Source organism: Lontra canadensis, unplaced genomic scaffold (assembly GCF_010015895.1).
Source record: "Lontra canadensis isolate GAN:19392208 unplaced genomic scaffold, GSC_riverotter_1.0 scaffold233, whole genome shotgun sequence".
Classification (NCBI taxonomy): Eukaryota; Metazoa; Chordata; class Mammalia; order Carnivora; family Mustelidae; genus Lontra; species Lontra canadensis.
This window is the reverse complement of record NW_022631227.1, coordinates 375,703-519,881: the sequence shown is the minus strand read 5'-3', so window position 1 is coordinate 519,881 and position 144,179 is coordinate 375,703. Positions and strand designations below refer to the sequence as shown.

Here is a 144,179-nt window from a genome sequence, read left to right as displayed (position 1 = left end):
AAGAAAGATGCTAAATTTAATTATAACAACTATTATGTGAACAATGTAGGTAAGCCATCCAGTATGCTTCCAAATGCACTTAGAGCCTGTCAAGCAGTTTAAATATTTTCATGTGGAATCTAGGGGTTTGCAGCCAGTGTATGATGTGAATTTTAAATGATTATACAGACGTCATTGGGAGAATGAGTAACGTGAGTAATGAGGTGACTGGCCCAGTGATTCATGGGAACCTGTCAAACGTGGGACATGTCAGGGAAGAGATGATGTCAAATACCAGTAACTTAGCAACTCAGCATTTAGCTGTCCAGGGAGTGAGCAAGAGTAGCCCCTTTAAAGTCACCAAGTCAATATATGAGTCCCTGAATTTTGTAGGTGTGCTATATAAAAAGAAGTCTGTTTTCTGACAACCTGTTTCCTTCTGTGAATATGGTGATTTATTATTTCCTTTTGAACTGAATGAAAGCAGGTGAGAATTTAAGCCATGTGTAGAATTTACACCTGCTTTCTGTATCTTGGGTGTACAGAGAGGGTAATGAAATAGTGTATTGGTTTGCCAAAAAGCAGGCTAGGCTTATCTGAAAGAACTAATAGCTTCCAACTGTTGTTTGAGAACCAACCTCATTGTCCCAGCCGTGTTAGTGGGATTGGATTGGGAAAAAAAAATGTAATGCCAGGAGGCTGGCCGTTGAACTTGCATCTGTATAGAGGTAAGACAAGTGTCTCTGGAAAATACATTGAGAGTGAAGCCTCCCAGAGTCCTTTTGGTAGGCATCTTCCAGTTTTGAAATGAAAGAATAGAACAAAGCTCACACCTTCTCCTGTTAATTGACAAAAGCATCATGGGGAATGAGATAAAGAAATGTGAACTGCACAACTGGTCTAACCAGAAGACATACATAAGCCTAAATCACAATTTATTCTGTGAAGGTCATACAGGGAAGAATCCAAAAGATGGTTCCCATGGTCATGGCTCTAGAGCACAGCTGATGATTCACTGCTTTTAGGATAAGTAACACAGGGGCACCTGGGAGGCTCGGTAGGTTAAGCATCCAACACTTGACTTTGGCTCAGGTCATGATCTCGGGGTCCTGGGATGGAGACCCACATTGGGCTCCCTGCTCAGTAGGGAGCCTGCTTGTCTCCCTCTCCCTCTGCCCCTCCCCCTGCTGTGCTCTCTTGCCCTGGGATAAATAAATAAATCTTTTTTAAAAAGAGTAAGTGACACACCATGAAAAGCAAAACCAATATGGGAATAAGGCGGGCTGAGCGTGAAGTTTTGTAACTGGAGATTCTTTGGACTTAGTCTGGAACATACAGATCTTAAGAAGTGGGAAAGGCAGTATTGAATGAGAAGTGACATAATTAATCCACATTTGTGGAAAACACTTTGCTACTGAGGCAACGTGGCAGATTGAGATGCTGCCTTATGAGCAGCCTGTAGGCCTGATGTCTCTTGATAAGACAGAAATAAAGGCCAAAGGCCTTGAACGTACACATGGGTGTTGAGAAGAGAACTCTTGCTTGTCTGGGATGGAGCCACAGCCTCCACTGCCACAGAAACATCCTACAAACAACTCTTGTCCAGGAGGAACTTTCGTCACTAGAAAAAGTAGTAATAATAAAAAAGGAACCACTGTAAGAGCTATGCAAAAATACCAAGAGAAAAACAAAGAAGAAAAGGAAAAAAAATGTATAAAAAATGTTGTTAAGGAACAAATCAAAACTATGACCATCACAGTAGAAGGAATTATTAAAAAATGAAGCAATTTTCATCAGGATCAAAAGCTTCTGCTCAGCAAAGGAAACAGTCAAGAAAACAAAGAGGCAACCCATGGAATGGGAGAAGATATTTGCAAATGACAGTACAGACAAAAGTTTGATATCCAGGATCTATAAAGAACTCCTCAAACTCAACACACACAAAACAGATAATCATATCAAAAAATGGGCAGAAGATATGAACAGACACTTCTCCAATGAAGACATACAAATGGCTATCAGACACATGAAAAAATGTTCATCATCACTAGCCATCAGGGAGATTCAAATTAAAACCACATTGAGATACTACCTTACACCAGTTAGAATGGCCAAAATTAGCAAGACAGGAAACAACATGTGTTGGAGAGGATGTGGAGAAAGGGGAATCCTCTTACACTGTTGGTGGGAATGCAAGTTGGTGCAGCCACTTTGGAAAACAGTGTGGAGATTCCTCAAGAAATTAAAGATAGAGCTTCCCTATGACCCTGCAATTGCACTACTGGGTATTTACCCCAAAGATACAGATGTAGTGAAAAGAAGGGCCATCTGTACCCCAATGTTTATAGCAGCAATGGCCACAGTCGCCAAACTGTGGAAGGAACCAAGATGCCCTGGGGCGCCTGGGTGGCTCAGTGGGTTAAAGCCTCTGCCTTCAGCTCAGGTCATGATCCCAGGATCCTGGGATCGAGCCCCACATCGGGCTCTCTGCTCCGTGGCGAGCCTGCTTCCCTTCCTCTCTCTCTGCCTGCCTCTCTGCCTACTTATGATCTCTGTCAAATAAATAATAATTTTTTTAAAAAAAGAACCAAGATGCCCTTCAACGGATGAATGGATAAGGAAGATGTGGTCCATATACACTGTGGAGTATTATGCCTCCATCAGAAAGGATGAATACCCAACTTCTGTAGCAACATGGATGGGACTGGAAGAGATTATGCTGAGTGAAATAAGTCAAGCAGAGAGAGTCAATTATCCTATGGTTTCACTTATTTGTGGAGCATAATAAATAGCATGGAGGACAAGGGGAGATGGAGAGGAGAAGGGAGTTGAGGGAAATTGGAAGGGGAGATGAACCATGAGAGACTATGGACTCTGAAAAACAACCCGAGGGTCTTGAAGGGGTTGGGGGGGGTGGGAGGTTGGGAGAACAAGGTGGTGGGTATTAGGGAGGGCACGTATTGCATGGAGCACTGGGTGTGGTGCAAAAACAATGAATACTGTTATGCTGAAAAGAAATAAAAAAATTAAATTAAATTAAAATATGAATAAAAAAAAACAAAAAAAAAATGAAGCAATTTTATCTAAAAAAAAAAAAAAAAACAAGAGCCATAGCAGTGATACAAGAGCCTAAAGATGCTATTGTATTAAAAGTAGATAAATCAAGAGCTGCAAAGAAATGAATTACAGACAGAAAATCATTAGAATTAGCACTTTTAAGATCTGTTTTTATTTTCCAAGATAAAAGAGTAACAGCAATCAATCATTTGTTACCTCACCAAGGGGGGAAAAAAGGAAAAAGCACAAATACATAAAGGAAGGAATAATAAAGAGTAATAACTTTTCAGATACAGAAGAAATACAAATACTGTTAGTGACAATTTACTCACCTAGGCAAAATAAATATAAGCATCTATATGAGACGGACAATTTTTCCAGTGAAATATAATTGACTCAGACTGTCTCCAGAAGATAGAAAATCTAAACAGACTTTTCACCATCAATGCAATGAAGAGGAGTCCCACTCATTCATGAAATCATCAGTCCTAGGCAGGGTTTCATAGGGAAGTTAAACCAAACCATGGAGGAGTAATATAGCTCAATGGTTTCAGAACATGGAACCAGAAGAAAATATTGCAAAGTATTTTTTTTAGAAGAGTCAAATTAGCACATAATATTAATGCCAACATCTGACAAAAACAGAAAATTACAGAGTAACATCACTTGTGAATATTGATGCAAATTTCCTCAATGAAATGCTAATGGAATCAGACAGAACTTTAAAGGATATGCACCATGACCAAGCAGGTTTTATTCCAGGAAAGTAAAGCTGGTTCAATATTAAGAAATCCATGAATATAATGCTTTTTATGGATAGGATAAGAAAGAAAAAACAACACGATCATCTTCATCGATGCTAAATTATACTTGGCAATACTCAACACTTACTCTAGATAAAGTAGAAATAGATGGAAACATCCTAAATGTGATAAAATGTATCCATTTCAACCCAAAAGCTAGTATAACATTTCACAGAGGAATTCTTTTTTTTTTTTTCAGCGTAACCGTATTCATTGTTTTTGCACCACACCCAGTGCTCCATGCAATCCGTGCCCTCTCCAATACCCACCACCTGGTTTCCCCAACCTCCCACCCCCCGCCCCTTCAAAACCCTCAGATTGTTTTTCAGAGTCCATAGTCTCTCATGGTTCATCTCCCCTTCCAATTTCCCTCAACTCTCTTCTCCTCTCCATCTCCCCTTGTCCTCCATGCTATTTGTTATGCTCCACAAATAAGTGAAACCATATGATAATTGACTCTCTCTGCTTGACTTATTTCACTCAGCATAATCTCTTCCAGTCCCGTCCATGTTGCTACAGAAGTTGGGTATTCATCCTTTCTGATGGAGGCATAATACTCCACAGTGTATATGGACCACATCTTCCTTATCTATTCGTCCATTGAAGGGCACCTTGGTTCTTTCCAGTTTGGCGACTGTGGCCATTGCTGCTATAAACATTGGGGTACAGATGGCCCTTCTTTTCACTACATCTGTATCTTTGGGGTAAATACCCAGTAGTGCAATTGCAGGGTCATAAGGAAGCTCTATTTTTAATTTCTTGAGGAATCTCCACACTGTTTTCCAAAGTGGCTGCACCAACTTGCATTCCCACCAACAGTGTAAGAGGATTCCCCTTTCTCCACATCCTCTCCAACACATGTTGTTTCCTGTCTTGCTAATTTTGGCCATTCTGACTGGTGTAAGGTGGTATCTCAATGTGGTTTTAATGCTAAAAGCGTTCCCATTGTAGTTGAGAAGTCAGACTAAATGTTCTTTATCACCATTATTATTTAATATTATCCTGGAGATGAGCCAAGGCAATTAAACATGCTAAATAAATAATAGGTATTAAAATGGGAGAGAATGTGTAATATGATTATTATTTGTAGATTATATATGTGTGTGTATAATGTTTTCCTGAAATCCCCAAAAAAATTAACCAAAAGCACTATTACAAACAATACAACACTTCAGCACTATTTCAGTGTGCAGAATAAATATATAGAAACAGTCTTTACATGTAAGCAACTAATTATAAGATAAAATGGGCCAACAGGCTCCATTTATATCTTATGAATTCATTTAACAAGAAATGTGCCAGAAGCTATATGAACACACTAAGTCACTATGAGATATATCAAAGAAAATTTTAAAAAAATGGAAAGGTGTATTATTATTTTTGGATAGGAAGGATGATATGGCTAACATTTCTGTTCTCCTCCAGTTGATCTTGGATTCTTACCCCACACCACATAATACTGTTATTTTTAGGTACATTAAAAATTAAAAATGTAAAATATTAGAAGTAAATGTGGGAACATTTCAGAATTCTTTATTTCCAGCCCAAGTCTCCTGATGAGCCAATGGAGTTGGTGGTAGTCAGGAGAAAGTTTAGAGTTTTGAGGAAATTGGAGAAAGTTTGAAATAGTCACTGACAGGGGGAGAGGGGGCTACCCAAGGAATACTATTAGTAAGATTATGAGGCAATGTCAAGGTTCTAACCTGTAGATTGTATGATTTTAAAGATTTTATTTATTCATTTGAGAGAGAGAGAGAATGAGCAGGGAGGACACAGAGGGAAAGGGAGAAGCAGGATCCCAACTGAGCAGGGAGCCCAATGAAGGGCTCTATCCCAGGACCCTGGGAGCATGATCTGAGCTAAAGGCAGACACTTAGCCAACTGAGCCACCCAGGTGACCCAAGATTGTGTGATTTTTTTTTCTAGGAGTGCTTAGCTCATTACCCAGAGACCACTGACTGATGGGTTGAGGGCTGTCTGGAGGCCTCAGAGAGATTAAATATATTGTCTCAAAGCACATAATTATATAACTACTAAGGGAATGAAACAGGATTGGAACTCAGGTCGGCCTGAATTTAATGTAGACCCTAATAATTATATCAAATAGTTGCATAGCCATTCTTTGTAGCAAGTGTTATTATCAGCCCCACCACTGCAGATAATGAAATTGAAGTAATTTGAGCCTAAGTGACTTTCCAAGTTCAAAAACTAGCCTGTGGCAGAAGGGGCGCTGGGGGTCAAGTGTATGTTTAACCTTATTTTTAAAAAGTGCTGAACATTTTCCAGAGTGGCTATACCATTTTGCATTCACATGAGCAAATTATGAAAAACTTAACTCACATCCTTGATGGCACTTGATCTTATTATTATTTTTTATTTAAACCTTTTTAGTAAGTAAGTAGTGGTATGTCGCTGTGGTTTTAAATTGCATTTCCCAAATGGCTAATGATGTTGAACATCTTTTCACTTGCTTGTTTTCATTTTTGTGTGTCTTTGATGAATTGTGCGTTCAAATCCATTGCCCACTTCAAAAACCAGATTGTTACCTTAGTGTTGAATTTTCAAAGTTCTATATATGTGTTGGATAGAAGTTTTTGGTCAGATATGTGCTTTGGAAATATTTTCTTTCTTTCATTTCCTTGACAGTGCCCTTCTAAGAGCAAAAGTTTTTTGCTGAAGTTGAATTTATCAGGGTTTTTTTTTTCATGGATTATGATTTTGGTGTCAAGTCTGAGAACTTGTCGTCTAACCCAAGGTCATAAAAATTTTCTCCTGTGTTTTGTTCTAAGAATTTTATAGTTTTATTTTTCTACATTTAGAACTTTAACCTGCTTTGAATTAATTTTGGTATATGTTGTGAGGTATAGGTTGAAGCTCATGGTTCATTGTGTTTCAGCACCATTTGTTGAAGAGACTGTCTTTCTCTATTGGACTGATTTTGCATTTTTGTAAAAAGTAGATTCACCTTATATATGTGGTTCGATTTCTGGATTCTTTAGTCTCATCCATTGGTTCATGCCCCTGGTCTTTCACCAACACCATAGTGTTTTCAATACTGTAGCTTTATAGCAAGTCTTAAAGTTAGGATAATGTGAATCTTCCAACTTTGTTCTTTTTTCTAAAGTGATTTGACTGTTCTAGTTGCCTTTCCTTTCCATATGAATTTTAGAATCGTGTTGTCTGTTGTCTGTATTTATAAAAAATCCTGCTAGTATTGCATTATATCAGTAGAAGAATTTACTTGGTGTGCCTTTTTATTTCATGAACATGGTGTGCCTCTGTATTTATTCAGGATGTCCACCCCATTTTTAGAGGGACATTGATAATCTATCATTCCATTTTGGGGGAATGATGCTGCAGGGAAAATTCAAAGCCCTAGAAAAACTGCATGAACAAAGTTATTCATTACAATATTATTTGTAATAACAAATATGCTACTATATGTCCAACAATAGGGGAATAGTTAATAAAATTCTGATTTATACATTCAAAAAATAATTGGCCATTAAAAAGATGGCTTTGAGGATGATGTAGCAACATGGGGAAAAAAACAACCTTACAATATACTGTGAAGGGAAATAACCAGACTATAACATTTTCTGTACTTACTTTTGATAGCCAGGTAAAGATATGACTAAAAAGAAACTAAAGGAAAATACCCTGAAATAATAGTTCTTATTTTGTTAGGGTGACAGAATTATGGGTGAGCTTTTTTTTCCTTTTCTAAATTTTCTCAATTTCTAAAATTTTCATTAGTTTTATAACAAATTTTAAGAGGTATCTGCTGAACTGAAAAATGCATTTAGCCAGAAGTAAAGCAGGATATAGTGAGTGGATCCACAATGGGAATGGCGGGAGAGGCTAGCCAAGAGAAGATTAAACCAGAAGAGGGAGCAGGCCACCGCTGCCCGAGGGACTTGCAGTGTTGGAGTGAGGCTTGAGTCCGGATTTAGGCTAGGAGGACTCAAATGGTGGAACCCAACCACTGACGGGCAGTTACAAGGAGATAAGGATCCTGGATCTCACTCGCAAAACTGGAATAATATCACCTAATTTTCAGGATTAATGGGAGAATCAAATGAGCTAATGTATGTTATGCCCCTAGAATGTGCTTGGAATGCTGGGTAAATATTAGGTGTGCCTGGAAGACTTCCATTCCCACCATGCAAGAGCCAACACTAGGACTGCTTCTTCTCTGAAGCCTTAACTGTCCAAATGAAATGAATCTCTCTTTTTTCTGGGTCCCCTCACCATCTTTTCCACTCCCCACTTGTCACTTTCATGTAGTGGGGTGGTTTGCCTCTCATGGCATAATGTCATGTTCCTTAGATCAGAGTCTGTGTCACACTCATATCTCTGTCCCCTTAGCTTAGCCCAGAAGCCCCTCTATCCACCCCCCATATGTACACAAAGGTGACAAGTGTAGGTGTATAAGAAGTACAGAGTAGCTGTTTATTGGGTGACTGAAATTTGTAGAGAAATGGTTAGAGAAAATGGCCTCACAGTGTCATGTCTGCCCTTGGTAAAGTAATGTGTTTTCCATGGAGCTATTGTAAGTTAATAAGAAGATGATAGTGTTTAGTAAGTAGAAGAGTTATACAAACACTAGGCATTATAATGACGCCATTCCTTATTTCTTCAGATAATATACTTAGTGCTACTTTTTGTGCTAGGTTTTTCCATTGCCAAGCATTATTTAATACCTTTGCTCTAACCTATTTTTAATATTGCTCCTCAAAGTACAATAATGTTGGCATTATCGCTTTAAACAAGACATTGATTAAAAGCAAAGGTAGAGGCCCCATATGCTACTATAACTGCAGAGAGCTGATTCGAATCTCTTAAATAATGTTAAAGGGGCTGGTTTGGTACCATTCACTGTGCTTATTATCACTGTGATTACAAGAAAGATGCTTCCATGACATGTGTGGGTTTTTTTTTTTTCTCTCCAAAGGGAGTTTTCAGACATTTTTTTATGGCTAAAAAACCTGTGTTTTGCTTCTATTAGACATGCTCAACCTCACAGCAAAGGTTGTGTCAAAACAGACCATCCCCCCACCACCCAGTACGCCCATTCCTGGGATGAGCACACTAATACAAACCAGCTCATCCCACTTTCCCCTGGCAACATGTTAATTAGAAATTGTCAGATCACAAAATACAGAATGCAGGCCCATCGAAAGTTAAGGCAGACAAAACCACCTCAGCAGGGGCGCCTGGGTGGCTCAGTGGGTTAAAGCCTCTGCCTTCAGCTCAGGTCATGATCCCAGGGTCCTGGGATGGAGCCTCACATTGGGCTCTCTGCTCCGCGGGGAGCCTGCTTAAAAAAACAAACAAACAAACAAAAAACCAAACCACCTAGGCAGTCTGGGCCTCTGGTGGTTTTCTCTTCAGTACCTTCCAACTTCTCAGGACCTGATGGGACTGGAGAAAACCCAAGGAGCTTGTCCACCTTCAAGTTTTGCAGCCTCTTTCCCTCTCTTCAACCCAACAGCCCTCTATAGGGCACAACCTCACATACCCAGCACTTTTGATACCAAAGTAAATGGTGGTCTGTGTTCCCCAGCCAAGACCACAAATCCCCTGCGTTTGGAAGAACTGGGATTCAGAAGAAGGCACTGGACTGGACATCAGGAAACCTCAGAGCAAGGCCTGACGCGTCCACAACCTACTTTCCAACCCTTGGCTTGTCTCTGAAGCATTATTGGCTTTGGGTTTTCTGTCTGTAAAATCGAAGTGTCGACTAGTCTGCTCTGTCCAGTAGAGTAACGGTAGCCACATGTGGCTGGTTAGTGAAGTTTAAATGTGTTAAATTATAATAAAAGTCAGTTCTTCAGTCCATGAGGCACATCATAAGCACTCAAGAGCCCCATGTGGCCAGTGACTATCATTGGACAGTACAAAATAGCAGCATTTCCATCATGGCTGGAAATTCTAGGGACGAGAACTGCCCCTAACTTATCTCTTAAGATCTGCTCTGGGTCTTCTTTCTGAGTGTGATCTATTAAATAAAACCAAATCTAGTTTTACTTTTTGACTATGTACCCTTGACCATGTTTAGAGTCTATCTGAATAATTTATTTCCATCTGAGGCTTATGTAGAATCCATTGGTCGAATTCTACTCTAGTTCTAAACAGTACTCCTACTATATAAAAAAGGACAAAAAATCAGACTAAGTAAGTAGAAAGAGATAAAGTTAATGGACCCACAAAAGAGAGAAGAGGAGAGAAATTGAAGGCAGCACAGGGAAAGTGCCCACCCACTCTCTAGGCCTCAGACAAGTTCTTTCCCCTGTGTTCCACAGGAGTGATAATGCCTTCATCCCCAGGCTCTGGGAAGCAAAGGGTATGCAAGACCTTGGCAGGGCCCCTTCCAGAAAAGGAAAAACCTGGCACCTGGTTCATATGTACCCCTCCCTCCTTCCCGTTCCTCTCTTTCACTCCTCCTTTCCTACCTTCTCCAGCTTCTTCATCTTATGAGATATTCACCTAAGGTATCTCATGAAAAGAAGGACCACAGGCAACACTTGGACAGTTCTGGAGACTTTAGATGACCCGTTACTTCATGGGGGAAGTTGTTTACCTACACCATGATCCATATATCACAGGGACCTAGATCTGGATTATTAACCTCAACATGGCCTAAGTCCTAGCAATAGCCACTAGGACTTTACATCCATGGCAAGGCTCATTTAAAAATCCAAGGCTCCTCCTTAGAGGTGGACTTAATTGGCTTTGATTTGCCATCTAGGTTGTGTGATGCACACACGTGACAATGAATTGAGAAAGTAGTGTGAGTAAGGGCAGCGGTTTCTAAACAATTATAAAGGAGCTCCTAAAACCCCTCAAATCTCATTGGCCTACAGGAAGGTAACAATGCCTGCTTCCTGCTATTTGACGATGTTCCCTTATAGAGAGCCCATCCTTATAGAGCTCAGTGGTGGCAAAAGCCCAGAGGGCAAAGCCACCACCTGGACGGAGGTCCTGCATCCGCCACATGTTGGCTGTGTGACTCTGTCCCGGAGGTGGGTCTTCACTGGGACTTGGGAATCTGATCTATGAGAAGACAACAAGGAGAACTGCTTGCCTGGATTCTTGAGTGGATGGAACACAGTAACAGAAATGAAACATCGAAACATCCAGGGACTTCTAACCGCTAAATACATGCAAACTTCTATTGGATTTAATTGTGACTCTTCTGAATGGTTCATCAATTCCTAAGATTCCCAAAGTGTGACTTTGAATTCCGCATTTCAACCCTTCACAGGCTCCCAAGCTGCCTTTGCTGAGGAGTATAAATTGCCCCACAATGGTTTTTCCTATTTATTAAATATATAAACTCCTTTCATGTCTTTTAATACAGGACATTTTTCTTTCTTTTTGGTTCATAAGGCACTTTGCAGCTTTTCAAATTGTCACATTTGTTTAATTAGCCCAGAGACCCCGGCACGTCGATTGCTGTCAGCTGTCTAACAGTCTCTGTGGGTAGCTTGCAAATCCCTATCCGGGATTGTTTTTAATGATTTTGCACATTTCTTTTCTTTTTGAAAGCAAATGAAGGACAGACTAGTTGAGCAGGAGGGAGTGGCGGGAGAAGGTGGGGTGCTGTCATACTGGGGTGAAGCACGTGACTAGAACCCAGTAGAAAACCACCAGTGGACAACTGGCGTTTGGATGAGAGATACAAACTGATCACACAATTTGTATTTGTCTGAAGCCCAGGGGAGAGTCCTCCACGTTCATTTATTTACCTCAAGCCCAAAGTGACCTTTGCTCGAAAGAACTTTTCCAGGGAAGGGTTTGACAGCGTTCTCTTTGGATCTTCTCTTTGGTGTTTTCCTAAATGTGTAGCAGGGAGGAAACCTATGGATCTGGTTACCCCCAAGAGATGATATAGGCTGAAAACAGATGTTTAAAGAGGATTTAGAGACATCTATGGGCAGTGGATTCTCACAAGCTCATTAAAAACAAAAACAAAAACAAAAAAACCTTGACAGGGTGGGCAGGACTGGGAGAGGAGTTGGAAGGTGTCCCTTTCCCTTGGTGTATAAATGCTTTAGGGGCCTTGAAGATATCAACAGGAAATTCTTAATAAAAAGACTCTGTAATTGTTACCTTTTCATTAAAAAACAAACATGACTAAGTGGTGATGCAAGAATTAGATTGGATTTTTGTTTAGTAAATACTTAGTAGATAGTATCTCAGTGTTCCGATTTACAAGGAAGTATCCTGTCAGTAGCTACTTCTAGCTTATGCTGTCTGACAGGTGGCTGTTTTCACCAAGATAGAGAGGGGCCAGCCTTCCTGATTATAACACAGGATTGAAGCTTTATAGCATGCTTATGTGGCAAGGTTTTATGTCCACACCGCCTAGTCCCTAGAGTGTTCATATTGAGTTTAGAATGTTCTCCTTCTCCATTAGTCAGGCATCCCTTTAGAAAAAGATATGGCTCTCACTTGCCCTGCTGCTTTGCCAGTCTTAATATGGAATAAAGAAGCTATTTATTTCCCATTATTTGAAGTAATTGCCAAAAGAAACTGATCTGGAAAGAGGAGTGACTGTCCAGGCATTGAAAAATACTCAACCTGTTAGGGGCTGGGAATATTCTGAGGGGGCTCTCTGGATCAATTTCACTAAGCCTTAGTCATGCTGGTAATGTTATTAAATTCAGGCGACTGCAAAGACTTTGATGCCTCTGTTGGCTTATTTTTGCTTATTTTTTTTTAATTTTTAAAAGTATTTTATTTATTTATTTGTTTGAGAGAAGGAGCACAAGCAGGGAGAGGAACGGAGGGAGAAGGAGAGGGAAAGGAGACTCATCGCTAAGTGGGGAACCTATAGTGGGCCTTGATCCCAGGACCCTGAGATCATGACCTGAGCCAAAGGCAGACGCTTAACTGACTGAGCCGCCCAGGCTCCCCTGGCTTATTTTTACTTTTTTTTTTTTCTTATTTTTACTTTTATCAGTGGTGTGTGTTGATGGGGGATGAGGGCCTGCTGTCCAATAGCTAGACCAACACCTTATGATCTATTTGTTAATTTCATGTGAATGGGGCAAATTGGTTCCTTTTCATCTCCCTGGCGCTGTGATTCTGTCATTCTAAGAGGAAGGACAATTCCATACAAATCATATTGGCTGGCGTTTCAGCTGTATCGGTGGCCTGATGCCTTATTATTACTAAGCTCAGAAATAATGAGAGAAAAAAGCTATGGCCAAGTTGTTCACTGGAGGGCTCTTTCCATGAAAATAGATATTACTTCTTTTTTCCTCAGCAATTGAGCCTTTGTTCCATCTAAAGGCAGTTATCGTGAACTCCTCATTACCATTTTTCTTAATGTGATAAGTGTAAACTACAAGAAAGCTATCATGTTTGAAAAGCTACAGCAGCCCTTAGAAAGGAATACTGATGCATTGTGTAAGTCTTTAAAAAGGCTCAGCCTGGGGATTGCACGAAATGTCTCCTCCTGCCTCCCTTTGCCTGGACTTGTTTTTCACTTACCATAGAATCCGAGTCTCTGCACTTGCAGTCCTGATCTGTCTGTCCTACAGTGTGAGATCAGCACATCTCTTTGGTGGTTTCTGGAACATGATAACAAATTGAATGTGAGTCTTCTTTTTTTAAATCCAATTCTGATGGGTTTATTTTAGTTCTACTTTTGAACACTAGCTAATAATTATTATCCTATACCTATTCCAATTACAAATACTCTAGTTATGTAGATAGAGCTCAGCTGCATCCTGTGCCTGGATCTGGTCCAGCTACCCAGCTCTTAGATAACTTGCAGATAGTAGACACCCAAGAAAATGTTTTTTTCTGGGGGGGGTGAATGGAACCAAATGTAGATCAATAAAGATGGTGCTGGGGGAGTGGCCAATGAAGGTGTGTGAATTTTATCAGATCGCTTTGGCTGAGCTGCAGCTAAAGGAACAAATTAGAGGTTAACCAGAAAGAATTCTTTCATGTTATGAGGGTATGGTGTGGCGTTCCTTCCAGGGAAGTTGCTCTGGGGAAAAAAATGGCTGTACTATTATATCATATTTTAAATGATGGTCATTTGGATATTGGCTATGGCAAAAAAATTTGAAACACAAAAGCTAGAAACTGAACAGTAAAGTTTAGAAGTGACTTTTGAAAATGAATAACAGTTGTCAAAATTAGCTTCCGTATGAAGAAAACAAATTCCCAAGTTAGGGAAGAAATGGCCTTCAGGAAACCTCAGACTCCTCTGATGCCTGGACTGGACCATGGAGCAGAAGCCTTTACTGAAGAAGGCAATTTAGATTGGAATCAATCTTGCAACATTTCCTAATGGGGTGGCCAGTCTTCTGTGCTGATTAGTTCAACTAATGGAGACAAATGTCCTGAGAAGGATCCAGATTTACAAGGCAATCATCTCTTGGGATGTCAAACCCCGTTAATTAGGTGGGCTGTGGCCTTAGGTTGCCACTGCCAAAAACGTGTGTAGAGCTCCACGGGTATGGTTGAATTCTGCCCAGTATGTCACCATGGTGGTCTGTCTATCTGTTGCTGCCTTTGGAGAGGTTTCTTGGTGGACTTTGAATATGGAGCATCTGAGTCCTGGCCCATGACCATACACATCCCCATTATATTTAATGAATGAAATGGAATTCATTGCATCTGGCAATGACAAGAGGGTGGACTGATTGTCTGAATGAAAACCGATGAAGCCACAGGGTTACCGATCACCATGGTCTCCAACTGCAAATTAGAATTAGGCCCTTTAAAAGTAGAATCTTGGTTGGGGGGTACCACAGTGAAGGCAGCTAGTGTGAGCTGGACCTTTTGCATGTACAGCCCTGGGGCTGATGGAGGAAATTTTGAGATTCCCTAATACACCCACTGGGACTGAAGAGTTTGGCATAAAGCAGTCAATTATTTATTTGAAAGAAAGAAAGAGCACCAGGATTTTTATACCATGTCAGTGAAATCATAACTTAGTGTTAGAAACTTTTAAAAGAATTAGCCTTTTTTTTTCCCCCCTGGTGGATTACATTTTGTGTTGGCTCATTGTTGGGAAGTTGTGTTTAATGGGACAGTTGATTTTATATGTATTCCCTACCAGCGCTTGCATAGAAATCAGAGATGCAGTCTCAGGAGACTGTCTTAAGACCATTCCAAAGAGAAGAATATTCATTCAATTTCATAGAACAGCATTGTGACCACTAGAGACGCTTGGTGGGAGTATTAGTGATCAAGCCCAGAAATGTCTATATTTCTACTGTTCTGGGATTTTCCAAGAGCTGAGCAAATAGTCAGACAAATGGGGCTGCTATCCATCTCACTGTAAGATAGAGGGCCCTCCCTAGGACTTCTCCCCCACTGTCCCTGGGAGAATGATGAATTTCCTTAGCCAATTTTGTCAGCCATGTTTGTATGTCATGTAAAAAAACAAACAAACAAACAAACAAACAAACAACAAATGCTGTTTCAGATTCAGTTTTGCATCATAAATATCCTCAATTTTACCGCGATGAAGAATACGATCATAGGCTCATGGAAGGCAGTACAGTTGGTCCATAACCTCCCTGCCCCACCTTTCTAAGAATTCCTTAAATTCTCCTGACTTTAGAGATGGGCCTGCATTAACTTCTGAAGAAATAGGCTCCATGATTGGAAAGCTCACAGGAATGGAAAATGTTTTATAGTTTGAGCTAAAATGGGTTCCCTGGTAACTTTTACACATAGGATGGATCTTAACCTCTTAGTCCACAAAGCAGATCCCAGATCTCTTCCACATGAGAGCCCTTAGGGTATTTGAAGTCACCTCTTAGACCTTCCCTCTATCTCCCTCTTCTGTAGATTAAATGTTCTCTTTCAAAGTGCATTTATACATGTGATGAGCTTTCTAAGCTCTTGTGGTCCTCACAGCTGTCCCCAGTAGAGAGTGTCTTATTCCAATGTCCTTGCTGAAATGGGCCATCAAGATTGGCATTCGCTTTCCAATGTGGTCTCTCCCATCCAGGATACTAGTGTGTACAGTCAACTACTAACTGACGACCACACTGTGGGCGTCACACTTACCTTCCTATCACCTGTGTTGGTATCGGTTCTTTTGGCTGCTAACCTCCCCGCCAAACTCAAATCCTTGGGGTTTTAGCCCATGAATTATAGCCATGTCAGCTGGGCTTCCTCATTCTGCATGTTTATGCTTGGTTTGTGGAACATATCTGTGGTTTTCGTTTACCTCTGCTAAAATTTCATCTTCCTGGTTTCAGGCCAGGTTTGCAAGATCTTTCTGAATTTCGATTATTCGCCATGTAGTCTCACCTACAATTTGGTTAAGAAGACATTCTGTATGTTCTGAAGTTATTGATTAAATGAGATAGTGTTTCTGACAATTATTTCTTTCAATCAAAAAGTGTAGTAAAAAGTAAGGCATTATTATCATTAAAACTGGTAAACAGGGAAGGACCCCAAATGACAGAGCCCCATGGAATGTCTCTAAAGGCAGCCTTCTAGCTTGACTTTATGTACTCAACAGTTTGTGTGAGCTTATTCTGCTGCTCTGTAAATCCCCCTTAGCACACAATAACACAACACACCCCCACCCTTAGCTGTAGGAGTTCTGTGTGAGGTTTGATGGATGCCTTCCTGAAGCCAAGATGTGCTGTGGCCACTTCCCAGTCTCCAAACTAGGATCTTGTTTCCCAAGTGCTGTCCATGTTCGAGACTGTGGCCTGGCCAGACTTAAAAAGGCTCTTGAATCTTAAGTAAGCAGCCCATTTTGTATGAGCATCTTTAGGACAAAACATTTTGGGAAACACAATGTCTATCCTGAGAGGGCCCAGAGGAGAAAGGTAAAGAGAGAGACTAACCATTAGCTCTTCCCATGTGCCCTGCTTCCTTGCAAGGGAACTTTTATGACCCTGGCCAAAGGGCTCCATCCTTCAGCCCTTGTCTTCCCAGGGCCTGCTAGGAAGGGGAGCCTGCCAAGGGAAGCAGGCAGGTGCGTGTTTCTGCAGGGGTCCCGTGCTCGCTGGCCGCACTGGGAGTGACAGGCTGTGCAGACTACGGTCACCCTGTGGGTCCTCTCCCAGCTCCCAGCTCGGCTCCCTGTGGGGGCCCCAGGCCAAGGCCTGCTCCAGCACCCATGGTCCATTTCCTGTGGAACAGCTGGCCTCACTGCTGCTGCAGAGAACAGTGCTAAAAGCCCTTCCTGGGAGAAGCAGAACCTCCTGCAGGCCTGTTAGCAATTGATAGTGGATTGTGGACTGAAGAATTGTCCTGATGCCCAATTCCCCGGGCCGACCCCGCTGGGAACACCAAGGGCCTTTGGCCCTTTCTGCCTAGCCATCCTCATGCCTCACTCCACCTCACTCCCTGTTGCTGGCTCTTCAGAGAACCATCAGGGCCCATGAGTACAAAGGTTCTAAATCATTTATTCAAGCAAATTAGATTTCCAGTAAGTTATGGACAGCCTCCTACCCACCTACCCCCGACATACATGGGGTTTTGCTCTGGAGGAGGAAGGGCCCTTTGAAGAAGCCGTCTGGACCATAGTGAACACACCCACATGCAGAGCTGGGATCCATGGACTGGAGTTCCTACTTTCAGGTTTTCGTCAGTTCTGGAGTAAGGAAGGTGCCGATGTTCTCTGTCCCCGGACTATGTGGCACCCCGGACTATGCCGTGTCTGTATTTACTTTCCTATTACGCTTCCTGGCACTAAAAACAGGAAGAAAGCTATCCCCTCCTCCAATGGCAGTTGGAGTCCAAGGTCACTTAAGTCTAAGTCTCTGAAAATAAACTCCAACCCAATTTTGTGGACTTCTTCTGTTCAGTCATATTTGTGTTTTGAAAACAGCTGCTCCCACTGTTATTCTTCATCACAAGAATTTGTACTTCCCAAATTGCAGCTGTTTTGGTCTTCGCATTTCAATAGAGGGGAGGGGCAAGGTGTATGGAGCCCCTCTCAGCTGGAGCCCTGGACAGAGCCTGAGCTGCCTGTCTGCTAAGCTCATGCAGGCAGTGCTCAAGGTCTGCTTGCAGGGCTCATCCTGACAGGTCTTATGCATGTCCAACACCATGCTGTCCAGACCCCTGAGCCATGCAGTAGCTCCCTTTCCCTTGCGGCAGGCCTGAAGACGTGGCGGCAGAGGTTAACAGTGGGGACAGCTGCGAGAACCCCTGGAGGCCATCTCAGCCAAAGCCCACGTGCTGCAGGTAGGAACACTGAGGCTCAGAGAGGGCAAGCAGCTTGACCAGGGTCACTCAGGTAGCTCTCTGCCAATCTGGGACATGAGTTAAGCTCTCCTTACTCTTAGTCCAGGGATCTTTGGGGGATCATTCTGACTCTAACAACAATAATGAAATATGTAAGCTCCCACCATTTCATTCATGAATATAGTTATATGAAAAATTAATCATCTCTTTAGTTAAATCTTCACGGTAAGGACCTTAATATTTATGTTATGCTGTTTAACCCAAACATACACCACTTGAACATCTACCACATAGAATGTTCCTCTGAAAGGAATACACATGCAGACACACACATGCACACATGTATGTGCACACGCTCGGCTCCTCTCACCTTCACTATGAAGCCTTTCCCAAAAGCCTCACACAATAGATTCCTTCCAGCACCTGGGCATATTCCCCTTGGGAGGTGGTTAGCATGTTAAGCAGAGTGAGCTCTTCTGGAGGAGGAGCTTGACTTTGTATCCTTTCTAGATCCCAGGGTCTTATACATAATGAATATTTGGTAGAAGTTAGTAGAACAAAACAGACCCAGCCATTTACTGATTGTGTGGCCTTGGATAGGTCACTTGATCTCTTGTGTCTCCAAAGGAGTATGATGGTAACTCCTGCCTCTTTATTTTGTAGCATACAAAGACTGAGTGTGGAAACTGAGTGCTTGGCACACTCTTAAGTGCTTGGTGAATCTTGCTATGATTCTTATTATTAATTCAAACACAGAAACTTCAAACACTAATAATAATAATATCTCATATTAACTAGTCACTATATACTAGGCACTGGAGATACAAAGTTGAGGAAGACAAGGCTGGGACAACATCCTAGTTACTACAAAGAACAGCTAGCCAGACAGCTCTGTGTTAGGGGAGTCTGGAGCCCAGACTTTCTTCTACTCCTCAGCCAGTGGTGCACCCAGCTTGTGTGTCTAAGTCCAACAAAGTGATTCTCCCCACAAGTTGTTTTAGATTCACCAGAGTTCTAGCCATGAACTATGATATGGATAATATGGTGTAGAAGTAATCACTCGTGGAAAACTGGGCCTTATCTGGGCCACTGGAATGGCTCAATTGGTTGAGCATCCAACTCTTGATTTTTGGTTCGGGTCATGATCTCAGGGTCAGGAGATTGATCCCCCTGTTGGGCCCTGTGCTCAGCAGGAGTCTGCTTGAGATTCTCTCCCTGGGCCCCTCCACACTACCCCTCTCAAGTAGATAAAAAAAAAATATTAAAAAAAAAAGAAAGAAAGAAAGAGAGGGATGCCTGGGTGTCTCAGTCAGTTGAATGTCTGAATCTTGGTTTCAAGGCCATGGGATCGAGCCCTGCATTGGGCTCTGTGGTCAGCATGGGGTCTGTTTGAGATTCAATGCCACCCTCTGCTCCTCCCCCAATTAGTGCTCTAAACAAATAAACAAACAAATAAAATCTTTTAAAAAAGAAAAAGAAAATTGGGCCTTTTCTGATTTTTCTGGGTTTGACCTTGAAGTCTTCAGTTCACACTAATTTAAGCATCCACCCCATGGTTAGAGATCACATAGAACTCTCGTCGCTTGTGAAACCTATTCTTTGTCAAATGCTGAAAGATAACACATCATTTCTTCCTTCGTTCCTTCTCCATTAACCATGGTAGTCAACTCTACAATAATAGTCAACCTATCTGGGGTAGAGGAAAGAATGTGTGCTTTGGAACTGGTCCTCAGCATTCACTTACCACTGTTCAGTGGCAAGATGAGCCCCTGCTTTAGTTCTTTCTTGGGGAGGATTGAGGGAGCCTGGAGATGAAGGAGCTTCAGACCCAATTCATGTGCATGCATGCCTACATCTGTGTTGTTAATGGGAGTGGTTCTTGGTGTTCAGTACGGGTGCTCAGCCCTGGAGCCTGTTGTTGAAGCTTTGGCAACACTCTGCAGCAGGTACTCATCCTTATCTGATGAACAGGCAGACTTAGTATAGTTAGATTGGGATGCATGGGTGTTCTTATCTTGAGAATAGCAAGAACATAAAAATAGATTAATATCCTTCAAGTGTGAATGAAAAGGATGACAATGGAAAATCTGCTGTGAGCTTTTCACACTTTACAGGTCTAGCTCATTTTGAGAAGTGAAAGAACTTGCACCAAAGTTTCTTGCTGAAGATAGCCTTTCAGGAAATTATATTCCTTTCAACTACACCTTCTGTGCTTTAATCAAATGCATCAGTGGTAACACGGAATCGGCTTGCCATTTCCTGAAATTTCACATTTCCAATAGAGAATCAGTTGCTGAAAATGCAGACGCGGTCGTGGTTCCTTGTGGCCTGGCCAGCAATGTGGCATGCTTGGACAGCGATTTGAGATAACCCCGTTCTGCCACAGAGTCAATTCAGATGACCTGGGGGAGAGGGGTACACCTCTGAGGAGGGAGTTCATCCTTTCAGGTGTCTGAAACACATTTTCTTTTTTTTTTTTTAAGATTTTTATTTATTTATTTGACACAGAGAGAGAGATCACAAGTAGGCAGAGACGCAGGCAGAGAGAGAGGGAGAAGCAGGCTCCCAGCTGAGAAGAGAGCCCGATGCGGGGCTCAATCCCAGGACCCTGAGATCATGACCTGAGCCGAAGGCATAGGCTTTAACCCACTGAACCACCCAGGTGCCCCTGAAACACCTTTTCAAAAACCCAGGGGCACTGCCTAGTTGCCAATAAGAGACAACTCTTCCAGATCCCAACGGGGGCCTTCCTGCCCCTTGGCTAAATAAGACCTGTATGTTTTACGTGGGACAGATTTTGGAGAAGACCAACCTTCATCAGTAAAAGAAAACACCTAAAATGTAAAATAAATCCTTCAGTAATTAGAAGTAGGCTTCCAACTCTTGTCGCGGAGAGTTACTTTGGGCCAGTGTTGATGAATGCAGAAGTAGCATAGGAACGTTATCAACTGCATACAAATGCACAACTCAAAAACACTTGAAAATAGTCTCTCTCTTAAGTAGGTTAAGCATCCCCTCTAAATCTCATATGAATTTTTAATGTCCTTAATGCCTCCTTTTAAATAGTGCTAGGTAGACTCCAATCTGTGTCAGCCCTTGTCTGAATCATACTTACGAATTCTGCTTCAGCACTGCTGCTGTGAATGAATCCATGAAGTAACTCTTCATACATCAAAGGCTCTTTTTGAACTGGGTAATTATAGAAGGGGGGGAAAACATGTTTTAGTGCTACCTGAGAGTTCTTATTAATATTACCTTTGAAATAACTAATTATGTTACTCATAAAGATGGGGAGAAAGTGTTATGTAACTGTCTCATTAAAAATAACTAACTAAATAAATAAATAAAAAGACCTTTCATAAACTTTGATCCTCTCCACTCCTCCCCAAAGCTTTTCTTTTTGTCCATTATTGCACTGGTTTTTATGTTGAGTGTTTCTACACCAGAATGTCTGATGAGTGCAACACAGGCTGGTCTGCTCCTGCTTCATAAACTGTGTCATCCCTGGTGCTGGGACCTTGGGCCTATGATTTAGTCACCCTTCTTCTCCGAGTAAATCATGTTGGCCATGAGCCCTAAGACTCAAGCAAGATTTGAACAGCAGCTCTTTTCAAACTGGGAGTTTGAAGGAATCAGGAAGGTGCCCCTGTTGATAATGGGGAGTGGGAGCTGCAGGGACCTCTCCTTCCTATGTTGAGACTCGAACTCACAGGAGCACCCTGTGTCTGGCTGGGCGGAATGGCACTACGAATCTCATAGCAACCTTCTCTGTGAATGAGAACAAATTCTCCTCAGCGGCCTTATCTTTGCATGGAGAAATCAACGACACGTGCCCAACCTTGTTACCGTGAGGCTCCGCCAAGGGAAAGGGGTATCAGAGTATCCAGAGGGAGGGAGCGAAGGTAGTGACCGAACTGCGCTCCCCCCGCCGAGCTGGGCAGATCACGTGGGAAACAGGATACCAGGAGCTGGAAGAGCCCCAGGCCATCAGAAGGCCCTCCTGGAAGCACTTAGGAGAGTTGACAGAATGCGGAGCCCAAGCACTAGAAGAAAAGTTAAAGGTTCCCAATGAATGAATAAAGAAGCTACAAATGTCTCAGACTAGAGCAAGGCAGTACCAGGGGATAGGACTGCTGTCTCCCACCAGCTGAAGGCTTGCCATGCGGAAGAAGAGGAGATGAGATGTATTCTGAGCGGTTCCAAAGTATGATCCTTAGAGAGTGACTCCTGGGAGACGGGCGTTTAGCTCACAACCAGGAGGAATAGTGTAATCGGACTGTCTCAATGTGGGACAGGCTGCTTCAAGACTTAGTGAGCTCCCTATTCCTGGCTCTGTGGGAGTGGATGTCAGATGGCCCCTTGTGTCGTAGATAGGCTTCCAGAACCGGAATGGGCCAGGGGAGCAGACGGAATTGATTTAAGTTCTCCTGAAAACAATTAAAGCCAGCTGAGTCCTTAAGTATTTATAAAGGACCCTGCTATATTTAGTGCCAAGAAAACATTTCATTAGCTAAGTGCCCCAAAATAAAGTTTCTTTGTTTTTCCTCACCAGGAGATGACCCATTCCTGGCCTGCTCCTCTCACTGCCATGCATACTTCCGGAAACTCCGAGAAGAACTCACTTTGCATCCCAGGACAGGTCAATTCTCTTGCTACCTCCATTTTCCTTTATCTTATTTCAGTTGTACCAGTCTTCCAACTGGAGTCTTAAAAATACCAATGGCCTCGATGTTCTAGTGCTATAAAATCTAGACTTCCTCAGGGTGCCGGTGTAGCTCAGTCAGTTGAGCATCCAACTCCTGGTTTCAGCTCAGGTCATGGTCTCAGGGTCATGAGATCAAGCCCCGCATTGGGCTCCATGCTCAGCACAAAGTCTGCTTGAGATTCTTTCTCCCTCCCTCTTCCTCCCCATCTGCTCCTTTTCCTGCTTACCCTCTCTCTCTAAAATAAATAAATAAAATCTTTACAAAAATCCAGACCTCCTCTTGCCCCTCGAGATAATATAAATCTCCTTTTTCCTGAAACAGAGTCTTTTTTTAAAGATTTTATTTATTTGAGAGAGAGGGAGAGAGAGTGAGCAAGTGAGAGGGAGAGAGAGAAAACACGAGCAGAGGGAGAAGGAGAAGCAGACTCCCCACTGAGCAGGGAGCCCAATAATGGGCTCGATTCCAGGATCCCAGGATCAGGACCTGAGCCTAAGGCAGAAGCTTAACCTACTGAGCCACCAAGGTGTCCCCCAAAGGAGAGTCTTTAAGAGCATATATATTCAGATGCTGGCCTGTATATTGTACTACCTAGAGCCCTGTCACTGTCCAAGTTACTGTGTCCAGAACTGATGAATTACAAGAATGAGCTCATCCATTTAAGAAGACCAACTTGTTGATGTAACAACAACATCCAAGATTTTCTTTTTTAATTAAAAAATCTATACTCTTCACCCTAATGGGTCGATTTTCAATTTTGTCACCTTTCAGTCCTTGTTCATAAGCACACAGATCTTTACATGCCAACACATCATATTGATAGAACTTCAATTTTTTTTAAAGATTTTGTTTATTTGACAGACAGAGATCACATGTAGACAGAGAGGCAGGCAGAGAGAGAGAGGGGAAGCAGGCTCCCCGCTGAGCAGAGAGCCCGATGCGGGGCTTGATCCCAGGATCCTGAGATCATGAACTGAGCCGAAGGCAGAAGCTTAAACCACTGAGCCACGCAGGTGTCCCAAACTTCAAATGTTTAATTGCTTTCCTCACCTGCTCCCAGTAAGATTTTTTTCTCACCATCAGTTTTTAAAATGCTGAAATCACCATGACTATTCTAATAACATGCTTTAAAAGAAAAAGTAATGTCTTTCTCCCTTCCTTCCTTCCATCCAATTAACCATCCATCCATCTATCCATCCATCCATCCATCCATCCATCCATCCGTTTATCCAGAAACCATTTTCTGAGGTCATATAATAAGACTTAAAGTTAGGGATGAAGAAAAAACCCTCCATGGGTTATCAGCTAAATGACAAAACAGTGCAGGAAGTGTCTTCACAGAGAATTGGAGGTTCAGAGAAGTATCTAACAGTCCCTGGGTGTTGAGGAAGTGCTCAGAGAGGTGGCAGAATTTGTAGGATGCCTACAACTTTGACAGGTGGAGAAGGACTGGAAACAAGAACACTCCACTGCAGAACAGGATGGACTAAGGCACGAGAAGATGTAGGATCATGGCATGATCCGTACTGATGTGGTCTCAGGTGGCTGGTTCAGAGTTCATGTGATGGGAAGCAGAGAGAGATCTGAACCCAGGGCAAATGAATGCATCTCTATAAAAGACCTTGAGTACCAGTCAAGGAATTTAGACTATTTGTAGAAGAAGGAACCCAATCATCCTTAACATCCCTGCCAAGGGATCCATCCAGACATTTCAGGCATTGAATCCATCCCTGGTTCAGCAATTGCAGTGTTTTCAGCTGTGTTCTCCAATTTTGGAGATAATTTGTGCAAGTTGCAATTTTGACATTTACAAGCGTATACAATAGAACTGGTTGTTTAAATGCGCTTTTGTAGTAAGTGCACAATTTGGAATCAAGCACTAGTTGCATTTTCTGCCAATTATCTGTGCTCCCATCGACCCCATGATAAAGGTAGAGGCAACTGGCATGAAATGGTGAAACCAGGATGGATACACACCCACTCTTTTGTTTCACTTGGTTCCAGCCAAAATGTTGGTTTGAAAGAAAAGTACATCAACACCTTAATGCCATGATGTGCATTGCCTCATTCTAAGCACATCATATCTAGTAAATAATTCAATCCTCATTGAAACCCAAAGAGATTGGTAATTCAACTCTCCCTAACTCACAGATGAGGAAACTGAGGCACGGAGTAAAATAATGTGCTCTGAATCACCCAGCTAATAAATCAGCAAACCAGCATTTTGATTCAGGTGTTAGGACGATGTGTTTATCACACAGGCTTACAGATGCCTTGGTTCAAAGTCCATTTTCCAAAACATGGCCATGTACAGTAAATACTCAGCACTCGTGCTGGACCGAGGTGACACCATCTTCTCAGAAAGCATCCATATTGTACATTCATGTTAGAGCCGGAGAATCGCCTTGGGGGCTACAGACCTGGCTGCTTTTAATCCTGGCTCTGCCAATCACTAGCCAGATGGTCCAGCTTCAGTTCTTACGAGCCTCAGTTTCCCCATCTGTGCTATCTGTGCATGTATCTGCGCACGCATGCCTGTGTGAACCATGTAATCCCCATGGGGTTTTCAGCTCAGAGAGTCAGTGAGTCTGCAGACTTACAAAAACAGACACAGTTGAAAATTCCCAACTTACTGAAATTTACGCTCACATTCCAAATTGAAAATGCCCTTTTCTCAGAAGGAATAAAAGGACTCACAAGGAAGGGAGTACACTGCTGAGCAGAAGTGAGGGAACTGATAGTATCCCCAGGGGAAGTTCAGTAAAGGCTTCACAGAGGTGATCCAACTCTGGTGTCTATAACACAAGCTTTCTTGGAAACCAGCCACACTGATTCATTTACATATCAGCTGCGAAGGCTCTTGCAGGGCAGTGACAGAGTTGAGTACTTGTGACAGAGACTATATGCCCAACCCACCCCAAAGCTTAAAATCTTGAGTATCCTGCCCTTTACAGGAAAAGTTTGCCAGTCACTGCTCTGGACCAAGATCCTGTGGGAATGTCTGATTGTGGGCTTATCATCACAGTTATTACTGAAAATATTCTCACTTAAGCTTGTGAAAACAATTGGATGTCATTATATTCTGTTGCTAAAATTACTTATGTGACATGCCTATGAAAGAAACACACAGATCAAAGTCAAGCCTCTTTTTAAAAAAAATTATATTATGGGCATCAATAATTATGGCATGAACAATGCAGATTTTTCACACAGCCAAGCTATTTCCAGTTGGGATTGGGTGTGTCTGTACGGTAACTTGGGTGTTATCCAAAGGTGTTTCCTTTGTTTGGAATTCTGGTTTTAAAAAGTCTTATGCAGCTTAACATTAAAAACAGTAATAAAGGGGCACCTGGATGGCTCACTCAATAGAGCATCTGGCTCGTGATCTCAGAGTTGTGAGTTCAAGTTCCACGTTGGGTGTGGAGACTACTTAAAAAAAAAAAGTATCAAGAATGTATAACTCCAGTAACCCTAATGCAATAAATAATGCAATCCTCAAATTCATTTCATAAATCACTGCCCCAATGCCTTGAGAAACTGACTGTTTGGGCCTAAAGTCCAGAATACTTGGATGAAGATTAAAACTTCGGGCCATCTTCCTGGGACCAGTACAGGGACTGGCTAGCTGCATGTGTTACTCTCTAACCAAGTGTTTGGTTTATTTGACTTTGGAACTTGTCATTTGATTCCCAGTGGTATACGAGCCCAAATTTACCCCATATGATTGTAATGAAATCCCTTGTAAAAAATAACGGGTAGAAATATTGTATATAGTGAAGGGCATACAAATGGTTAACCCCCCATTTATTTGGCATTGGGAAAGAAATGAGGTGTTCTGGGCAATCAAAATTCTTGGATAACCAAAGGCCCATCCTTCCGTAGGAATCATGTAATACAAATCATTTTGAGATGTAATTAATATTTTTCTGACTTCTTATAAATATTCTCCTAAACATGCTTTTGTCTTTCTTGATAACTTAGACATTATGATGAGCACCGGTTATTGGACTATGTTGTAATTATGCCCTCAGGAGCTATTAAGATGTGTAGGAATGCCTGCCTCTATATTAAATAACCATAGACTCCTGTGCTTTGTAAGTTCTAACTTGGCTATGTTATCTTCTTTGCCCCCCTTTGCTGTCGGTTTTCATGTCTCAGTGTTCCCAGTGGCTGTGCCTCTAGGACAGTTTCCCCTTCCTCGCCATCTATGATTTGCTAAGGATTGGGAATCAAATGGCCATCCATGTTAGAGTTTTCTGTCAAAAGTCAGTTCTCTATCAAGTGAGGGTAGAGAAGCCTTTGAGAAACCTTTCCCATATCATGTGGAGTTTATGGTAGTCTTCTGGAGTGGTGATCTTGCTGGAAGCGAAGTCTCCTTAGCAACAAAATCATGCTAAATAGATCAAAACATTCACTTGCCATGAAAGCACAGCTTTATTGTTCTTGATTACTTATCTCTCTCTCTCTTTTTTTTTTTCAGACGTCCCTTGATTACTTCTCTTAAAGACAAATGATGCTGTGATTTTTGTTTTTCCTTGTATAGGGTGGCAAGATTAGGCTTCAAAACTAGATTACTTACAGCAGCAGTGGACATAACCAATTCTTGTATTCCCTTGAATTCGTTGTCTCCCTTTTGAAGCTCTTGTCTTGTAGTCAGTTCTTTCCCTTCTGTCCCTATGGTGCCATGCGTGCTCTGTCCATTGTCATAGTGCTTCTGCCTGCGAGTTTGGGCAGGATCCACACAGGTGTGCCATGCTCCCAGAAAGCACCATGTGTAGAAATCTATATTTCTCAAAATCAATGAATGAGTTGCATGCAGGATGACTTTAAAATCAAATCTAAATCCCTTTAAATAATGTGCTTCACTCGCATATTTCAAATGGCTTCCTGTACGTCACCAAAATTGTAATGAAGTTTTAAGAACACTTGTCTTGTGAAAACGAGATCCATCTATCATGTATGTATCACAGTTAAGGTAGAAAATTAGGGTTGTTCCTATAAAAGGGAGAAACTGAGCACATCTATTAATTTTGGTCTTGTTTACACTTCAACAAAAACCAGGATCATTTGTTAGTTTGAACCAGAGCCTCTTTCCTTCCTTAGAGACATCATTGCTAGCTAAGTGAGAAATTAAACACTTGAATTTCACACATGTGGGTCATTCGTTCCCATGTTGCACACGTTTCATCAGTCTGATGGAATGGCAGTTATGGTCATGTTATGGCAGGTGTGACTAGCAATTGTTTATCCTTCAAATAGACCTAGGGATAGAATCCAACTTAATGAAATTGTTAAGAGTGGCTTCTTTTTGGTGAACACTAGGCAAGTTCTGCCTTCAATAATAACAAATACACCCTTTGTTCCCTCTGTAGTATTTCACTAATATTTGTCTCATGTGTTCCTCCTTATAGGAATCCCAACACCTGACTCCAGGATTCACCTTACAAAGTAAGTATTTTTTAAAAATTACACTTAGTCCAAACATTCATGTCATCTCCTCCCCTACTTTCTTCTCTTTCCTACCTGATATCATGAAAACATGAATTGACAGTGGCAAAAAGTCATATTGTGATATATCCAATTGGTTCCTTTACTTTTTCATCTGTGATTTATGACAGGATGCTAAAAATATATGTGTGTGTGTGTGTGTGTGTGTGTGCACGCATCTGTGTGTGTAACTGGAAGGGCTGCATGTTTGAAGACCGATTTCATCCAGAGTGATCATTTGACAGTAGGAAATGTGGGTAATAATTGCATGTGCCCTTTCTTTTCAGAGTGGAGTGACCCAACCAGCAGAGCTTCTACGAAGTTAGTATCACTGGAGGCGTGAGTACTGGGTTTCCAAAGCAGGCTTCTTCAGGGGCATTTGGCAAGGAAACATTGCCTCAGTGCTGAGTGAATCTTTTTCTCTCTCCTGCTCCTCGAAAATAGGAACCTTGGCTCATAGTAATATGGAGTTCGATTAGAGAGGAGAACGAGATCTCCCATAATAAACGAGTAACAGTAAAAATGAATGAGGTCACCATTAGACTCTCTAGTGAGGTAAATACAGGCTGGATTAATAATACCTGGAATATGAAAACACCTGTGATTCTTGACTAGTTGTCTGAACATTATGTAACTTCCACCACAGACCTCATCATACATGATATTCAGACATGACCGGCTAGGATGAAGAAAGGATACATCTCAGCAGCCATGTTGGGACATGAAGTGTTGAGTGGATTGTTATAGCCAGTGAGCTTGAGACCTTGCTATTTGCACGTCATCTGGTGACTGTATATTACAGACACGCAAGGAGAGCCAGGAAGAGATGGAATAAGAGATTACATGATGCTGGGTTAAAGTTCAGAAGCCAGGGACCTGTGATTCTCTCAGCACTGTCTTCATTTGTTATTAATGCTAACTAAAGGAGGGATAAGGAGAAACCAATTTTCTCAGATTAACTACTGTAGATTTTGTAATATCCATTTGTCCAAGAATGTATCAAGGGAATATTTCTCTCACAACTTCTTCCATTCCTAGTAATGGAAAATGAAAGTCAGCTTTTCTATGTGAGTAATAGTCACATAACTTGAAAATTTTTGAAATGAAATAATTTATGACATTCAAGTGGTCTAAGGGCACATTTGAAGTAAATCACTTACCTTTTGGAAGATCGCAAATAATTGCCTAAAACAATTGGGAATGACTCCCAAATAGACCGTGGCTCTAAGAAAGGCAATGGCATTTCTGTGTTCCTAGTTCCGTTGAACAGCAAAGCCCCCAGAGCCCTGGCCCCATCATCAGTTCTATTGTTTGGTTTTCTGGCCTGATCTGTGCCTTCTCATTCCAAGTTCAATTTCAGCAACCAAGAACTCTCATTTAAAGAGGTGAGAAAAAAGTAAGAAAGGGGGGAAATAAAGCCATAACCCTGAATTAAGGACCAAATTATGTGGAAACATGGAAATCCAAATCGTCTTTGATATTGTTCATTTCAGCTTTTCCATTCATCGCATCTTGAATTGCCCTTCGCCTTGTGATTCTGTGATTCTAGTAAACAATAGGTTTTATTCTCATACCTTGCCCTCCTCCCATTAAAATGTCAATAAAATTAATACACACACACACACATACACACACATGCACACACACTTGAGCATTTAGGAAATCAACACAGGTTTCCAGAGTTGAAAAAATATAACAGTATTTTTCCCACTGGAAAATGATCTTACTCCTAAAGCAAGAGTATTAGGCTCCTGCTGTGAAATATGTTGATTTCCATATAGACCATAAAATTCAATATTTCAATAGTTTGTAACTAACAGAAATAAACTCGTCAATTGTGATTTGTAGTTAGAAGCTGCATTTCCAGAAAACAGCATTTCATAGCACAGGGGTATATTGCGTAATTCAGTAGGACTAAGGTTCTCTATGGGAAGAGTCAATAAAACTGGAAGGTGCTGAGTCCACTTTATGAATGAGCTGCTCTCTTTTTTAGCTACTGGATCTAAGGGCCAAATGTTGTCCATCAGATTTGAGCTGGAATAAGTTCCCTTCTTTATTGTAGGGTGTGGGTTTATTATTTTTGCTTTAAGCTTCCAAATTATTATCTGCTTAGCCATTTCTATTACTCTCCCCTATTTTACTACTGTGTGCTTTTCAAGCCAGCTTCTAGGATTTTCCATGTGGCAGGGTAATCCTCCAGGCAACTAAAAACTTTCTGTGTGTGGATGGCCACTGGTGGCTTGAGTTGGGTGGGAAACAGCCTTGAAGTTGGCTCTTGCTGCAGGAGACACACCTTCCTGAGACTGGCAGATATCCTGGATATGCTCCTGCCACTTTAATGCAGTGAGAGAGTAGAGAGTCTTGCAAAGCAGAATCCCTTAATTACTGGGAGACATTATTAGTTTTCCTCATCTTTGCTTCTCTTCCCCAGCTGATGAAAGGCAGACCTTCCATTTGGGCCTGGATTGTTTGTAAGGACTGCATGCATGGGCAGCAGGTTCAAAAGCACTGATCTAAGTATGTCCAAATCCAAACTGGGAACCCGCCAGGCTCCCTCTGTGTTCCTGACAGCCACACTTTCTCTGGGCCTGACCCCAGCAGTCTGACTGGCTTTTGGAGAACTGGGTCTTTCCTTGCTCAGTAGATTTCACTGCCATACAATGTTTTTTATGGTATGTCCATCCATGGGGCGCCGTCCTACCTGCTCTGTTTAGAACTCTGCCTATTAGGCAAGAGCATTAAACAAGGGGAGTTCCAAGATCTGAGTTTGCTTCTCTCTTCCATGGTAGTTATAGTATTGAGGGGAAAGCATTGATTCAGATAACAGGATTCGGATAATATGAGTGTAAATTATGGGGAAACTTTTTATTTCAAAATATACAGATAGAGCCCCCTAGGGGAAATACAGCAAATTAATGAGCTATGTGTATACACATAAAGGTATACACACAAACACTTGTCAGAATTCAAAAATAGAGCTTCCCTGTGACCCTGCAATTGCACTACTGGGTATTTACCCCAAAGATACAGATGTAGTGAAAAGAAGGGCCATCTGTAAGAAATTGAAGAAGACACAAAAAGATGAAAGACCATTCCATGCTCTTGGATCGGAAGAATAAACATTGTTAAAATGTCTATACTGCCTAGAGCAATCTATACTTTTAATGCCATTACGATCAAAATTCCACCGGTATTTTTCAAAGAGCTGGAGCAAATAATCCTAAAATTTGTATGGAATCAGAAGAGATCCTGAATCGCTAAGGAAATGTTGAAAAACAAAAATAAAACTGGGGGCATCACGTTACCTGATTTCAAGCTTTACTACAAAGCTGTGATCACCAAGACAGCATGGTACTGACATAAAAACAGACACATAGACCAGTGGAACAGAGTAGAGAGCCCAGACATGGACCTCAACTCTATGGGCAAATAATCTTCAACAAAACAGGAAAAAATATACAGTGGGAAAAGGACAGTCTCTTCAATAAATGGTGCTGGGAAAACTGGACAGCTATATGTAGAAGAATGAAACTCGACCATTCTCTTACACCGTACACAAAGATAAACTCAAAATGGAAAAAGACCTCAACGTGAGACAGGAATCCATCAGAATCCTAGAGGAGAACATAGGCAGTAACCTCTTCAGTATCAGTCAAAGCAACTTCTTTCAAGATATGTCTCCAAAGGCAAAGGAAACAAAAGCTAGGGCACCTGGGAAACAAAAGTGAAAAAGAACTTTTGGGACTTCATCAAGATCAAAAGCTTCTGCACAGCAAAGGAAACAGTCAACAAAACAAAGAGGCAACCCACGGAATGGGAGAAGATATTTGCAAATGACAGTACAGACAAAAGGTTGATATCCAGGATCTATAAAGAACTCCTCGGGGCGCCTGGGTGGCTCAGTGGGTTAAGCCTCTGCCTTCAGCTCAGGTCATGGTCTCAGGGTCCTGGGATCAAGCCCCGCATCGGGCTCTCTGCTCAGCAGGGAGCCTGCTTCCCTTCCTCTCTCTCTCTCTGCCTGCCTCTCTGCCTACTTGTGATCTCTGTCTGTCAAATAAATAAATAAAATCTTTTAAAAAAAACTCCTCAAACTCAACACACAAAACAGACAATCATATTAAAAAAATGGGCAGAAGATATGAACAGACACTTCTCCAATGAAGACATACAAATGGCGATCAGACACATGAAAAAATGTTCATCATCACTAGCCATCAGGGAGATTCAAATTAAAACCACATTGAGATACCACCTTACACCAGTTAGAATGGCCAAAATTAGCAAGACAGGAAACAACGTGTGTTGGAGAGGATGTGGAGAAAGGGGAACCCTCTTACACTGTTGGTGGGAATGCAAGTTGGTGCAGCCACTTTGGAAAACAGTGTGGAGATTCCTCAAGAAATTAAAAATAGAGCTTCCCTATGACCCTGCAATTGCACTACTGGGTATTTACCCCAAAGATACAGATGTAGTGAAAAGAAGGGCCATCTGTACCCCAATGTTTATAGCAGCAATGGCCACAGTCGCCAAACTGTGGAAAGAACCAAGATGCCCTTCAATGGACGAATGGATAAGGAAGATGTGGTCCATATACACTATGGAGTATGATGCCTCCATCAGAAAGGATGAATACCCAACTTTTGTAGCAACATGGACGGGACTGGAAGAGATTATGCTGAGTGAAATAAGTCAAGCAGAGAGAGTCAATTATCCTGTGGTTTCACTTATTTGTGGAGCATAACAAATAACATGGAGGACATAGGGAGTTGGAGAGGAGAAAGGAGTTGAGGAAATTGGAAGGGGAGATGAACCATGAGAGACTATGGACTCTGAAAAACAACCTGAGGGTTTTGAAGGGGGAGGGGTGGGAGGTTGGGGGAGCCAGGTGGTGGATATTATGGAAGGCACATATGGCATGGAGCACTGGGTGTGGTGCATAAACAATGAATTCTGTTACGCCAAAAAGAAATTAATAAAAAAAATAGAAGAGGTTGGATTTGGAAATGTGTAAATAAACAGTAAATATATCCTAAAAAAAAAAGAATTCAAAAGTAAACAGTTACACTCTAAAAAAAAAAAAAAGTTATACTCTTTAGTAATTAGACTTAACAACATTAAAGTGCCTTTACCTTTAACCCTTAATAAGTTCTAGAGGGAAGAAGACCCAATGGTTTTGTTTCCCTCCACCTCTGTGAGTCTTAGAACAGGCCTCACCCAGGGCTTCTAAATCCAGTAGAATTTCTAGTCTCTTAAAATGGTCTTTCTCCCAAAAGAGGGTAGGTCATGGGTAACCGAAGGTCAAACTATATTTTTCAGGACTCTTGACTTATATATTTGTGTGGTAATATCATGTCCATTCTGCCTCTGAAAGATCCATTTATTTCCATTACGAGATTCAGGGATTGAATGTACACACCAGACATTGTGTTACTTTCTAGTTTCTTAACGAAGCCATTGAGGACTGACGGAGGAGAAAACTGAAACCAAACCCAAAAAACTTGGATTGTCTTTGTCGAGTTGGATTGCTTCATCTAGTTTATAATTTGTCAATTCTTTGTCAGTACAGTGGCTTTACAAAAATTCATGACCTTGTTGGTCTTTTACAAGCCATCCTAAATAGGAACAGCTAAGATACATTCAGTCTCCCTGAGAAGCATTTTCAGACAGCATCCATGTACTCAAGTGTATCTGTGTACTTGGTCCTTGACGTCAGCTAATTTTGTGAGCACTGTTGAGAAGATGTAAGCTCCAAATATCCAGCGCCTTTGTTATACTTGGTTGTTAGCATCTGGACCCTGTCCAGTTGGAAACCCTCCAGACCCCCTTTTAATCAAGCCACTCCTGTGTTTTAAGCCCTGCTCTCTCAAATGTCTGGATGGTTTCCATAAAAGCCCAATATGGAGGCAGATGTAGCCATAATGCTGTTCTTGCCATAAAACCAGTTCTTTCACTTACAGTCTTAGCTACCGGTTTTCAAACATTCCAGCCATGAACCCAGAGACTTGATGGAAGGCCTCACAGAGACAGACTAGTTGTGGCCAGTCTCCATTCCCCTGCAGGGGATGGGTATGTACACTATATGAATGGATACTTGAAGGTAGTGCTAGTTAGGAGGAAAACGAAACATTTTGGCTATGAAGGCCCAGAAGGGCAAAGTGAGTTATACTGCTCCTTGGCAGGGGAGCCTGAAGGAAGGCCTCTTTCCCCCCCACCACGGCGCCCTTTCTCATGGGCGTTCATGAGTTCAGGGATTCAGAGCGACCCATTCAGCATGTTGAACATGGAAAACTTAGACGGCTGAAGTTAGTTATAGCCAAACATGCTCAAAATTGCCTGAAATAAAGCATGATTTCTAAACTCTTCTCTATGTGGTAGGAAGAGTTCCTTACCACAGAGACTATAAAGACTATTAGAATGTTTTCCACTTTACTATAACCAATAACAAGCATTATATTATTTCTCAGGTGAATTCTGGATTTTTTAACCCCCTCAAAAAAAAAAAAAAAACTCTCATGTTCATTACAACCCTGACCATCCTATCTAAAATTTCCTCATTGAAAAAATCTGATTTGAGATTCAAGGACCACCAGGGCCTCTTGTGGAACATTAGCCCACATCTCCAGCAATTTCATATACTCTTCCATAAGTAGATATTTGGTCTGCTTTTTAGCTACAACTCTGGTAGCAAAGCGACTGTGTCGTGAGGCAGGGGGATGGGGGCTGTGATTTTCTTAATCAGATGAATTCTTAATCAGAATCCATGATTTGGGGGCACCTAGGTGGCTCAGGGGGTTGAGCCTCTGCCTTCGGCTCAGGTCATGATCTCAGGGTCCTGGGATCGAGTCCCGTATCGGGCTCTCTCTTTGGCAGGGAGCCTGCTTCCAACTCTCTCTATGTCTGCCTCTCTGCCTGCTTGTGATTTCTGTCTGTCAAATAAATAAATAATCTTTAAAAAAAAAAAAAAGAATCCGTGATTTGGCACTTGGAATTTGGATCTGCTATTGAGGAGTGTGAGGCTTACCAACACCCAACTCAACCGCCCTGACGACCTGGTCGGTTATCTTGATGGCTCTTACTAGTTGTAGCCATTCCAGTTTTCAGGCCAAGATGCCTGCCAACTCTTGCTTTGAGCCTGTCTTGTAGGCTCTGCATCTCAGAGATTGCCAGCTTTTCCTAACGACTTAATATTTTTCTGGATGTTCTCCACCACATCAGGGACAGCCACCTGGGAGCAGAGAAAACAAAATTTGGCAGCCTGTTCAAGCTGTGAATTAAAGGTAATTCACAGTTTGAAATGAATCAGCATGAGGTCCTTAAGAAGAGTAATCAGACATCGAGAGGATTTTATTTTGAGGATTGTATATTGGCTAATGGGACAACAAGCAATATTGGCATTTGGAATGTTCATGTCAGGAAGTGCTGAAGCTGCTGGTGCTTGACAGGCACCAAGACTGAAAAGTGAGGCTTCTTCAGCAGGAGGAGTGGGCTTCCACTTTCCTGACAAAAGCTCAAAACAGGGATGTCTTGCGCAGTGAGCATAAATCTTGAAAGATCAGATTTGATTTCTGTGTTGTTCACGTGCCCAAGATTCATCTGTTTCTGGTGGATTGTGAGAATATGTAATTAGAAGCCAACGTCTCCCTCTCTTTCTCTCAGGGAAAAGTCAAGTATCTCTTTTTTTCCACCTGATTTGCATCCATTTTTATTCATTCATTCAGCCTTTCTTTCCTTTCCACAAAAATGCATGAAGCCACTGGTGTGTAAAGCTTGGGATGTAGCCTTGTGGTAAATTCACACATCTTTCCTTCCAGGAGCTCCCAGTGAAGGTTACACTCACACTGATGACACCAGTACCTCAACTAAGCCATAGCAACTGAGTGTCCACTATATGCCAGGCAGTTTGTCTCTTGATAACAAGCCTGTGGGAGTCACCTTGTTTTATGCCACAGGGGCAGTACCAAACCTCGGAGACATTGAGTGATTGCCCAAAGAGCTACAGTACAAAGCCAGAACAAGACAGACTTCAGAGCACATGCCCTTAACCTACATTAAAGCCATTCCATAGACGCTTTGGAGATGGCCCTACTGATTTCCATTCAGTTGTGATCTTGCCCAGGCATTAGGCTAAAGTGGACTGACCATAGCTGCAGACCAGAATGGTAGCTGTCAGTTTGGTTTAGATCAGAGAAAGTATTAGATCTTAATATTGCATGTGTGGACATGGACACTGTATAGGTGAGCATGGGTCTGTCCTCAATTCAGGGCCAACAGCTCAGTTGTGTCATCATGCCTATAGAATGCTTTCTTCAGAGAGGCAGAAGGATCTGTGACTCTGAGGGGACTTACACCACCATGTCAAATCCCTGGGAGGCCGATTTCTGTGACCTGTGGTAGGAATAGCATCTCTCTCTCTCTCCAGAAAGCTCCATTTTGCCATATTAAAGCCAACATAAGTCAGCTGATACTTAGGTCTATTTTTATGAGAAGCTCAGCCATGGCTTTTCATGCTTACCAACTTGGTTGATAATCGAAATGTTTTTCTATGTCTTCATTGTGAAATAATGTTAAAAACTATTCCCAATGTGATCAACCAACCCCACGTTCTCTTTGATGTTTTGAACAATAACTGGGAGTGAAGGAAGTAACGCAGGTGGAAAACACCAGAATGAAAATAATTCCACTTGTATAATTGAATGTAGCTACAACCAAGGCTACTTTCCTGTGCATTTGATTTTTAAGATTTTTTTATTTATTTGAGAGAGAGAGAGAGAGTATGAGCACAAGTGGGCGGAAGGATAGAGGGAGACAGAGAGAAAGAAAGAGAATCCCCAAGGAGACCCCCCCTGAGTGGAGAGCCCAATGTGGGGCTCAATCTCATGACTCTGAAATAATGACCTGAGCTGAAATCAAGAGTCAGATGTTCAACCAACTGTGCCACCCAGGCACCCCTGTCTTTCATTGTCCTAAAGACCCTCACAAAATGTGTTGGCCCCACATGGTTATCACAGCAATCCCGTTAGCCCCAGGTGAAAAGAAACCAGGTTGGGTTTGGGGAAAATCCTCACCTGATGTCCCCTAGCTAGGGCTGAGGGAGCTGGAGCTAGCCCAAGTTCTGCATGCCCATTAGAACATACTGCCTTGTCCCCAGATCACCCTGACGGCCACAGGGCTGGAGCACATCAATCAGAGTACCGACTAGTCTTCCAGGCAAAGAAACAATAGCCACAGTATAGACAAGCCTCTAGATCATTCCCAGAAATTAAAAAGAAACAAGCAAACCAACCCAGCAGAGGCTGGAGTAGCTGCGAATGAGTATCTGCCCTGCTTCTAAACTATTCATTCTTCTTTTCCATCTTATCAAGCATTTCACAAACAGCCCGCTAATCTGCCACAATTACATTGTCGGGAGCACTGTGTTTGAATGGTCTGCTCTTGACACCTTCCCAGAGCTGCTAAAAGCCCTTCCATTCTACTGACAAGTGGGGAATAGTATTGGTAGAATACTGCAGATGCTTGCACAATTCCAGCTGAAGAATCGGTTGAAAAATCTGACAAATGCCTTTCTTTGTGGCTCATCCATCCATGTCCATAAAGAGGGCCTGAACAGGTGAAGGTCTCAAAGCTATTCGATAGACATCTCCAAATATGCTGCCAAGAAGGGGACCCAGAGGGACAGAGGGATGGTATGCCTTGTGAATCCAAATGAACACAGTATCTTTTCTTTGCAAGCCCCTGGGATCTTGGCACCCAGTATCCACCAGTGCAGCCCTTAATACACCATCTGGTCCTTAGCTCAGGGAAAGGGGAATCTAGGAAGGGGGTGGTGGTGGTAGAAGGTAATGATTTACCCAGAAGCCAGCCTGTAGTTCTGCCACCTCCATTGCCCAGCTTCTGGACCAACCCCATTTCTGCATAGGTTGGCCACTTCTTAAAATTCCAGACTGGGATCTCAATATTGTAATAATGTGAAGTTACTTCTAGATTTTCAAGAGAAAAATCTTCCCAAAGTCCCTCACACTCATAATATCTAGAAATTCTCTAGGATACATGGAAATTGAAAAGGTTATTCTAGGTGTCTCCAAAATCAGTTTTGTGTATCCTGTAGTACAGTAAGAAAGGAAGCACAGAGACTGTATGTGAACTTGGGTCATTCCAGCCACCACTTCCAGCCCCTTCTGTATGCCCTTTCTACCACTCCCAGGCTTGTCCCTGCCAGGTTCTCACCCCAAACAGCCACATCCGCACAGCCGCCGCTAGTCCCAATCCTGGACACCAGGCCGGCCCTGTTCCCCTTCATCCTACAGTGCTTCATAACAGTAAACCAACCTTGCAGAGGAGTTTTCCTCTTAGCAGTTGGATGACCTGCTGAGGACCACAAACCTAGTTAGTGAAAGACCTAGATTTTCACTCTAGGATTCTTGGATTTTGAAACTCAGACTTTTAGGGCGCCTGGGTGGCTCAGTGGGTTAAGCCTCTGCCTTCGGCTCAGGTCATGGTCTCAGAGTCCTGGGATCCCCGCATCGAGCTCTCTGTTCAGCAGGGAGCCTGCTTTCCCCACTCTCTATGCCTGCTTCTCTGCCTACTTGTGATCTCTCTCTGTGTGAAACAACAACAACAACAAAAACAACAACAACAAAAACTCAGGGGCACCTGGGTGGCTCAGTGGGTTAAAGCTTCTGCCTTCAGCTCAGGTCATGATCCCAGGGTCCTGGAGTCAAGCCCCGCATCAGGCTCTCTGCTCTGCAGGGAGCCTGCTTCCTCCTCTCTCTCTGCCTGCCTCTCTCCCTACTCGTGATCTCTGTCTGTCAAATAAATAAATAAAATCTTTTTAAAAAAAAGCCTCTTTTTTAGCTCTTCTACCATACCTGCCACACTGGCATCACATTTCAGTTGAATAATCATTAATCATTAAGTATGAAGGAAAAGAACACTGCTAACAATAATCATGCTTTCTAATCCCGTGAGGCTTTCTGTTTCTACACATACTGTTATATCCAGTCTCTCCCCAGTCCTGGGAGCCAGAAAGTGGGGCAGCTCAGATCCCAGCTTCCTTACTCCTTGCCATGTGACTTCATGACATCACTTGGTGCTTCCCCGGGACTTTGCTGCATCATATATAAAATGGAGCCTCGATATCACTTGGGTTCCTTAGTGAATTGTGTTGCTCTCAGATGAGCTCACGAATGGAACTGCCGGCAGTTATTCACATCCCTTCTCTCCCCGTGGTAGAAATCAGGCAAGTCACACTTGCAGGGGTTGAGTGAGGTGCTATTTTTGCTAATATTTTCCATTGCATTGATGTGCTTTGAATCAAAGATAGACCCCCTGGCGCTGACAGAGCCGTTGATGTAAAATGAATCACTGTGTGTGCCACTCCTTTCCTAGTTAGACCAGCCGTACCTAGCACGTTTCTGGGCATTTCACCACGTTCATGACACTCAGTGCATTTTCCCACCTCCACACACCCAAGGTTCCATTTATCTGGTTTAGTGATAGTTTGTACATTTGTGGACAAATTTGAAAACGTTCCACCCAAACACATATGTGTTACAGTTTCACTGTCTTACAGCATGCAGTTTGGGGTTAGGTCAGCCCTTCATCTTTGTGCTTTTTTTGGGGTGCTCTCTAACTTTGAGATTGAAGAGGACCTGAAGCCTGTGATCTGTCTTGACCTTTACTACCAGATTAAAATTCCAGTTTGCTGTTGTGGTAACTATACCTTGAAAATTAGATCTTGACAGTCACTACAAAATTTAAAAGTGCAGTGCTGCCATGAACTTTGAAAAAACATTCCTTACCATTGTCAGCAACATCCTCTTAATAGAAATAATCTGCCTTGCCCTCTGCTAGAAAGAGTTTGGGGGGGTGCAAAAAGATTATATCTTGACAGGGTTTTTTTAGCATAAAAAATGGTTGTGCTTTGAAGCAAAGCTGTTTTCCGCATGAAATTTAAATCGACTTCAGCTTGATTTATACTATTCAGATAGAACTGTGATATTCAGGATGGCAGGAAGCCAAGATGCACGATAAAGACGCAGAGGCACAGAAAATCTACTTCTGGGGGTCCATCCCGGACAAACCCTCATGGCCCTGGGGTTCCAAATGGCAGCCACTTGCCAAATAGAGATTGTGGGACCCAGGGCTCAGCACTATAAGGAGATGTCCAACAGCCCCAGGACAGGGAAATGAAATAAGCAATCCAGGGTATCTCGCTTGTGAAGAAGATGAGGCATTGAGGCATTTGAAATTTCAGGGATTCTCTGACTGCCCTTCCTTTTCAAATTTTCCCCAAGACAAACATGTCACGGTGGGTCTGACTTTATAATTAGCCGGGGGGGGGGGGCTCTGTCTGTGGTTCCATAACAGGATTTTTTTATTCAACTGGGCCTTTAAAATTTACTTTTTGACATGTTCATAATAGGATTTCAACATGTGTTTCCTACACAACATAGAGAAAATTTCTCCCTCGAACACTCTGAAAGGACCGATTTCAGACACAGGTGATGCTCTCGCTCTGAAAATTGGGCATACTCATTCCCACACAGCAGATATCAAACATTAAACCTGTTTGATGGTATCAGGTAGCTGGGCATGAGGGATGTGGAATAGCAGAAGACCAAAGGGTAGCTTGGTCTAAAGGCCCTTGGGGGCAGGGGCGGGGAAGTGGGGACACTTGAGAGCCTCTCCCTTCTGGTCTGGTCAGTCTGTGTGCTGAGGAGATTGGGTTAGCGCTGACTAGACTCTGATATTCTTCCAAACCTAAGGAACTGTCCGGGAAAGCCCAGCCGATAATCCCTTCCACTCATAAGGACTGTGGAGCCCCCAGATAGCATCTTGAACAAAATAGGCCCACAAGTCCACAAGCTGCTTAGAGAAAGGGGTGCTATAGATTTTCCTGTATGTTCTCACAGCTGATACAAGACTAACCACACAGGAGGTAGACAGCAAACGCTATCAAGCAACTGGCAAGTAAAATATCCAGAAAGCAAGAATGATCCAGAAGGTCTCAGTTCTTTTAAATGAATATTTACATTTTGATATATTTTATTCTTCTATTCCTCAATCCACATTGAAGAGGTAGTATCATAAGAAGAAATACAGAGACACATGTGGGTGTGTCTCAATACAGTGGAAAGCCATATAGTGTAGAGATCGAAGTGGAAATGCCCTGGAGGCAAATTGCCCAGGTCCAAATCCCAGCTCCATCATCTTTAGTCATGTGATCTTGGGCAAGTCGCTCAACCTCTCTATTACTCAGTTTTCCTCATCTGTAAAATGGGGATGGTAATAGCACCTACATCATAGGATTAAGTGACTGAAGTGCTTATTGCAGCGATTGGTACATAGAAAGTTCTCAGTAGACATTAATTATGGTTATTAATTACGCTCATAATTAGTACTGTCATTATTACTGAGTGCTCCAAGCCCCTGTCATTTGCACTGTGTTCCATCTTTGGCCACTACGGGAGCCTTTCACTCAATTCCCTGAGCTATTCCAGAGGTTCCCAGTTAGAGCAAGACCTCTCCAGGGCTAAGAAACCCAGACTACATTGAACATTTCCTCTGTTGACCCACCTCCTCCAGCCCCTGAGGATAAAAATGATGAAAGGCTAAAATATCTGGAATGCATACTCCTTGGGTACTAGGCACATTCTTCTTCTCGGAGTACATTACAGCATCTTATCACAGCCACAATTGTACTTTTAATTCTCTGCTAGTTTTTAAAAATAAAAGCTGGGACTTCTTCAGTGCCAGGCACTACTCAGAGTTATTTCTATCCCCAAGCTAACTGAATTGTCCTACCCCAATAAGATGTAGGCACTGGTCTTATCCACATTTTACTTGGGAAGAACTGAGGTTCATGAATTGAAGAGACGTTCTCATAGCCAATGATGGTGGGTTCGTGTCTTGGACCTATGTCTGGCTGAGTCCAGGAAGAGACCCCCGAACCCTGGCCTTCTTACCTACTCATGGAATGATCAGTCCCAGAGTCCACCTGAACTCGGTTGTTTGGGGATATGGCAGTACCTACCTCCTCAGACGTAACAGAGAGAACAACAGAGGACCAGAACTTGACCAAAGACATTCTTTGCCCCTGATGCCCAGGATCCCATTTCACCTTTTATAAAATTGCCACTGGAGTAATATCCTGAGTCATAATTATGGATTACTTGGTTCACATATATATGAATAACCGCCTCTGAAATATTATAATAAGCATGTTGGCAGTTGAATAATCAGGTAGAACAGAATCCTTTTTTGAATCCTCCTGTCTTCTTTTGCATGCATAAGGGGATTCATCTGAATCAGAAAACAGAGGAATAAAATTTCATGGGCCAGCCTCCGCCATTCTGTGAAATAAACACGCTATTCCCTTGCCTGGACAAATCATTCCTGAGTTGCATCTCTGCTTCTGTTTCCTTGGTCCGAAAAGACATTCAGACTCTGCCTTTAATTATGATCAGGCTTGACTATGAATCCCTTGAGAAATAAACTTGTTTTTGCTAGGAGGGAAGGTAAAATAACATTTAAATAGGTTTTAAAAATAAGAAAGAATTCTCAGAAGATGCACTATTGTAGAACACACTGTATATCAAAATATATAAGCCCATAGTTGTAACAGTGACTTAGTAAACACATTGCTGAGTGAACTATGAAAAATAATCCACTGAGGTGCTATTTCCCTTACCCCTAAGCACTGAGTTAAGAGAGCATTGCCATAAAGAAGATATGCACTGTTTAAAAATATTTGTGCGTGGGTTTTTTTTTTTTTAATATCTCTTTTGGACCCAATAGACTAATCTTTTTTTCTTCCCTTGCTAGGAAAAGTACACTGTAAGGAATATAGTTGAGTGGTGTATTAAGCGAAGGTCAAAAACACTTTTTTAGAAGATAGCATTTCTGAGCAAAGAAATGCCTTTCACACTATTAGTATTTAGTATTGTATTTGCTACTGGCACCTTTATTAGCATAAGATCTTGAATTCTGTGAGTAAAATAAACATATCAGTACAAGGAAATGAATTTCCATGTTCTGGAAAGTGATCTTTCTCTGGACAGCATAAATTCTGCTGGTCAGACGACTTCCTCTGTGGAAGGGGAACCCTCTCAAAGACCATTCTTGGCATAGAATCTTGTTTTAAACTCTTAGAAGCTCTGTCCCCAAATGATAGACTAGTAGGTTTTCCCAAGCATACATCCTGCTATTGCTCTTGCTAAACGTTTAGCTCTGAACTGTGAAGTAAGTTGACTTTTAAAATCATACCACAATTAAGGTTTGTTGTCTTTTAATTCCACGTAAAAGAAAAAAGTTTGATGAGATATAATGAGAGAGTTCATTATACACATTGGAGTGTGTCAAGCCATTTCCAGTTTAAAGCCATTACATAATCTCCCACATTTGAAGCTGTGGCGTAAAACTCTTCTCTTAGTTGAATTCCAGTAAAAGGTTTCAAAGAACTGTTTCTCATAAATAGCAGTTCAACAGTCCCTCCTTCTCAAAAGAAGGCAAAGCAGAAAGCAGGCAAATCATGACAGTCTCTCATAATGAAAACACTGAGAGAATGTTCACCCACGAATTTGCTCGAGTACCATGTCGTTTGGCTGCATGATGGTTATCACCAAGTGATTATAACTCACAATTTTACGTGGGAGAGAAGAAAGACAGACATATAGAGATGTTTTCCCACTTGAAGCAAACCTGTCACCAAAATTCTAGCATATATTTCCAAACAGATTAAAAGGTAATTTTTCACCCTTAAAAAGAATCCTTCACTTTGAAAATGATTCACTGCAGGTTTCCTCTAAATAGTATGCTCATCTCATGCATTTACAATATGGTTTGATTTTCAAAACATCAATTTACATGCACTATCCAGAAACAAATCTATTGTGCAAAGTGGTGCTTACTTGTATAGCATCAAAAAGTAAAAATATTTTTTTTTGAAAATTGGGGTCCATGGTTTATAGAGTATGCTCATCATTAATATTAATGATTTATAGTCTAGTATCTTTTGCTAACTCAAGTAGAGATGACGATGTCACAGGCTACTTGAGAGGCAGTTCCATAATGCTCATTCATAATTAGCAAAATGCCGTATTTCAGCAGCAGCCAATCAGACGCGACCTTGTTCTTGTTCTCATGGGAACCTAATCCTGGAGTCCCTTCTTCCCCCTTCACTTTGCCTGGCCCATGGACACATTCCATGAGCTGAACACCAAACAATACATTAGTGAGAAAATTCGGGCAGTTTTCATGACTAACATTTGGGGTGGAATGCAATCCTTGGTGGACAGATAGGACTTGGAGATGGGGCATAGCATCTCTTGGAATGTGAATTCTCTAAAGCACCCTGGCAGCCCATGTGGAAAGTTTCCCTCAGATCATCATTTTGAACAGAGCAGGGTGTCATATGATGTCTGTGAGCACATCCAGGTTACAGAGACACACCTCCCCACGTGCCCCAGGATATGTTCATCTAGGTGCTGGATGGTTTGGCTCCTTAATATGTTCAGTCTTTGTTGGCAAGAGGGTCAAACTATGCAGGAACACTTACAGCAATATGGAGATATGCACTATATGGATTTTCTCTTCTCCTAAGATGCTTTCTTTGGGAAACTCGTCTTTCTTTGCATGAAAATAAACAGCCCCAGGGGAGCCTGGGTGGCTCAGTTGGTGAAGTTTCTGCCTTTGGCTCAGGTCATAATCCCAGGGTCCTGGGATCTAGCTCCGCATCAGGCACCCTGCTCAGCAGGGAGTCTGCTTGTCCCTCCACCCACCACCCCACTCATGCTTGCTCTCCCTTTCAAATGAATAAAATCTTTTAAAAAATTTTGTTTAAAGCAAAGAGCCCCAGAAATAGATGCAAGTATTTTAAAACCCTCATCCAACAACTTGGCTGAACACAGTTTTGAACTTCCGTATGGAATTTAGCTTGAGCAGTTTTGCCAAAGGTTTTTTCAGAACTGGTTATACAGGGTTAATCCTGGGTCTTTTATTTGTGGGACACTGGTTTCAGACTTTGTTTTTCTTTATTTTTTTTAAGGAGTCATTTATTTATTAGAAAGAGAGAGAGAGAGAGGAGAGGCAGTGGGAGAAAGAGTATCTCAAGCAGACACAGGGCTCAATCTCAAGACCCTGAGATCAAGATTTGAGCCGAAATTTAAAAGTCAGATGCTTAGTCACCTGAGCTACCCAGGCACCCATTCATACTGCTTTTTTCAAATATAGTTTGTCTCAGATAACTTATGAGATCACATGAGCTTCTTAACTGTAAAACGAAAAGGTCCGTTTCTGCACTCAGTTGTGAGCACTGGGAAGGTTGGCCAGAGAATCATGGAAGCTTTGGCTATATGGTCTTAAACTTATGTCACACAAACGATGTGGACATTTGAGGCAAATCTATTCAGCAGGAAAGAAAATAACCTCACTTTTCTGTCCGTGATGTGAGCATGTTAAGGCAGAATTATTTTAGATATGAAATATCTAGCTTCACTCTCCCTCTATCATTTACCATCAACCATCACCACGGAATAGAATTGTTTTTCAGGAAAAAAAAAAAAGGCTTTTATGATCCAATATTTTTGGGAGCAAGTGGGTTAAAAAACAAAAACAAAAACTAACAAGTCTTTTCATTGTAGAAATCCTTTGAGCCTTTAATATGCTAATGTTCACTGTGTTTCTACAGGAGGGGTATAGAATATGAAGTGTTTCCCTAACTAGCTGGGCCATAGAATTTTTCCCCCAGAATACCAACCAAGGTCCATGCAGATGTAGCCTCTGCTTCCTTAGCCTCCTGGAGTGGAGATGCTCCGTGTTTGTTGACCTTGCCACTCCTACTTGCTTTTCCTCTAATTGTCCCCCCATCAGAAGTTATATGTTAAATCTAATGGCCCTTTTAAGCAGCTTGGTGAAATTACAGTGTGTATTTGGAAATCGTGGAGACTTTATTTTTGCATCCGTGACATGGAAGGTGTTCCGAAATCCCACCAACTGTCACTGTGAAGGTTTCCTTTGTGAGGCGCCTTTTGTCTGGTTTTGGTTTTTCCCCCCAGACCACCTGCAACTGTGAGTTTTCTCCTGAGTGCTTGACTCCAATCCTCCCATCATCTTCCTTCCCTGTGGGGAAAAAAAGCTGGCAGAATAGAGAAAGAATCGCTGCACACTCATTGAACATTCTTGGCAGATAATTTGCTGCCATGTTTTAGAAAACCAGGGACTGGATGTGCTTAAGAGATTTCTATTAGCTATTGCCGAGAGAGATAATAGTCCTATTATCCTGGTGACTTTTGAGACCATTCTGAATGCTGGTATTATTGAAAATGCAGTAATGAAGTCAACTCTCAAATCTAAGCATGTGGATTGTCCACTTCAAACTGTGTCTTCCCAAGCTGACGGCTCTGGGTGGTCTCCCTGCACACACGCACCCTTTTTGGGGGTGTGTTTTTGAAATGCAACCTTGCATAATGTTAGATTGAGAAAAGAATACAATTAAGATTTTTTTTTTTTAAATTTTGAGAAGGAGGTTGCCTCTCACACAATCCAGTAATCCGGAGCTGATATAGTCCTTCCTGAAGAGCCAAACTGTATTTTCAACAAGGCCAAGAATGGGTCCTTTACTTAAGCACTTTCTTTAGAACAGATCTCCTATGATGAGAGAGTTACCAGGTAATGAAGCTGGTATTCTGGTCTTCTGAATCTACACGCTTAAAATGAAGGTGTTTCTGTGTATACAGTCTGCCATTTAATTATCATTTTGAATGACTTTATTGACCAAAGCATCAGTTTTGTACACATTTTACAATGATAACTGTAACATGCAAGCCATGTATAATTTTCATTATGTCTTATCTCATTCACATTATCTGAGGCATGATAGTAGATAATTAGTTGGTTGGGTATGAAAGCACCCGAAATATTGATGGGAAGCAGAGATGAGCTCTGACTAGTTGCCTTCACCAATTACATGTTGTCATTTGTATTTATTCCTGATGCATACTCATTATTGGTAACATGCGTCTTGTAAAATTGGTAGAAACTGAGATGGTTTGGTGGTGGTATTTGGACTATATTATGGCACCTGCCTTATACCATGGAAGAACTCAAATATTGACATTTTTTATTCCTGGAACTAACTTTTTGCCTTTAGGTTTTCTTATGCTTTTTATCACTACTGATTTTATGCCTGTGTGTCAGGGACCCATTTTTGCAAATATCATGTTTCTCAGCAAATTGGTAGGGTTAAATTAGAAAATCTGGCAGTAGAAGAATGATACACACACACACACACACACAGACAAATAACAAATATAAAAATACAGATTGCCAAGAGGCTGGTCCAAAAGTGCAGTCAGAAGTTGCGAGGCAGGACAGCTGATGGTCACACACCATGATCTCTGCACAGCAAAGCTCTTCTTTGCACAGTCTTGGTTCCCTGGACCAGGAAGTTGCCATCCAACTGCATGTAGTGTTTACAAAATCTGGTTGAGTGAGTGTCTTATTCATTGAGGTTTGGGAATCTCGGATTGAAACATCATCCAGGTGGTAACAGGTTACCTTTCTGAGGGAATTTTTGAAAGGCGCCCCAGTAGACTTCCTATCTAGATTCATGATTATTCTTTGAGGAAATACCTCGAGTAGATACAGAAGCCCAGCTTATTTTGTCAAGTCACAACATCATCCTATGAAAGGTATGCTTCTTACTGTGAGTCAAGCCTTCTTTTGCTATCCTTGTATTTTCCTTTGTCCACGGGGAGAATGGGTTGGGGAATGGTTCTGGAAAACCAGGCGGCAGAGTGAGAAGGCATGTGTATTTTCATCTACAAAGAGAAGTAGAAATTAGATTCTTAGCAGTCAGAAGACTCTTATGTTTGCCATCAAATAAAGTTCTGCCAGCAAATCAGCTGCAGGTGGACCTAGCCTTGGGGTGGAAGGATCCTTATTTTTCGTTTCTCTCACTGCAGCTGAGTTCTGATGAAAGCCAAGAGACAAGTTGAAAAGAATAAAACAAGGCCTCCGAGATATGCTGATGCTACACTGTGTCCTTTGTTAAGGTCCACCACCCTCTGAGCACATCTTCATCATTTGGTGCATTGTTAAATTAGATCTTTAATTCTTTAAAGAGAGATCTTTAACTCGAAGAGAAGCAGGCAGAGAACTGAATGAATTGGACTCTGCCAGTTGGCCTACCTTGAAAGTCCAGAATGGATTGGCTTCAGATGGGTGACCGGTGCAGTTTTTCAAAAGGATGGCCAACTCCAACTAGTTGGGGATCCAACTCAGTGACTTCACATCAGCCAGAAAGGGTGGGAAGGATTCTCTGTGTCTCTAACTGCTGACTTAGCAGTCGAGAACTGGGAGTCTTGTTGATGTGGTTAATACGGACAATGGGCGTTGCCTCTGGGGAAAGGAGTCTTGCTATTTGAGGTGAAGCCGAGTGGTTTGACTTTCCCCCAGATTTGACAAAAACAATAGTCTGAATGTGTTTCTTTTTCATGAACATGCATTCCAGTGTCCTAGAAACAGGTATAGATTTGTGCAGATTAATTTGGCATAGTACAGCAAATTGCTGCTGTGAGATATATTTTAGAGTTACTTCCTAGCTCAGGCTAATGGCTAGGATCAAATAAAACATAAAAATTGGTTTACATAGATTGTTTTATAAATCAGATAAGGCTTTGTTACCTACCATTAAAACTGGACTCATTTTTGCAGGCAACGTTAAGGGTTGTTCATGTAATACTTTCATTATTTCCAACAAGAGTGAAACAAAATAGAAACAAGTCCATTGAATTTAGCCACCATTAACTACCATTAACTGCAATTTTTCCTGACAAGCTCACTCTCATGTGATGATGAGTGAAACATTGGGGTAAAGTCACCTGAAAAATTGCATAAATGCTAATGAAATATGTCCTTTATTTTAAGGGTGCCCAGTTCGGACATTTAAAATAGAGCAATTTATAATGTGTTAGCAGCCAGAACTCCATCTTATTTTAAATAAATTTATTTTTCTGCTTCTTGTGAGACTCTAACTCACTGTGGGAAGGCTCATGACATTTCACTGCACTATGCAAGTTGCAAATGGAGTATTGCGAAGTAACATTATTAGGGAACCGAAGACAATGATAGGGCAATAATGCATTTTACAGTAAAATTTGACAGTTCTCTGAAGATCAATGAGTGTGTTTGTTTACTTTGAAGTGAAAGGACAAAGGCTTCCTAATGGATTCTGGAGAAACGCCCGAATTAAAGAAATCTTTGCCAAATGAAATAAACAGCTTTCCCAGTCTGCAACGAATTTGGAAAATACAGCAAGTACTTTGCAGTAGGAAGAAATATCCTAGGTGCTGTCTGTGATAACACATCATTATAAAGCTACCCCGGGAATGCATGCAAATCCTCTCATGGCCACACAGAATAAAACAAGCTGCAAGTGCCATGGGTCTTGTCCTGTTCCAAACATTGAGCAAATCCTCTCATGGCCACACAGAATAAAACAAGCTGCAAGTGCCATGGGTCTTGTCCTGTTCCAAACATTGATGGAAAGGGCACTTTATAAAAGGAGAAAGAAACAGCGGGGCACCTTCATTTGCATCACCAAACTCTAATGATGGAGGAGCTTTTATGGACACACTGTGTACACAGAATAGGTTCAATTAAAAAGAAGCTATTTTACACTGACCTTTAACCTGCCAGGATTTAAAGAAGAAGAAGAAGAAGAAGACTACGACAAAACAAAGACCATTTATTTACATAACAATACATTACTTTAAATAAAAAATGAGCCCAAGTGCAGAATATAGGGTAAGCAAGAGGCATGGGTCTCCCGTGGTTTTTCTCTTTGCCACTTCTCTTCTCAACCAGTACACGTCTTAGCTGTATGTTTATCAACATACGAAGCTGTATGTTTATCAAGATATGGTAAGTGTGAATGATGACTAGGCTATGCAGGAACTCAGTAGCTAAGTCTACTAAGAACAGGACTCAGAACTTGTCACGAGTTTAAAACTAAGCTGCATTAACTGGGACCAAAAATGAATTGCTGTCTGATATTTCTGGCCTTGATAAAATGAGTTGGGGAGATTTGAGTTCAATGCCTATGGACAGATGCGCCACAGACAAAAAAACGAGGGTCTTAATTGGCACTAATTAGCACCCTCCTTGGCAGGGAGGGATTGACAAGGTTATTTCTATGGCACCCTTCCCCCTGCCGACTCCCAGAACTGTTTTTTCCAGGACAAGGGGAGGGCAATGTAGGTAAACTCCTGCTCTTAGCCTTCAAGGATTACTTGTGCCCCCAAACAAAGAGAGGCTTCATATTTCTAAGCTGTCAACTTAGGGAGAGTCGTTGCCTAAGATACACATTGGCTTTTATTTTTAATTAAATAAAGTGTAATTAGTAGGAAACGATCAATACAGTAGAGTGACAGGCACTTTTTTTGTTGGTCTGTGTGCCCCTGCTTAAAGAAGCAGAAGTGAAAAGGAAAAACAACAAAAACGCACACACACACAAAAAAAAACAAAAATAAAAAACAGAAGAAGGTGTATTAAGGATGAGAACAATAATCTTGGCACATTCTAGATGCTCACATTCATATAGAACATAGGCAATGTTTTGTACTAGCGCAGATCCCTGCAACGTGCTGTGTGTAGCTCTTGTCACCGCTCTGCTTCTTACCCTCCCCTCTGTAAAATGGGAAGAGCCAGCAGCCTTTTGAGAGGGTGCCAGTATTGCGAGGATGAGGGAGGGTGGACAGTAAGCATGTGAGGAAGAAGCCTGTGACTGCATTCTAATAAATCTTAAGCAAAGCTATGTGGAAATATGCTTTAAGTTTCTGCAATGCTCCTCACTCCATAATTGCAAGTTTGGGAATTATGCAAAAGTAGTTATTTTTGCATTTGTTCAATTTAGTGCTAATAAGGAACTCAAAGAATGGATTAAAGCCATTTTTAGTAACACGACAGATTCTCTCAGGCTGTAGCATGATGGTATACATTTCTGAAGAGTTAGAGAGGGTAGTAAGTCTAGATTAAGCCTTTGTTTTCTCCCAGGAAGACTAAGGGATTAGATTTCCCCAACAGAACAGACCTGAGACTTCCCATCAACAAGACCCACAGTTGTGCGAAATCCTCTGTGGGGTTGGGGCAACCGGATGTCAGGTTCCTTAGAAGCAGAGCCTGACTTAGGCATTTCCTGAGAATGCACTTGAAGGAAGAGAAACCTTCTGAGGAAGTGAAGAGAGCAGGATGGGACAGGGGAAGACAGCCAAGCAAGGTGGCAGTCTCAACTAGAGCCTGCCTTTTGGTTACAGAGCAGCTTTCGGAAGAGCAGTGGTCAGTGCCCAGAGGCATTAACCAACATTTTCTTCAGTGTGAATAGCCTCCTTTTAAGTACAAAGAGACAACACACGTGCTCGTTTGGGTTCCTATTTGTTTACACGCTATGGAAACACAGGAGATGTTAGTCCTACAAATGAGCTCTTCTCCTTTATAGCTGTCCATCCTTCTATGGGATTCCTGTGCTTTCTGTGGCACTGCCACTGAGTCCTGGTCTTAGAGTCCTCTCCCAGGATTGTCCACAAACAGTGGCGAGGCCTTCCAGAACACCGGAGCATCCCAGCAAGAAGTCAGTGCACTTGCTATGTAACTATCTTCTCCGAGTTCCCAACCGCACCCTGGAGTGTAGGGCCCACCCTCCTGCTGGCTTTCACGAACCTTGCGCCCCTCACAGCACATTTCTGCTCCCTGAGTGTGCAAGTGGGCACTACCAGGACACTTTTCTCACTGCTCCACAGATTCCAGACAGCCCAGCCATGACTTTCAGAGACTGTGGCCTCTGTTGTCCTTGAAGGGATCTCACTCAGGAGCACTGCTTGCCAAGAGTTGTGCTCCAGAAAAATCCCAGTGGCCTGGATGAGGTATGCTGAAGGCCAGAAATAAGGTGAGGCTAGGGACAAGAGGACAGACTGGAAAGGTGGTCTGTGTCCCATCAAGAGAAGAGGATGACTGACAAGATGATGGGAAGGGTGGGGTAGAGATCTTAAAGTAACTCAAAGGGGTTTTGCTTAGAAATTCAGGTAGATGGTGATGCTATCGAGAGACATAGGAAACAGAAGGATGAAGTGCTGGTTTATGCTACAGCATGGATGGACCTCGAAAATGTCCTGTGAAGTGAGAGAAACTAGACACCAAAGGCCACATATTGTACGATCCCTTTTATACACAATGTCCAGAGCAGGCCAATGCAGAGAGACAGAAAGAAGACTAGAGGTTGCCTAGGGCTGGGGGAGGGGCAGGAATCAAGGAGTGATAGCTCAGTAGTACAGAGTTTCTTTTTGGAGCCATGAAAATGCCCTGGAACTAGGTATGGGTGATTGCTGCACAATATTGCAAATGTATGCAAAAGCATGGACTAGGGACACCTGGGTGACTCTGTCAGTTAAGCATCTGCCTTAGGCTCAGGTAATGATTCGAAGGTCCTAGGATCAAGTCCCACATTGGGCTCCCCACACAGGAAGCCCACTTCTTCTCCCTCTGCCATTCCTACTATTTGTGTCAGTTTCTTTCTCTCTCTCTCTCTTTATCTCTCTCTGACAAATAAAATCTTACTAGAAAAGAAAAAGCATGGACGAGACTCATTTTAAAATGGTAAGTCTTATGCATATTTTACCACAATAATACATAGATAGCTGAATGGCTAGATCATAAAATGGGTGGATGGGTGGATGGATGGATGGACAGATGGATAGATGGTTAAATAAAACAAAGTAGGAGGGAGGACAAGCTAGAGATGATGAGTTCAGTTTTGTTTTCTTGGGCGTGAGGCATTTGTGGATTGTAGTGGTGGACTGTCCAGGAGGAGAGTTGGATCTGAGTCCACAGCTCATGACAGTGTTCTAGACCAAAGATAAAGATGAGGGGATCAGGGCAGTGGATAAGGCCAGCCAGAAAGAATGGAAAAGCAAATAGATCAAGGGGAAGAGTGCCATTTGCAAGCAGGTAGATGCAGGGAGAACCATGTCTGTACCCCCTTTCTCTCTCAACTCCTTATGTTAGGAGACATAAACCCCTTTACTGGCCATGCCTCCAGCATCAGTAATTATCTTCTATTCTGCCCTTTTCCTTTATGTCATACTCTCTGGCCTCTGACCTTTCATGCTATGTGACTCGCTTTTTGCTTTGAGGTCTTCTGTACAGCATGTGCCAAGAGGGTGAGGTTTTAATATCTGTATGGGGACAAAAATATGCTATAGCAATGTTTTCATTCTAGAATTTCACCTATTTAAAGAGTCATAATCTGCCTTCCAATGGCATTGTCAGAAATAACTGGAAGCAAAATTCAGCTTTGCCCCTCACAAGAATAGAAGTGAAATCAATGAGGTTTACTGAAACAAAATGACAATAATCTCTCTTAAAAATGATCAGTATCTTAAATAGGGTAAAGAGAGACATGGGGTTTGACTGAGTTTAGCTCGGGAGATATTTTCACTCAAGAGGCTTGGATGACCCAAGTTTCAGTTATTTCCTACTTCAGAAAATTGGTCCCTGGGACATTCCCTGCCATCAGCTTAGTTGATCTTTTCTCTTAGCAAACATATTTTTGCCTCACCCCTAAATGTTTCTTTCCCCAGGTCATTAGATGGTGAGGCAAGTATATAAAAAGGCAGTGATTTGGGAGTGTGAACGCATTCCCCCCAAGCCATGTATCTTAAGTGGGGTAGATAGAGCCCTGTGTTCATTCTTTGGGGCGGCCATAACAGCGTTCTACAAACTGGGGAGGCTTAGGATGACAGAAATGTATTGTCTCCCCTTCTGACGACCTAAAATCCAAGGTCATGGTGTTGGTAGGATTGTTTCCTTCTGAGGACTATGAGGGAAGGATCTGTTCCAGGCCTCTCTCCTTGGCTCATGGATGGCTATCTTCTCTCTGAGTCTTCACATTGTCTTCCCTCTATGTGTCTCTGTGTCTACACTCCCCCTTTTTATAAGGACACCAGTCACATTGGATTAATGCCTACCCTGATTACCTCTGTAAAGACCCTGTCTCCAAATCAGGTTGCATTCTGAGGTAGTGGAAGTTAGAACTCTATATGATTTGGACTTCAACCCATAAGGTACTGGTTCTTGATTTTGCCAAGTTCAGAAAAGCCTGATCAACCACTACTTGGGCAATTCCCAACAGATTTTCTTTTTCCTGTGGAGACAGACTGTGTTGGTAGAAAGCAGCCCCCATGTTCTTTGTGAGCTGGGCTGCTATGGTGTTTTCTCAAATCCTGAACCGAGCTGAGCCTCCAACTTCTTCCTGCTTCAACTGCTTCACTGCCATCCTTCATTCTCGGACTTGGCCATGCCACTTGATGTCAGCAGAACCCGCTGGAGACTGAGAGACAGACCAGGCTGTTGCCCCACATTGTGTCTCCACCAAATCACAGGGTTGTTTTGGTTTTGGTTTTTTTGTTTTCTTTCCGAGGGAAGGTAGCTATGGTGAAGCTTACACACAGGCAGGCTGGCTGTGGTTTGGGGGATGGCAGGTGGGAAAGTGAGTTGTGTGTCTGGTTCTTCCTGCTGACACTGGAGCCTGAGGGTGGGTCAGGGTGGGGACATTCTTCACAGGGTCCTGTCTGGGGTTGTGAAGGCTAGACATAGACAACCAGAGGACAGTTAAAGGGAAATTTGCCCTCTGCAACTTTCAAGGGAAATTTCAAGGGGTTCTAGGGATCCCTGACTTAAATTGGGTTTATGATCTTACATTACCTGGGAGCAGCTCCCTAGCATTGGTCCCAGTAGGAGCCCGCTCCCTGATCCCACTTGTCAGGGTCTGGAAAATCTGATTCCAGGCCTGGTTCTGGCTCAACAGAGGGCTCACTGCTGTGCCTCTAGGGGGCCAGCTGTCAGACCAGCAAGAAGGAACTCCTTTCCCTGACCTGTAAAAGGATTGGCTGAGGGCCACTCCTGCCTCCTTGTTGGGGTTTCTCCTTCCTTAACTGCTAAACTGCAAGGCTCCTGCCATCAGTCCTGATGTCCCATTACATCAGCTCATCCAAATTGTCAGCCCACATTAAACATGGGCCTGCCTCTGGGTTTCATGAGGTTTGGGCAAGGGGAGGAGAGAGGAGCCTCTGCGTGGATGGATGCCTCTCTTTACTAGCCTCAGGTTTGGAAATTCTGAAGTCAAGGAGGGGTAGAGCCATCTTTGCTGAAGAGTTCCTTGGCTTGGTCTCTGCCCCATCCAGATGGCTGTCTCTTTAATGTAATGCTTTGTCGCTCCTGGAAAAAAAAACAAAGCCCTTTTCCCTTGGTGCAGCTTCTGCTGGCTTTATCAATGGCAGTTTTAATGTAGGAAAAATGGAGGACAAGAGGGATTATGTGGGGGGGGAGATAGCTCTTTTTCTCTCAGCGTTTTTCTCTGTAGATGTGAGAAGGAATGCATGTGAGACACTCTGGCAATCTCTGTCATTCAGGGCAGCCTATGGAGTGGTTAGGGACCCGGGCTTTGGCATCAGGCAGGTGTGGGTTGTCATCCCAGCTCCCTCTCTCCCACTTGGCCAGCTGTGTGACTTTTTTAAATAACAGCTTTATTGAGATTCAGATACCATAAAATTCACCCTATGAAAGTGAGTGATTCAGTAGTTTTTCGTAGTCACAGCATTGTGTGCCCATCATTTCCCTCTCTAATTCCAGAATACTTTCATTACCCCTAAGAATCCCCATGCCATTGGCAGTCACTCTCCCTTTCTCCTCACCCCAGGTCCTGGTGACTAGTAATCTCCTCTCTGCCTCTCTAGATTTGCCTGTTTGAGACAGTTCACATAAATGTGATCATTTAATACATGGCCTTTCTTGTCTGACTGTAACGTGGACTAGCACTTCACTCATTTTTATGGCTGAATAATATTCCAGCACAGATTGAACTCGTCATGTTTAACCATTCATCATTTCATGAGCATTTAGGTGGCTTCCACTTTATGTCTATTTCCTGATGGCTGACAATACCAAGCTTCTTTTCATCTACTTCCTGTCCATTTGTAGATCTTCCTGGGAGAAATGTCCATTCAGATCCCTTGTCAGTTCTTTAACTGGGTTCCCTATTGTGTTCTTATTGGGGTTTCTAGGCTGCTTTACATACTGTGGCTACTAGACCCTCCTCAGATATCTGACTTGCAAGAATTTCTTCCCAGCCTCTGGACACTCATCTTAACTTCTCTGAGCCTGAGTTTCCCTGCCTAAAAACAGAAAAAAACATACAAATACAACCTCCCAGATTTCTTGGAAAGAGTCAATGGAGTGGCCCATTGGTGCACTTAGGCAAGTGAATGTCTGGCATGCCTTAAGCGTCCCTGAGTAAGCATTGGCTAACTTAGATTCATTGTGAGATGGGGCAAGGTGTGAGCCCTCAAGTCATAATGACCCCTCTGACAGGTATTATGTAAGAGGTTCGAAGTGCTTTGATTTGGCTAACGTGTTATTCCTACAATGACTGGAGCAGTTTTGGGGGGGACTGATAACATTTTTATTCTGAATACATTTTACAGTCGTAGAAATGAGATAATAACTATTGGCCAGTATGGGGATCTGCCACTCTCCATACATCTGGATTTATAGCTCTCTCTCTGTTTTTCTCTCTCTACCTAGACAGCTGGGTACCATCTATCACGAATGTGAGTTTGTAAACAAGAGGATAGAAATAGCCTAGTAGTGGAACAGGGTATTCAGACTTCGCACTTTCTTAGCTAAAGCCAAATCACCAATAATGTATTTTAAATTTTCTACAATGTTCACCTCCTGTAACTCGCTGGCTCTCTGTTGTTCTTAAACTACTTTCTTCCACCAAAGACAGATGATTTCCTCTGTGGTGATTCTTTTTTTTTTTTTAAGATTTATTTATTTATTTTAGAGTGGGGAAGGGGCAAAGGGAGAGGGAAAGACTCCTCAACAGACTCCCCGCTGAGCACAGAGCCCAACACTGGGCTTGATCTCAGGACCCTGAGGTCATGGCCTCAGCCGAAATCAAGAGTCGGACACTTGGGGCACCTGGATGGCTCAGTGGGTTAAGCCTCTGCCTTCGGCTCCGGTCATGATCCTAGGGTCCTGGGATCGAGCCCCACATCGGGCTCTCTGCTCAGCAGGGATCCTGCTTCCCCCTCTCTGTCTGCCTGCCTCTCTGCCTACTTGTGATCTCTGTCAAATAAATAAATAAAATCTTAAAAAAAAAAAGAGTTGGACACTTAACAGACTGAGCCACCCGGGCACTCTGCTGTGGTGATTCCTTTAACGCTGCTTCTGAATGTATTGTTCTCAGACTTGTCTCCCATTCATACTTACATCAGCAATAATAGAAGTAGTAGGATTTATTAAGCATTCACCATCATACTCTTTTCACATGTTATTTAAGTTACTGTTCACAACAACCAAATGAAGTATGTATCAGCAGTCTCCTTCTAGAGATAAACAACAGAGGCCCAGAGAGGTCAATCGGTTGGTCTAGATTTGCACAGTTAATAACTGCAAGAGCTCAGTCCATCCAGCTTCTAAGTCTTTGCTTTTTCCTTTATATCATGTTGCCTCTTAGGAGACTGGATTTATCAGTGCCCTGAATCATTAGGCATCTTGCTTGTTTCTGTGTTTCTAATTAGAAAGCCAATCCCTTTTGACCCATCAAGGAATGGTAATACATAACAACTGAGTTCGGGATGTCACTCAGTTGTCAACAGTGGGCCCTCCCCTATTTTGAGAATCCTCCTTTCTTAGAAATACAGCTCCGCTTTTTGGATCAAGGGCAGTGCTCAGATGAGGGCCTTAACCTGCATTCAGCAGGGTCCCAGGGTTACGAAACACTCGCAGCGTGTCGATGAGCCACAATGAATTCATTTGCACCAAGTCAAAGTTTGGAGAGAGATGGCCAAAATGACTCAACATGGCTGGCTTTCTGCATCAATGTGATTGTGCCGTGTGCTGTAATTTATAGTGTAAACAAGTTTTCTACAAAAGCTAAATATATCATGCAACTCATTTAACATGCACAGAAGGAGCCATTGAATTCTTTCAGTCCCATTACTCAAAATGTTCAGAAAATTCCTCTGTATTAGAGCCAGTGCTGGATCGGCTCTGCAGCCAAGTGCATCAACATAAATGTTGAATTCCTGGAGGATATGCATCTTTCTTAGGGAAAATATATGCCCAGACATTGTGGAGCCCCTTCTAAGACAATTCTCATTTTGTTCAAACAATAGGATCAGATTTTCAGTCCTGCTACCCAGCATCTCTACATTTGTAAGGCTCGCTGGCAGATGTGAATGTCAATAAACTGCTGATGTATTTTGAAAGGATTAATACTTTATGAAATGTGGAAGTGGAAACTGAGGTTTTTCGTGTCACTTTCTAATTTTGTTTTTACTTACGTGGAAAGAATCCCTTGTGGAAAACCATATGTGGTGCCTCAGAACTGCTAAAATTGGAGTAATTATCAGAACAAATGGTGTCATTGGATAATATTAGTCTGTTTGTATTCCTTCTGTCTACCCAGTGAATTGATATTAGTACAGACTTTTAGAAATACTTGAAACATAGTCATCTGTGATTCCATTTTTGCTTTAAAATACATGTTTAAAAATTGATCTAACATCCCTCCCTACTTAAAACTTACCTCTAGATCGATACTTTTCCTTTACATATTCCTTATCCAGAAAGGATGTACCCCTTCTCTACCTCGGTTTTTAAGGGCCCAGGTCAGGAATGGGGATGAAGTGTTATCAAGTATATTTTGGGACTCACAATGATCATATGTTTTTTATCATTTTATTTGTAGATGACATGATGTAGCATATTAATAGGTTTCTCGATATCAAGCTGTTAATGCACTCCTGGAATCTGATAGATTGATATTTTGGGTAGATATGTGATCCAGTTGCATTTTATGTAGATTTGAACATTCCAGATTTGAATATATCGATATGACAATATTAATAAAAGCTCTGTACTCACAAAATTGTTCTCCTTCCAGCCTGCAAAAGCTATCTGTGGTGAAGGTACAGTTCTGTTCCTTCCTGTAACTTTTGCTGTAATACAAGGACATGTTTCTCTGGTTTTTCTTGTTTTCAAGTAAAATGACACCTGATATGTTTCAGATAATCTAGGCTAACAGTCTTGAGTCTGTAACCACAACAGATGATAAAGATTGGCCGATTTCTGTGTGCTAGGGACTTGACGTGAGTTCTTACATTTAATTATTACAGAATCCATGAACATGGTGCTATTATTCATCCGGGCACTCGGAAGTTCAAGGGATTTGGTCAAAGATGACACAGCTACAGCTGGGGAGGGTTGGACCCAGGCCTGTGTGACTGTAGGGAAGATTCAATGCTGACGCTGGGCCCATCACTGTGCTCAAGCGTCATATGCAAGTAAGAGGGCTTTGCCGAGAGGGAAGCTGCTGGTCTCCCAGGACTCTGAATATTGGCTAGTTCCTTTAGATGTGTTTCCTTGGACTCGAGCTATGGCTAGCTTAGCTCACATTCGTCACTCTGAGCAGAGAAACAAGTCCATTAGCCATTGTTATATGCTTATCGTAATGATACCGTGAGCCTTTGCTAGAACTTAAATGTGCCAGCACATTTGACATGAAACATCAGTACATGAGAATGTTCAGCCTGGCACCAGAATCTGAAAAGCAGCTCCCGGGAGGAGTCGTTCTTGACTGACGGGGGTGTCTGGTGGCAGGGAGGGGGAATAGCCCTCCCACAGCACCACAGACACCGTGCGGGTGACCACACGGGCCACGCAGGCTAAGGCTTCAACCGCAGCTCAGTGGAGTCTTGGCAGAACACCCAGTGATCCTCCCAGAAGAGGGTAGGAGAGGAAGCTCTTGAGGTATACTTCAAGGCCATCTGCCACTTGCCCCCTTTCTCTTGGCGGAGGCTGTCATGAGACCATTTGCCATCATCTTCCTGATTCGGATGAGGTAGAGAACATTCCCCCCAACTCCCTCTGCTGTCACATGCTATCTTTTGCTTTGCTATGGTCTTTTCTGGTGTGGGGGACAAGGATCAGGTGAAGCTGGCACCATTGGCAAGACTTCCTCTCTTTCATTACGTGAGTACCAAATGGTCTGAATCGACGAGTAAATCGCTGTGTCTTCACCAGTTGAATCACTCTGGCCTTGGCCTTAGCTGTGGCCTGGCTTGTGTGTGCCTGTGTGACAGGTGGTACCGATGCTTGCCAGAAGGAATGCTCACTGGGCCCTGAGCTCCATGTGCTCAAGAAAATCTTTCCAACTGTAGCATGTTATAAGACGGAAACACCATCAGTGTGGGCCGTAAGATAATTCTTCCTCCTACCCTAAACCAAAGTGTGTGTGGGGTGGGGGGGGCTAACTTTTGATGTGACAGAAAGCACAGAGCATAGAAGTCAGGTGGGGTTTTCCTAAAAAATGGAGCAATGTTGCCAGTCGACGATCGAGTTGGGCCTAAATTGCCAGGTGTGACCATTTTGCAAATGAAGGAAGATGTGAATTCTTTACGCAGCAGCATAAAGGACATCATCCTATCTGCTGTGTCAGTTCAGGTAAAGAGACCTTCTGGAGAGGATTTACTCATGAAATGGGTTTGAAGAAGAGTTTCAAGCACTCTGAGCTCAAGTGCTGTGTGCTACCAGCAGCTGATAATGGCACGATGTCTCGGATCCAAGGATCAGTCCTTGTCCCCACTGACCTTCATGGGAGGCACAGTGTCTATCAGCAGGCACAGTTTGTAGTGCACTTAACAGCAACTTAGTATTTCAGTTGTTCTGAAGAGTTTCCATAGATAGAGATTAATGGACCAGCTCAATAAAGGAGTTTTATACTTAATCCATTAATAATTAGGAGCTGATGTACAGGGAGAAGTAATGAAGCAGCCTCTGTGATTGGGGGCAGGGAGGTATCTTGGAGGTAACCACAGGGGTTTCTTCTCTCTAATCAGCTCTGGTCATTCTAAAAAGCTAAAGGAAGTCTTCATGGCCAGAAGTCAGTGTTTCCTTATCAATTAGGAATGGAGCTCACCAGGTGTGTGTCCAGCAAGGCGGGTTGAGTGCCAGAGAGAGACACCCTTCAACCAGGGAGCCGAGGTCCCAGTGCAGTGTCAGAGCCTTGGGAGAATGAAGGGACCACAGTCAATGTCACAACCATCAGCACCCTGATTCAGTTGATTCTCTTTCTGACCTGTCTCTAGACTCTTGTCCCTTCTCTTCATCCTCTCTGCTCTCAGAGATCTCTACTTCTGACTTTCCGTGCTCTCCCCCCCACCCCCACCTAAAAACTTTGGTTGTACCACTCTCCATTCTTTGGAAAAAGTCTCATCCCAGCCTACCTCATTAGATTCCCCACACCCTTTTCAGTGGCACCTACATGTAGTGTACTCCAGCCAAACCAAGTGGCCCACTCTTCTTGAAACCAAGTCTTTTGGGACCTCTGTTCTCCTTAGACTACTCTTTGCTTTCTTACTACCCTGGCCGTTCATTCTGTCTTCAAGGCATGGCCTGAAGATCACTGCTTCCTTGTAGCTTCGCCAGCCTCTCTGTGTAGCATTAAATGACGACATCGTCATTGTTTGTTTATGAAGCCTTTGTCCTTGCTAAAGGGCAAACTTATTAAGGGAGGGACCTTGTTCTACTCCTGGTTCCTTCCCCACAACTATGTTTCAAGCACAGTCACGACAAGTAATAATGACAGTAACAGTCGTTACTGAATGCTTGCCAACCATTTCACATACATAAACACATGTAGTCCTCATACCAACCCTCTGAGCTAAGTACTATTATTGGCTCCATTTTACAGATTAGAACACTGAAGCTCTAAGTCCAGTAACTTGCCCAAGTCTACACTCGGTAAGTTTTAGGGCTGGATTTCAAATCATTACAGACCAACTCTACAACCTGTGTCCTTAAAGAGCTGTGTCTCACCCACAAATATTGGCCCAGTAGATGGTCTTGGGTGAATCTCTATTAATCCACTAGGATGACTCTGTTGCCCAGTATGACCCAAAGAAAGTTCATTCAAGATGACTTGTATGGTCCTACTGAAGAGGGCAATTTCAAATATTAAGATCCACGCTTGAGATATTTTTTTAAGGCAAAAGATTCTCTTTTCTCCTTTGGAATTATCTCAACATTTGATTTCAGGTCCAGGTAGATTCACTGGGCTATGGTCTTCTCTGGGGCAATCTACTCTTAGATGTCTTTATACAAACACACCCCTGAAAAATGATACAGTGGTGTTATACTGGGTGTGACATGATTGAAAACCATCTGAATTCTATTAGGCAGTTTGTCATCTGCATGATAACTTGAGTTCCCGCATTGGGAAAATTATATAACCCAGAGAAATATACCAAGAAAATGAAAATCAAATTCAAAATAATGACCATGCAGCAGAAAATTGGTATGGTGCTGAATTTATGTGATCAATTCTAAGAAGTCCAATGTTGAAGAGATACAGTTATTACAAGTCAATAGTCATATATATCAAAGCTCACACTATTAGCTTTGGCTTATGTGTACAGTATAGATATAAATCCACATGTACCCCAGATACATCTAGAAAAAGGATATTTATTCTTTTCTTTTTCCTACTATTGCCTTTTAGTACTCAGCATTCTGCCCAAAGTGACTGGTGGGCATTTCTGGATCTCCAAGAGACATATTGTTTCATTCCCATTGCACAGGGAAGTAAACCAAGGTTTGGAGAGGTTATATAAATAAAATTTAGGTTTTCGAACTAAATTCTATCCAGTATCCATGAAGCCAGAATTACTCCCAAAAATAAGACTCAAATAGCTGAGTTGTTTTCACACTGTTCTCCTCTAATCCCTGGGGCACTCCAGATGTTCCCCCAACCAAACCTGGCTATGATGAAAACAGTACAACCTTAATCTCTTTTTCTTTCAGATTTCCTTGTAAGATTCCACTGGGTAGGGGAAGGATTCTTTAATTGAAGAGAGTAGGGTTTGAAAACCATTGACTTAAAGCGGGGTGGGGGGTCCACAAATTTTGTATGTAAAGGCTCAGAGAGTAAATATTTTGGGTTTTTTGGGCCATGTGTTCTCTGTTACAACTACAGAATGCAGCCATCATAGCATGAAACCCCAGTCAATATGCAAATGAAGGGGCGTGGTTGTGTTCCAATACAACTGTATTTATGTATAATGAAATTTAAATTCCATACTATTTTCATATGTCATGAGATATCATTCTTCTTTTGATGTTGTTTTTCTCGACTGTTTAAAAAGGTAAACACCATTCTTAACCCAGGGGCCATTTAAGAAACAAGGGAGGGCTGGTTTGGATCGAGGGCCTCAGTTTGCCAACTCCTAGACCATATCATTCCTCAAGGAACTCCCAGTTCTCTCAATAAAGAACCAGACTTACTTTACGGGGTGCTCATTTTAGGTAACCCCTACAGGCCATGAGTTACAGAAGGTACAGATCTTTCTCAGATCTTCATGTCCATGGAAGGGAGCATGATCTAGTTTAGACCCAGGCTGTGGGCTCCCTGAGTGGCCCTGGGCTAGAGGGCCCCACCTGACAGGTCTTGGGAGATTTAGCCCTCTAGAATATAGTCAAGATTTTCAAACTATTTTTCACTGTCATGGCCCCCAGACTGGGATTTTCCAGGATTCCCAGCAGGCTGGTCATGGAAGCAGACTTTTAAGTTAAAACCTTGAGAAAATTAAATGCAGTTTCTCCCAAGGAAAAAAAGCCTGAGCACCCTTACCTCAGAGAAACAGAGTGAGTGCTTTGAAAAATATCACTGCCTCTTCCTCATCTCCTGCCTTGCTTACCAACAAATGATGCAGTGCTACAGAGACTACATCGCACTAGAAGTCTAGGTAGGAAAATATATAATTTCCTGAGTAATTCTAAACCAGTTATGTTTCATTCCTCCCAGCCTACTTTATGAAGAGGAAGTGCCCTTTAAGGAGTCAGTAGGGCTAAGTCACTGTTCTAGTAGGCTAACAGTAAGATGATTCCTAATTTTTGTTTACAGCCCAAAACCTGAGCAAAGCTGCACCCCCAGCCCCCACCTCCATCCCCAACCCTGCCACCGCACAATGTAGACAGCAGCACTGGCTCTGTCCCCAGTACCATTCCAAGTCCAGGCTCCTAGTGTGGACTACAGAGAATAAGACTCAGGCTCCCTCATGGAAGCTCCGAGAAAGCACAAGGCAATTCCCAAGTGGCAGAACTCTCCAACATTTAAAGCTCCTGAACAGTAGAAGGGCATGGCCTGCTACCCTTCAGACAATGGCTTCTGGCCATGTGTTGAGGATGTCGTGGATAGCTCCACTGGGTGACAAGGTAAAATCGATAACCCTTCCAGGCACTTCCAACTGTAGGAGTCAGGGTCTGTCAGACTGTAGGTCACCAGCATTACAGCTCTTTCCGTGGATACTTGAAAGCTGGAATCCAGCCCATATCAAGTGATGCATGTGACGATCTAGCTGTCCAGAAGGACACCATTTTGTTATCGTGAAAAGGCACTCTATAGGCTTTCAACATACACATTCAGGGCTCTGAAGGTTGCTTCTGAGCAAGGATTCTGAATCAACTAACAGCCTCTGAAGCCCTGCCTTTTATATAAAGGTTAGAGCCAGGTGTATATTAGAAATGCCTCCTGAGAATGGCAAGCCCAAAGAGAAGCTTCCAGTGCAGGCCATCTTTGGCTCATTTCTCTGGATCAGCAGGTCACCCCACAGATAGAAGGAGAAAGGTATCAGGACCACTCATTTTTTTTAAACTCTCATTTGGAACTGTGTGTTTCATGTTATGATGGGCTTCCAAATCTCTGGGGCATCTTAAGCACTCTGGGAGGATCTCAGGAAACTCAAAACAGCCATGATGAGTTTAGAACATTCTTGAAGAATAAATGAGCACTGAAACTTTCCAAACTCTTTAAGGATCTTTGAACCATGCCTCATCAGGCATCCAGTGATGCTTGCTCATTGGTTCCTCTGCCAGTCTTTGGGTCACCAACAGAGCCTTTGGTGTTATTGTTCCAACATGTAAAGCACTGTTTCTTGGGTAGTAATAATGACAGCAACAGCAATAATGACCAGGATGCCAACAGTAGCTACATATGCTGACTCCTAGGAAATCTGTACAAATTTGCTTTTTCTGATCCTTCCCAAACTCTCCAGAGTAACATATTATTGTCACTCATTTTAATATGTGAGAAAATTGAGATTCAAAGAGTTGGACTAACTAGTTGAAGAGAGTAAACCCAACTAAAGGCTCCATTGCCGTAGAACCATCTATAGTAATGTTTCAAGCCTTCTGTTTTTTTCCTCTTCAGAATCACCTGAGCATTCCACTATATGATTTTATGGTTATAATTCACATAGGGCCTGCTGCAGCATCGTGTCCTGGGTTGTCCCAGTGCAAAGAGCCCTCTGAAGTCACCAGGTTCAGTTCAAGACCCAGAGAGTTGGGAAAAGAGATGACCATGGGCACAATTCTCCCTTCCGTCCCTTGGGCCCCTGCAGTGTTTTCTTTGCTCATTCTCTCTCATCTGCCCCAAATTTCATTATTTGAGCTTCTATAGGGTCATGTCTTCAGGACAAGGACTTGGTTTCGTTGACATAGTTTTGGGGGCCATTTTACTTCTTAATAATATAGAAATTGTAAGTCGTGGTGAAAATAAAAACCAGAGCATTTTCGTGCAAAGACAGGCACCGTGAACTACGAGATCCCTAACAAATATCTAAAGTCACTAAGGAGGCTTTGTTCAGTTTTCGTCTCTTTGAAAAGCAGAAGAATGATTGTCATTTTTTAAGATTACACACACATGCATACATGTAAACATGATTTTCTCACGCCGTGGGTTACCCAGTGTGTGATGAATTTGTCTATGGAGCCATGACCTCGTGAAAAGAACTTACCATTTTTTTCTGCTGAGACTACCTTAACTGCAGTGGGTGTGAATGGTGCTGTTATAATAATTAAATCCAAAATCTTTCATAATCCTCCTCTTTCCCTAGAGTAATGTTCAGTATTAGCTATGGAGAGAAAGGCAAACAAGTACATGTACATTCAAGAATAAAGCTTAATAGGTCAGTGAAGCAGCAGAATGAAATGAATGCCTGACACCTCCAGAGATAACGAATGGTGGTTTGCCTTCCTAGTTACTTCTTGACTTGTGTTTACCGGGACTTGAATATATGCATCAAATTGGCCTTTATTAATAACCAAATCCATACCCAGCTTGTTGCTTGGGGAGGGGGGGTGTTTAATGTCAATCGCTATGGAGATTGTTTGCCTATTTCCAAAATTGTACATTGGAAGGCTTTTTATTTCCGTGCTAGAATCACATAGAGTTGGTTGAAGGGTAAAATAACTGAAGAGTAGTCTGAAGACCATAAACCCATTTCTGTGTTCAGCTTTGAGACTTTGCGAGACATTGCCCGAGTCAGCATGGGTTACCATGAAGCTTACCTTGAGCCTGTTCAGCAAATGAAGATGAGAACAAAGTCTCACGAAGGCTTTGCTTGTGACTATTTGTTCGTGGTGTTAATGGTGTACATTATTTCTAACTGTGATGACGTGTTTCCAAACCTATGACACCCTGCTTTCATTTCGCACTTTCATAAAACATTTCACCTGCTTTAGTTGACATTATGTCCACTATGGCCACCACCCCATCAATGAGCTTAATTACCATCCCATTTAACACACGAGAGACACAAATGAAGTTCAGAGACAGTAAATGATTTTCGCAAGATAGCAGTTTATGATTAGCCAGCAGTTGAATCCAAATATCTTGACTCCATGTCCATATGTTTTGTGGGTTTTTGTTGTTGCTGTTGATTGTATTTAATATACCATCCTTTGTAAATTACACCTTCTGGGAAGACATTATATACTCTGGAGCTCTGGCTGGAGATGGTCTGAGCTCCATGTTGGCCTCCATGATTTCCTCGCTGTGTGATCATGAGAGGTTCCTTGCCTCTCTAAGCCTCAGTGTTTCAGTCTGGAAGATGGGGCTAATGATAGTTCCTCCTTCATAGGGTCCAAATTACAAGCTTCTGGTCAAATACTTAGCGCTTTCCTGATGCATAAATGGATCTTCTGAATGGAATGAATTGTTAATTTGTTTTGCTCAACACTTCTATGGAAATTAACTGTAGACATTGCCTACCTGTATTGAGATACACAGACACGCACACACACACATGGAAAATGAAGCACTTTATGACCAGCATAGGTAGTTTTAAAATATCTGGGGGTGCCTGGGTGGCTCAGTGGGTTAAAGCCTATGCCTTCGGCTCAGGTCATGATCCCAGGGTCCTGGGATCAAGCCCCGCATCGGGCTCTCTGCTCAGCAGGGAACCTGCTTCCTCCTCTCTCTCTGTCTGCTTCTCTGCCTACTTATGATTTCTGTCTGTCAAATAAATAAATAAAATCTTTAAAAAATATCTGAGTTCTGTAGCTTATGAGAATCATACAGTCTTCATTTGCCACAATGTGTTATGAAGAATTATTTGTTCACAGCCATTGACCCATAACTGCAAAAGAAATGGGAAGATACATTTTGTCTTCTTCTCTAAGATCTTCAAAACATCCATTAGTCTCATGAAGGACAGTCATAAATCCTGCAAGTTTAGTTCATCTGAAACCAACTCTAACACCTATCCTTCCCACCAATCATTCTTTATATCAGTCTTTGGTTTTCAGACCTCAGGGAACATATCCTGGTCTTATGTGGCTGAGCATGAAAGTGGGGGAGCCATGCATTCTTCGGAGATTTAAGAGTGGATACCCATACTGAACTGAACATTTTTCCAACATTTGAACATAACTTCTAAAATAATGTATTCCCTAATTTATCAAATTAGAAGTTGCCTTTTGTCTTCTGGCTTCCCTTCTGGAAAAGATACAACTATCTCTGTGACCTGGCACAAAGCACTTGGCGTCTCTGAATCTTTCTTCCCTTATCTGCAAAATGAGGGTGGCGGACTGTATCATTTCTGGGAAGACAGAAGTGAATAAGTGGCAACTACAGCCCATGCAGGGATGAGGGACTGGTGTGGGGACACTCAGTGGAGAAGGCAGTGCTGTGATCCAGCTGGAGCTGGGGTTGAGGAAGAAGGAAAAGTTGTACTTTTGGAAGTGGAGATTCTTTCTCAAAAGCTTTCGTGGAGAAGGTGGGATCAGCTGAGCTATGGAAGCAAAATAGGAATTTCAGAGTTGAAAAAGGAAATTCTAGCCTGGGAGCTGAGCCTGATTCAGCATCTGGAAGCAAGAAAGAGCAAAGCACGCTCAGAAAATGGTCATCCATCCAGGGAGGCTGGGACTGCCTTCCGTTTGAAGGCTGGGAACGAGGTCTAAAGTTGTCCTGAATACATAGAAATACTAACACTGATTGGCCTTTGAAGGCTGTGAGTATCTGGAATTTTAAAATAAGTCACTCTTCCTGGTGTGGCTTGAGTTTGGGGATAGAACAGGTGACACCATAGAAAACACATATTTTTCAAGTACCTTGCCTTAGGAGAGAAAGATTTCTCATCCGCATCAGGGGCTTACATCTCTTGGATCAAATTTTACAGGAAGCAATCGGTCGTATATCAAAAGATTAAGAACTAGACATTTCTCACTCAGGTATTTTGTGGCCACAGAGCTGCCACGGTGCAGAGGGCTCTGTGAGGCAGTAGAAGGTCACTGGGCCTTCTGCCTCTGTCATCCAGAGAGCCCCAGCAGGCTACAACAACAGCCTCTAGAGCTTGGGGCTGTTACCCTGGCCCAATTCTTTCATGGGAGACGCAGAACATGTTTTCCTGTAGAGATCTAGTGTCACGTTCCACTCCACAGTGATTGATCAGTACATTTATTACACTTTCAGTAATAAAAATATATAGACTCTAGTCATCTCTAGAGATGCTGAAATAGTCCTTTTTTTTCCCTTGATTTAGGGGAAGGTAGAGAGGGAAGATGTGTGCAGAGTATGACATAAATATAAGTGCTCAAATATCTAATTAGCTGAAAGAATCTTGGTTCCCTCTGCACCTTTGACAGAATTGCAGCTGTCAGATTGTAGCTCCAATATTTTATCCTCATTGCAAGATGTATCTGAGGATGATTTAGAAAAGACACTTTCTAACATGAACATCACCCTGCTTTTTTTGTAGGATGCTTGAGGACGACCTGAAGCTGAGCAGTGATGAAGATGACCTTGAGCCTGTAAAGACCTTGGCCACTCACTGTACCTCCACTGAGCTCTACCAGGTAGGAAGAACTTCACTCTTGGTTTGGGACCTCAGGGGAGGGAGCATAAAGGGCCGGGAGGGTTTTGCCATCTACCAGCCTACCCTCTGCTTCATCCCTGGGCTGCGGAGAGAGGAAAGGAAGCAAAGCTAGGCACTGTATTCCGGGACAGGTGGAATCAGCTCACAGTTTCATTTAAGCCACAGTGAGGAGAGGCTGAGCTCTTTAACATTGCTTTCACCCCCTCCCTCCGCTCCCTTGTCAAACACACGTACGGGTCATCAGTAAGCAAGAGCGTGTCCTTCCCTCCCTTGGACTAAGCATTGTCTCAGGTGAATGTAACTTTCCTTTAGTGATACCGGTGCGAGGCTTACAGCCCATGTTCATTAATTAATTAGGGCATAAATGCGATGCTGCATTCCCCTCTCCCAGGCCACCACTCGAGAGCACATGCCGAGAACCGGCACCCAGCATCCCCGTGGCATGCGCGGGACTGCAGGCACAAGGACGGTTGGCAAAAACTTGCCACTACACCTTCTTCTTCTACTCTGCATTATAAGTGTTGCCAACACTTCCCACGAAACAAGATGGCAGAAATGTGTTTTCAGCATTTCCAGTGAGACTGGACCTGTTGGTTGGAAAAGGCCAAGGGGTGGTTTCTGAACCGTGAGAATGGCAGTATAGTGTGTGCTCTGGGTGGTGTGTGTGCGCTTTCTCTGTGACACACCTACCTCACATGTAGGTTCCTAAAGGATATGTTTGTAACCTTGGGGGAGGATCACAGAAGGAGCGCTTTTGCTTTTAAATTTTTTTAAGATTTTATTTATTTATTTGAGAGAGAGAAAGAGAGAGAGAGAGAGAGCATGAAAGGAAAGAAGGTCAGAGGGAGAAGCAGACCTGAGCTGAAGGTAGTTGCTTAACTGACTGAACCACTCAGGTACCCAAGGAGGGCCTTTTATTAAAAGCCGGTACCTGACCAGGTTCTTTTTACAGTGGAGTCCACTGCATTAGAAAACTGAAAGCAGACTGTTTTAAGGAATGCTCATGCACTGGTATGCCAAGATCATTATCAAATGCAGAATTCCAGGGGCGCCTGGGTGGCTCAGTCATTAAGTGTCTGCCTTCCGCTCAGGTTCTTGGGATCGAGCCCTGTTGTGGGTTCCCTGTTTTCCCTGCTCAGCGGGGACTCTGCTTCTCCTTCTGCTCCTTACCACCCCCCAGCCCCGAGCTTGTGCTCTCTCTCCCCTCTTAAATGAATACATAAAATCTTTAAAAAAATACAGAATTCCATATTCACTAAATGTGTTATGAGTCATCAGCAAAGAAAAGCTTAGGAAAAACTCTCAGGGCTCACCTACTCCATTCTCATACATAGTTGTTCACCATATTGGAAACCCCAAAACTTGGTATAATTTTAAAATTGAAAAAAATACACAATACAATAAAATTGAGGTCATTTGCAATGTTATGTGGCCAACACCTGACTCACTCTTACTTTCTTCTCCTTTTTCCACTTGCATTTTTGTTAATATGTAACAGTTGCATCTTTGCACGGTGGGGCCTTGTCAAGATCAAGCCCCCATCATCTCACAGGGGCTTGCTGTCCCTTCCTGGATGCAAGCAGTCCATCTCCTATGTGAGCTATGGGCTTCAGAGCTGATGCAAAATGCATACTGAAATTCCAGGGTCTGTTATTCCTACTTTCTGCATTTACTATGCCAGGGACGAGCACGGCGTTGGTAAAAAAAAAAAAAAAAAAAAAAAAAAAACACCTTGATCATTGATTTTGACAGATGTGACATTACTTTTTAATGGAAATGTTTAAAGCAATAATCAACAATAACTGAAAATAGATTTTGCACATTGACTTCTTCTCTATGGGATTAAATAAACATGCTCTGTTTTTTCAGCTTCTCAAGTTGTTTTATTCTGTATTTACCTGAAGGAGTGGCATTTGTGGGTCCACTGGCCCCAGTCATCTGGGTTCTTAGGATGTGTGTTCGGTAACTCCGTGTCAGTCTTGGGACCATCAGATAATCCTGGTTGGTGCATTGGCTGCTCTCCATGGTGTGTCGCTCTTAGCCCAGTCATGCTTTCATCAACTGAGCTTCTCATCTGAAGCGGAGATTGAACTGGGAGATCCAAGTTAAGGCAGAATGACAACTTACCCCTCTTGCTGGGCCCTGGAAGCAAGAAGTAGCTGTGAGCTTATAAACATTTACAGATAAGCCCTCCTCGTGGCCCTCTTAAACTCTGATTGGAAGTCCCCTCTTTAGGAGCCATTGGTACCTAGACCTTGCCCTTCATTTTGGCTTTGGTGTCTATAGCGATCTGCTAGGAACAGGACTGAACGTCCTAACTGTCCCCATCCAAAGGCATTCACTGGATGTGAATGGCCTTTCCTTCCCTCTGACCTCTGACAAGTTTCAAATCAGAAGTCACAGGAAGAAAAGGCCAGGTTGCCAATGACAATGCTCCCAGTCTCTTCCAGGAAAATCACGTGGCTCTAAACAAGAGTTTCTCTTCAGAAACTGACACAGGTGGACAGCTGAGTCATCACCTTTTTATTATACTTCTTTCTTTCTCTCCCTCTGCCCTGGAGAAAGACAGGGCATGCTGTGATGCTATACTCATCATGGCTTTCTCTTGGACCTTCCCCGGTTTGGGAAATAATGCTTGAAGTCGACCTTGGACATTGGAATGTTTCAGAACAGGGTTCAATTGGGATACAGTGTTCTGTACTTAGCATCTGCATAAATATCCATATTGCAATGTGCTCCATTTTTCAAAGCTGGCTATCACTAACGCAATTGCTGCTCTGGGCATCACAGATCTAAAACCCCAGCCTGGTCCTCCACACCACGCTTACTGAATGGCCATTTGCCAGCCAGGCCTCTGGGGCAGGCAGTGAGGCCGTGGTGTGGCCACTGGCATTTGGATAGGGTGTATGTCACAGTCGTCCGGTCTTCTGCAGAGTGCATATGTGTGGGGTCCTCTGCGTGCCCTCACCTCATCCCACTGCACCTGCAGTTTTCCTTTGGGTCAAATGTGTCTTCGTGTGCTTCTTGGGACTTAGAGGACCCCTGAAAATGAGGGGTTAAACCTGGAATCAATTTTCATTTACAGCTAAGGAGCAGTTATTCATGCTGTACTGGCAGTTCAATGAAAGATCTAAAGATAGAGACCTTGCACTTCTCTTTCGATATAAGCAGCCTAATCAGTCTCAAATGTTTTCTTAACAAAGAAATTGTATTGACAGGTTTATTAAAATTGCTGCCTTTAAAGTTTTAAGCTATCCACAATTTGACCTATTCCAAAGACTTCTAGAATGTGTGGTGGCCAAACTCCAGAGCTCCCTCCAGCATATATCTGCAGAACCAGGTAAACGTCCACTTAACATTTCACTGACTGATGATCTTGATGTTGGATATGCGCAGCTCTGGCTCTGCGTCATCATACTCCACCAGCAAGATGGTCTGGGGGGCCCTGGGCTCTCAGGCCCTGGCCATCTCAGACTGGGATCAGAAGCAGCAGACTTTAGAATTACAAAGGCTGTAAAGAAATGGGTATTGTTCAAAACCAACTTCAGAGCATTTTAATTATTAATAATATAATACCATCTTGTTATTAATGTGAATTAGATGGAAATGTTAGAGGACTTCATTTAGCTCCATAGGAAGTATAGAAAGTGAGTATTGTGATGGGAAATGTTCGGTCAGGAACTAGGCTCAACTCTTGAGCCCAGCCAGAGCTTAGAGTGGTATTGGTGCTTTAAAAACAGAGCAGAATAATTCAGATTTGCTTTGAGCACAAAGGCATTCTAATGAGTTGTGTCTGGATATGTCGTTGCAAGTAGCCCCCTTGTTCCTCATTTTATTTAACTGGATCTTTTGTTCTTTTTCTGCACCTCACACATGTTAACATATACAGAACAATTGTGTCTTCTCTCCACTTCTTAATTGTATTTTTTCACTAAAGATTGCTCATTACCTCATATACACGTAGCTTGTTTTTAACCCAGGTTCTTGATTTGGATTTTATATATGATCTAGTTTTGCTTGCTTGTTCTTATTATTGTTGGGACAGCTCCCTGGCCAGGTCGTTCTGAGATCATATTGCAGATGAGCTGAACTCTATGGTAGCAGAAGTCTCAAACATTCTGGCCGCTTTGGGGGGATGTGTTCCTTATACCTGGGATGCCCCTTACACTTTCGAAACACAGTAGTCAGCTGAAACTCAAGCCCATGTTCACATTTAAAGTTTGCTAATGAAAACGATGCAATGCATTTTGCTCCTGCTCTCAGGTGGCTCTTGGAAAGCTGATGTGCTGTCGCGAATGCATTCGTTGTGACAACAGACACTCTTCCCTGCTGTAATCGGTCCTCTTGTTTTAGCTACAGTTATCCCTCATCATGCTGAACAAGTTGTTACCTCCCCGGGGTTTCTCTGTATTTCCATTTACTTTGTTATCAGCAGAAAGGCTGGGGAAGGCCCCCTTCAGCAATGACATCAACATGGCATACACAGCAAGAGAGGTCAGCCTGTCAAAGCCAGAGAAACAGCAGATGGATTAGGATGAAACCAGGTGCAAAATAACTTTGATAGAGTCTCTTAATGTAAACAGTTTATCTTTCATTGCCTTTCATTGAAACCCCCCACAAAATGACAGAGTTTGGGCAGTTAAGGCTGTGGAATATAGCTGAATAAAATCCGTACATTGTCATACTCCAACTATGCAGCAATTAGAGAATGAGAGGACATTTTAATTTATTCATTAAAGACAGGAAAGTAAATAGGATAACATATAAGGTTAATAGAATAACATTGGCCTTCATATTCCCAAGATTGTGTTTCCCATTTGGCTGTATTAGCATAGAGACTAGATTAATAAGAAACTGCTTAGGGCTTGTATGATGTGATTTTTAATATGCTCCAGGCAGGTCTGTGACTGTTTAGAAACCCACGTGCTGATTTTTTCATTGTAATTAGCTCTTCTACTTTTAGTACCAAATATTTTGACTCGTAATCTCCATAGATTGCCTTTTTATTGTGATCTCAATAAAATGCTTAGAGCACACAGACATGCAGAGAAGCACCTTGTTTTTACATGTGGTGCTTGTCACAGTTGATGACCAGATACTGGCTAATGTCCACTACAGCTTATGAAGCATCCATCTCTGAGCATTCCAACTGCAAGCCACTGGACCCTTTGATCCTCCCATAGAGAGTTGAACTCAGACATGGGTGAGGGTATGCTGCACGCCCTAAGAGCCAACCAGAAGCAAAAATGGGTCTGACCCATTATTTCAGAAAAGGTGATCCTCATGTAGAATAGGGAGCTATCTGCGAAGGCAGAGGCGGGGGTAGCAGCCACCTCTGGGAAGCGGAGGATCCCTAAGTTGACTTAAATTAAAGTTGCCCTTGTCACTGTCCCTGGGCTGGTCCCGTCTCCACTCTCACTCCGCCCTTTGTTTGTTCCAAACATTTTCTTTCTCTTAGTCCCCTTCGTTGCTCCAGTTTGGGTCCCAGATCCATGCTTGGAGCCTGGAGGTCCTGGCTCAGTCATTCTCCAATAAACTCCAGACAGTGTACCACATGTACCAGAAGTTTATTGGAAGTTTCCAAGTCTTGAATTTAACCAGGGTTCTAGCATATACTAGAGCAATATGAACATCTCCAGTAAAAGCTGGGTAATAAAACACCACCCGTCTGAAAATGTGAGATTTTGAAATTCATGCACTGGCTTTGAAAAATATACTGGGGCTTTGGTTTAGGGACCAAGAAGGCTTTACTCATCCCCGAGATATCTGCCATCTGTTGGAAAAGGTACCAGGCAGGCTACAAACACCCAGGACGTTGTCCTGAATGGGAAACAGAATCTATCTTATTCCTAAGCAGCCATATATATATATATTTTTTTCCTATTTATTTAGTAAAAGCAAAGAGCATAGGCATTGTAAATACACAGAAGAGGTATCCAAATTTGAGATTAGCTACCAACCTAAGATTAACTATTCCGAATTCAAGTAGATGGACAGATAAAAAGCAGCAGACACTTCCAGAATATATGGGATGGCATAACCCATATTTCACAGAGTACCACACAGGACTCTCTGGGACATCAGATAGAAACTTTCATGAACTTGGTAATAAATCTTGTTTATTGCTAATGGAGGTAGGCTCAGGTTCCATATTTATCCCTGAGTCATATGTATATAGAGAGACTACAGTACTTTGTATGAAAATAGAATACCAGACCTTAAAATGACCATAGAGAGCCTTTGCTCCAGCTGCCTCATGTTGCCAATAAGGGCACAGAGAAGTCAGTTGGTATTTGGTGTTGTGAGATAATAGAAAATGTATATTGATATATTGGTCTTTGTGCCTGGTTCCTGTCATGGAACATGACATGGTTCCTGTCACTCTTAAGACCCTTGTAATTTCCTAATTTGATAAGAGCACTAGGAGCATCTTTTGTTCTGACATTTGGTCTTTGACCCCAGTTCCTGATACAGGGCATGAAATCCCTTAGAATTTCCTGGGTGATAGGAGTGTTCTGAGGAGGTGATTCTGCATGGGCTCCTGGATGGGAGCTTCTCACCAAAAAGACCAAGTCATGACTAGAGGCTTGTAACTTTCAGCCCTGTTTCCCCACTCACCCCTGCCACACACACACATTTCTCTGGAGAGGGGAGAGAGCCCAGAAACTGAATTAATAATTAATCATACTTATGTGACAAAGCCTCCATAAAATCCCAATAGTATGGATTTGGAAGGTTTCCAGGTGGGTGAACACATCCACATCCCAGGAGGGTGATGAACCCTGAGTCCACAAGTACAGAAGCTCTGACACTTGGGACCCATCCAGAACTCACCCTGTGTATCTCTTCACCTGGCTGTCCATCTCTCTCTTTGATCATGTCCTTCAATAAAGTGGTAGAAATGAGTAAACTGTTGGCCCAAGGTCTGTCAGCCCCTCCAGCCTGTTAGTCGAACCTGAGAAGGGAGTCGTGGGAACCTCTGGTTAATAGCTAATCGGTTAGAATGGAAGGTGACAACCTGGGCCTACCATGAGTATCTGAAGTTGGAGCCAGTGTTGTGGGATGGAGCCCTTCACCTCAAGGGTCTGACACCATCCCTAGGGAAAGCATGTCAGAAATGAGTGAAATTGTAGGATGCCCCGCCAGTGTGACACAGAACTGCTTGGTGTGGGGACAGCCCCCTCACACATCTGGTGTTGGAAGTATTGCAAATGTGGTAGCAGTGTGAGAAGAAAGGAGACTCACAGGTGGGAGACTAGTGGGTTTTCTAATACAGGTATATGGATAACGATGGCTATGGTGTTCTTACCTGGAGTATAACATGCTCTAAAGGGACAGAAAGTCTGAATACATTAGGATGTTCATGCTAAGGATGCATCGTCGGTATTCACTCCCATGTAGGTTGTAGAATACTTTTATACCATTGGGTACCTACTAGGCACTAAGAATATCCTTCCCATTTTCCTGGTCACATGTGGTAAGGAGAGTGTCTCTATTAGGTATTGATCATCTCCCACCACAAGATACAGGTCATTTTGCAAGGCAGGGGGACCCTCTAGTACCAGGGGCAAGAGGGCTTGGATTGGCCAGGGAAGGGGGGAAGAAAATTGAAGTTTCAAACCCACACACCATGGGGGAACAGAGTAACCGGGTGCCTCTTACACTGACCCTTGTAATGGGGAGAATAAATAAGTCCAGCCAATGCTGAGATGCTGTGCCTGTTGTGTCCATATTTACTCCAATTAGAGAATGATTAACATCAACAGGAGACTTAGGAGTGAAACGTGCTTCCTCCCCAAAGACTGTGCATTTTTCATTTAGTTACAACAGATCAAAACCTTAGTTAGAAACCAAATCACCAGCTGACACATGGGTCTTGCTAAAGACACTTGACAGGCTCCTACTGGTTCACAAACTCCACTCATGGGCCCAAGCAGGACCCACTCAGGGGCTGCTGTTTGGCCGGCACTGGCAGGGTCTTGAACCTGGGTGGGTAAAGCTGATTAGGAATTCAGTGAGTGGTGGGAAACCATAAAGGACTCTGAGAAAGTCAGGGTGAAAGTGGAGCATCAACGTAAGACCGGCAGAGTGGTGAAGGGGCAGTTAGCGAGGTCTGACGTCTGGGGGAGTGGTAATGAGGATGGAGCTAGGCAGCCTGGACTCCTCATCCTCTCTGGGTGTGAAGATGAGTCTCAGGGGCCTTTGTGGCACCTCCAATCCAGACACATGCATCCTGGAGCTCAGTTTTGCCTCCCGGGTCCACAGCAGGGCTGAGACTGCTCAGACTCCATGCTCATCCCTCACTCGTTTATCTAGTCAGTGTTTATTAAGCGACTATTAGGTGCAAGACGGGGTGCCCTCCACCTGGGATGAGTTTCCTCCAAGCTCTGCCATTCAGGCCTACTTCATAGATGCATGGAACACAGCAAATTAAATTAAAATGGGAGAAGCTCAATACTCTAAGGAGAGGGAACCTGGAAGTTCAGGGTTAAAACACCTGACATTTCCACATTTCCTTCTGGGGCTCTATCCAAAGGGGAAAATACAATAGGTGGTGTTTTCCTGAAGATTTCAGGCCCTAGATATGAAGTCCGAGATTCAGGCAGGCATCCAGGTGTTGGAAAAGACTGAGTGACATTTTCTCCTCTTAATCTGCAATCCTGACTCTGCATGTGTGTGCTCCCAGCTGAAACCCCAGCCTATAGGAGATAATATAAGCCTCTGGCTGTTCTACTCATTCCAGTGAAATCTATTTAAATGCTGTAATTAAGCAATTCATTTTTATATTTGGGCAAGTGTTCTCAGTATGTCTCTTTAATTGATTTAACCAATTCTGTAGATTGATTTTAGACCATCTGAATACCCTAACGATGAGTTCATTTGTTAATAGAAGAGTTTTCTCTTCTGAACTTAAGCGATCAATACAATTTACCAATACATATCATTAGGTTAAGGCATGGCTGTGTCTCACAGAATGGCCCTGTGAAAAGATAAAAAAAGACAAAACATAGAAACTCAAAAGCAATGGGATTGATTGTTCTTCTGTCTCATTTCCATAATGCCCAATGTGCAGTTATTTAAAATTATCTGAATGATTGAGTTCTTTTTTTTAATCAAGAAATGTATTGATTAGACCCAATTTGAGTGTATCTGCTAGCAGAACACCAGGAAAAAAAACATACAAGCAGGCAAGGTAAAAGCTATATAGAGCAATGCTAATAGAATCACATTTTTTGCTTGATTGGCAGCATGATTACTGACTAAGGAAAAAAGCAGCATCTGAATACATAGCCTTGTCAAATGATTCCACCACTATAATATGTCTAGGCCCTCTAAGTGCTCACCTCTACAGTCTCAACAAAGAGGAAACATACTGTATTGGGTCTATTTTCTGCCAATCTGGGGGCAAGGGGAAGGTATTATGGTAAGTCCGGGTATCCTGGTTCAGGACGTGCTTCTTAAAAACCCAAAAAGAATGCAAGTTGGTGCAGCCACTTTGGAAAACAGTGTGGAGATTCCTCAAGAAATTAAAAACAGAGCTTCCCTATGACCCTGCCATTGCACTACTGGGTATTTACCCCAAAGATACAGATGTAGTGAAAAGAAGGGCCATCTGTACCCCAATGTTTATAGCAGCAATGGCCACGGTCACCAAACTGTGGAAAGAACCAAGTTGCCCTTCAACGGATGAATGGATAAGGAAGATGTGGTCCATATACACTATGGAGTATGATGCCTCCATCAGAAAGGATGAATACCCAACTTTTGTAGCAACATGGACGGGACTGGAAGAGATTATGCTGAGGGAAATAAGTCAAGCAGAGAGAGTCCATTATCATACGGTTTCACTTATTTGTGGAGCATAACAACTAGCATGGAGGACAAGGGGAGTTAGAGAGGAGAAGGGAGTTGAGGGAAATTGGAAGGGGAGGTGAACCATGAGAGACTATGGACTCTGAAAAACAATCTGAGGGTTTTGAAGGGGCGGGGGGTGGGAGGTTGGGGGAACCAGGTGGTGGGTATTATGGAGGGCACGGATTGCATGGAGCACTGGGTGTGGTGCAAAAACAATGAATACTGTTACGCTGAAAATAAATTTAAAAAATTAAAAAAAAAAGAATAACACTGGGACAGAATCATCAAAGAACTTTTTAAAAGTTAGATCCCTCTGTAGAAGATGTCAAAAAAGTATATGTAGCATTTTCTCCCTAAAAACACATGATATTATGTTTGCCATGGAGGATGGGACTCAAGAGACAGCCATTTTCTTTTCTTCCTTCTTTCTTTCCTTCTTTCCTTCTATTTTCTCATGAGAGCTCTACAGTTTTTATGGTTCACGTAATTCAGTATGGTCCCTGAATTGCTTGGACCTTGGTGGAGCCAGAAATTTCTCTGCATAGCAGAAAGACAAGATCCTTCTTATTTTTAGGAAGACAGTTTTAATGAGTGAGCAACTATGAGCATGTCCTTAGCCACATCATCCCTCCTGAGGAAATAAATTTGCTGCTTAGCAGGATACCATGGATCATATAAGGCCAGTAATAAGAGAAGAATCCGTTCATACACATTCCTTGGAATGAGAGAAGTGCATTCTCCCCTGGTATATGATTTTCCAAGATACCATATGACAGAGGAGGCTCACCTCAGGGCTTCTCAACCTCAGAGTCAAATGTTAGTGAAAAAGCAAAGCACAATCCTCCTGGAGTGAGATGTGAAAGGGGGGACCACTGATGAAAAAATCACTGGAGACGATGGAGGTTTCCTAGGCTTCCTTGTGGAGGAGGAGTGGGGGAGAAGGAGGGAGACAGAGAGATTTGAGGATATGCACCTGCTTTTGTGTCCCCATGACACCTCAGGTGCCCTGGCTTCTTGGCCACCAGCACCAGACCCGAAGAAGTTTCAGACCAGAGGCATGTGCAAAGGTACAGGGGTCTCTCCTGCTGGCCCAGACAGGTCAGGCTCTAAACATACCCAGATCTCCTTCGAGTAGGACTTTCCAGACAGAAGCATTCTATTTAGCCCAGAACTGCTCCTGACGTGGAGAGAGGAACACAGTGGCTCCCAGAAGTCTTGTTGGAATAACTGTATGGGTTCAATACCACAACCCTGCCCAGAAGTCATCAAGCCCATAAACTCTCTGGCCATGCAGATGTGTGCCCCAAAGCCCAAAGCAGGCACAGTCTACACTGCATTTGCATGGCGCATGATGGTTTCTACAGTGCCGCCGTGGATGTTGGCTGCTCCCACCCACACTTGATGTAGATGGGACAGGAATGATCATCTTCATTTTTAAAATGAGGAGATAGACTCAGAAGTGTCAGCCGCCTTGCTAACATCCTGATGATAGTAAGTGGCAAAGCTGGGAGCTGAACCCGAGTTTCTGAATTTCCTGCCCATCACTCTTTCCACTGTAGCCCACGGCCTTTTACCACACCACAGTGGAATCCGTTTTCTAGCATTTTAATTTATCATATCATCCTTTCTTATACTAGAGCTTCCTTAATGGTAAGATAAGTATCATGTTAAGGAAATGTGGCACAAAATAAGTAGAATATAGGTTTTAGAAAGCGTATAGATGTTGCAAATTAAAGCGGCATGGGTGTTAACTATCTAGCCTCCATCTTCCAATCAGTTTAAATTACTTTAATGTATGTTTTTAAACTCAAAATGAGCTGTAATCCCAATATGCAACCCTCTTAATGTGTGGCAAATTACATGAGATCATTTCATTTTGATTCCCCTCCTTTTGAATGTTTCGGAACTTGGGCTGGTGTTTTCATGTCCCATTATCTCAAAAGAGGAATGTTCTCCTTGTATTTTTTTTTAAACTACTTCTTAGACCTTAAAGGCACATATAGTTTTCCCACAGATAATTCACTTAACTTTCCCTCACAGTCTCTGAGTTGAATAATTATAGCAGACGGAACACAGCATCACATTAAAGCGGGAACAAAGAACGCACATTGTGAGCTCTGTCTCAGGTCTGGTGGTGACTCCCTGTAACCATTTAGCTTAGAGATGAAAGGTGATGAGCACACAGGAGGATGACGTGAGCACGTCTGACTAAAGCTATTGGCTCTCTGGAATGGTCCCAAGTTAATTTCCAAAGAAAAGAGAACTTCTCAGCAGAGACATTTTCAATCAATAGCCAAGCAGCCCAGAAAACATTAATTTGAATGAAGTTATTTTCCTATGATGGCTGTATGAAAAGACATAGGTTTCAAAGAAACTGGCCTTGAACATGATTATGTTCCTCCTGATCAGAGAAAACTAACTGGGTCTAGTTGACAGTCCTGAAGCACAGAAAAGAGAAGACATTTTCAAAAACCATGTCACTGAATGAAAGCTAGGTTAAGCAATGTCACTGTGATTTCTCCCTCCCTGTCTTCTGCCAGTAGCATGCCCATGCTATCACATTCAGTGTGCTTTCAAAGGAAACCCCTCGAACACCATGCTAGTGCCTTTACAATAACCAAAGTCTTCCAAGAACAGACCCGTTTGGATTGTAACAGACAAGGGAACGTGGGTTCCTGTGATTTCCACAGTGACATGTCTTCATCCCACTACCATACGCCATTCCAAAGCAGCCAGGAGTAGGGGAGAAAGGGTGATAGAGAAGACAAGTGTGGGTGTGCACAGCTGGGCAGACTGGGTCCAGCCCCCCTCCACACCAGCCTCCACCTGTTCCTTCCCGCATCCGTTCCAGGGCCAGACCTGCTCAGGGACACATTTCCGTATCCTAACTACCTGTGAGATGTGACTTGGGCTGACCACACACATATTGCTTATTTTATCATTTTTCACCTGCTACCTCCCGCTCTCGCTTGCTTGCTGTTCCACCGTTTGCCAAAATTCAACCTCAGGCACAGATGGTGAGAAGATGATTTTTGCCACTGAGAGCCAAAGAAAGTGCCCAAATATTAATGGGTATTTACCTAGCAACAGAACCTGAGATTTAATAGAGGAGAAGGACTTGAATTTCCGGTGCTAATCTCTAAGCTTGAGAAGTGTTTCATTTATTTTAAAAAATGGCTCCAGAGTGTCTTGAGCTGTTTGATTAGAAAGTCCGGGGTACTTACTTCCACACCAGTTACCCAGAATGCCAAGTCTGGTGTTACAAGGAGCTGCCATCGCCCACCTCCAGAATTCACAAATATAAAGGTCTCCAAACGGATACTTCTTGAAAGGGTCTGAAGACCCCAGAGAGTATCAAGCTGCCGCTTCAATGCTCCCCATATTACACGTTATTTCTACAGTCTGCAAAAGTCTAGGGGAGTACAAGTTTGGTTCTGATTACATAATTATGCTACAGAAGTATGAAAAAAATCATCGCTAAAACCCTCCAGGTGCTTAAACAGTTTGATAGACTGTAGCCATTCTGCCATCAGTGCCCCCAGCTGTGTTGCTTAGCAACATTTTAATTCCAGAAGAATCCAAGGAGATGCAATCCCTGTGGAGAGGGAAACAGAAATAAGAGGGCTGTTGACAGATGATCTGAGTTGTTTCTTCTAATATACTGTGAAGATCACTAGCTCTTTTCATGAATGATAAATGGACTGTACACAGATCAATGGGTTCAGCAATAAACTGGAACCAGGCTCCATGTCTAAGGCGACACAGGCTGAGAGGCCCAGAGGTTTCCTCATTTCGATGATTTGGTGTGTGTTTTCTTAAAGGTTCCACCAGAGGAGATTGATCTGAGGGGTCGGTCATCCCTTGGCCTTTTGTGGTGTACACTAATAAAAATGATTTTAGAAGTGGCTACTTTGGCCTTGCTCTCACCATGCAGGTGCAGCCAGGGGTCAGGAGTTGCTCAAGGTAAATGGGTCCCCACCACAAATCTAAAAGTCCTGGATGTGCCCGTGACAACCCCCCACCACGTACCTGCTTCCCCACCCTGTCATAACAATCCAAGCAGGCCCACCCAGGGGCTAATATCGGAGTGCAAGGTGGAGAGAGGAATGAGTGTCTGTGTCTGAAAGCTGCACTTAGACAGGTAACCATGTGCCCCGGGAAGGGAAAATTGCTCCATGTCTCCAGTCTGCTTATCGCAAGCAGCCTGCTTCCGTTAGGTCCTTGTGTTTCGGAAGAGCAATTTATATTGCTTATTGTTTTGGTAACTAGTTGCGAAGATTATGCCTGCTAATGTTGTCTAATTGCATTTTTTTCTTCTGTTTACAGGCTGTTGAAAAGGCAAAACCTAAGAATAATCCTGTAAAGTAAGTTATTTTTTTTATTAGTTGGAAATTTTGATTTGAAAGGACTCCATGCACGTGTCACAAAAGAGACCTTGAATTTTTAGTTCCTCTCTATGATGATCAAAAAACAAAAACAAAGAAGGAGGAGGGACCACCAAAACACAAAACCCCAATCTCCAGTTGAGTAGGGATCAGCTTTTATTTTTATTTGATTTTTGCCTGTGATCCTGATGAGGCAGTGCCCCAGGTTGAGCCCAGTTTACATAAATTAATATGTGCCCTCCGTGAAGAGCTGCCACATACTATTATAATCCTATTCAGTGCATGGTACTTCAAGCCTTTGGGTCTTGCACATGCTAAAAAGATTATATTTTTAATTGCAAACCTTGGACCTATGACAGGGACTGAAATGGCTGAAAATGTGCCAAGTGATTTCCAGCCACGTGGGGAGGTTTGGCACCTTGGCATCAAGTCCTTGCTTCTCTGTTAATGAAAAGCTTGTAAAAATATATTTAACCAAAGGTTTTTCTAGCTAACAGAGAGCTGTTTCCAAGGCATTTTATGGGACACTCTTAAATTATAAACAAGCAACACAGCACTCTTTTAAATATAGTATATCTTAGATATCCCAACTCTTCCAGAAAGGAGACTTTCAAATTAAGAAGGATGTTTGTCTTATTGTTTGGGTTTGTGACATCTGATCGCAGTGTTATGTGGACCAGGCCCACCAGCCATGTGGCCTAGGGAAGCCCTGCTCTCCTTGCTGGGTTATCATAGGCCTTGCAATGTCACATCTCTAGGAACTCCGTGTTAATCTATGATGGCCGACTTCCATGGTAGTGGGTACCAAATGCAGAAGTAGGGAGTGCATTGGTTTTTAATTGTTTCTTAGAGAATGGATCAGCTAATACCAGTGACAAGGCGTCTGCTTTTCCAAGTCACCAGAGTAGTGTTTAGCCCACCATTAAATCCAAATTCTAATTCGTTTTTCCAAAAGGTTCTGTGTACTTTGTTTTTAAATTTAATTTTTCATAGGCTGCAGAATATTCCTTATCAACTTTTGTAGTGTCTGGAGAAGCATCTGTAGTCTGGAGATATATTGTGCTCTGGTCATCCTATGGGAGTATTTCCGGTAGCTGAGTTTTTGTCTGGTTGTTTGATTTGGGTTGAAATCTTCTCTGCAGCCTGATTTCTTTTCTGTTTGTGCCCTGAAGGCTTCTCTACTGTACGCCTGTGGCGGGATTAGAGGATGGTGCTAATGAGTCCAAGGCCAGGACTGCTGGTCCCTGGGTGGGCCATTAGCGATCTTCTTTCCCCTAGTCCAATTGCACCCTTTCCTCTAGTCCACCTGTGTGCAAATGTTTGCCCTAGGTCACAAGGGATGGGGAAAGGGCTGGAGGCCCTCCATGGGACAAACATCTCCAAGTTCAAGCCCTCCTGATAGGAAGTAAGTCCCAGGTTCCATCTTGGTAGTGTATGGGGCTGCATGAAATCAGACTCTTGTGGCCTGGAAGTGGGACAAATTTTGTCTCTGTTCCTTGTGAGGATTCGACCCTACAGATAATTATATTTTTTGTAAGCTCTGGTTAATTCACAATGCAGACTCTAATGTCAAGTGCTATAAGGAATAGCATAAAGAGAAAACAGAAAAACTAGCAAAACCAAAGGATTAGTAATAGAATATGGAGCTTTTTACTTTTAAATAGACTTGAAAATCTGCTTAGTAATAAGCCTCAGTTGTGATCAACTGGTAGGTGTTTAGAATTGCCTTCTAATTGAATAAGGTGCTCTTCTCGGTGTGCATTTGGTTTTCCTCCTGGACATGGCTCGTGATAGCTACACCACCCGCCCAGCCACAACCACTGGGCACTTGAAGAAGAAGACCTCTTCAGGACCTCAGCTCAGGGACATAGATCCCAGTGCACAGTTCATGAACACTGCCTGATAGCAAAGGAGAAGCAGGTTTTTTTGAAGTTTTATGTATAGTGGTCCTTTTATTATTTTGGATGTCTGACCGAGAATTTCACTTACACATGGTGCCCTGAAACCCCAAATACGTGTTTTCCTGAATGAATGATGGGATAAACAAATTGGACACATCCCAGAGAGAAGTCCTTCCAGGAACCTGGCCTAGAGGCTTAATGAGACCTGTGGTCCCACACTAGAGTGTCAGACTGGAAGGGGCTATATGTTGTAACTGATCAAGTCATCCATTATCCTCCTATTCTTGACTCACGCCATGTTGCTCTGGTTCATTCTCGCTGCTCTGCTTCTGATGTGTACCAGCTTGCTCTTTTATGTCAGAATTAACATTTGATTGTGCATACAATGAAAAATGTGTACGGGCTTGCTGGAAAAGTCGAGGTCTGGAGACATTTGCAACTAAAGCCTGAACACAGAGTGGTACAGATGATCATATGTGTGATTGGATGTCATCCTCTGGTGCAGTTTGGCAAATGGCAGGGGAAAAGAAATCAAAAGAATCGTTTGTGACATGTGAAAATTATATGAAATTCAAATTTCAGTGTCTTTAAAAAAAGCTATATTGACACATGGCGACACTCATTTGTTTCCATATTGTCTGTGGCTCCTTTTGTACCATGGTGTCAGAGATTAGTGGTGACAGAGATTGTACAAATCACAAAGGCAAAACTATTTACTATCTGGCCCATTACAGCAAGCCTTTGCTGGCTCCTACTCTCGTTGGTCAGGAAGAAAAAGGCACAGAGGTGAGCTTTTCCCTGACTGTAAGGGTTAAACTATCACCCCTCTCTCTCTTTTGTCATTTTAAACATAGAGCAGGCATTCACCAAGCCCTTTTCCTGTGTTCTGGACTTTCTGGGGCTGATATACCACCCAGTTCTCATTCAGAGCAAAGAGATGGCTTCGAATTTACTATCTTTGAAGTCATTCTGGATATGAGATCCATTGACAGTGCAGTGATGTATTCCAAGTTGTGAGTGGATGGATTGCTTCCAAAAGGCATATGCACGTTCTTAAATTCTGTCACTTCCCAAGATCTAACTCAACCTGAGCATACTTTCCATTAGAGCTATGGTAAATGATTCACAATATCCATTTAGTTTTCCTGTTTTCCTCTCTAAAGGTTTGCCTCCTCTTCCCTATTTCTCAGCCACTTGTTCAGTTTACTTTTAATACCTTCATGATCGTAAGCCTCTTTCATCACAATAGGGAGACTGTGGTACACATTAATTACATGCCATATAAAGGAGAAATTAAATATATGCTTAGTGAATGTAAGCACCTAATGTATCTGGATACACTAATGATTTTACCTTGGAACATTAAATATTACCTCTGAGGGTAAGAATCAAAATTGAATGTTCTTAAGATCAGCGATCAGGACAAGAGATGCTGGTGTATTTCTCAGTCTGCTGGAGCTGTGCCGGTATCCAATCTTGATTAGTTTCTTCAAACTGTGGCTCTTTAACATGTCAGAGAGACTTTCACTTGTATGTTAATGTTCTGCAGCAATTATCTTCAAGCTTTCATTGTGACAACAAGGCCTGAGAGATGTACAGATTTCTTCTACCATATGTGACTTATCACATACATTTTTTTAAAAACACATTTCTGTTATTAAGACATATGTGATAGTACACTTCTGCAAATGTGAATTGCTTTTGGCTAAAAGCCATGCACTAATAAGTTGAATTGAATCTAACCGAGGTTGACATCTGTTACCAAAAGGGGGGGGGAGGGGAGAGCAAGCGAGAGAATGGTTGTCAAGCATAACATTCTTCCTTGCCTTTACACTTTAACAAAGTTAAACAACATGGTTGTTGTCTTTCACAAATCAGGATCAGAATCCGCTCTGCTTAGGAAATTACAGCTTTATTTAGGAGCCAATCCGTCTTACAGATATGGTGGTTTCATGATTGAAAACGACAAATAGCCACGAAGACTGTCCTGACCATGGTGTTTGTGCATTATTCATTTATTCATCCAATGAATATTTATGGAGAAGCTACAGTGTTCTGGGAACTGTGATAGATGCTGAGGGAATTAAAAAATAAATCTGACACAGGTCTTACCCTCGAGGAGTTTAGAGTCCAGTAAGAGAGATAAAATCAGTTTGTAAAGAACTAAATACAAGATAGAGATGTTTGTTAAATAGGAAACAGATAAAGTATGAAGGAAGCTGTAACGACAGAAAGCACTTCCAGTTAGCGCTCTTGGATAAGGTGGGGGTGGGAGGGACATTTTGCAATTGAAGTCCCTGTCTCTTGTGATGCTCTTGGAGGTGTGCAGGATATCACTGGAATCACCATATCTTCTAGAACTGAGAAGGCAAAGGATTTTATACTGTGTTCGGCCAAACCCTCCTCCTATGGGATCATCTCCTTTAGGAATAAAAGGCTCCAGCCCCAGGGTTTGGCATGTGCTATCACATCCCTTTCCTGGACTGCTGCTATGCACTTTGAATAATGCAGGCTCAAAGAAGTCCTGTTTGGCCAGAGGATAGCCTTATCTGGCATAGGGCTTCATGGAATGCGGAATTGGATGCTCAGTTCCGTGGGCAATACAATGATCACACGGGAGCCTGGTAGTTTGAGAAACCTAGTGCCTCATACCTTGCATCCCATCCCTAATAAGAGTATTTGAAATGAGCAGCTGAATTACAAAGTCAACCATGGAAAGGAAAGAAATCCCCCAAGTCTGAAATGATAAAGTATCTCCCATGTCTCTTTTATGGTTTCACACTAAGTGATTTTCATGGATTGGGACTATGCTGAGGGGCAGTCCTCAGTGATGGTAATGGACATTTTAGGGTTATGTCCCTCAGAGTGAGATCTGTGACTACCTATTTCCTGACATTGAGGCACCCAGCCTGATACGCTCCCTACACTGAAAGTCTAAGCTGTCTTAAATTGGCTCTGTCCATTTTAAGGGTAAAGGAAATATAGCAATATGTTGTCCAGTAGCTATATTTAGATGTGGAAGGTTCCAGCAGTCAGCTGCACAGCACAAATTTCTGGACATTCCCATTTTCATTGGCAATCAGAGTGGCATCATCTAGGCAGTCCCAGACAAGGTAACCAAGACCCGGAGAGCAGACTGCCCAGAACCCAGAGGTGCCAGAAAATTCTCTTCACCTTGGATAGTCTGCCTCTTTCTCATCACCTCTTAGGACACATACATTCACTTTCAGACTTGTGGTTGGTTTTTAAAGTCATATTAGCTAACTGCGTAACAGCTTGTTTTCTTGGAGTATGACATCAAACATTTTACGGGTTGCACAGAGCACTGGGTATTATACGTAAACATTGAATCGTGGGACACTACATCAAAAACTAATGATATACTGTATGGTGACTAACATAATATCATAAAAAATAATAATAAATAAGACAAAACAAACAAACAAACAAATGTTTCCAGAAGTAATAAACCAGGAAGCTTTCAGGCACTTGGACAGTTAGGCCAACTTCACTTATGGTAACTTTATATCGATAAGGAAGAGTTTCTTCAATACCCCAAGCACATCCGTTTGTCTCATTAGCATCACTGATCTTTTCAAAAGCATTAGTGCCTTTTCTCATGATGAAATGAAAGTAGAAAGCACACATTTATTGGTGAAGCAAAGGGACCTCACACAAGCCAGCAAATGTGGGATCAAACCACTTTAAAGGAAGTAAAGCCACTTTTTAAACAACAGCATTCATAAAATACTTATTTATCCTGTCCTTCATAAAGTACTGTCTTACTTTCTAACTCTATGCTTCTTATCATGTGCTGCTTAGACAAGAACAGACAATTTTTTCATCCATTCACATGGTCCAACCCATCACATAGCTGATGTACTAGAAATTCAAGCAAGCCATGTGCGTGTCTTCTTTTGATCAACATGAATTGTTCTGGGCTCAGTTGATGGGGAGATGAGTAAGGTACAGTGTCTGCTCTGAAGGTCCTCACGCTGTCCTAAGGAAATGGAGCCCTTACTGCACTACAGAATAGACAGGGTCTGCAGATAATGCCGAGGAAAGCATGCCACAAGGCACAGACAAAGGAAAGAGCATCTGCTTGGAGTGGGCTCCCCCTCACTCCGCAGGAGTCCCCAGGTGAATAGAGCAGATGAAGCCATTTAAGAGAGCAAAACAACACTAGCCAATGGCCTGAAGGGAGGAAAGCAGAGACTGCGTTGGGAGCTGTGTCCTGTAGGTATGGGAAGGCAAGGAGGGGGTCACTTTTTTTTTCAGTGGAAGGAAACACATTTGGGGCTTGCAGGAGAGAGAAGGGAAGGAGTAACTGCGTGTGCCATATCACCCCAAGCATCACACTGCTGAAGATACAGACCCACTTTTGACATTAAGAGGAGAGCAGTGCAGTGTAGATGGTACTAAGGAAACGCTCAAAAGGATTCTTTTGTTCTAGAAAGGTAAAGGTCAGAGTTAGGGAGGGATTACAAACCACCCTTTTTACACTGTTTGCAGAGAAATAGACATATCAAATCCTTCCTGATTAGATCTGGCTAGTCCTTCTCAGTGGACTTTTATGTAAATCTCAGCTCACGGGGAGGGTTCCTCCGGCTGTTTCCTTGCGGCTTTATCCAGCCTTGATTGTTTCTTACAGTTTTAAACATTTTGCTTTCATACGGTTCCTTTCACATTATTCAAATGTCTAGTATTTTAGGCATGACACATAACACTATTATTTTAGCTTCATTTTCTGAGTTCATTGCCGAGACATAAAAATTCTTCCTGAATTTATTTTTATCAGCCACAGACGTAAGCACAGTAGGTCTATTTTGATTTCTAGGGAAATGAGGTGTGCCCCCATGATAACCACACATGGGGCTTCAACCAGTAAATCAGCCCTCCATCGACCAAAAAATATGTTCATAGTCAGGAGCCTGGGGTCATAAGTTATTATTTAGTTGACTACTAGTTGTGGGAGGGGGAATAGAAAACAATGGAAATGACTCCCTTTGGCCAGGAACTGAAACAGGAAGTAAAGATTTTCTGCTTTATTAAACCTTTTGCAGAAACCAACAGCAGTTGTCTACAAAGCCAAAATTTAAAAAAGAAAAAGAAAGGTAAACTATTCTCCCATAGGGAAGTGCTTCCATTTGTAGAAGTTACAGCATGAGGGTAGATTACATGTCATTACAACCCAATTTTTTATATACACACCCATTTGTATACTCGGTGCCTTAATATGCCCTCATGCTCCATGGTAATTTACATCCAATATGGAAGCAGTGGTGATGGGCAGGCAGAGAGGCCGTAACTATAGAAATTGTGAAATCTTTTCTCTTTTTCTGTCTCCCTGTCCTCATCACTCCCTAATATCCGACTCTTCTCCTCCTCCCAAGACCATATTCCTACATGTGTATTTATTCCACCTAGCTGGGGAAGATATTTCAGAAAAGCCTTGTGGCTTTTTGCTCCTTTTTTAGCAGCTCTAGGAAACATATGGCTGTCCACCTCCATGGAAGCCCAGGGCAGGCAGGGGGCTCCTTCCTACTCCCTGTTTGTGCCTCATCTGACCCTGCAGTGCAAGTTGCCAGGAATCTGCTAATAATAGCACCTCTGCTAGACACACCTTCTTCATCTCTCTCCCGCTCACTAGAGATGCAGATTACTACCAATGCTGGCAAAGTGTTAAGTTTCACTTGCCTCACACCCTGATGCAAGACTTTACTAAGCAGATTAGACCCACTTGCAAATCTGCTTTAACAATAGGTGCAGATGAGTGTATGCACTCTCTACACATATAAGAACGTACATTGCTCAGATATAGATTAACCCCCGCCTGTTTCCAAAAATGGATTTGATGTCATGAAACAAGATCCTCACACTATAGAAATATCTGCTTACATAGATGACGCCACTAGGAAAAAGCTATGTGTTTTTCTTTCTTTTTTTTTTTTAAAGGATGCGTTTTTAAATCCACCTCAGTGAGGGCCCCCCCTGCGGTGACAGAGGGATGCCTTTGGGCATAACCTGTTGGGAGATCAATGTGCAGAATACCGTCACACATGTGTGAGCTGCTTCTGCTGGTGCTTAGCGATGGGTGCTAAATCTTTGAATGTAGCTTTAACTTTTGAAAACTCATCCAAGAGGTGACTCAGAGCCATGGGTGTTGAAAAGGTGGTCAGTCAAGGAAATGAACGTGGCTATTTGTTCAAAATAATAGCGGATGTCTCCAAGAGGAATTTTGAAGGCTTTGTTGCAAAGAACGACAGCACTGGACAACCGCCCCATGCAAAATAGCAACTCCTCCCACATGTATCCTCACCATCCCCTTTAGCCTCCTTTTCCCCCCCATTTTAACAATTATCATACTGTATCTGTCTATCAGATCCATCTCTCTAGCTGTCATCTCTCTGAGTTTTGAGGTTCACTTCCCATAAGAATGTAGAATCCATATGAGCGAAGACTTTGTATTCACTACTGTAACCCTAGCACCTCAAATAGCACCCGGCATAGAGTAGGAGCTCAATATTTGTCAGATGAATGAGTGCAGGCATTGGGGGGCGGTTGGGGGGACTTCGAAGTTCAGCCATCCTTTTGAGTTCAGTATGAATATGAATTTAGTCTTAGAGTAAGCCTGATTTTTTCCCTGCCTTTCGGACAATTACTGAACACCTTATTAGCCCTACCGTGAGTTACTTATTTTTCCTGGAGACAAACCAAGCTTTCTTTTAAAATATTCTGTATTCCATGTTGCTTTAATTCTGAGGCATTTTAAAGTTTGGTTTACTGTCTTTATAGCACTAGAATTTTACCTCACAGATGGTGATTCCTTCTTCTGGTCTTATACGCACCTTCCTACTCAGTATATCTTCCCACTCTTGCTTTTGAAGGGGGGGGCACAGGGATAAACATGTCGGTCTTCCTACGGGTTGGGATTATGCACAGGTGATTGCATTAGATGTCATTAAGCATTTTCAAGAATGACAGAAATTACCTTTTTGTCACTGTGGTACAAGGAAACAGAACGGTTATTAAGTTAACAGCTGACAACACATGCTACTTCCTATTTTTGAAAGGCCATCCTGATGCTCAGCGATTAGCAAGATGCGACACACAGCCAGTGCCCAAACACCTGCACTTGCCCTCTTCCTCAGAGCTGGGGAGTCTGAGAAGCCCCGATCTCCCCTTCACCCTTCCTACCATACTTCACTGTCACGGTGTGAAGATGCTTTTGGTAACTTGCCCCACGGGCCAATTATGCCAGGAGTTGGCTCTGCTGACCCTTCAGCCAGGCTTGACACACAGACTCACAGACATTTCGAGCCACAGGCGTGTGGGCAGTAACTCTGAGAATGAGATGACTAAACAAGCTTTCCTTCATTTCATGTTAATTTCGTGAATAAGTAAGTACCATCATTATGTCCTTTGGTCACATCTCGGTGACGGGGTTGAAACAACTGCCCTCACATTATATCAATGTGTATGAAAGAAACTGAAAACCCAAGACCAGGTTTCAAGAAATAACCCTACTACAAGGTTAATTTGGCCTCATACAGCATTTCCTGGAATGGAATTGCCCAATCTCGTCCGTCAAGGATTGCTCTTATGCTTGCAATAATTGAGGCTGATTTTATTGGAAAATCACCTCTGGAGGAGGAACATACTTCAGAGGAGACTTTCTATGGGACACACTGTTTTCTGGTTCCAGCAGCATGTTAGCCATGCCTGTGCTGTTCGAGTTCCCAATCTTTCCATTCCTTCAGGCAGCAACCCTTCAGGCAGGGTAGAATAACTGGACATATTAGGGGAATTGACTCTGAATTGTGCTGGGGACTTACCAGGTAACAGGGCAGTAATCAAACTCTAGTTTTAACATGCACAGGAAATGTTTTCCTAGTCATGGCCAGACTCCCTGTAGTTTTTACTTTCGATGCTTACCACAAAACCATTTTGTGTAATGATTTAAGTCTGAAAAGATCCTGGTGGACAACAGGACAGAATTATGGAGGATAGGATAAGAGGAGAGAGGACAGTGTTACTGCATATTGAAGTTGTCACGTTACCTTTGTAGGCATGGCACATCCATCAATCATTTCCTGCTTGTTGACTTTGTTAAGTATATAAAGAATCTAGAATTCTCCTCATGGCATGGTGCAGCACAACTAACCAGAAGACCCCAATTCAGAAATGTACCCCAACTCTCAAACTCCTCCCCCAAGTGGAAACTGGGACTATTATAGACAAAATATATTGAGCCTCTAAGATAGAGGAAGGGAAGGAGGAAACTGTTGGGGAAGCAACACACCAGGGGAGTCTGATAACCTTGTGATGACATTGATTCTGAAGGCTGGATAAAAGGTCCTTCAAAGCAGATTTGATTCATGGAGACAGAAGAGTTGGGTGTGGGAAGCCAGAAAGAATAGTTTAATGTGCGAGATAGGGAAACAGAGCAGAGGGGATGTTTATCTGCTAAAAGGCAATAGTCCTTTGTTCCTAGGCAAAACCTACAATAGGCAGGAGAGAGACAATTCTCCCTGTTGTGCTTCTGTTATAAGTCTCAATGTTTAGGCCACTCATTGGAGCACAAGAAAACTTGATCAGAGATGATGTGTCTAATGCCTACTGCTGGGTTTGAAATCATTCAGGCACTAAGAGTAAAAGCCCAATGGCCGGTCTATGCTGACTGGTTGGCACCCTTCTTTTATGAGTTTTGTGCCCAGATTATTACTATTATTTACTTTAACCAAGAGAGGGAAAGTAAAATGATTCCCATGATCCAGCCAGCACACAAAGATTTTTAAGTACTGATGTCAGTGGCATATGGTTTAGTACTTGGGTTTCCAGCAATCAAGAAGCAACCTTGTACAATATTACGGGAGCTCAGTTCCCCAGTGGGCATAACAGAGATGATTAGATATATTGAGTTCTTTGTGTCATTCAGGGAAAGCAGAATCTCATACATGTTGGTGTTAGCTTCCCCTCACTTCATTTCAATTTTCAATAACCAGTGTTATTACATGTAACAGTTTCTTTGTAATGAAACTTCATGTCAAATTGGATTTGTCTTTCAGGTGAAACCTTCTGAAATCTGATTTTTAAAATAATTTTTACTGCCACAAAAATCATAAATATACCTCAAGTTCCTCCAAACAAGAATAATGTGGCCAATGAACAATAAAAACAAAATCTCTGTGTTTGAAAAAAAAAATTATATTTCTGCTTTTGATATTTGACAGGACCAGGTAAAGAAATGCTCTGGTTAATCAAACTCATTTGGTTAACAGAGCTATCAAACATAGAGAGAATGATTTTCAAGGAATTAGGAGAGAGTGAATACCCTTGACAAGAAACAATGCCAGGTATAATCCAATCCTTCCTCCGTGACTCAGTCATCAACAGTTCACTAACTGGAGCACACAGTTACCAACAGTAAGCACCTAGAATTTCAGAATAACCAAGATTCTTGTGCCAATAGCAGGATGAGAGCCATTCATAGTGTTCTCTTATTTAAAAAAACAAACCAAAAAAACAAACAACCCCCCCCCCCAAATAGAGGTAACAAGTGTCAGCAAAGATGTAGAGAACAGGGAAAACTTGTGCACTGCTGTTGGGAGTATACATCAGTGTGGTCATTATGCAAAACAGTATGGAGGGTTCCCCCAAAATTAAAAACAGAACTACCATACGACCCAGCGATCCCTCTTCTGGTAATATATCTGAAGAAAGTGAAATCACCATCTCAGAGAGATAGCTGCACCGCCCCCCCACGTTCATTGCAGCATTATTCATGAGAGCAGAGAAATGGAAATGGCCAAGACATGGGATGGATGAGTAAAGAAAATGTGATGTTTGATGGACTATTATTCAATCACAAAAAAATAGAAGGAAATTCTGCCATTTGCGGCAAATGAATGAACCTTGAGGGGATTATACTAAGTGAAATAAGACAAAGTCAAATACCGTGGGATCTCACATATATTTGGAATCTAATAAAACCCAAACTTATAGAAACAAAGTAGATTGGTACTTGTTAGGGGAGGGGATGTGGGAAAATGGGTGAAGGTGGTCAAAGGGTACAAACTCCCACTCATAAGGTGAATAAGTTCTCGCGACCTAATGCCCAGCACGGTGACTATGGTTCATACCACCATATTGTATATCTGAGTTGCTACAAAAGTAGATCTTAAAAGTTTTCACCACACACACAGGCGAGTGGTAACTATGTGAGATGTTGGATGTGGTAACTGAACTTACTGTAGTATTCAGTTTGCAGTAAAGCCTATCCAGTCACCCTGTTGTACCCCTTCACTTGCACAACCTTATATGTCAATTATATCTCAGTCAAGGTAGAAAAAAAATTCCAGATGCTTAGATGTAAACATGCCCAGTTGGATTCCTCAAAGTATCCGATTCTGTTCCTGGATTTAACAATTTGACATTCAGTCACCCCGTTGCTCCACCTGCTTCCTCCAACCTCAAGAAAAGTATATCCAGTCTTACACAGATGGGAAAAACATGGTGGTAGCATCTGTACAAATACTCCCATGTCCAGAGAAGTTGGGTATTGCCTCCACAGTTTGCGTGCTCTCAAGCACGAAAAGAATTGAATGATGGTGGTTTTGTGATGGGTTGTCCAGAGAAGAACTTCCCTGCAACTACTTAGAGGAATAGATGACAGAAATGCAAATATGCTGATCCTTGTGAACCTTGGGATAGCAGGGTCCAGGAGCCCTGGAGTCTCCTGACTGCAAACCCAACTATTCCAGTCCTTTCCTATTTGGACCAAGATGTGGAGAAGGTCAGGAAACATCATTCTAGGGATCTGGGTGTTGTGCCTCCATGTTCATTTTCTTAAGGTTTAGCTTCAAGGTCATGATTCTCTCTTCCTCCAGCTAATTGGATGGGCTAGGTTAGCTTTTCCCAAAGTGTGGTCCATGGAGAGTGTCTTGAAGGATATTAATAGGTGCTATCCAGGAGACAAAACAGGCAAATGTACGAGGATGGGGGTGTGTGGTAAAGAATGTTCAAATAAATAAGGGAAATGCTAGGTTAAAAAAGTTTTCTTAAGTTAACTCTGAACCCTTAATATTCTAATGTACATTGTGCATCTCTACAATGGGAAAATGTAGTTTGCTGCAGCACTTCCCAAGCTCATTTGACCCAGAAGGCTTTTGTCAATAGAATCTCAGAATCTGCTTTGAGATATGCTGCAGTAAATAAAACTGGATTGCATTAATGATGTCAACCTATCAGTGGGTTAAGCAAAGTCATTCTCATGTGAGGGCAGCCCCCTGAGCCAGAAACAGAAGTCTCTTTAGCTAACCTACTTTGGGTATATGGAACCCCTGGGGCAGAACCCGGGAGGTTTACCAGGCTGCCAAGGGAGCCACTAAAGGGACCACTAGTCTGAATCAGCAGGCAGTGGTCCTGAGCAGAGTCTTCAAGCCACAGCCACACCATAAACAGGTAACATGAGCTGGAAAATTGGAATTATGGTCTAATGGATTAGCGAAATACAAATACCCATATTGTCTAGATCAGCATCCCCTGTATATGTCTGCCCCTGTCTTAAAACTTTCTTCTTTGCAGATGTATAAAGTGGGGGTTTCGAGAGGATAGCATAATTTTTAAAGATAGTTATTTTTGAGATATGATTAACATACCAAACAGTTTGCTGATTTCAGGTGTACAGTTCAGTGGGTTTAAATATTCACAAATTTGTGCAACAGTCACCACAATCAACTTGAGAACATTTCCATCTCCCCAGAAGGAAACCCTGAGCCCAGTGAGCCGTCACTCCCCATTCTTCCCCCTGCACAACACTTACCACTCTATAGCTATGGGTTTTTCTCTCCTGGGCATTCCATATAAGAGTGCCCTTAAGTGTCCAGCTTCCCTCACTTAGCGTAATAGTTTCAAGGTTCACCCAGGCCATGGCATGGATCAGTACTTCACTCCTCTTGATGGCTGAGCAATACTATTGCATCTTATGGGTAGACCACATCATGTTTGTCCATTCATCAACTGACATTTGGGTTGTTTTCTTTTGGCTATTGTGAACAATGCTTCTGTGAGCATGGGTGCACAAGTTTTTGTGGAAACCTACATTGGCCAGCACTTTTAGGTATATACATAGTAGTGGAGTTGCTGGGTCATATGGTAACTCTGTGTTCAGCCTTTTGAGAACCTGTCAGACTATGTTCTAGGCTGGTTGCTCCCTTCATATTCTCACCAGTGGTATATGAGGCTTCCCATTTTTTGGACAACATCACCCACACTGGTTATTAACTGTCTTTTGATTATTGCCATCCTAGTAGGTATGAAGTGAGAAACCACTGTGGTTTTCATTTGCATTTACCTGATGACTAATGATGTTAAGCATCTTTTCACATGCTTATTGGCCAACCTTATACCTTTAGAGAGATAGCCATCCAGGTCCTGCGTCTTTTTATTATTTATTTGTAATAATTCTTTATATGTTCCAGCTACAAGTCCCTTATCAGACATAGGATCTGTAAAAATTATAAAAATTTTCTCCTATTCTGTGGGTTGCATTTTCACTTTCTTGATGATGTATTTTGAGGCACAAGAGTCTCTGATTTTGATGAAATCCAGTGTATCTGTTGTTTTTCTTTTGTTCCTTATACGTTAGTTGTCATGTCATGAAGGTCTGTGCCTATGATTCCTTCTAAGAGTTTTAGTTCTTAGGCCTTATTGTTAAGTTTTTGATCCATTTTGAGCTGATTTTTATGTATGGTCTGAAGTGAAGGTCCACCTTCATTCTTTTGTGTGTAGAAATCCAGTTGTCCCAGCATCATTTGCTGAAAAGACTATTATTCTTTCCCTATTGAAATGTCTTGAGGCCTTTGTCAAAAACCAGTTGATCATAAACGTGAGAGTTTATTGCCGGGCTCCTGTTTCTGTTCCACTGATTTATATATCTGTCTTTATTTTAATAACACACTGTATTGATAACTATAGCTTTGTAGTAGGTTTTGAAATTGGGAAGTGTGATTTCTCCAACTTTGTTTCTTTCCAAGATTGCTTTGGCTATTCTGGGTTCCATTTACACATTTTTTAGCCTCACTTGACTTGTACAGATGCTGACTCTTAGTTTAGAAGGCAGCCCTTGAGCCAGTATTTTGACTTTGTCTATGGGACACAAAGACAAAAAGCCTTCACTCAGTATGGAAGTGGATATTTCCCATTCTGAATTCAAGAGCCCCAAGAGAACGGGACTGGGAATTAAGCCTCAAATCTATGCAAAGGTCTCTGAACCGTGGTGGAATCAAGGTTCTCTCCAAATCTGTGCATTTACACTCATGAATCACTGTGATTTCAATTCTTCTTACAACCATGCTGGAGTCTGGGATTCCCCAGCCTCCATGGTAGGTAAGACCCACTAGTTGACTCTGCCCAAGGAATGTCACCCGGAAAACAGGAAAGCTTTCCTTTATTTTCCATTCCAAATGTCTACTGAGGGAGAATTTAATAACATTTTAAGTATATTGGAGATACTGCAACAAAAGTAAATTATGATTGGATATGTAATGCTTAGAATAAAATGACTACATCATGTGGATAAAGCATCTCACATCGTATGGTTTGGTAAGCTGGTATTAAGTATGAATGGTGTTCTTCAATTCTATAAACTGATTCATTCTACTTACAAAACAGGGGGTGGTGTGGCTGTTGTACCCCATAGTCAAGACTTCCCAGTCTGTGTTCTTACTTTTTAGCAGTTTCCTGTAATTTTATGAAATATTTTAATATGAAAAAGTCACTTCAATTTTGCAGTCATTATAAGTTTTGCCAAGGTTGAGTATGGATTGTTTTGTGTTCATTAGAGCACAAAATTAGAATTTTCATTGCTGCAACTATAAACACTGGTTCAAAGGGATCAAGCGTTTTCTCATAAAATCTTGGATAACTGATAATTGGTATTTTTACTATTTTCCAGCATCTTTTCAATTGTTGACACTACTGGCTGTTTTCCCTTTTTTGGTATATTTCAGGATGTTGAATGAGTGATTCTCTCCCAAATGGACAGCAGCGTGTGCCAGTCAGGAACTGAGGGGCACAGAGGGAACAGTCCCCAGAGTCAGGAGAAAGGGAATAAATTATTTCTTTAATTTTCTCAGCTTTAGTTGGCCCAAAGTCTGGCAGTTAGACCTGAGTAAGTCTGGAAAAACCATCTGGCACACCTACATCTGTTCTCACATTTGCCAATCAGGCTTTATCAAAAATCAATGGCTCAAAACCATAAAGCTTTTAAAAGGTGCTAATTTGTGGCTAAAGAATAATTCAAATGCTGTACCATTTGGTTCTTGTGGAGTACTGTTTTGGTTTTGGGGAATTTAGTGAACCTGCTTAATCTTACTGTCTTGCATTTTCTGGACAAAGAAGACAAAATGGAAAGTAGTTCTTATCCAAGGACCTTTTCCCCCCTCCTTTTGTCTCTTCAGATACCGGAATGACAGCCAATGGGGTTTAGAGACCTCTGTGCTATTAATGGACAATCAGACATCCTTACTGTCTTCACAGTTAATAGGATTTTCCCAGCCAAACACCAATACTTGATTCTTTTTTTTTAAAGATTTTATTTATTTACTTACTTACTTACTTACTTACTGGAGAGAGGTTGAGAGAAAGAGTGTGGGGAGGGATAGAGGCAGCCAGAGAAAAAGAATTTTCAAGCAGGCTCCCCACTGAGCATGGAGCCTGACGTAGCTCTATCTCATGACCCTGAGATTATGACCTGAGCCAAAATCAAGAGTTGGACGCTCAACTGACTAAGCCCCCAGGCACCCCACCAACACTTGATTCTAAATCATTGCCTACTTACTATTTCTGTTCTCCTACCTTCTTCCTGCCACTCAGAGTCAGTCATCTGTAAAGAAGCACCCCTTTCACCCCCTCCCTCCCCACCAGCAAAAGGGAGAAGGCATTCATTATTCATTACCCTGCTTCCTCTTGGCCAAGGTATAGTCTCTTGCTTCAAACTCAGAACAGCTCATTGGTTTGTGGGGATCCAACAGCCACGGGTAGAGGAATAAGTTTATTATGGAAAGCACATGACTCTGCCAGATTTCACTGACAGATTTTGAAGCCAGAGCAAAGCAATTGGCTGGCACTCTTCATGCATTAATGTCCTTTGGCCCTCACCATGCTCATTGTTACACAGGTGCCCCTTATAAAGCACAGAGACATTTCTAAGATAATGAAACAAATCATACCATTCACATACCAACAACTCTGGGGAGTTGACGTCTCAAAACCAAATCCATACCATGACGACCCATACGTAATAGATGAAATTATGGTTTGATTTGATTATTGATTGCTTTTATCAGACCTTAAAGATTTGAGGATTAAATGGTTTGCTTTTGTACCTTAAATGCCTATATGCCTGGCACGAGGGGTCTTGTTCCTGAATTGCCAAAAGCACCTTGTTAAAAGGTGGCTTCCCAGTAAATAAATGATTTCCAAGATCTGCTTTATGATGTGAGATTTAAGTGCATGAATATTAAACTCTACTTCTGTTTGCTGAAATTTGGAAACTGAAACACAGAAAACCATGTCTAACTTACTAGTAAGTAAAAACAAAGCATGTGTGACAGATCAAATATGGGCATATGTGAAAAATCACAGTATGCATTAGTGGAGTTGAACAGGGTCCCGCAGATAGAGTGTAGGGAATCGAAATATATTTCAGCTCCTAGGAAAACACACAATTATTTGCTTTGGTGGATGCATATAGCCTCTGTCTAGAAGGGTTTCATTCTCTGCCAGGGAATCTACCATGTACCAAACCTCTCACAGGGTACCAAATCATTTTCTAAAGCCAACCAAAGCTTATCTGACTGCAGGTGTTTATGAGGCTGGTGAGTATCTAGATCTTAGAAGGAGGAATCCATCTGTCTGCATGGATTTGTTACAGAAAAAGGAAGTTAGGAGTGATTTTCTGGGCTGGTTATCTTCGGTGGAGAAACTGGGCAATGTCAAAAGGGAGCCTTTGGCAATCGCCAGCAGCCAAAGGGGCCTAATTATATTTAAGACTTCAGCTTTCTTGATGGTAGCTCAAGTAACATTAGAAACAACCCCTGTATTTTAGAGTCCTCTATAGAAAGTGTATTGAGTCTTACCATTCTACAGATGGCTAAGCCTCAAATCCTCTTCAGGTAGAAGGGCAACTGTGAGAATTCAAAACTGAAACTCTATTGCATGCATTTTTTATTGACTTCAGGGACTTAACTGATGACCAACAACCGTGATTAAACCCACCAACTAATGAAAAGAGAATAGTGAGAGTTGTAAATGAAAAAACAAAAACACAACAAACTACCACATGTGCATGTACATGTTGTGTAGGTGTAGTTTTAGCAAACATTGGCTTTCTGTCACTTAAAGCAAACCTATTGAGCTTCCGAGTTCTGACCTGTATGCCATGCCTTCCGTGTAGATGAACAGTGCTTGATTTTTATGGGGTTGCGAAAATGGAGATCATTTGGACAGCTCCTCCCTCTCCCAGGGAAAGCTTTCTGTAGGATTTGATGCACTTGAATGGAAGTATGTTGAGCTTCTAATATGTAAGATACCATAAGGGATGCCGAAGTGGGGACGCCAGCATCCGCACACAGGGGCATTAGAGTTTAGTGGAGGGATTTGGGGTTGGTGTTCAGATGCTTCCACTTCCAGATAGATCCCAACCTAAGTTTGATACAGAATAATTTTTTAATATTAGAATCAAGCCACACCTTTGAGTAATGTGGGCTTGTGCAGCTTCCACTGAGGTCTAAGGTCTATGTTCTTCATCTGTGTCAGATATTACCAAGAGGGTCTTCATAGGCTGAATATCCGCAAACAAACCAACCAGATCTACTCCAGAAGGCATGCACATGCCCCCAAATCTAACCATTGTCCAGAGAGTGATAAAAAGTAGATCTGTGTGATACTAGATCGAATCATTTTAACAATTTGTTTTTAAAAGCTGCTGTCCAGTTTGCCCCCATTGCCCCCTCAGTCGAATGAAAGTGGGAACTGCATGAGCTCTGAGGCACTAGGCAGCTCTGATCTTGTCTAATCTACGAATCCATTCTGTTAATGTACAGCTTCCTGTCATTAAGCAGCCATATCTGAGAATATCTAGTTATTTTATTCCAATTTTTTTAGAGCCCAACACAGGGCTTGAACTCACAACCCTGAGATCAAGACCTGAGTGGAGATCAAGAGTTGGATGCTTAAATGACGGTGCCATCTGGGCAATTTTTTTAAAAAGATAGCTTCATAATGACATGTTGTTGTCATCTCTGTGTTTAAAGAAAACTAGAAAAAAAATGGAAAAATAACTTGAACTTTGTAGCCAACTTATACAGAGTCAGTGTCTAGCACACAGGAGGCATTTAATATTTATTTCAATGAATGGATGCAAGAAATAGTGAAGGTGACCTTAACCTTTGGTACAGCAAGTCCGCAGTGCACCACACACGCATGCTTGTCCCAAGGGATGCTGGAGGTCACTTCCACAGCACAATTCTAGCTGTTGGCCCTGGCTTCAGGACTCCACACCCTCTCCGAGGGGCTTCCAGAGAGCCCGGTGACAGAAGACACTGAGTAAAGAAATGAGGAGCATAGGCTATAGCATCAGTTCAAATCCCAGCACTGCCCCTTCCCCACCAGGTAGCTTTGGACAGATTTGCTTCACTTCTCTTTGCCTCCTTCTCCTCATCTGGAAAATGTGGATCATGATAGAATCTGCTCCATAGGGCACGACAGAGAATAAATGTGTTGATGATGCATAAGGCCCTTGGAAGAGCGAGCTGTCCACTTATTTGCTCTGATGTTGGTCCTTGCATCAGAAAGCCTGCTGCCTGGGTTCAGTGGCAAGGGCTCTGGACGTGGTGTCAGAAGACTGGGATTGGAAACCTAGCTAGCTTTGTGGCTTTGGGCAATTTCTTGAACTTTTCTCAGCCTTAGTTTCCTTATTTCTAAAATGGGATAATGCCTCCTGTAATGTTATAATAATCCCTGACATATGGCAAGTGCTGGATAAACATCTGCCGAGTCTGCTGGATGCTGGTTCTTAGAGCAATTGCCCCAAAAGCAGGCCATGGTTCAGTCGATCCAATATTTCTAATATTTTCCTTGCCTTGTCTGGTGGCTCCACCACTTCCCATGTTCTGCGCCCTATGCCAAGACTAAGTTGGGAGGTGGGGAAGCATCAAGGCTGTACTGTAAATTCCATTTGAGTTCAAAGCTTGCTGTGTCATAAAAGAAAATAACAAAATATGCATTGGGGTCTTCTGCCAAAAGCTGCCTCGCCTCATCAAAGCCTGACAATTCTATTTACTCCATCTCTTCTGAAAGAGAAGTCTGGATAGAAATTCCCCTCCTCTGTAGCACCCTGGTTGCATGAGCTCCACACTACTAACACTGTCCAAGTGGTGCTTATAGCTCAGGAGGAAGACGCCCTCCCCAAATCACATCACCTTTCTTATGCCAGGCAGAAAGGGAAGTCTTCAGAGTTCATGGGAGTCGCTTTTGTTGAGCATCTGTGGGGAAATCAATTCATTGCAGAGCTGAGGTGGAAGCAGCCATAATGCCATCATTTCTAAATGAAGAAGGAGCATATGGAGAAAGCGGAGTGGAATTTATAGCTCATAATTATAGAGGATATGTGGTTGAGTCCATCTTGCTGGTGTTCGCAGCAATCCACTCTCTCCCACATCAAAGCATCACCAAATTGCAATGACCCCCTTGGCATTTTCCTGGCAGTTGAACCTTGCCTACTCCACTTCAATTAGTATTCATTGATTTTTGTCACTCAAATGGAAGCTTATAGGTGGATCTATTTGAGCGACCTCTTAGAATAAAAGTCTTGGTGTCACATGGAAAGCACAACTTGTGAATTCTTTCCTGATGTTCTAATTGAAAAGTCTAGAAAGCATTTGGTTGATGCCTTCCTCCCAGCTCTGTTTCTTCCCTGATAATTTAAGATTCTCCAACCCTGAGACCTAAGGCTTCATTTCCTCTAGTGATTGTGTTTCAGGTTTTTTGTTTTTGTTTTTGTTTTTGTTTTAATTAATTCTAATCATTGGTTTACCTTTTGGTGTCACTTTGAGTAATGTTAGGATTTTTTTTACAGTACGCCCAAGGCTCATGCTTTTCAATTTATCCAGAGAACCTTTAGATTCTGGGAGGAAAAGAATCTGGGACCTTGAACATAGACATACAGTAATAGCTACTAATGCTATGGCTGGAATTCTTGCATGAGAGGGAGTACAGCCAGAGTTGGATTCAAGGCAGGAGCTATGTCTTGGCAGAGACCTTACAATAACCAGACCAAGAAGTTCCATCATTTTTGTCTTTCAGTTAGTTAACTCTGTTACTGCAAATCAGTCTTCTCTTTCTACTTTTTTCTCTCACCTTTGTCTCTTTCATCACATTTTCTCTTTCCTCTTCACTCTGTGCCTGCCTCCCTCTCTTACAGATTTTCCTGGAACCCTCTTCTCTTTCCCTTCTTGCCAGGACCCATGCTCAGCCTCGTTCTCATCATATAGAAGCCCACAGAATTCGTGCAAAGACAAGTGAAGGCTGCACTCGAGGTGAGGGGCCTCCAACTAGTCTCTTGCATTTGGTTATGATTTTGAACACTGAACAGCAATTCAGTCATGGGCAAAGAGATACCGTGCATTCTGCGTCCCAGGCAGATGTTGGCTTCTTTTGTGGAGGGTCATGAAAAACGTTAATGACAAAAGTACCGCCAAACTCAGTACTTTAGTAAGCTGAACAAATGATATTATCATCTTCTATGTATTCACTGTTAACTTGGACTTCATCTGAGCATCACAATATTGGGTAAGAATTTGCCAGTGTTCAGGTTGCATTGCCATGTGCTGAGTTTATGAGATGAATGCAGAGATAATTAGGGATTCCCCTTGTCCTCCAGAACATTCAGATAGTATGCAAAATCCATTCAATGGAAGTTTTGCCTCTGTTTTTCATAAGCTTCCCACTCTGTTTATATATAAGATGGTATCTTAAATATAAACCTATCATCAGGTTTAGCGAATCAATACCATAAGAGTGTGAAATGGTCCCCAGAACTCTCCACAAGGGCATTTCACAGTAAAAGCAATTGAAAAAGAAGCTGCAATGGAATATCTTATGAGATAGCCATTTAGATCACAAAAGGGCCATAAAAGTCACAAGCAGTTTGTGCGAAACAAGGTTCATAATATAACCATACAGGACTTGCTAGGAAGAAAGAGGAAAATTGCAAACCAATTTGTGGTTATAGCTTTTTCTGTCAATTCTATTGGGATTTAAAACTTGTAAAAGGTAGAAACTTCTGCCAGCTTACATTATGTAAAGTGTGTGTGATAACTATAATCATAGCAGCCAAACAAACACCAATTATTTGAAGCCAATAAAGTCTTTATTAACTTCAAAGCAATTAGTGCTTCTTGGGTTTATTTAGCCACAGAATGGGAAGGTGCCACCCAAGATCATTTGTCAGTAACAAATTTGGGAGACAAATCAGGATGTTTCATTTACATTTTTCAAAATAGTTTCGCAAATGCTGGAAGAATTGTTGCGAGGCAAGAGTAGAGAAAAGAATGGGCCTGCTTTTGAGAGCCCGTAAAGACTCTACGATTCCAAGATGACGCACAGAGGCATTTCTTGCTATCAGATGCCTTTATCCGTTGTTACAGTCTCTGCAGACCTGCCGGCCTTCTGAAAGTGATTGCGGCAATAATTCCTATCCATACTGAGCACCTATTGGGCACCACTCATCCTACATGCATCTTCTCTACTCAGTTGTGCAATTCTGCAAGGCCTCATTCTCCTTCTGCATATAATAAAACTAAGGCTTACAAAGATTATTTAGTAGTAGTTGAGAATTTGACCCAGAGTTGCTTGGGTTCCCCACCTGGGATCTTGCCAGGACATCAGGCTCCTCCTCCACTCAATGAGTCCGTTGATGACCAGAGGCACACACATCACACATTTTTCTCCTTGGGTCGCCGTTGGCAATACTGCACTGAGATTTAATCTTCAAGTTCTCCCAGACTGGAGGCAGGAACTAACAGATCTCCTAGACATGTACCATTCTGCATTACTTGTGCTAGCTCTAAATTAATCCCTCCAAACAGTAAGAAAACTAATTAGATTACAATTGCAAGTCTTTTGGCATGAATCTTTATGATTCACTGTTGATTACAAGCTAATGCATAGCCAGTCTACCCAGGTCTTTATTTCCATCTGAGCAATAAAAGTAGTTTCTGGTTTCCCTTCAGTTAACATTTCTGTTTAAAGAGCAGCACTCCATTAATGAAGATACATGGAATGAAATGCTGTCTCTGCTGTACTCAATCTGATTTCACCAAACAAATGAAAAGTAATACTGCCTCTTTTAATGTCATTAGAAAACCTGACATCTCATAATTATCTTTAGGCTGTTGTGTAGCTGAGGCAAGAATCCCTGTCTTTTTGCATCACTTGTGATCCGCCCAAGTACTTTCTTCCTGTGGCAACACAACAGATTCCACTGGGCCCACTTGTCACTGGTCTCTATCTAGAGTAGCCTCTCTGGTGTCTATTTCTGTGTGTTGCAGAATCCCCAGTCATCTGATTGCATGACTGAGGGACTCTTTCTGCAGATGGTTCACTGGTCTTCGCTAAGCTAGGGGCCAGCTGAGAACCCAGGTGTTTGTATTCCCTTGCCTCATCTACAAAACCAAAGACGAGAAGAAACCTGGATGCATACATAGTCCGGAAGAGTCCTGGGGATTCCCTGGAAGGACTTGAGCCAGTTCTGGACCAACTGACCCAAGGAGTCATGCCCAGGGCACAAAGTGGGTGTGGACATCACAGCCTCAGGCGGAGCTAGGATGTGAGAAGCCAGACATCAGGCAGACCCAGGCCATCCCGACACTGCTGCATGCTACCTATGTGGCCTTGAGCTTGTCTCATTTCCTACAGGGGCATCAGTTTCTTCATTGGTTAACAGGGATCACAATCTCTGTGCTGGCCCCTTCACAAGGTAACTTCAAGGGACTTGAAGGAATGAGAGAGAATGTTTTCTTGTCCAAATGATGTGTAAACTATACGAAGCTATAAACTAACATGAGATTATTCTTCCCATACACTGGCCAAAGGGGTCGATAAAGCATCAAGCCTCAACATGTCCTGGCCTATAGAAGACATGAGAAAGTGTCCTAGGAATCATCCAGAAAACCTTTCACCTCACTCCACATCCACATCTCTCAGCCAAAGGGGAAAAAGAGTGGAAGTGGAGGCCCTGGTGGGGGCTGGGGTCATGCAAGGTTGGGGTCATCCAGGGCACTTGCCATTTCCACACAGTGAAACAGAACTAGTGGGGGGCTAGTTAGAGCATTTTGTGCCCCTGAGTCAGCATGGACTGCTGTGGCCTGTGTGGAGTCCGCTGTCCCAGTGTTCCTTTCCCCCGCTTAGAAACTGGTTCACCTCAGATGGCCAGGGCCAACTAGGAGCTGTACCCTGCCTGTGAGTCACCCTGTCCCAAAGGCTCTGTCCTCCATCCGCATTCAGCACAGGCATCGCATGTTCAGATTTCGATTGCATTGGTCCCAAACCACTACGTGCATGACAAACAAAGCAAGGAATCTGAGGCCTCTAGCCACTGGAACCGGGGAAATGTCTGTCATGTTGCTCATCACTTACCTGCAGCTGATGGGGGCCTCAAGAGCACAGTGCCCCAGATCCCACCAATACAGTGCTGATTCCACAACCACTGCTGGCTGACTTCAGACAGGGACTCAGCATGAAGGGTGTTTCTGCCACCTGCAAACACTTCTGAGTCAGGGGTTTCCTTGTCATCAGAAACTGCAAATATTGGACAAGTGGTTGTGCTAAGAGAAGCATTTAAGAACTCCTTCATAAGCCATGTTGGTGCTGTACGTTCCCAACACTGAGTTATTTCACACTGAGTTGTGTCTGCCTGTTGCAGTACATTGGTAGTTTAAATAATATCTGCTTCTGAAGAGAGAAAAGAAAAACATGTGAAGGTTATAATAGCCTTTATAACCTATTTATCAGGGTTGTACAGTTATAAATAATACTTCCCCAATTAATGGGTAACCTTAGTCATTATATAAACACAAAGAGCTAACATTTTCTAATTTGCATGTCTTATAGCACTTTTATCATCTGTAATGACTGATGTCATTGAAATAAATTTATTAATGTCAACTCCGAAAAACAAAGATATATTATTTCGCTTTTTCTTGGGTTTATTAGTAAGATGAAGGTGGAAATGCATGTTTTCATTCTGCTCCAGGTATTGTATCCACTTGGAGTGGGGCGGGGTTCTCTTTCTGGAAGTGCATCAAGAAGTCAAATTTTTTGACTGGCCAAGCACTTGGAGGATCAGCTCCAAACACCATTGTGAGGAAGACCCACAACAAAAGGAAAGGAGTGGTGGTCACAGCACGTTCACCCTTACACCCAACCATGAGTGTCATTCCTTTGTTAACATGTAACGGGAGCTTTCTCCCTCTCTTGTTTGCTGTTGTCACTGCTACTGCTAATATTAGGAAATGCGACTTGGGCCAATATCAGCCTCAGGATAGCAAATATGTAGCAGACTCCACTGGGAACCAAGAGCTTGGCATTCTCCCCCTAAATTTGCCCCCATTTCGGTATATCCCTTTTCTCTATGGTCTCCCGGTCTATTCTGCTATCAAGTGAGAGGGACAGATGAGACACTCCAAGCCCCACTTAGAAAACTACCACGTAGAATGCTAGGAGTTTGGATTTGCTTCTGAGGGTGAATCTTATGGGACCAAGGGTACCACACGGTTTAAGATTGGGTATAGCCTGGTGCCACTTAATCTCCTGAGGATTTTTCAGATTAAGAACGAGGGCCAATTTTGAATTCTTGGGGTTTCACAATAAGTCATAGGCCTGCTCAGCGGCCCCTCTGCTTCTTCAGGTTTGGAAAGAAGGAGCTGAGGGCATCTACCAGGCTCTTCATTTCTCCCTTCTGCATAGTAGGAAGAGCTCTGGTGTCGGCAGACCTGAATTTGCTCACTAGCTCCTCTGATTACTAACTGTGTGGTCTTCAGCAAGCTACTTCATCTACCTGAGCCTCAGCATCTGGGCAGCTGGATCCAGCGCCACACCCTCTGAGGAGCCTTCCTTGCCCACCCCCAACATCCAACTCATACACTCCCTCCCTCCAGTTGAGTCCAGCTGGCTTCCAGGACTGTCCTCATCTCTCTGGAGAATTGCTGTAAGGACTGAGGTAATTTATGTTACGTACTCAACCCTGGCACAGAGTAGTTGCTCAATATACAAGCACTCTTATTCCTATTATCACTTATTAGTGGTTTACTTTGTCAGTCATCAAAGCCACCAATCTTACCTAATTCACAAAACACACACTGTTACATTTATTTGCATTCATTTGTGCATCAAATATTTAATCAATACCTTCCAGATGCCAGACACTGTTTTAGGAACTAGAGCCAAAGCAGAAAAAAAATAAAAGAGTACAGAGCTCTGCCCTCATGGACAATAAATGGCGTAAGGCTGTAATGACAAAATAATGCTTCAAGATGATGCATATTATCGCAAAAAATCAGGGAAGAGAACTAGAGAGGGTTGGGGTGGAGTTGCAATTTTAAACAGAGTGGTCAGGGAAGGCCTCAATGAGAACTGGCATCTGGGCAAAGAACTAAAGGAAGTGAGGCCATGAGCCCTACAGAAGTTTGGGGGAAGAGCACCCCAGTAAGAAGAATATCACATGCAAAGGCTATGGGGCAGGCATGTACCTGTGTACCTGGTGTGCCTAGAAAGAGTAAAGAAGATAGCTCAGTTGCAACAGAGTAAGGGTGAGAATGTTAGCAGAGGAGGTCTGTGTGTTCACTGGGAATCATTGTACAAGAGATGGTGGGCCAATGGAAAGACTTGGGCTATGACTCTAAGTTGGGAGCCACTGGAAGATTTTGAACAGAGGAGAGACCTGATCTGATTTCTGTCATAATAGGATCACACCATGGTTATTGAGAAGTGACTGTGGGGGACAGGGGCAGAAGCAGAGAGAGCAGTAAGGAGGTTATTGCCATAATTCAGGTGAGAATGGTGATGGCTTGGATTATGGTAGGGGTGGTGAGGGTGGTTGGTGGATGGATTTGAGACATATTTTGAAGGGAATGCAGATAATATTTGCTGATGGGTTCACTGAATGCAAATAGGAAAAAAATTACGGAAGAATGATTCCAAGAATTTTAACCTGAGCACTTGAAAAAAAATGCTATTGCTATTAACTGCATAATTCATTATAATTATTATCAATTACCTGATAACAATGAGATCATATGGAAATATCGGAAGAATCTTTTCCAATAAGTGCACCAGGAGAATGTTAGTCATTTACTAATATTGAAGGGGAAATGTGCAGAATACAAAAGGATATTTCTCTTAAGCCAGCAGCTCTGAGTTTGGACGTTCATCAGAATCACCTATGAAGCTTATTAAGAAATTCAGATAAGTGGGCCGCCTGGGTGTCTCAGTCATTAAGTGCCTGCCTTCAGCTCAGGTCATGAACCCAGGGTCCTGGGATCGAGCTCCACATCAGGCTCCCTGCTTGGCGGGAAGCCTGCTTCTCCCTCTTCTACTCCCCCTGCTTGTGTTCCCTTCTTTTGCTGTGTCTCTTTCTGTCAAATAAATAAAATATTTAAAAAAGAAATTCAGATAAGTGATCACATCCTGAGATCTATGACCCTAAGACTCTCTGTTTTAAGCATATGTGTATGAGCACCCACGCCATGTTGTCACTGTTAGGTTTTACACCATTGAATGCATCAATGCCTGGTTTGTGGCCCATCACTAACCAGCTCTTACAATAAAATAGCTGATTGTTTTCAATAAAATGATCTCTTCCTCTGGGGTGTCTGTACTCATCAGCTCCTGTCCACCACCAGAGCAAATTGGCCACAGCCAATCTTATCAAAGGAGGAGAGGTTAGGAGGTTGATTGACTCACTTACGTGACCTTTAGTTCACTGAACATACTGCTGATTGACCTCAGTTCCTCTTCTCACAATGGAGAGAGATGGATTCATAAATCCCCAGGGTCCTCTATAGCTTCATGATTCTATGATACTATGATTCTGTTCTGTCATTATGAAACTGTTAATAGACAAAGGCCATTAGAACGGCATTATTTACTAAACCAGAAACCTAATTGACAGTGATGGGTATTTTATTTAAATTATATATGGGATGGGTCACCTGGGTGGCTCAGTGGGTTAAGCCTCTGCCTTCGTCTTGCGTCATGGTCTCAGGGTCCTGGGATCAAACCCTGCACCGGGCTCTCTACTTGGTGGGGAGCCTGCTTCCTCCTCTCCCTCTGCATGCCTCTGCCTACTTGTGATCTCTCTCTCCCTGTAAGATAAATAGTTTAAAAAAATAAAAAAATAAATTACATTAATCCCCAACCCCTGCAGGATAGCATAGTCATATAGCAATCAACCAAAGAAAGTCCCTGCCTGTCAGACATTAACTATGACTAATGTAGTTTGATGGTGCTCCACAGAAGACACATTGGAATCTTACCTTTCCAAGGAAAGGTAAGAGGTCACAGCCTTTGGAACAAGATCTTTAAGCAAGTTGCTTTACTGCCTAAGCCTCCATTTCCTTACCTGTAAAATAGTATCAAATGGGTTTGCCTGGCACAGGACCTGGCACACTGTAGGGGCCTAATAAATAATCATCATCATCATCATCACCATTGATATTAACTGAAGAATAATTTGTAAGCATTATGCATTTTCAATTGTCATTACAGAAGGCTGCAAATAATCTTGTGAAAGCATATGTTTAAAGATTTTAGTGCTTGTTCTCCAATAGATCTTTCTGAAAATACACATATGGATGAACGATTGGCAGAAATAGAGCAGAACTTTTCAAAATGTGTGCCGGCAAAACAAACAGGAAAACAACCAAAAGGCGGGATTGTTGCTTCCCAGCCATTCACTGGCTGTTAGGCCTCGGACAAGTCAAATACTAAGAAGTCAATAACCTTAGGGGCACCTGGCTGATGCAGTTGGTTGAGTGTCAGTCAGACTTGGTTTCCACTCAAGTCATGATCTCAGGATCATGAGATCAAGCCCCGACTTGAGCTCCACACTCAGCACATAGTCTGCTTAAGAGTCTCTCTCCCTGCCCCTCCCCCCAACTCACACTCCCTCCCTCTCACTCTTTCTCTCAAATAAATAAAAATAAAATAAAATCTTCTTTTAAAAAAGCACTCAATAACATTAAATATTATTAGTATTATCATGACTACATGCAATGTGAGTAGTAGTGGTGATTTAAAAAAAGATTTTGGTAGAAGAGTGCTAACAAAAGAAGATGGATATGTTCCACCTCCTAATGACTTCTATAGATTTTACACCCAGCATCAAATTCAGAGGAGAGAAGAACTGCTTTTGAAATTAGATTTATATGAGAATTTCTCTTTATAAGCTGCAGATTGTTGATAGGCTAACGATAAGCTGATTTTTTCTGTCATTTGAAACCATATATATATGGTGAAATATATCTTCAGTTTCTGGTGACGACACAGCCCCCACCAACCATGTGATCTTTAGTGTCAGGTGAACTCACCTCCCCCTAGAGGCTGAAAAGGAGATGAGAACCTTGTGCAAGCACAGAACGCCAGCTCTGCCACTGCCATGTAATCATGAAGCTTGCCTGCAATTTGACTATTTCACAATAATTGCCATGTGTTCAATAAGAATGATAAAAAGGCAGATACAAAGGCAAATATCAAGGCCTCTGGCTGACAAAAGCAGATTTCAGAGAGAAATGAGAAAATAGCAACTGAATTCAGCAATAAAGAGAGTATATTTTATACTCCAGGTTTTTGTTTTGTTTTGTTTTCTAAAATCATGACTTTCTAGCAAATGACATCCCAGAAGATATTTATCAAAGAGGGAAAGCTGTGGAAAGGAGCATCTCGCATTCGCTTTAATATTTTGCCTTTTCTTTTGACATTTTCTTGCCTAGTGATCTAATTCCATTAAATATGTACATTTTTTTTGGCTGGAAGTCTTCTTCATGTATCTCTCAGATAAATCTTAAAAGTACATAAGGTCTGTAGGGCAGCATTTTTAAGTGCAAATGAGACACACAGTAGAATATTGTCTATGAGGGTTTCCAAATTGTTTATATTCCTACAGAGATTTACCTTGCACTTCCTGTGATAATGATAAGAGGAAAGGTAAGATTCCAATGTGCCTTCTGTGGAGCACCATCAAACTACATTAGTTATAGTTAATGTCTGATGGTCAGGGACTTTCTTTGTCTGATCACTACTTTGATTGGCTTTATTAAGCATTGTCATGATCTTAACTTTGCCTGATGGACAAGGGACAAGGACAAGACATGTGACAAAGTGTCAAGTTAACAGTGCTTTGGTTAACATTCCATTGTGTTTTTGCATATGGGTGTAGGTTGACTATTCTGTTTCACTTTTAGACTTTGCTAGAACCTTGCTTGGAGTGAAAGTATTTACTAAATTGGAAGGGTTATATTCCAGATTCTATGAACACTGTGGAGGGAATTGGAATGTCTTGGAGTAGAACTTTCAAGCCTAAAATCTTTTTAAAATTTACTTATTTTTATTTCTTATTTTTTAATTTTAATTCTAGTATTACTAACATACAGTGCTAGGTTAGTTTCAGGGGCATGATATTGTGATTCAACACTTCCATACATCACCTGATTTTCATCACAAGTGCCCTCCTTAATCTCCATCACCTGTCTCACCCATCCCTCACGCCCTCCCCTCTGGTAAACATCAGTTGGTTCTCTAGAGTTAAGAGTCTCTTCAGTCCATCACCCCCCCAAATCCCTTATAGTTAACCCCTTACTAGTAGATGCCCCACAAATCCCAACCTCTGGAAATCATCAACCTACTCTCCATCACAGGAGTTTTATCTGTCAGAGTGTCATATAAATGGTACAATATGTACCCTTCTGAGTCTGAGTTCATTCATCCATGTTGTTGTATGTATCTGTAGTTTGTTCCTTGTCTTCTGCTGAGTAATATTCCAGTTGGGGTGTACCACCATTTATCTTGTTGAAGGAGATTTGGGTGATTTCCAATTTGGGGCCATTCTGAAGAGAAATGCTATAAGCATTCAAAAAAGAAAGAGTATGTGTCTGGTTAGTCTCTTTTTCCCCTTTAATCATTTGTTTTGCTTCTTAAATTCCACATATGAGTGAAATCATATGGTATTTGTCTTTCCCTGACTGATTTATTTCACTTAGCATCATATTCTCTAGCTCCATCCATGTCATTGCAAATGGTAAGATTTCATTCCTTTTTATGGCTGAGTAACATTCCATTGTTTATATACCACACCATCTTTATCCATTCATCAATCTATGGGCTTGTGGACTGCTTCCATATCTTGGTTATGGTAAGTAACGCTCCTATAAACATAGGGATAAACATGTATTCCCTATGAATTAGTATTCTTGTATTCTTTAGGTAAATACCCAGTGGTGTGATTGCTGGATTGTAAGGTAGTTCTCTTTTTAACTTTTTGAGGAAACTCCATACTTTTTTCCACAGTGGCTGTGCCAGCAAGCTTAAAATCCTGCAGCCATAATTTCTTCTCTTTATTTTTCATTCCCTACATCTTCAACTATTTCCTGTATTCATAGGAAAGCAAGCTCTCACCATAAGGATTCACAAACATAGGCTTTAGAAGGTCATCTTTTATGGGTAGTCATTGTGGTTGGGGTCAGGGGGCTGCAGTTGGAGGGACCCAGAGTTGGAGTAGTCCAGATTTGTTTCCTGCTCTGCAACAGAACTCCTGCTTCATTACTCTCTGTTTTCTGGGTGTTATCTTTATAGTGGGTAAGACCTCAGTAAAACAAGAGAAAATGCAAAGTTATTGAATAATTAAAGTTAGTCATAGTGCCAAGAAACTACTGCAGGGCTAGAGTATTCAGGTTGGCACGTGACATTAGTCGGAAACTCAGGACGGCAGTGCAGATTCCAGACTCCTCAGGCAAGCCAGAGGAATCATGGCAGCCGCTGGCCTGTGGCCCTGTGGGACAGGAGAGGAGACCACAGTGAAGAGTAGCTTTTCCTTTGCATTCTGAAAGCAGGAAATGAATCTCTGTGATCATAAGCTTCTCTGCTTTCAGGTGACCTATATGAAGGCAACAAGACAGAAAGATCCTATATGTTCTCACCACACACACACACACACACACACACACACACATACAAAGGCACATGCATGCACATGCACACACAAATTATAATTACACAAGGTACAGAGGGGTTAACTAGCCCTATTGTGGTAATCATTTCATGATATATAAGTGTATCAAATTATCACATGGTATGTCTTAAACTCACACAATGTGATATGTCAGTTATATCTCGATAAAGCTAGGGAACATAATAAAGACAGTGACATTAGACATTAAGAAGAAAATTGTGAGAGCCCAGAGCAAAAGAAAGGGAATGAAGGGGAAAAATCTAGTCCTAAATGCAAATAAACCATGTCCCCAGTCCACCTTCACCAGTTGGTTCGTCGGAGACATCTATCCACGGGAAGAGCTCATTCTTCTTTTCTTTGGATCATTGGATAATTGCCATAGCTTGACTCAACTAATTTTCCTATCACTGAAGACAAGGATGTGTTGAAGTTACTACATGGTGGAGGAGATGGTGGGAATGAGGGGAGAGCACAAAATCTGTTGCTTTTGCAAAATTGTCATCGAAAGGATAGCCAGAACATAAATGATACTGTTTTGGCTTCAAAAGGGTAAGCAGGTGTCTTCGAAGTCCCAAATGAGCTGTGTACAAGCTTGTACAAACAAGCGCAGAATCAGGCCTGTTTGTTATTCACACAAACAGAGTTTAAACCATCTGAATTCCACAGTTCCCAGAATTCAGATGGTGCACAATGGTCCATAATGAGCAGCACCTGTGCTTACCTCAATTACCAGACAGTTCTGAACAACGGCAGAAAGGGCTTACTAGAATTTTTTTTCAATAATAGATTTAGTTATGTCTTTCATAATTGGATTCAAAAGCTCAAAATTTCATTTTGCAACTTGTTCATAAAATTTGTTTGAAAAAGTCTGGCATTTATTCAAAAGAAATAGTCTATGAAGGAAAAATTGCAAAACAGCCAACCACTGGTAACTAAGCAGCCAAATTATAGTCCAAGCACTTGGCAAATACACCATCTTTTTATTATTTCAGTAATTGAATTTCTGTTAAAGCGTGGAGCATAATTTAACATGAAGAATTTATTTATAATACAATAGTGTTTCAGTAATAAATGCATTATTATTGTCACTTTTAATGGAGTCTTATGTATTCCCTCTGAGACTGCATGGCAGACTTTGAGACAGTCCCTGCACCAGTGTTGTTTGTAGACAATTGAATTAATTGGAGACAGGGTCATTAACTCGACCTGAATACCTCTGATTGCTTCTGTAAATAAGGTTAGAGAGCAAATGGCTAATCTTCATCGTCATTATAGATTCCTTTTATATTTTCACACTGCCTTGTACGTTAAGATCATTTTGCTAAGCAGCTTTTCAAGACTCTCCTCATATTTACAGTATTGTCTTGCGTGGCACATAACCATAATTGTTTCAGACTTATATTACATTCTCCATATCTTTATAAAACACGAAACTAGAAATGAACCTATGTTGAATCACAACTCATAAAAACCATCAGACCAATAAATGAATAAACCACAGAGTATAAGCCATCGTATTAAAGGAAAGTAAAATCACAGAGCAAAAGTTGCTTTGGTCTCCTCTTGCAGATCCGTGTACAATTTGGAAACACAATTAACACAGGATGGGCTCCTGAAGAGGCAGTCTCTAAAGAAAGAGCACAGCAAGGGCAGCTTTGATTAAAATCTCTCTATGTTCCAGTTGAAGTGGTGCCTTTTCTTACCCTTCTATGGCAATGTTAATAACATGCAAATTATAAGAAGTTGGGTTCTTTTTCCCTGTTCATTCCAAAATGGAGTTAACTAAGACCTATTTGAAATATAACTATTAAAAATTTTTAAGTATTTGACTTGTTATTTTACATAGATTAGAGGCATATAAGATATGTAGGGGGGATTTGAGGGGAAAAATTCTCCCCTTCCAATGACTCAAATAGTTCAAAAAGACATATACTGGAAACATCTCTAAAATAGACTTTCTCGAATTATTTTAAAATATAATTCAGAACGAAAAGACCATTAAAAATGGACAATATTATGTTGAATAATGAGACTATTACAAGACACCAGAATGAGGCAGAGGAAGAGGAAAAACGAAAGAAAAGAAAATCTGTGTTTAATTATTTTTCTTGACAAGATAAAAAAATTACTAAAAATATCAGAGATCATTGGTACTACATCAGTACTACTACTAGGTCATCTTTACTACTAGAAAAGTGGGTTAATTCTATATATGCCATACCAACACCTGGAATTTATCATTGTCCAACCACCAACTGGAAGCCTACCAGTTTTTTCCAGCTTTATTTATTTTTTTTTCAAAAGTGTGAAATACTTATTAATTACTTCATAAGTGTATACAGATATCCTGTATGATCTAAAACTCCTTTATTTTCAGAAGCCCCCCAGCTAGACCATAATTCCAATAACTCAAACTCAAAATTTAACTGTTTTGAATCTAAGTGAAATTAACTCTGTTCTTCCTCTCTGGTTACAACATCTAGAACACCAGGCACAAAATATTTAATAATTTTCCTTATGGGTTCAATAGAGTCCAGTTTTATTTGTCTTGGGACATCTACCTCATACTAAATTCTAATTAGGGAGATTTGTAGTTAATATAAAATGTTGTAGGAGGAAGTAACTTAAAATTACTTTGGGGGTGCCTGGGTGCCTCAGTTGCTTAAGCTTTTGTCTTCCACTCAGGTCATGATCCCAGGATCCCCTTCTCAGCAGGGAGCCTGCTTCTCTCTCTGCCTCTGCTGCTTCTCCTGCTTGTGCTCTCTCTACCAAATAAATAAATAAATAAATCTTTAAGTAAAATAAAAAGAAGTCTTTGTTCCAGTATTAAGCAAGTTAAACAACTCTCTTGGCCTCAGTTTTATATTTAAAATAATCACTTCTACTGCAATTATTTTATGGGAAATATGAAATTTCTTTTTTTTAAATGTTTTTAATCATTTTTTTTTATTTATTTTCAGCATAACAGTATTCATTGTTTTTGTACCACACCCAGTGCTCCATGCAGTCCATGCCCTCTCTAATACCCACCACCTGGTTCCCCCAACCTCCCACCCCCCCCACCTCTTCAAACCCTTCAGATTGTTTTTCAGAATCCATAGTCTCTCATTGTTCACCTCCCCTTCCAATATCCCCCAACTCCCTTCTCCTAACTCCCCATGTCCTCCATGCTATTTGTTATGCTCCACAAATAAGTGAAACCATAGGATAATTAACTCTCTCTGCTTGACTTATTTCACTCAGCATAATCTCTTCCAGTCCCGTCCATGTTGCTACAAAAGTTGGGTATTCATCCTTTCTGATGGAGGCATCATACTCCATAGTGTATATGGACCACATCTTCCTTATCCATTCGTCCATTGAAGGACATCTTGGTTCTTTCCAGGTTTGGCAACCGTGGCCATTGCTGTTATAAACATTGGGGTACAAATGGCCCTTCTTTTCACTACATCTGTATCTTTGGGGTAAATACCCAGTAGTGCAATGGCAGGGTCATAGGGAAGATAAAGAGTCATATTGATATGAATACATTAATAGTAGGAGATCTTAACACGCCTCTTTCAGAAATAGACAGATCATCGAAGCAGAAAATCAATAAAGAAACAAGAGCATTGAATGACACATTGGACCAGATGGACCTCATAGATATATACAGAACATTCCACCCTAAAACAACAGAATACTCATTCTTCTCAAGTGCACATGGAACCTTCTCAAGAATAGACCACATACTGGGTCACAAATCAGGACTCAACCTATACCAAAAGACTGAGATTATTCCCTGCATATTCTCAGATCACAATGCTTTGAAACTGGAGCTCAATCACAAGGAGAAGTTCCGAAGGAACTCAAACACCTGGAAGCTAAAGACCACCTTGCTTAAGAATGCTTGGATCAACCAGGAGATCAAAGAAGAACTGAAACAATTCATGGAAACCAATGAGAATGAAGACACTTCGGTCCAAAACCTATGGGATACAGCAAAGGCGGTCCTAAGGGGGAAATACATAGCCATCCAAGCCTCCCTCAAAAAAACTGAAAAATCCAGAACACAGCAGCTATCTCTACACCTTAAAGAACTGGAGAATCAAAAACAAATCAAACCAACTCCACACATAAGAAGGGAAATAAGCAAGATTAGAGCTGAGATCAATGAGATAGAAACCAGAGATACAGTAGAAGGTATCAATGAAACTAGAAGCTGGTTTTTTGAAAGAATCAATAAGATCTATAAACCATTGGCCACACTAATCCAAAAGAAAAGAGAGAAAGCCCAAATTAATAAAATTATGAATGAAAAGGGAGAGATCACAACTAACACCAAAGAAGTAGAAACAATCATCAGAAGTTATTATCAACAGTTATATTCCAATAAGCTAAGCAACCTAGATGAAATGGATGCATTTCTGGAAAACTGTAAACTCCCAAAATTGAACCAGGAAGAAATCGACAACCTAAATAGACCAATATCTAGTAACGATATTGAAGCAGTGATCAAAAACCTCCCAAAAAACAAGAGCCCAGGACCTGACAGATTCCCTGGGGAATTCTACCAAACTTTCAAAGAAGAAATAACACCTACTCTCCTGAAGCTGTTTCAAAAAATTGAAGCGGAAGGAAAACTTCCAGACACTTTCTATGAAGCCAGCATTACCCTGATCCCCAAACCAGGCAAAGACCCTACCAAAAAGGAGAATTTCAGACCAATATCACTGATGAATATGGACGCTAAGATTCTCAACAAGATCCTAGCAAACAGGATCCAATAGCACATTAAAAAGATTATCCACCATGACCAGGTGGGATTCATCCCTGGGCTACAAGGATGGTTCAACATTCGCAAATCAATCAATGTGATAGAACAAATCAATAAGAGAAGAGAGAAGAACCACATGGTCCTCTCAATTGATGCAGAAAAAGCATTTGACAAAATCCAGCATCCGTTCCTGATTAAAACGCTTCAAAGTATAGGGATAGAGGGAACATTTCTGAACTTCATAAAATCTATCTATGAACGACCCACAGCAAATATCATCCTCAATGGGAAAAAGCTTGCAGCCTTCCCGTTGAGATCAGGAACACGACAAGGATGCCCACTCTCACCACTCTTGTTCAACATAGTTTTTCCAGCTTTATTGAGGCAGGATTGACAAATAAAAATTGTATATATTTCAGACGTACACTGTGTCATTTTCACAGACATACATTGTGGGATGGTTACCACAGTCAAGCTAACTAATACATCCGACACCTCACAGGATCACCTTCTCTGTTTGCTGTGAAAATACTTGGTATCTACTCTCTTAGCAAATTTCAAGTACACAATACTTTATTATGAACTATGGCCCCTGGGGTGTAGGTTAGATCTCCACAACTTATTTATCTTACAGCTGTAAATATGTACCCTTTGACTAACATGTCCCTTTTCTTCCCAACCCCCCAGCCCCTGGTAAGCACCATTCTACTCTCTGTTACTGAGTTGGACTTTTTTTTTAATTTAATTTTATTTTTTTAGATTCCACATTCAAGTGAGCCCATGCAGTATTTTTCTTTGTGTCTGCCTTATTTCACTTAGCATAATGTCCTCCAAGTTCATCCACATTGTCTCAAACAGCAGTATTTCTTTCTTTCTTAAGGCTGAATAATTCTCCATTGTAAATACATAGACTGCATTTTCTTTATCCATTCATCTGGTGGCAAACGCTTAAGTTGTTTCCCTGTATTGGAAGCCTGTCAGTGTTCACGAGTTTCATGGCTAACTGAAAGAGTTCACATTTCCCTTGTCTACTTAATAAATTTGTCCAACAGATAGAAAAATAACCACATTTCAGTTCTTTTGGACTTTTTTGTCTTTATATATTATTTATAAAACTAACACACGATAAGACTTAATAGTTAATCCTCATACATGTGAGTGTACATTTGTGTCTCCTCTTAATACATGACTTGAACCCACAAAGAGGTTAATGCCAACATTGGCCAGCAACAATATGTTCTTTGCTAAATGTTGAATGCCCAGTATGTACTACAGAAATCAATATTTCTGTCCTAAATCATGACATTTTTTTTAAATTAATATTATGTACCTCACTTGAAGGATGATATTGCTCCCAATATTGCTGTCCTTCTTAGCCAATCATCTTAACTGATGCCAAAACTACTTTACTTCTCTTAGTATTAGCCATCTTGGATTTTAGCTAGTAGATGTATACATACATATACTGTCACTCATGAGGCACGCACACACACTCACACACATACACACACTTAAACATGGGCACAAACACACATCATTCAAACACCTTGAATTTGGGCATAGTTGTCTGCAATATATTTTGAAACATAATTATTGTCAAAGGGAACATTTTAATATACAACCTTTCTGGAAAACATTTCTCCCAATAGTTTTCTTGTTTTTGTTTTTTGTTTTGCCCACATTTCCAACTAGCAAAGTAATATACCCTGATCTTGTCATGATAAAGTTAAAGCACTGTAGACTCTTGGAAACTGCAATGAAATTGGAGATACCATTGATACCATCAGACAAGGAAACATAGTCACATCTCACTAAAAGTGCATGTATCATGCGCTTTGCTAGTGAGCATATCTTTCTTGTTCTGTGTGTTTAACGCCCCTAAGTTGCGAACACTTTGTCTTCACTGTAACTCCCTAAGATGGACCTTTGTTTAAGGACCTTAGCTGGGGGAGGGGCCTATATAATTGTGACTTACTATGTATGTAATGCTCAGGACATGCATATTCCCAAGTTTTTTGGCTGACCACAAATGTAATTTGCTTAGCCTCACAAGACATTTTTAATTGTCTCATTTTAAAGTCTTTTTTATTCTGAATTCTATCTTCTTTGTAATTGCTAAATTTCCCAAATTCTCTGCATGATAAATTTCTCCACGTGACAGATTCCTCTTAACGGCAAAATCAAACACCCTGACCTTATTACTACCAGCCTGTTTGTCATTATCACAGATCATGCCAGTTCTTGGAGAAATGCCTAAGTTTGTTTCCATTTCTTTCTAGGTCATCTTTTAGGTGGCTCTGTGTTCATTCATGATGTAAGATTGTCATTCTTGTTGCTTTTGATCTAGATTCAAGTGTAACCCCTGCCATTCCATATACAGGGGTCAGTGTTGATGAAGGCTACCTGTGCTCAGCTACCTTATTCCTGGTGGCTACAACCAGACTTTTGTCTAAAGCAAGCTGGATGTGAGATAAGGCTAGTGTGGCCCCCTCTTCTTCTCTCATTTACACTTGACCTCCTTTAATTTAGCCTTGATGAGAAGTGAGGCTGTTAGCTGAAGGCAAGATTTTGGGGCAGAGAGCAGTGCAGGATTAAGAAGATCCTTTGTTGTCATTCAAAATAACAGGCATGGGGAAACTCTGTTTAAAATAGCTGGGCTGGGCACCTGGGTGGCTCAGTGGGTTAAAGCCTCTGCCTTCAGCTCAGGTCATGATCTCAGGGTCCTGGGATCGAGGCCCGCATCGGGCTCTCTGCTCAGTGGGGAGCCTGCTTCCCCCCCACCCCGCCTCTCTCTGCCTCTCTGCCTACTTGTGATTTCTGTCTGTCAAATAAATAGATAAAATCTAAAAAAAAAAAAAAGCTGGGCTTTTTTACTTATAGGGCTTCTGTATAGAAGCCTTCTGGTGTCAGCTTTAAATATGACATTGATAGTCTTGGGCAAAAAATGAGAGCGAATTCTTGTAGAAACTGTCTTTTTTTTTCCTGCCTGTTTATTAATGGTCTTTGTGATTTATAGTAAACGCTGGGGAGGATTTTCAGGCCCATTTATCATGGGAAGGGAACACCTTCTTGTTCTTAATGTGAGTGTGTCATAATTAGCAAGGCATGTGGGCTAGGAGATTTAGTTCTATCTTTTGTGAAAGTCCTTCAACCTCATATTTAATCCCAAATTGATTGAATATTTTTTCTTCCATGAGGAAATTAATTATGCCACTAGAAAAACCATCAAGTAGAAAGGGAGTTAATATCAAGCACAATGTAGACAGGGCTGGTTAATGTATCAAAATGATATGACAAGAGTAGCTCACATTTCACATGATTTGGAATAATGGAATCATCATCTTAATTAAAAATAAGAAGATCTGTGTGTATGCGTAGCACGCAGTTTCCGTAAGAGCCACCATTTATTTCTCATGTTCATGCATGTGTGTGCACTCTGCAACCCAACAACTGTTGTTGTAAATACCAATTACATTAAAATGACCATCCCAAGAAGTTGCATTTTTGCCATGGAACTGAAGCTGAAGAAAGAGGCAGGTGATGATGGACTAACATCTAACCAACCGGTTGAAAGATTGATATTTTGGAGTTAAGTATTGTTCTTTACCAGGTGATCTCATCTGAGTGGATTTTCTACACCTTATGAGGCCAGTTGGAATACTTTTTTCATAACAAGAAAATCACATACAAGTTATTATGCTGGGCACCTTAGGGCACACAAAAAATGACTGTAAACTCTGGCATCTGCCATCAAAAAATGGACAATTTAGTTGCATAGGCAAAAGGTTAGCCTGATGAAAGAATTTGAGAATAATTAAGTAATAAATGGTGATGCAGGTAGTGCAAAGAAATCAGAACAGGGAGGTATCAAGAATTAAAGTCATTGGAAAGGACCTTATGTTATTTGAATTTGAGCTTAAAAGATAATGATTTAAGCAAGCAGAAGTGGGGGGAAGTGTCGTTCTAGACAGAATAGACAGGCTAAGCAAAGGCTTGGAGACAATGCAGGAAGAGGAAGGAGACAAAAGTCACAAATGTGCTGGAAAGAGAGGGGAATCAAAACTGGCACTAAGGTAGGGTGTCGATGGAGATAGATCTTGGGCAAATCCCGTAGAGAAGAGCACATCTGCCCATGAGGGAGTCATTGTGAATTCTGAAACCTAGAGATCTCATGTTGTAAATGGTCATTGGGACCAAGTACAAACGAAGTCAAAGCTTTTAGTCCAACAGGGAGCAAGGTCAAGGAGAGTAAGGGAAGAACACCTGACTTGCAATGGGAAGTGGGGAGGACAGGGGTGGGTGGTCACAAATGAAAGCAGTCTCAGTAGATCAAAGAGTTAAAAAGTCTGATTACTGGGCCTATGGAAGTTTCTAGTGGTGAGGAAGCAGAACCAGCATGCATTGACTGCATCTGTAAGAAGTGTCTGTGATGGAAGAAGTTCAGTGACTGTTTCCTGATTTGGAACCTGCAGCTGAGTCCCACCAAGCAGGGCTGTCTGAGCATCTTCTATTCCTCATGGTATGTGTTACGTTACTGCCTCTCCCTCATGGTAGGTTGACACACTGCAGTGCTGTGAGTTGTAATTTTTGTAATTCACCTGAGTCTTTTAATGCTGATGTTTGTAATATATCTCAGACACTATTATGAAGACACATTTATTAAGAAAACTATATGAGTTTTATATTAGAAATTATGGATGTGACTTTGAATGCCATTCATCGAATGTCCTGCCATCCCACACACAGAAACTTTTTTTAAGCTATTACTTTTATAATTTAAAAAAACCTTTATTTTAAAAGCACACATATCAATATTCATAAATCTATGGGGATATTACTGGAAGAAGCATAAGAAACATTAACTGTGAAAAATGTTGGAAAACAGGGTGATGGACTACAGAGGATTTGAAGGTCTACTTTTCCCTGTGTCCCTTTCAGTATCTTTTGAATTCAGTATCATGTTTATCACCTATTTAAAAACAAATACAGGTTTTGAAAAGGTAGAATGATGTGAAAGATAAAGGACATGTAAATTTTCCCTACTTACTCCTCAAAATCTATTCGTGTATGTGGAAGAGTTATCTGCTGTGAGCTGTAGGTCTCCTCTGGACCCGGTGAAATTTGTCATTTGACTCAAATGCAGCACAATCTTGCTGGCATAGAGCGCTGATGGCCTGCAGTGTTTTCAACATCACATTCTTGCAGACTTTCTCATTCAGCCACTTGAAGAAAGCATTCAGAATTAATTCTGTGTCCCCGATGCCTTTCGGTATGGTGACAAGGGTGAGTTTTGTAGTGGATTCCCGATTGCTTTCATTTCCTCAAGCCACCTTGGTGTTGCCAAAAGAGTCACAGTAGCCTGGTGAAATCCCCCCTCAGACCCCAGCTGCACGACTTTGGCTTAGAGGTTCTGGAGCTTCATGGGTAAGGATATCTGTTGTATCCACCCCCCACTCACTGTTCTTATGGCAACCAAATGAAGTCATGGGAGTAAAAATGCCAGCACATTATCAAGTGCTCTGCAGTGCAAAAAGTATTGTGGTCTCATTGCTTCAATGATGACAGTGTCCTCTTGGGACCATAGAGACATAGACAGTAGGCAGTGGAGGTACCCAGGGACCCTTTTCCCAGAGATCTATAGAGAAGACTCATTTAGGGCTTTACTCTAGGGTGTCTTAGGTGCACAAAGCATTTGAGTGTGTGTGAGTGTGTGTGTGTGTGTGTGTGTTTGATAAAGCCTCCAGCCATCGAAGCTTATTCTCTAAATCAAGCGTCTGTGATACATCAGGTAACAAATCAGACCTGAAGTGGACCAGACAATACTGATAAGATTGGCATTGAGAGACATCAAAGAAGAAATGTAGTCTAGGAAGAGGTTGAAAGAGGGATGCCCGCTTCCCAAATCACGAGGCAGCTCTAAGCATGATGGGCAACAGAAAGAAGCCATCAAGCAAGGAAAAAGGCAAAGGCTTCTGCTGAGCCACTCTGAGCCTATCTCCAGCCTGCTTCGTACTCTCCTAGCATCTTCAGCCTTTCTGTTGCCCAGACTCTTGTGCCCACCTCCAGACCAGTTCTGTGCATACAGTGATTCTCTTCTGGGTATAAAACACCCAAAGTACATAGCGTGCTCCACATTGGATTTGTGACTGATGGAATTCTTTGTTGGACCTTGTTAGAGATTTTCTGGCATTCGTATTCAATTCTTTCTCGCAATTCATATTCGTATTCTGGCATTCCTATTCATTCTTTGCTTTGGTAGAGAGCAGGGCTCATGGGAGTCCCCGTTCAGGGTCACTTGCCTACCTTCATTCTCTCCCTTGCTCCCATTTTTGTCAATGCACTTTAAAGGCAAAAGGGACAAAAATACCTTGCTGGCTATGATTTTTTGCCACCTGTCTAGCTGTTTGATGGAAGCAGCTCTGACTGATAGCAGAAAAGTCTGTGTGGCTTTTAATTATTTCCAGAAGAATTTAAATGCCGGTGTGTTCTCCCAAATGCAAAGTGTGGTGTTCTTAAGACATCACTGGCCCATTAGCCAGCACTGACCAGCCTTACCGGGTGCATGCCGGCACCTCCATGGTGCTGTCTCGTCCCAGAAGGTACTAGGTGGAAGCCAGGTACCTTGGGTTGGGTTTGGTTTTTTGTTGTTGTCGCTTTGTTTTGTTCTGTTTTTTTTTTTTTTTCATTTCTTTGAAACTGCACATTGAACTTTATCCCCTGGTATCCTTAAAACAATTTTTCACCTTGACATTGTTTGGTACTGAGTCTCAGTGTTCTGGAAGTAGTAAGAGTGTCCCAGCTGCAGCCATTCCTACAGTGGGTCCCACCCTTGCCTCAGCCAGGCTAGTGGAAAGTTGCCTTTGAGCTTTGCAGGGAGCGATGGGCCTCATTCAAAGGTTGGCCTTTGGCCAACCACTGGTAGAGGCAGGTAGCCTCAGTAACGTTGTAAGCTTCTCAGAAGGAATCTGATACAACCTCTTCAGCCACAATTGCCCAGTTGACTTAAAATGGCATAAGGTGCTCCAATTTGCCTATTGGTAAAGGAGGACAGAATAATTATAGAAACATAAAATCCACAGTTGATTTCCAAAGTGTGTTTTTTTCCTTAGTTTCAAAATCCCCAACTTAGGTTTTGCCCCAGCAGCTTATGTCTGAATAACCCACGTAGGTTTTAGCCTCACTGCTCTCTCTATGGCCCACCAACCAGTAATATCAGCTTCACTGGGCAGTGAGTTAGAAACGCAGAACTTGGGCTCCATCCAGGCCTAGCGAATTCAACCCTGCGTGTTAATGAGTCTCCTGCTGAGTTGTATGTATACTAATGTTTGAGAAGGCTCACCTAAATGTGTTCACTAGGTTCTCTCACAGCCTATGTGATATAGTAGACCCATTTTACAGATGAGGAATCAGAAACCCTATGTTAAGTAATTAAGTATCCAAGGTAACACTCAAAAGATCTTTTGACTTCCAATCCCATGTTTTTCTCACTAGATTAAAACTACCTCTTTAAAACCAGTAGGAGAGGAAGCTAGATGGGTTGCTGCCTGATTCATGAATCTTATAAACCCATTAGATCTTTAAAATTAAAAAAAAAGCAATAGAGGAAACATAGCTATTTAGATGTGTGAAATAGAGTAAAAAGGGAGATAGGCCACAGGCAGGAAACGAAGACAAGGGCCTGGGGCTGGTCAGGCCCCAAAAGTCCCCTGGGTAACTCAGCCATTAAATGTCTGACTCTTGGTTTCAGCTCAAGTCAAGAGTTCAGGGTAGTGAGATCAAGTCCTGTGTCTGGCTCATGCTGGGTGTGGATCCTATTTGAGATTCTCTCTCTCTCTCTCCCTTGCCCCTATCCCTCCCACTCTCTCTCTTTCTTTCTAAAATAAAATAAAATAAAATAAAATAAATCATTGAAGAGGGAAAAAAAAGGCAGATACCCAGTGTGCACATGTTGAACAAAGATTATCTCCAGTGTAGCCCAAATTACAGCTGGAAGTGATTCGCTTATCAACATTCATCAACAGCGTTAGTGCATTAACACCAAAGATACTTGATCCTGAGTTGCTGGTGATACTATTGGGATACGAAGCACTTTACTTTCAAACTGTGCTTGGGGGCCACCCAGGGAGGAGGATGCTGCTGGCAACACACTCTCCTTATGTTTTGCCCAATCCCTGTTTCCACCAGGAAAACTCTGCCTTTATCTGCTTTACGTATCATGCTTCTGCATATGCTTTCTACTGGATAAGGGGGCTAAAGGGATTTTCTAGAGGTGGGTAGGATGGAGGTCAGAACTACTGACTCAGACCAAAAATGGATTCTCCTACCCCCTGGCTGGGATAGGTTCAGGGGTCAGAGTATCTGCCTCTAGTGGCCTAGCACGGTGAGGCAGATTGTTTTAATTCTAGAACCCAGAGTTCAGAAAGGAGAATGAGGAAGAGGGGTAAGATCAGCAATAAATTTTGATTCCTTTGCCCCAGGGCCATCCCTTTACAACTTAATGATGACTTCAAATATGGAAGCATTTCAAATTATCTTGTAGACAGAAATTTCATTTCTATAAAACTGGAAAAATGTCATGTTGATGAAATTCGTATGAGTCTCAACAAAAGACAAGGGTTTAATACAGGACTCCCCATCAACTGTCTCCTGCTACATGTCGTTGGCATATCCCAGTCATGTGCCAAATATGTTGCCAAGATCAATACGTCACGCCTTGCTTGTCAAACCCTTCCCATGTACCTCTCCCACCACAAAATTTCCATCCGTTCGGGATCCTTTCATTTTTGATGCCCATACAGCTTGATTGTGCAGAATGGCCAATTCATCATTCCTGTTTATCTCCTGAGAAAGGAATTTACAGTTAAATTAGGATTAGAATCAGCACTGATGCAGATGTTTAGCTTTCTGGAGGCTGTTAATCTGAATTAGTGAAAAGTCTGATTTATAAAATAGCCCTACAGAAATGCAGCCTTAATCCTCTGAGGCTCACACAAGAGCTCTGTGACTGATAAAGTGTTGCCAAGAGCAGAACACTGCAGAACTGCCTTAAGGAGCAGACTGGATTGTGCAGACAAGTCCCCACATGCTTCCTCTGGGGTCCTAAAACATCCCCCTCACAATCCTTTATACAGTGTACTTTCATAAGGATACGAATCTTTGAGCTGGAAAATATTTTAAAGATCATCCAAACCCACTTGGGACCCACGATAGGAATATATCTACCATATTCTCTGTTGCTGGCTACCTGGTCAACTAAAAGCATTGGCTCACTGGCCTCAAAGCCTTGGCTTCCTTCTCGGGCCATTCCTATGCATTTTTTGAGAGAGGGCACAGGAGGGAGGGGTAGGGGGGAGGGAGACAGAGAATCTTAAGCAGTCCCCATGCCCACCACAGAGCCCATGTGGGGCTTGATCTCACCACTCTGAGATCATGACCTGAGCTGGAGTCAAGAGTCAGACGCCTAACTAAGTAAGCCACCGAGGCACCCCAGCTGTTGATTTTTAAGTCTTTCCTGATGTTGAGGTGAGATCTTTCCAACTAAATCTCTAGCTCGTTGTACCAGTTTCACCTTGGGAGGCCCTCACAACAAGCCACCCCCTTTCACACAGGACAGACTTTCTGGGTTTTTGAAGACTGTCACCATTTGAACCTATTCCTCCCTGCCCCAGAATCTTCTCCAGGCAAAGTCATTCCAGTTCCTTCATTCAGCTTTCCAACTCTCTATCTTCTGGTACAAACTGAACCTCTTTATTGCAGAAGAGGCCCAGTCAGTGTAAGCATAGAGAGACTGTCATGTCTAGACACTAAGTTACCTGGACTACCTCTCAAAACCCACCTTTCTCCCTGGTATGCTCAAGCCTTCCACAGCAGGGCCAACCCTGCCTGGACAAGGCATTGGAAATCCCTCCCAAACTTCTCTCCCACTGACCTGCTCTTTGATCCCCTTCCCTAGCCCTGGATTTCCCCTGCTAAGATCTTTGACTTTACTAAGCCAGCTCCTTTGCCCTCAGTCTGACCCCTGACCATGAGTACCTACTAATTGGGGTTGGGGTTAAAATGAGGTTTCACTACTCACTGAAGATGGCTCATGCTGAGGAACACAATATCGGAATTGGATCTCTGAAAAGGCTGAGCCACTGACTTCGAAGTTGGTATAAATGTGGGTCCTGTGAGAAGTTTTATTGCATTGGGGTGAAGTCATAGAGTACCACCGTAATATTTACAGACTATGGATAGATGGTTTAGTATGATGAATGGTAATGATTTTTAATATAACACATTATCTTTGTTGTCACCACTAGCATTCTTTTAAAAAAACAGATGACTAAAATATAAGAGGAAATGGTGCATGGACAGTAATTCTAATACAGTTTGGTGAATGAAGAATGTATTAAATGCACATCACTATCTCATCTAGGCAAAACCAAGTATTGCATGATCTAGCTTCTCTCATAGCCACTTTAATATATATGCAGAAAATAAATTGGCAATGTATGAAAATAAATGTAGCAGAAGGGGTGATTTAACTAGCTGAACAGCTAATGGGTCTCAGTGAAAATCTGTGAGTGAAATACTCTGATGATTTACCCACTCGAAAGTTCCACCGTGGATTCTAGGCAAGAATGTGGTCCTTGGCCAGTCATTCTCATATTGATGTCTGCATTGCTGGGTGCAAGGTGGGCCCAGAGGAAGTGAGGATCCAACAGGCTCAAATATGTGGCTTAATATCTTAATATCTTAATAGCCAGAATCTCCAGCAAGCCTGGGAAGAGCAGATGGATAATAGAGGCAGAGGGAGGTACTGGGGAGAGCAATTTTGCTTCCATTTTAAACAACTCTTATTCCCTCCCTGTTTCAACTGCCCAGAGAAAGCAGTTCTTTCTCATTAAGGTGCTCAAGTCCTTCACCCCCAGCTGTAATCCTCTTTATACCCTCTCTGAATTCAAGCCCACCTTCCCTCTCATCCCCAAGCATCCATGTTCATTGGGGTGGGTATGAAAACCTGGTGAGCCTCTTCCTGTTCTTTCTACACTAGTCTCCCTCAAGGGGACATTGTCCATACTGACTCATCGAGGGGTCCTTCCTAAGAACACAATAGATAAAGTTGTAAGAAGTCTTAGGGAAAATAATCACAGGTCTCATTCTATTGAGTCTCAGTCAAGGTCACTCTGAGGTTTAAAAGAGTCTTTATTTCATATCCATATCTATCTATATTTACTTGTACATATAGTTATAGTCCACTTTTCATATATGGTTTCTGCCCACATCCACGATCCCTTAATCACAATTATGAAATTAAAAGAGTCCTGAGAGCTGTCATCTTCCTGAACTTTGAGACAAACTCATTTCATGACAGAACCCGACCTCTTACTGTTAATGTTATTGTAACGATATTAGTGAGTTTTATTAAGGGATACTGCATCAAAAACTAATGATGTATTTTATGGTGACTGACATAACACAATTAAAAAAGGGATCCTTCCCCAGATCCCACTTGAGCTATTATACATATAACATGGTATATTCACATTGTTAAAATTAAAAAATCTGAACATCAGAATTCTTTTCCCCTTCAGAAGGCTTTGGATAAGGAACACCTGTGTACAAACACACACATATGCAAGTTTCCATCTATGTCCGTGAAACTTTATTGTGGTGGAGCTGATGAATAACTTTATGTGTTTCACCTCAGTGCATTCATTTTTAGCGAAATAATCCCTGGGATTGTTTTGCTTCTTACAGCAATGGCTCAAAAATAATCCAGTAAATGGAAACTCTATCCAGAAATATTCCAAAGTCAATCTAGACTTGAGTTTGGTAATATTGGGGTAAGTGGAGTCTTAAGAGAAACCAGACATGAAGGCACAGATATGAAAGAAAACTAGAAAACCACCTGATTGTATCTCAGCCCAGCAGCCCCTCGGCTCAGGGCTGCGGCTGCTCCGTGCTGGACCTGAAACATTACTTGGGAGGAACTGAGGCCAAGATAGCATAATGTCTGGACTGGTCTCATTAAATCTGTTCCCTCTGTCTTTATTTAGTAACCAGAGACAGAAACAATTGATTAGATTTAGAGGGTACTTTGCATAAATGTGGAGTCTTTACTGCCATAAAGGAGAGACTTGCAAGAGAAAGAAGGGAAGGAGAATGCTGGGTCGGAGGACACTGCGCCCCCCACCCCCTTTCGGGGACACACAAGCACGCAGGCGCGTGTGCGTGCATTTTCCCAGGGGATACAGTCCCCTATTTCCTCTGCTTCCCCTAATCTCTTGGTGTATTTGGCAGAGAAATGTACTTTCGGATAGCATTTACTTAGCAGATAGCATTTTAAAATGAGCTTTGCTTTATGAAAGAAAATACCTAACTGGGAGATTAAAAAGGCAGCCTTTAGGGAGGTAAGGCACATGGAGTGAAAAGGCTCTCTGCATTGGACAGGTGGGGGCAGGCAAGGAATAGTGCTCTGTGCCTCCAGAATCTTGGGGAGAGGGGTCCTTGGGGTCCCTCTCACTCCAGTTTGAAAGTGGGACCACAGGATGAGGTGCCCCTGAGATGAGGACTGCACTCTCCTGACTGAGTTGAAGGTGGGAGAGAGCCTAGCTGGGAGCTGGGAGCATGAGCAGCAGTGAGCCCAGCAGATGGGGGTGGGGGGCAGCCACCGGCAGAGCAGCAATACTCACCACCAGTGAACTTACTTCCAAGGAGGAGATCGGGCTGCTGAGACAGGAGTGGGGGCGAGGAGAGTCCTCCCCACCCCCTGAGGCTGGAACCACACTTCTCACAGTGAGCCTGAGGACGGGTTGAGGATATCACCCACCATGGCAAGAGACGGTGCAGGCTGATCTGTTATGGGCACGGGGAGCAAACGATTAGTAAGGAAGACTATTGATTATCAATGAAGGCAGAGTGGCAAATGTTGTCAATTTCCAAATACTTTGCTTGGTCAGCTTTACAGATTTGAAATCAATCATTAAACTTGCTTGGTGCCTTATGAACATATCTCCTTCTAAGAGTTTTACAAAGAGTTGATAAAAATTAAGGTGGAGGAGGCCAAGAAATGTGACTCTGGCCCCCTCAGTGCTAGGTACTGGGCACCAGCAGTGAAAATGTTTTTCATAATCCCTGCCCTTGGAGTTCCCATCTCACTTCTCCAACTAGTGGGAGGCAGAGGCCAGCCTCTCTCCCTGTGGACCTTAGTTTCCCCCGATTAAAATGGGTTTTGAATTCACCCCTCCTTTGTGAGAGGACTATACCATGTGTATAGCTGAGACCATAGCCACGTGACAAAACTCTGGGTTTCTGAACAAGATGGCCATAGGAAATGAAAACTTATCTCAACCCAAAAAGCATGGGATCGTTAAGAATCTATGGCTATGTGTCAGTCGGTAGCATCTGTCTCTGGGTCCAGAAGGCATGCATCCTTGCCTTAAAGAGTTTATGTGGAATGCGGGAGGCTAGGCTTTTCTGAGAGGGAAGATAATGTCATGGAACCCAAGGAACTTGGCCACATTCAGGCCTTGTTCTAATGAAACGTTTGACCTTCAGCCACTCACCAGGCCTCCTGAGCCTCATATTTCCCATCTATAGAATAGGACGGTGTACTCCAGTCCACCCACAACTGACAGATCACAGGCCCTGATGCTGTGCGAGGGCAGGCCCTTGGCCTGATGATGGGAGACAAGCAAGACAATGAATGATGTCATTTTTCTTTCAGCCCACTCTTGGCCACACCTCAGCCGCCACCCGCAGTGCCAGCCAGTGGGGGATCCGGCAGCTCCAGTGACTCCGAGAGCAGCTCTGAGTCAGACTCAGACACCGAGAGCAGCACCACTGACAGTGAATCCAATGAGGCCCCTCGTGCAGCCACTCCCGAGGTGAGGGGTGTGGGGGCTACGAGCGTGGTTTGCCTCTCACCTGTCACCGGGTTGCGTGGCACTCCCAGTGAACGTGCATGCACGCATGCATGCACGCACACACACACACATACACCCAACACAATAAATACTTCAGTGAAGTACTTGGGTATCTGAAAGCATTTTTTTACCTCTAAATCATATAAGTGCACAGACCCTAAAAGATGGACATTCCTTGCTATATGACTCACTTAGCTCCTCCGAGCCCCCAGCTTCTCATGTGTAAATCTGGAAGAGTCATAACCAGGTTTGCAACTCCTCTTTTGAGAGAACCAGTCAACCAGACCTACTTCTGGCCCCAGGGATACCACCCCTGACTCCAGGTTAAAGTGATGAGTTGCCACTTGGCAAGGAAGACCCAAGAAATGGGATGGATTTTTGAAAATTTTGGTTGCATTCTCCAAATGTGTTTGATGATAATTCATGAAAATATTGAACACGGCTCCCTAAAATACCCAAATTACACTTTTGAAATAAAAAACAATGAGCTCTTCCCCTCCCGTCCTTGCTGAGTCCAGAATGACCCTTCAGTGGTCCCAAGCCTGTGCCCCTTACAGCAGGCAGATCCACTCCAGGGCTCCATGCACACTTGTTCATTATCATCAGAAAGAAATATTGGAGAATGCAGTAGTGCCAAACCCACCATTAGTCATAGCCAGCACTGTTTGAACATGGGCCCTGGGCTGAGAAGCTCTTGACCTTCACTTTTTTGTGTTATCCTCATAACTCTTCTCTGGGGTCCTTGCTGTTACTATTCCCATTTTACGGATTAAAGAATAAGGTTCTGAGAGGTTAAGAGAGAACTTTCCCCAACCCTTGTCTGCCATTGCCCTGTGTGCAGTGGACTCACAGCCACTCAAGTGTTTTTAATTCTGTCACCCTTTATTGGCTGGCACCATTAAGCCTCAGCTGATTGGCTTTCAAAAGAAGAGCAGTTCTAATAAAAATTATGGCTCTTTTAGTTCAACAGACAGAATTCAGAGTTGGGAATCAAGCACTGAATTGTACGCATCATTTCCGTGGCTTAACAGCAGACACTAATGTCTGCATGCATGTCCCCATCAACTGGTTATTGCCCATACACTGGGAAAGTGTGGTGGTTTTGGGGAAGTCAAATCATGTCATCCTTCAGTAAAAATAGAAAAGGCTTGTCCTTTTTTGCAGTGAATTACAGCACCATAGAGAAGGCACTGGGACTTTTGCGAATAGAAAATCTTTCTTGTTGAATTACACTTGAGGCACATTCACATTGCTTTTCAGGACCCATGATCATTACTCTGCCTCCTGGTGAGAGGATGAGCAATGAGTCCCACCAAAGGATTTTGGGAACAGGTTTCCCAGCCAGACCTCCGTGCCCACCCTCTGGGAAAACTCTCTGTGAATAATTCTTTCCTTCCTGGCCGGAGTGGAGACTGCTTTCAGAAGAGGGGTGGAAGCTTGTTGCAATAAGTAGATCGAGGCTGCTTTGTGGAGTATTTGTCTCTCTGGGTAATTTGATGAATTTAGATTCCATGTGTGTCTTTAAATGTGTGAATGGGCACTTAACATCCACAGCTTTTATCAACATTCAGTGTAGTAAGGGTCCTTCTGGATTCTTCCAAGATGTGAGATTCATTCTTGCTGTTGTTTCTCACCTGCAGCCTGAGCCGCCCTCCACCAACAAGTGGCAGTTGGATAAATGGCTTAACAAAGTGACATCCCAGAACAAGTCGTTTATTTGTGGCCAAAATGAAACACCCATGGAGACAGTGTCTGTGCCTCCTCCTATCATCCAGCCAATGGAAGTCCAGGTCAAAGTGAAAACAACCCCCAGCCAGATCCTGGGTGAACCCAAAGAGAGGCCTCTCCTCAGTCTTATTAGGGAGAAAGTCCGCCCACGGCCGACCCAGAAAACTCCAGAAACCAAGGCTTTGAAGCATAAGTTGTCGACAACTATTGAGACAGCCTCGCAAAGGACAATTGGAAAAAAACAGCCCAAAAAAGTCGAGAAGAACACCAGCATTGACGAGTTTACCTGGCCCAAACCAAATATTACCAGCAGCACCCCCAAAGAGAAGGAAAGCATGGAGCTTCCTGACCCACCAAGAGGCCGCAACAAAGTCACTGCCCACAAACCAGTCCCTAGGAAGGAACTGAGGCCAAACGTTTCCCTGGCTGCCGAGAAAAAGAAGTACAGAGGGCCTGGCAAGATTGTGCCCAAGTCCCGGGAATTCATAGAAACGGATTCGTCCACGTCCGATTCCAGCACCGATCAGGAAGAGACCTTGCAGATCAAGGTCCTGCCTCCTTGCATTGCTCCGGGAGGCAATACTGCCAAATCCAAGGAAGCCTGTGGCGCCAGCTTGACCCTCAGCTCCTTGGTCAGCAACAGTAGCAACAACAGCCTAACCACCGGTAGTGAAGAGCCTGCATTTTCACCCACCCCTGCCATGCAAACCGAGCTGTCCCCACTACGAGATCACGAGAACCTGAAAAATCTGTGGGTGAAGATTGACCTTGACCTGCTGTCTAGAGTACCTGGCCACCACTCACTGCAAGCGACACCAGCCAAGCCAGACCCCAAGGAGCCTGCGTCCAAGCCCAAGCGCCAGAGCACCGCTGCAGCCAGTGAAAAACCCATCCTGAAGGGCAAGCGTAAACACAAGGTAGGCTGTCCTCCCATCCCCCATGGTGTGCCGAGGGATCGTGAGCAGCAGCCCTGTGTTGGCGAACTTGATATTAAGCCTCATGTTCAAAGAGGCTAACAGCCATGGAGTGCAGTCTCTGAAGGGCAATGATGCTTTCCATGGGAAATGAGGGATTCAATGGGACCTAGGAGGAAGTATTAGGAATGGTCAGCATTGGGCAGCCAATATGAAGAGAATCCAAAATGGCACATGGGAGATTATGATGGGAAGGAAAGAAGGCTGTGGAGACAGTTGCCTTCCCCAGGTACCCAGTCCCTAGCATTGGCTCCTTAAGCTGCCCTGGCTTTCATAGACTCACAGGGTCACCCCCACAGTCCCCACCCTGGCAGCCGCAGGGCACCCAGGTGATCCCAAGCATTCAACATGCCGCCCCTGGACCTTGTTAATCTCTCCAGACACACATCAGCATCCCCACAACCTAGGTACACGTTGATGCTCCCTGCTCGTAGCAGACACACGGTCTGCCCAGACTGCTGCGTCCCAGAGCTGTGTGGTTGGCCTGACTCATGGAAACCTCACCTGCAAGAGGTTAGGACTGAATTCCAGGGCTGCAAACTTTCGCCAGGAGGGCAACTCTCAATCTCGGCCTCCTGAGTTCGAGCTCTGGCCCTCACTCTTCACCCATCTTCGGGATGACAGGCGTAACTTCAGAACCGGCCAATGCAAAGGCACGTCTTACACATGGTTTATTGCTTGGCATGTTATTGGTTGTCTAAGTGACCTTTATATGTGACACCTGAGCCCCATGCTGTTTGCACAGCCTCGTGCTCTATTGGCGTTGCAGTGTTAGTGTCTCTGCTACTCATTGGTGGGGGCATTGTTGATGGAAAAAGAGTCTGAGAACGATAAGTTCTCTTTACTTTCGGTCAGAGATTCCTGGGCCGCCCAGTCTTTAATCAGAGGTTCACAGTGCAGCTCAGCTTGCTCAAATACCAGCTTCTTGGCTGAGTGTTTTCTGTCTGAGCAAAGGTGTGCATTTAACTCCCTGAGCAAAACTAGAAGTTAAAACAGAAGCAAACTGTCTACCTTGCTCATGGTTTTTCAGTGTCGGCATGTGCCATGTATTTCAAGTTCTGACTTTTTCTTCCCATTAAAGCCAACAGAGATCGCAGAGAAAATCCCTGAGAAGAAGCAACGCCTGGACGAGGCCCCCGCTATCTGCCTGCTGCCTCCTTGCATCTCACCAGCGCCACCCCACAAACCTCCGCACACTAAAGAGTGAGTTTGCCCTGTCTTGGTAGGACACCTCGATTGTTTGGGCCCCTCAGAAATCTCAAAGGAAGCCTTTTGAGGGTGGGGTGGGGTGGTGAGGGTCCTCTTTCAGAGGAATGGCAAGTAAGGAAACAGCCAGTCCTGACAGCTGGTCTATCAAGGGTGGGATGAAAGCTGGAATGCAGACTGCCAAATCTTGCATATTCCGTGAGCTCTATAGCGATCTTTCTTCAGTCCAGCTCATGCGGGGACCAAACTCGGCCAAAGTGACCTTTCAGCCCGAAGGGAAGAATAAAAGAAGTGAAGGAATTAAAATAAGAGAGCACCCAGATCGCCTGCTTCTGGGCCACTTCCTGTTTTGATGGCGATGAAAGCAGCCTTTGCACAATGACCCAACTCCTGCTTCCTCTTTGGAGCCATTCTGTGACCTAAAGACACAGCTTGAGGGCTAGTAGGTCCATCCTGACATCCTGAGAGGCCAGGGGAGGGACATGTTTGAGGATGCCACAGAGAGGAGACATCTGGGAGCTGCCCCCGCCTCCCCGGGGCCATGGTGTGTCAGGGAAAGCTGGCTGGGGATGCATCCATTAGTGCCAGAGTCAGGCGGGAGGCCTCCCTCTCCTCTTCACTCAGATGGCCCCAGCCTTCCCTGGAGAAGTCCTGAGATCTGTTGCTACCAAGCATTGTGTCCAAGTTCTTGCATCTTAGAAGTACCACTTAACTAACAGTCATGTTAGCTACTGGAACCATTCCGTCTGGATAATTATTGCCATAAATTCATTCAACATTAGAGATTACTTCCATCAAAGACCAGTTTGGGAGCCTATTAGCAGCCCAGAACAGAGAGGCAATCTGGCTAACTGCTGCTAACAATTGATTTCACAGATTACTGTTTAACATCAGTTATATGGTATCAGTCTGCCACAGATAAGATGTCAGAAATAAGTTTTCAGCTTGTGGTTGTTGAGATCCATATATTGTTTTGAGATGAAAGGTAGGAAAAGACCAATTACCTCTCTATCCACTTGGTATAATAAGGAGATTGGGGCCCCAAGCTTCTCCTCTCCCTGAGAATCTGTGGCTCTTCATACAGTGCATCTGGTATAACTTTGCTCTGAGACATCCCTTCCCATACTTGGAGTTCTCAGACCCAGTGACCCTTCCAGTGGGGCAAGCTGACCTCTTCACTCCCAAGTGAGCCAGCCCTGTGGGGAAGCAAGCTCCTTATCTGGGGATCAAGCATGGTCCTTCCATGGCCCTCCTCCTTCCCTGGAAGACAGACAGAAATGGTATGGCTGTTGTGGCCATAGCTCCCCAGTTTCCAGGCTTCGACCCGTTCAACAACCCAAAGACACAAAGAAAGGGCAGGAGGTGTTGCCACAACCATTAGTCTCTGACACTAGTCTCTCTAAGCAGCCCAGTGACCCTCCACTTCTCCCATCTCATGGAAGAGATACAACCAAGTATTAAGTAAATGTCTAGTAATTTGAGTTTGTTCTTCAGAAAATGGTGTTGCTAACTCATGGTCTTTATAGTCTTTCTGCTTTTGTGGTCATTAGAAAAGCGGTGTTTACCTAGTAGCATTCATCATTCAGGAAGAGCCTGGACCAGATTCTTAGGCTCATCAAACAAACCCAGATCTGTGGAAAAAATCTCCAGAGCTGACAGAGAGAATGAAGCCAGGACTGGCCTCTCAGAGCTCTTCTCCCGGGAACCCCCTCCTCAAGTTCCATCTGCTCCTTTGTGCCTTGTTGACCTTCCAAACCAAATTCTTAGAAATCTGTAAACATTCACTTTTCTAAATGAATGTCTAAACCCAGCAAAGAATGCCACACCAGACTATGACAGCCACAGTTCTCCGTCATCTAACAGGAGGGCCCTGCTGAGTCCCACCCCTGCCCCCCAACACACACACACACTTCAAGCTCCTTGGGAGCTTGAAGCATCAGCAGGGCCTCTGAAGCACTGAGTGGTGGTAGTGACACACTTATCTTGTCCACTGTCCCCCTCTGACCTACAAGAGGTGCCCAAGTGGCAAAACCTGTTCTTGTAATAAGAAGCCATAATGGTGATAGAGTGATTTCTAGAAAATGCTCCCTGGCTATCCTTCACCAGGGAAGTTATTGAAGGCCCCATGGTTCCAGCTCACTACCAAACAGATGGAAAAGGGACCAGGGGACCGGTGCCCACTGCATAGAATGTGCTGGAGTGTGTGTGGTGTTCTATGTACGGTGACAGATGGGAAGGCCAAGCACGACTGTAGTGGTCACTGGCAAATCAGATGCAGCTCAAGTAGTGGAGGAGTGGCTGTAGCTAATGAACCACTCACCTCCTATAGATGCTCCAGCAATGCTTGACATCTCTCTGATGTCCACTGCTTCTGTAATGATCATACTTAATGCGAGCTGATGGCCACAGAGCTTCCTCGTGGACATGGGCCCTAATTCAACAGTTTGCCATCCTTTTTATTGGGCATCACAGCTATCTTAAAATGGTTCTACATGTCAAAGCACTTTTTAAATTCCATTGGCAAATATTTTAATTAATCTTAACTAATTAATGAAATGGCAAAAACAGTTACTGTTTTTAAATATTTTGCTGCTTCACAAAACTTGACATAGGGCCACATTTATGAAACAAAAGTTGGAGAAGACGGCAAATGCTATTATAGTTGGCAAACTTGGGCAACACAGTGGAAGGGGAACAAGGAGACTGCATTGATTTCTACCATCTCAGGGAAATCCACTTGAATGCTTGTTCATCTTTGATTTGTTGCCTTGACATATTGTAAATCTATATTGCTAGACACTGACTGAAATTGACCAAGAGGAAAACATAAATTCTTGTTGACTTAATTTGCTATTGAAAATTGTATCAATAATCATGGAAAGTAAATGGCTGCATAGTGCCATATTAGTTGTCTAAGAAAAGATTAAAATTCAAGTAATCTTCATTGATTAGGCTAAGACAGTAACTAAAATGAAAATCCATGACCCAATTACCATGTTAAGCAGCTAGCATAAGGTTTTAGTTGTTCTGTTTTATTTGAAGTCTGTCTCTTTGATGGTGCCCATTTAATGGGCAGATAAATCAGTCTGAAAGCATGGGAGTACTTCTAGGACTACAGATGTCTTATGGCGATATGACAAAATAGTTTCCAAATGGGTTCCACAAAGGGAAGCACATCAGTACTCCAGTATAACAGTGTAAGGTCAGGGGCTTCTTGTGCCTTGGTATGGGCCTAGAATATGTTGGACATATGGCTCTCAGTGTGTCACAAAAGTATTTAGTGTGTTATTGATAGCTAAGTAATGTACAAGCATAATATTTCTTAAGAAAATATCCCCCTACTGTTTATTGTTCCATTTATTGTGTGATTATGCAGTTAAGTCCTAGGGCAAAATAAGTAGGAACCATCCTAAAATGTGATGGGATTAAAGTCTGCATTGGATTTTCCATAAAAAATCTAATTGAGAGGAATCTTAAAAGGTTACAAATATCATACTGTAGCACCCTCCATTAGACATTACATTTATCATGGAGTTCTGCTTCAGAGACATGTGTTTATTCTTAGATACATCTATTTGCATTTATTTATAGCTAGAGCTCTCTATAGATATCTATGTCTACATGCATTTTTGTATATACTCTTCTTCACCATAGTTAAAGGACGATCAACTAAAATCATACTTAAATTGAAAGTATCCACATCATGGGAAAAATCACAGAAGAGAGACAAAACTTTGTGACATTCTATGCTTTTTGTTTACACAGAAACAGTTCATCCAGGAGAGCAAATAGAAGGAAAGAAGAAAAGCTGTTTCCTCCTCCACTTTCCCCACTGCCAGAGGACCCTCCACGCCGCAGAAACATCAGTGGCAGCAATGGCCCCTTTGGTCAAGACAAGAACATCCCTATGATCGGACAGATCACCTCTACCAAACCGAAGAGAAGTGAAGGCAAATTCTGTGCTACTTTCAAAGGGATATCCGTAAATGTAAGCATCTCAGAAGAAGTATTATAATCATCAGGTACAAACAGGTTGACCCAGCTTGTCTAACCAGATGTGACCCCCGAGGGAATGGGAGGAAGAGGCAGAGAGAACAGTGTACAGAAATATGCAAACGCTCCATTATTTCAAATCTCAATTGTTCTAATGTAGGATGAATTTTTCATTCCAGTCTTACTTCTCCCAACAAATTATTATGCAGAGACTCGGGGCTTTGGACATCCTTTGGTCTAATGCTTTCATATCTTGGCAGTGGAGACACACAAGGTACTGATCGGGCACATGGCGTCAGCACTGATCATTTAGTGAATGAAAGAACCAGTGGATGAGGTGGGATTGCCCAAGGTCACTGGACTGGGGCTGGAACTCACAGTTGCGTCTTCGCAGGACCCAGTGCAGCAGGTGTGAATTGTGTTTAAAATAGTGACCCAAAAGGATGGAATTTAATAGGTGAATCTGTTGGTAAAAATTGCACAGCTGTGGTTCTAAGCTCGACTAAAGGATTATCCAGCCCTTTGGATTTTCAGCACCGCTGCTCTGTTAGTATAGAAAATTGAGACTTTGCATCATTTTTCACATCTTTGCAGTCTTTCTGTCTGTCTCGGGTATAGGTACCTAAAGCACAGAAGCCACAAGCAAAGTGTCACCGGTGAATATTAATGACAAATGCATCTGCTTTTCCATGTAAATGTATGTATGTGCAGATGTGGCATCTGTATGCATCTAGTCTCCTTTAAGTGTAATGTAAAAAAGCAAATATGGGAAAATCAATGAGCTTTCAAATGTCTTGATGCCAGCCTGGTGAACCCTGGACCGAACATGCCCATTTACCACTCCATGAAAAGCCAAAAGGCCTCTGAGCTTGAAGGACTCCAAGGTAGAGTCCTCCATCATCTGAGATGACTGGCATGGCACGCATATCTAGGCCAATTTCATCGCTGCTATGGAGCAATTGGTCTATTGTAAAATAGTCATTTTCCATATGAAATTGTGTGTGTGTGCATGCATGCGCCCACACAATATTTGCATTCACATTTAAAAATGCTGACCTCGTTAGAAATTAAACCATCTACTCTAAACAGTAATTATGCTATCAATCCCATTTTTCATACTGAATGTAATTAATATGGTAAACTCCAACTGGTGCTCTTTTCTCTTGCAAGCTTTAGGAGGACATACGCCAGACCTAGGCAATTCTCTTCATACAATGCCTGGTATATTGGCACAAAGAATTAGGTGCCTAATACAGTTGTGATTGTGACAATGGTAATGCTTACAAGCATCAGCAAAGTCATATCTATAAGAACTAAAAGCTACTAGGGAAACCCGATAAATATGGTTCCGTCAGCACCTAGAAGTGGATTGCCCTCCTTAAGGAATTCATTGGAGTCTCCCATGAGAGGCTCCCATGACTGACTACCCATTGCCCCTTCCTTTCATAAATGACTTGAAACCTGGAAGACAAATACATTTTTGCCTTAGCCTGGAGGTTAGGAGGCTTGGTGCATGGTGTTAAAACTTCAACAGGTTTTCTATGGCCTGGGACAAATTACAAAACCACCCTGAGTCCATAAAATGAGTGGATTGGATTAGATGATCTGTAAGGCTTCTTCCAGCTCCCAAAGGATTTTCAATCCTGTGCTCTCAGAGTCTTCTGTATTCCACTTTGGCGTGAAGTCTCGTTTATTGATTCAA

General features: G+C 42.4%; 1 protein-coding gene across 1 annotated transcript; it reads left to right on the top strand.

Annotated features, from left to right (window-relative positions):
- The first annotated feature begins 22,581 nt into the window (after positions 1–22,581).
- On the top strand, positions 22,582–142,500 carry AFF2 (AF4/FMR2 family member 2). The gene is made up of 9 exons (XM_032849593.1): positions 22,582–22,665; positions 28,141–28,177; positions 28,504–28,537; positions 69,367–69,463; positions 83,665–83,702; positions 134,378–134,537; positions 136,217–137,221; positions 138,360–138,481; positions 142,250–142,500. The coding sequence occupies exons 1-9, from the start codon at positions 22,582–22,584 to the stop codon at positions 142,497–142,499; spliced, it is 1,827 nt and encodes a 608-aa protein (XP_032705484.1). The 3' UTR covers position 142,500.
- The last annotated feature ends 1,679 nt before the right edge of the window (positions 142,501–144,179 follow it).

What these genes read in the sequence shown, in the direction of transcription:
- AFF2 (XM_032849593.1), top strand. Translation starts at nt 22,582, where the DNA reads ATGACCCATTCCTGGCCTGCTCCTCTCACTGCCATGCATACTTCCGGA. An exon ending in AGGGCAAGCGTAAACACAAG is followed by an intron (nt 137,222 to 138,359) that starts GTAGGCTGTCCT and finishes TTCCCATTAAAG; the next exon opens with CCAACAGAGATCGCAGAGAA. An exon ending in AAACCTCCGCACACTAAAGA is followed by an intron (nt 138,482 to 142,249) that starts GTGAGTTTGCCC and finishes TTGTTTACACAG; the next exon opens with AAACAGTTCATCCAGGAGAG.